The sequence below is a fragment of the Haemaphysalis longicornis genome, unplaced genomic scaffold (assembly GCF_048455015.1).
Source record: "Haemaphysalis longicornis isolate Haplotype H1 unplaced genomic scaffold, Haemaphysalis longicornis Haplotype H1 scaffold_3, whole genome shotgun sequence".
Lineage (NCBI taxonomy): Eukaryota > Metazoa > Arthropoda > Arachnida > Ixodida > Ixodidae > Haemaphysalis > Haemaphysalis longicornis.
In genome coordinates, this window is record NW_027526335.1 from 198,956,232 (window position 1) to 199,100,410 (window position 144,179).

Below are 144,179 nucleotides of genomic sequence, written 5' to 3' on the forward strand. Positions count from 1 at the left end.
TCCGCGATCGTGCAACTTTACCTCCAGAAGTTGCTGCTTTTAGTTTCCCCCGCGTGGGCTGGGGGACCTTCCACGTGAGAACTCAGCATTGCTACGGCGGTTCGGCGACTGGTATGGGTAGGGTGACGGCGAACGGTTGAAACGGGCTGGTCGACGGCTGGTGTTGGACAGGTACTCTTCGATCTCCGATGGGTGCTGGCCAGTTCGGGGGCGGGGTGCGTCGACGGAGAACCCTCGCAAACCGAGCCTCCTGTAGGGGCAGCGACGGTAGACGTGGTCGGCCTCTCCGCAGTGGTAGCACAGCGGACGATTGTCGGACGTTCGCCACACGTCGGTCTTCCTTGGGGCAGGGGGTTGCGCCGCAGGTGGTCGGGCCGGCGAGAGGGGACGACGGTACGGAGCCTCGTGACGATAGGGTGCAGGTGGGCGAGGGCGATGTACAGCAGCCGCGTAGGTCATGGCTTGCGGCTCGCGAGGTGCTACTGGCGTCGTTGAAGTTCCCAGCGCTTGCTGCACTTCTTCTCTAATGACGTCGGTAAGAGAAGCGACTTGTGGTTGCGGCGTCGTCGGGAGCAGTTTCCGCAGCTCCTCCCTCACTATTTCGCGGATAGCCTCACGTATGCTATCAGCCGGAACCCGCATGTTGTCGATGTAGTTCGCACTGGCCGCGCCAACAAAGTTCCGGTAATACTGCTTAGCACGCATTTCGAGAGCCTTCTCAATCGTGCTGGCTTCGGTCACGAATTCAGCGATGGTTTTGGGCGGGTTGCGGACAAGTCCAGCAAACAGCTCCTCCTTCACACCGCGCATCAAGAAGCGTAACTTCTTTTCTTCCGTCATTTCGGGGTCCGCGCGGCGAAATAATTGCTTCATCTCCTCAACGAAGATCACGACCACTTCGTTGGGGTGTTGTGTCCGAGTTTCAAGCAAAAGCGCAGCTCGCTCTTTTCTCACAACGGTAGTGAATGTCTTCAGGAACTCCCTTTTGAAGTGAGTCCAGTCGGTCACAGAACTCTCATGGTTCTCGAACCAAGTTCGAGCAGTATCTTCTAAGTAAAAGAAGACACGCCGGAAAGTTTCTTCGTCGTCCCACCTGTTGATGATGCGGACGCGCTCCAGCTTCTCCAACCATTCTTCGGGGTCTTCAGCGGGGGCTCCCCGGAACGATGGCGGTTCCCGGGGCTGCTGCAGGACGATTGGCGATGTTGTTTCTTGCACCATGGTGTTGGTTGCAGCGTTCTTTTTCTTGGGCCCTTCTGGCATCGAACCGAACTCGGGTGGTAAATCTTGCAGGCGGGGGCTGGCTCTTGTTGGACTGGCTTGGCGGCTTCTCGAGGTTGTAGTGGGCATGAAGGGTGCGTACCCAGCACCTCCACCAGATGTCACGAAGCCAAGGACGACGCAGTTGTCTTGCAGGAGAAACAAGTTTATTGGAGCGAACTTGTGCTCCCCTAACAACTCAAAAGAATACAGAGGCGGCGAAGCAGCGGTCAACAAAGTGACTTGCGTCAGCGAGCGTCGCAGAATCGAATGCCCCGGCGTCCGCACTGCAGGCGTTTTATCTTTTGGCGCGCGTGGTTCTCGAAACGTCGATTCGCATCGAGAACATAGTAGACCCAAGAAGATTATTCTATGCTGTTCACGTTAGATCGGAATGCTCTCCCTATCACAACAGATAACACATGCGGCACAGAAAGAAAGAATTGAACACGCGCTTTCCTTGGCGCAGAGATAACACAGACCGGCACAGCCGGGCGGTAAAAGCAAAACACAAATAAACAAACCCAATGTATGGTTCGCGGCAATATCATCTGCCGTAATGAGCTACCTAACAAAAGAGAGCTTCTTTTTTTCTAATCAACATGGTTTTTTGAGAGGCCGTTCTTTTGAAACTCAGTTATTCGAATTAATGACTGATCTCCATAATGCAGTACATTCGTCCTCACAAATAGATGCTATATTCATAGATTTCGCCAAGGCCTTCGACAAAGTCCCTCACATCCGTCTAATGGAAAAACTTTCTGCTCTTAATATTAACCCCAAGATTAACAGGTGGATTAAGAACTTCCTAACCCATCGGTTTCAGTCAGTAACCATTAATGATCATTCCTCCTCTTTAGCTCAAGTAACTTCCGGTGTTCCACAGGGCTCAGTCTTGGGTCCTATCTTATTTTTAATATATATCAATGACATTAACACTAATATCTCTTCTACTATCCGATTATTTGCGGATGACTGCGTCATTTATAAGCAAATTAAAAACCCCCAAGATTTCTTATCCTTGCAAGCAGACCTTAATCAACTGACGAAATGGTGTAGGGATTGGCAGATGGAAGTAAATGTGCCCAAAACTAACGCCATAACATTTACCAAAACTAGCGCGTCTGAGCCCCGTCACTATTTTCTCAATAGTATGCCTGTACAAACCGTAACCATGGTAAAATACTTGGGGGGTCCACATAACGTCTGATCTAACCTGGAATCACCATATCGATACAATAACCAGCAAAGCTTCTAAATCACTCGGATTCATTAGGCTAAATCTGCATTCAGCTAACACATCTACAAAGCTTCTGGCCTACCAAACACTTGTTCGATCAAAGATTGAATATGCAGCGCTAATCTGGAACCCCCATCAGTCGTATCTCGTAAATAAACTTGAGGCACTCCAAAATAAAGCTGCCCGATTCATTCTCAGGAACTACTCACGAACATCAAGTATAACAGAAATGAAACAATCCCTGAACTTACCACCTCTACAGCAACGCCGGCTTTATAGTCTTTTATCGGTTTTTCATAGGCTATACCACAGCCAGTCTTCTTTCGCTGCCTCGCACATAAGACCCGCTGGTCGCGTTTTTCCCCGTTTAGATCATGCATTCAAAGTTCAACCAATATTCGCGCGTACCAACCTATTTTTCTTTTCGCCACTCTTACTTGCTATTCGTCACTGGAATCAGCTCCCAGGTAACATCGTCACCCTCAGTAATCACGACTCATTTATCAAAGAGTTGCAGTTATTCCTCAATGTATAAATCATTTTTCAGTGTTTGTGTCATTTTTGAACCTCTTAGATTGGTTCAATGTTCGATGTTTGTGTTATTTTGAACCTGGGTCATTTTTTAACCCTCGCATTTTAGGGATTGGATAACTGTTGTGCGCCTTTTGTGTACCCTTTTTTTGAAACTATGCATTTCGACATGAATGTATTTGTATTCGCATTTTTTTGGGTGTTGCTGTTTTTAATGTTGCAATGTGTTCTTTTTTTCATTGCGACCCCTATGTAACGCCCGTAAGGGCCTTTAGGGTAAATGAATAAATAATAAATAGTTCTGTGGACGGTGAAGATGAAGCGGGAAAGGTGGCAGTCGACGAACTACTCCTGCATATGCAGTGCAAGTACCCGGCTTCTCAGCAATGCCAAATCGATTTGGGGCTATTGACTATTGTCAGCTTGTCTGTGTGGCTGTTTCTACATACAAGAAGTACGGTTTTATGTGTTTATGTTGGAGGTTTCATTATGCTTTTGCGGCCTTTTTATATTTGATGGATGCAAACGGACGTGGCCTCTTAAAGCGGGGGGCCGATATGAAACGTGTGGTGCTTTACATCTTCAGTCATTTAACTTTGTATACGAAATAAGGCAGTCGTTTCAAGAAAGTGTGCTACCTTTCTCAGTCCAGAAGCGTCATCTCATCCCGACGCATCACGCTTACTTTAGCAACAGCCCATTTTTTGGCAGTTTGAATGATATATTCCGAAGAGTAAAACTGCATGCGACGCGTCATGCTCGTGTTTCTCCTGGTTGTCGCAACTGGAGGTCTGTTATACATCGTTTTGTGCGCAAAAATTATGATATTTAGGACATATATTTTCGCTTATCATCTCATAAAAGTAGCCCATGGAGGTGAAAAGAAATGTGTTATTTACACCTCTACTTTGTGAATCCTCTGCGGATGTGAGCCGATACGTGTGGATGCCAGTTTGTACGATTTGCTTGATTTTACGTCATTTATTCTAATTTATCCGGAGAAAAGGGCACCTATATTGACAACTTACCGGGCAGGCTCACTTTGAAGGATTCTTTTTGAACAACACCGGGATGATGGATGGAAGAAATTGAAGCCAAGTGCTGTGCCAACGCCTTTTCCAATCAGAGGTAGGCATTTACCATTTGATTCACTGCGTGTTTTCGTATAAGTGCGTACACTACCTAACAAATCGGCGGTCGCCGCTGGGAAACATTCCAGTGGCATTTGAGGCGTCGGTCTGCCATGCTTCACTTCTTTTGACTTTAAAATGTTCTGCATGCATGAAAGTATGTACAGCTCACGCAACAACCTTAACCTCACGCATCCACTTATTCCATTTCCACTGGAAAACGCACAATCCCTCGACCTGGTTAATTATTTCAAGTGTGAATGCTGAGACGCTTGCCATGAAGTGTTTCCGCTTTGCTATTTGTCTTGATTTCCCATTCCACTGATTACCGCGCTTTCCCTGAACTTACTGCTTAATTCGATCGTTGCTTTTGCATATCTTTCTGCTTTTAGTTGCTCCAAATCAGCGAAAGCCACCCAGAGACTGAACGCAGCCTGAGCCCACATCCAAAACTGAAAAGGTGGACAACCCCGCTGAAGAACCTCACGCATCATCAGAGACAGCGGAAATGTTCCACGAGTCAACTCACATGGTATCACAAGAGACGTCATCGGCAAACCTCCAACTCAACAGCCCAGGTGTCGAAGCTTTGAATGTCGGAATTCCAAACTCGGCAAATGAAACTCTCACAAAAAATACAGTGATACACAAAGACATTGTGCTGAGTTGAAAAAGCAGTTGGCAGACCTGGAAAGAACATACACTGTACTTCAAGAACACCACACACATGCTAAGAACAAAATTCAAAACCTCAAAAGCAAGTTCAAAATCATTCGAGCGTAATTATCATTACCTGATTTATAACTGCATTAAAGTGTGTTTGTATTATTTTGTACATAATGTATTATGTAACAGCATTGGAGTATGTTCTTAATCATTTTGTACACTGTGTATTTGTGCTTCAAGGTATTAAATCATTATTCCTACTTCCGTGTAAGCCTTTAGGTTTATATTGCAGCCCAAGGACGCTGGCTCGATTCTCGACCCTGGCGGCCGCTTTTCTGATGGAGCCGAAAATACAAAACGCCCGCGTGTTCGAGATTTCGACGCATGTTAAAGATTCCTAGGTTGTCAAAATTAATCCGGAGGCCTCCACTACGGCGCGCCTCATCCCCTATGTAGCGTACGCACGTTAAACCTCATCGATCAATCATGTTTAGATTGCACAGTGCATGCATGGCGCAGTTCGGCGCCAGGCAATCCTAAGTAATTACCGCAAGATTCAGTGGCCGTAAGCGTGCGAACATTCGAACTTGAATATGTAGCAGTTCCCTTTTTTTTGTGTACTTCGCCTACTTTCCGGTATGTTTATATGTAAACCCAACGACGGCAAGATCAAGGCGCCGGTATGCCAACGACGGCGAGAAGTTGCCCGCCGTGTCGCCCATCGTAAAAAAGGAAAGGCATTCACCATATTTTCGATAATCATCTCAAAATAGAGAATCCTTCACCAAAACCTTACTCTTCTGTTCATCTATCCTAGAAAAGGAGCGAATATTGAAAGTAAAGCCAAATCAAGCCCACACTGTTAGCGTGGCCAGAACTATCAAGGGGCGTCAGGCAGCAAATGCGCGCCCAGCGTCCAGCGGATGCAAGAAAATGGCGGTCGCGCTTGCAGACGACGCGGTTGTCCTCACCCTCAACGGAGCGGGCGCGCATCTAGGCACCCTACTGAAATACAGCGTGGCCGCCTAGCGTGACCGCACGGATAAAATCTGTACACGTACCGTCAATATCAGTTTATTTTTGGCAATGGTTTGTGCAATAGTAACCACCAGAGCGTTCTTCAAGAGAAAAAAGGCATTGCGAAAGAGGAATCATTTCTTCGATGCCTCGAGCTTTCGAATGTAAGCGTCCCTCACAGCGCGGCGCAGTTGTTTTCCCGTGCCAGTTTCAGGGATGCTATCGACAAATTCGACACCACCATGCAAGTGCTTGTGGTAGGAGAGCTTGCCTGAAAGATAAAAAAACACAAATCGTTCAAAACAGCTATAGTTGTCCTAGTATACGAAGAGACGGATTCAAGTATATTGTATGAATCTGAGTATACTTGCCAAAAAGAGATAAACTATACCATTATTAGTACACCCAAGCGGAAACATGGGCTCCTGTGGTACGTTTTAAAGGTTTAAAAGACACTGCGTTTTGTAATAATATTCCCACGTCAAAAAACCTCGTGTTTTTTATTTTAAATGGCCCATTGTAATTTTAAGTTTTAATTTTAATAGTAAGCAGCCCGAATTCAGACGCCGTCGTTATTTTGCGAAAGAAAGTGTGCACCCGCCTTGATGCAGCCGTACGGCTACAAAGGGAAGCTGTACAGCTTTCTCACAAGCTTCGCAGTTTACATAAAATTCGCTCTGGTCAGGATTCGAACTCGGTACCGCTGCTTAACAGTAGTTATCGCTCTACCAACTGATGAACGAGTAGTCTATCAGTTATTAGCGTGAGAGCTAAGTGATCAACAAAACGAAGTGAAGGACAGGTGTTAATCGACCACCTGTAGGGGAAATCCCTAAGGTGGAGTACGTTCTGTCAGATCAACACGTACATCTGGTCGATTAACACCTGTCCTCCACTTCGAGTTATTGACCAGTTCGCTCTCGCGCTACTAACTGCTAGCCGCATGATTAGATAAGTTGGAAGAGCGACTGGACCGGTTACGTGGTGGTCCCGGGAATGGAATCCTGAACCGAGACGAACTTTTTTTCAACAGCAAAGTTTCTGAGAAAGCTGTGCAGCTTTCCGTTGTATCTGTACGGCTGCATTATGGTGGATGTCAAACTTTCCTTCGCAGAAAACTTGCTCCACCTTGGGGATTTCCCCTAAATCTGGTCGATTATTTCCCGTTGTTCTCTCAGCAAACCCAACAAACCCAAAACGGCACTGCATTGATACAGGCACTTTCGTTTTGAACCAATGTTGCCATCATTAGGATGAAATAAATGGAGTGTCTGTGATGTAACAAAAATAGTAACAGCTTGTTTTTGTTAAAATAAAACCACATCGCCAAGGATCAGTATACGCGTCAAAAAAAGCGTGGTGCATGTCAGAACGATATAGTGCATTGATTGCGTAATTTTTGTTTCTTCGTGTTGTTTGATCTAAAAACAAAAGAAGCTAATGTGGATACGGACATAACTAGCTCTGAAAACGAGCATTTTGTTGCTTGATTCAAATCTAAGCTTCTTTATTTACTATATTAGAAGCAGGTTTGTCGAGCTTGGGCACTTGCTATCCCCACGAAACGTTTTGTTGAGAAACAACTCGGAAACGATTGCTGGCATCCCAGAAGAAACGACAATGGGAGCAAATAATGAACCTGCGCTTGTTCTGAGAGCTAATCCTATATCTGGAAAGTTGGGAAGCAGGCGCAGCGACAACAGCGAGCCGCTGAAGGGATCATGCAAGCAGGAGTTGGGCATTTCTTGTGACCGCTCTTTCACAAAGAATATGTTTACGGTTTCACAAGATTGGACAAGCTTCGCATAGAACCCTCTTCCCGGTAGAGGAGGGCCTCAAAAGTGGTATTTATTGTTACAGTGATGGCTATTTCTTCTACCTGACGAGAGCAATTACATCAACAGCAAATTACGTTTTTGGAACAATAAAAAACCGAATATTTTGCACCTAAAATGCGGTAATAAACCCAAATTGCCAATGCAGATGTGAGGAATGACTGATTGTTCTTTACACAACGGAAGTTAAATCAGCACAAAAAATATTTGTAAGTGTTTACACTGCGAAATATAAGAGCACATATTATGAACCAATATATGGCTAACAATGACCTCTCATTGCAGTTCCCTAGCAATAAGTATAGACGCGCAGATATAGTATGGGGAATAGAGCTAACTATATTGACCAAGTGTTTATACTACATGCCATGAACTGGCAGGTAAAATTTGACCATGGTGAAAACCAAATTTAGAGGCGCTCGTAGGCTAGCGGCGAGGAATAATTGCCGTAATTTTTTGGCCACTTTTCGGACGGGCAGGATGATTTATGCCGACTGCTTTTTCTGGTTCACTAGATGTTGAGAGTTGAGTTTTGCTAAGAATTACCTTTTAACATACATTCTGTCGGTCGCTGCATAATATGTGAACCGACTTCCACGATGGTTCTAGAGCATGAGCCAGTAAGCCAAAAACCTCACCTCACTGTTATCCACTCTCGCTGAAGTTGAGCTAGGCAACCAGGATACAGCAGTTCAGCTTTATTTCATAAATCTGTGCTACCTGTTGCAGTGGTATATTGTTTTCGATTCACCTAAGCCAATGGCGTCAATGTGTCTGCGCTCACCTGCAACAAGTTCTGCTATCCTGGCTGCTTCGTTTTCGATAACGATTTCCTCTTCACTAGGTTGGAAACGATGCTTGAGGACCACGAACGCCCGAGCGGCTTCTCCGAAAACCGGATGCGGTACACCAACAACGATGACTTGTTGTACTCCTGGGTCTTCTGACAATACATCCTCGATCTCTGTTGGCGCTACTTGCTGGTCCATGCACTTTATCATGTCCTTCAGCCGGCCAGTGATGAAGAACGTGCCCTCGTTGTCATAGTAGCCAACATCGCCTGCGTTGGTGAAGTGGAAATCAGCAGCTTAAAGGGAAAACAATGTTTTGTGCTCAACTCTATAATGGAAATATAATACACATCCTTAAAAAGAGAATTACACCCCTTTCGAGCGAAGCCTCAAAAAATATTATTGTCATTTAACTAAGGTCAATGCAATCCAGTTTCAAAAACGAAGGTTTATTTCAGCGAACTTTTCCTTCGAAGAACCTTAAAAAATACTCTAGCGTTGAGGAAGCATTCAACAAAGTGACGTCCGCAGACGATCGTCGGTGAAGCGAATGGTGCAGCGTTTGTATGACGCAGACGTATCCGTCCACGTTATTCTTTCTTGAACAGTGGTAAACGAAGCAGAACATTCTTGTTCAGTGACCGCAGGGCGAAACACTTACGATCCGTCAAGTAAATCAGCCTGTGCGGCAAACTAAAGAAAGTAATGGAGAAACACGCTATCCGCTTCTAACACAGATAAGAAACCCTGTAGCGGCCAGTCATGGGTAACGGAATACACGTGTATACGGACTGGAAGGCGTGTTTCGTGGCATTACTACCCCACTTTCAGTTCATTTGATTTATTTCATGTATATCGTCAATAATAGCCCAACGGCATTTCAGAAGGGTGGGCTTGCACGAAAGTATAATATTACATACTACAGTGAAGACAACAACACAAAAGAACGCAAAGGAAATCAACATCAGCTAGGAATAGCGAAACTATTGCAAATATGATGAACTGGGAAAAATAAAAGAAAAAAACAAATGGCGCAGCTTGCACAACTGGTGCAAAGTTCGGGCAACAGCAGATGTGGGTATCCACCTAGCTTTTCCCCACACTGACAGCCGATCCCCTTAGAGACGGTGAACACCGGGCCCAGGAATGCAAATCTGTTTTGTACGGCACTGTAAACAAGAGATCAATGACTGCATCTACAGTGTTTTATTCAGCAGCAATCTTCATCATCCCGTTGGGCGTCGTCTTCAGAAGGCACAGCTGCGTTGGGCAAATACTCTTGTAGCCCATCCTCGCCTCTGTAGACCTCCACTTTTTCGTCAGCTGGTCCGGTGGCCATCTTCATGTGGGGAGTGTGAAGGGATGGCTTGACAGATTCGCCGTCATGGTCTTGCGAGTGGCGGACATGTGGCGCGCCGGTCACTACACGACTACGGTGACAAAGGTGGGAGCTTCTCGTGTGGCGCAAGCCCCGCGAAAGCCTGGACGATGTGGGGCAGTCGCTGTTGCTGTTGTATTTCCTTTACCGATGACATACGCACGTCGACGATTGGCTAAGAAACGGGGTGGCTTTTTGGAGCTAACACACCCACCTCATTGCACTGTATATTCGGCCTGTACATTGAGTAAGAGCAATTCAATTCAATTCAATTTTATTTACAGATAAGACTGGGAGGTTGCCTGGGTATAAGCTGCATAAACAGCTTGACAAGGCCCAGAAAACCAGTACAAGTTACATCAACAAGCATGGTCGAACAAAAACACAAATACAAGCTTGCATTAAACTTAGTGAAAGAACAAGCGTACAACCAACACATACACATTACACCTTGTTACAAAGGTTCACAATGTTTCATAATAAAACAGACAGCACACAACAACACACAATATTTCAAATCTTGAATATCATTTGCAACAATCAAAATTTATAGCCGAAACACCACTGTCTTGATCAAGATATGTGAGCACAATATTATTTAGAACAGTGTTTCTATTCTCAACGTCATCATCATCATAGCTCTGAAAAATATTTACGCACTTCTTTGTATGTGAATTTGGCTATATTATGATGCTTAATCAAAACAGATGGAAGGCTATGGGTCAACATTTGTAATTTATAATTGGTACCAAAATTAGGTATATTCCAAACCTCATGCCTACGTGTTTGTATATTTGCACTGCGATATTGTGGATCGGCAAGGGAGGTTAAGAAATGTCTGATGCTAGCTGAAGAAAAACAACACGTCTGTATAAGGCAAAATTCATAATTGTGCTCTATTTTGATTATTGTATTTATTTTAAATGCATCCTGTGATATATTTAAACGTTCAATATTTGCAATCAGTCGAATCATTTTCTCCTGGAGACGGAAAAGTTTCGTTATATTAGTCTTTGTTGTTGTGGTGTACACCAAGCAGCGGTAATTTAGTTGGGAATAAAATAACGCATAATAAATCTGAAGTTTAACCTTTAGTGGAAGTAACGAACGGGATCTAGGAAGAGCACCACGAACAGCCGACACTTTTCTACAGAGATAGTAGACATGGTTTTCCCAACTCACATTGCAAGTAAAATAGACACCAAGAATTCTGTGTGTTTTAACAATTTCTACAGGATGGTCGTCGATGTATATGGTTTGATGCGAGCTAACATTTTTATTCGTAGCACAGAAAATTATAGCTTTGGTTTGTGAGTGTTAATTTTTAATTTACTTAACTTTGACCATGTTGTTATTTACTTTAGTGCTAAATTGCATCTATGGATTAGGTCATGTATATCGGGTCCAGTAAAGAGTACAGTACTGTCGTCCGCATATATCACATATTTTACCCCTTCACCAATATTAACCATGTCGTTTATATACGTGATGAATAGAAACGGACCCAAAACACTTCCCTGGGGTACGCCGGAAGTTATCGGAAAAAAAGTTCATATGGGATTATATGTACAAACAGATTGGCTTCGGTTGCTTAAATATGATTCGAGTAATGATAATGGTATAACATGAATTCTATACGAGAGCTTGTTTAGCAGAAGCTTTTTATTCAGGCAGTCAAAAGCTTTACTGAAATCAATTAAAAAAAACAATTATGAACATATTGTAGTTGATACCATGTAAAATGCTTTCCTTAATCGCTAATAAGGCGGTTTCACTTAACCTGCCCTTTCGGAAGCCAAACTGTGAGTTGGATGTAAGGTTTTTCATGTTAAAATATTTTGTTATACGGGCATATATAGCTTTGTCCAGTCGCTTAGAAAAAATATGAAGCACTGATATGGGTCTATAATTAGATGCAGAATTTCTGTCACCACCTCTATAAATAGCGGTGACCATTGCTAGTTTTATTTTAGTTGGGACATTTTCTGTGAAAGCGGTAGGTTAAAAATGTGAGCCAGGGGATGGGTAATACATTGCAAAACGTATTTACTTGGTTTTATTTATAAGTCGTCAGAATCTAATGCTTTGCTGTTCGAAAGGTTCATAAAGGTGTTATAAACTTCATTCTCATCTGTTGGCATCAGAATTAGGCTATCGTTAGAACTATGACGGTCAGCAAATGAAACAGGGCTATTATCTTAGGGAGCAATGCTTACTAGTCTGTGAGCGCAGTGCCATTGAGCTTACGACTGCCCACACTTCACATTTAGGGGACGGGCTGCCTTTATCTCGGCCAAGAACACTGTTTATCAGTTTCCATGTCGCGTCAGGGCGCCTTTGGCTGATGTCAGCGAACAAATGCTCATAGTACCCTTTTTTTGCCCGTCTCTATTCCAAAATTATATACTGGAATTGAAGAACAATTACAGGTTTATGTCTTTTTTTGGAGAAAAGGTGAAAAAACCAATTTCCGAACGGGTTAAAAAGACAGGCGTCTGGCCTCTGACGTATATGCGTAAATTGCTGCAACCATCCCTGTGTTGCAAAACTTCAGGGTTGTGGCCCCGAACGAAAAGAGGACTAGCATCGACCGAGGAAGGCGAAGGCATTAAATTAGCATTGCTAGGTAACGTTTCCTAATGAAATAAATGCCGCGGCAATACAAGAAAAAGTGATCAATAATTTTCCTTTCATCCTAAGTAGACCAAAAGCCGAAAAGGGTGAGACCAGCGAGATGCAAATAAAAGTTAAGCTGCGGTATTTTACACCTGATCTAGGTTAAGATAACCTCACAGTGGCGGCCCTCTGAAAATCGCCCACCCCATGCCTGAGCTAGATGAGAATAGTCATTCAAGTAAATGATAGCACATTCTTCTTGTCATCTCTAGCCGTTGGTATCAGCGCCAGGAGAAATGAAAAACCTTGCTCGCGCCAGGAGATATGGAGTAGGGCTGATACCCCTGACACACGGGCGCCCTAAAGGCCTTTGCAGAGAAGGACTGCTACCGAAACGGCGTTCGCCTCGGTGACACACGACAAAGGAGAATCTCCTTCACCGAAACGGGCATTTCCCGTAAGGGGTGTTCGCCAATCTCCTTTCCCGCACGAAAAGGAGCAGCTAGCGGTGCAGCCTCGTAAGCAGGCGCTTGCAAATAATAAGCTTCCCAGAACTTAGTGAGACCAAATGCGATTTCATAATACTTTCATAAATTCTTAAAACTGCAATGAAATAAATTGCACCAAATAAGCCCAATCGTAATGTATTTCTGTAAACATCTGCCTACTGTTGCCAGATTAGGCACGGAACATAGGCTAAAAAAAGCACTCAATCGTTGATGTTTAATACAAATATGTGAAATTACCCATTTATTCGTTCTAAACAACAATAAAACGCATAGTTCCTATCTAAAATAATAAAGAAGGTCTATGAGCCACACTTTATTTTTGTTATGGTGCATGCTTTTTCCACAGAACTGCTAGCGCCACTTTATTGGTGTGTCAGTTGCAGCAACTACGTAAAGGAGATCGGGAGTTGCTGTGTGTCAGGAGCGCCACTCCTTTCCACAAAATGTCTTTTGGTGTGGCAAAAGGGGTTTAGTTTAAAGGAGATTTAGCGTTGCCGTGTGTCACAGGTATGAGGTCCACAGGAGGAACATCTTAAGGGGCAATATGATCAGCCAAGTCAACAAACAGAAGTTCTTAGCAGCATAGTTTTATGAAGAATCATCTCGGATAAAACGCTTAGGCAATAAAATTTTAAAAAATCGGCGTTCTCTACAAATTAAGAGGTTTAGTACCACCTTGGCTGAAACAACAGCTTCGTAATACGCTCTTCTATTTTAGGCTTTGCTACGGAATATTAGCGTGGGGAGCAACAAAAAGTTACAAACGGCTGACTGTCCGACAAAAAAGACTTCCCCACGTATTCGCCAGTTGTCAGGGACACAGTTCAGACTTAAGAACGAGTCCACTATTTCTTCAGTACCGCATTTATTACATGAAACTTATACAACTTATACGCAAAGAAAATCCTCATGCCAAAATACACAGAAATATCGAACTACGGGAGGCAGTCTTTATTCTTTGAACTCACCGACATACTCAACAAAGTGCAAGACCAGGTTAATTTTAAATTCAGCAGAAACATATATAAAACGCAAGCGAAAGAATACCTCTTAAATGAGAATGTTTGCTTCAATGGGTAGAACTGTGAATGTGTTTTTACATTTGTTTAATGCCGATGTTTTTATTTCTGTATATTTTTAAAACGCAGTTCTACCATAAATTGTCCACTTGTACTTTGTTTTACTTCACTCTTTTGTACACTGAAGTACAATACTGTACCTTTCGCATATTGTTCTTTACGCCTTGTGGTGTACAGGTTGCTTGATTTTTATAAATAAACATCAGAATGTCCAGATTGTTCGATTTTGCTGCTTCATTATACTGTACCAAAGGAGGCTGGGGCTCTGTCAGGCGGCTTTGTAGCCTTCAGTCCCAGCCTGCCTGCTCGTACTTATGAAGAAATAAAACCTTTAAAAACTTTAAACCTGCTTCGGCAAATAATCAGCCGTTTCATTGACCCATGACTCCTGTGACATTCATGTCAACGGCATGGGCTGCAGGATATCCCGCCTGATTGAGGCGAACAGAAAGAAGCAAAGGCTCAACAGACGGCTGCAGAATCAAATCGCCCATCTGAATCCCACAATTGCGGATCACTGACGCATGCCAAACAACCAGCAATGGAACCAGTTCTGCAAAGCTGCTGACGAGCAACTTTAGAATGAACAGATATGGAACCTGTTCGTGCACCTACAGGATGATACCAGTAGCAAGTCTCATCAGAGGGACAGACAAACAGTGGATGAAAACCCTTTGAGCGTCGTGAGCTTTTTGGCAAGAAAGATAGGACTGAAACTCCCACCCCAGAGGAGATCGAAGCTATGAATAGCATAAAAGAAAAACCTGACATGTCGCCACCACTGCTGGTAAGGTTTTTAACACAAAAATGCGGGACACTTGGCTCAACAAGCGCCCTACGCTCAGGTCAGATGCTATTTACATAAACGAAAATCTGTGTGCGCACACTAAGATGCTTGTTTTGGTGGCAAAAATCTTGGTAAAAATTTGTACAAATTTGTGCACGGAATGGTAAAGTGCTTATGAAGAAAGAGAAAAGAAATGCTATCATAAAAATTTTGTAGTCCACTCAAGCTCCTGGAAAGATGCATTATGAATAAAAAAACCTTTGATCACTAGATTACACAACAACAAAGCTACAATAATGATAAAACAAACACCAGTCGTTAGAGTTACTTCATTTAAATATTAGAAGCACTCATCACAATTGGGATCTTTCTGGTTATTGCACCACTAAATGCCTTTCTTTTTTGGACGTCGTAGTATAACCTCAGGGTAATGTTGACAGTACCACTATCAGAAATACCAGTTAGACGACTTTTGTCAGTTCCATTTATGTAGGAAAAAAGAAACGGTGGAGGATTGGCGATTACGTGAGACATAATAGCTATGTGATCAAATGGTACTCTTGTTAAGTGAGCATAGGTAACTCCACCGGCTATCAAAAAACCTCGGGCATCCTACCTCGTTACAGTGGTGTACAGGCCACCGGGAAAAAGAAGGTAATAGTTTTACGCAAGTTTAAGCAGCTATAATGACAGTGTATAAATATATATCCGCAGCACCAACACGGGCATATGGGATTACCAATCTCTCATTTTAGTATATAGAGTCGAACACAAAATAGCTAGCAGAACTCAAGGGGTCATCCTACGAGACAAGTTAACTGGATCAGGCATTGACCATATTATAACTCCAATAATATGATCTGCAGCCTTCAGCCAGTATTACAAAACAAAAAGTCACTGGCCAATAGTTTGTGACCCTTACTGGACACATGAAATATAAAAATATTCAAGATAAAGCGAACTTTATGCATGTTTCATTTGTACACAGTGTAAATATTTACAAGTTAATAGTTCAGGAGGGCAGGAACAATTTAATATTTCTAGAGCATAGTAGGCGTATGATGACCTAACTACAAATCTGAAGCATATACAGAAGTCAAGCCAATAAATGGTAACAATCAAACGTAGAAAAAATAAAAACCATGGTTATATTTTCTTATTTTTATATTTTTCTTTCCTCCAAGAAAATATAAAAAAATAGTGACCTCGTTTGACGATAACTACATCGATCATAACAAAGATAAAAGGCAAATTATTTGTCTTCACAGCCCGCATGCAAAAGCTGAACTCTCCTTCTCTTTGTAGTTATATAACTGTTGTGGTAATCCGGCAATAGTGGCGGTGGACAATCCCGCGCGATGGACATGTGCCGGCGGAGGATGAGGAGGTGGCGCGAGAGGAGCGAGGATAGGACATGGCGGACTCGGCTGGGCGACGTGTGTGCAGCCGGATCGGCTGAGCGGTGTACCTTGGCGTAGCGGGACTCCAAGTAAAGGTGTGATCGAGGGGGCTCAGTGTCCTTCTTGAGAGCCGCGGCCGGGCGCTAAGACCCCGGTACCACATTTGGAGCCCTGAACGTGGGGCCGGCCGTGGTTCCTGGGAAGGGCATTGTGGTCTTCTTCCCGCCCAGAATGCAGTGGCACAGGACATGGTGAGTGGCGTTTTCGAACGGAGGAAGCAGCGAGGCCGGCTCGGAGCGGTCGCTGCTTTGGGTCGTGCGTGATTTCGGTGGACTGCGTCGTCGCTGTGCCGGCCAGCGCCCAGTGATGATGACTCTTCAGGACGGCAGCGATGACACGGCAAACGTGACCGACAGCTCGCTGAAGATGCGGTCAGACACGATCGACCTGGCGGACCAGTCTCTGGTGGTGGACATCTCGGATGCTCTCAGCGAGAGGGACAAGGTCAAGTTCACGGTCCACACCAATACGACGCTGTCGGACTTCCAGAAGCCGGAGTTATCTGTGCTTCGGCAGCACGAGGAGTTCATCTGGCTCCATGACGCCCTGGAGGAGAGCGACGACTACGCCGGGATGATCATTCCTCCGGCCCCTCCGCGGCCGGACTTCGACGCCTCGCGGGAGAAGCTCCAGAAGCTCGGCGAGGGCGAGGGCTCCATGACCAAGGAGGAGTTCGCCAAGATGAAGCAGGAGCTCGAGGCGTACAGCTGCTGACGACTGCGCCGGGCACCACCCCCGCGGAGCAAGGCCCGTGGACAGGACCTTGCCACGTTTGGACCTTCTGCAAGGACCCCCGGGTCTTAGGAGGCCACATGTGGCACCGGTCTACTGCCATCCGGGCTGAGCCGTGGGAGTCCCTCGAGAGTGCCGACGACTGCAGCCGAGGGCAGCCAGCGTCGGCCTTTTCTTCGGGGGGGTGGGGGGAGAGTGTGGTAATCCGGCAATAGTGGCGGTGGACAATCCCGCGCGATGGACATGTGCCGGCGGAGGATCAGGAGGTGGGGCGAGAGGAGCGAGGATAGGACATGGCGGACTCGGCTGGGCGACGTGTGTGCAGCCGGATCGGCTGAGCGGTGTACCTTGGCGTAGCGGGACTCCAAGTAAAGGTGTGATTGAGGGGGCTCAGTGTCCTTCTTGGGAGCCGCGGCCGGGCGCTAAGACCCCGGTACCACACTGTCTATGTAGAAATTGCAAATTTGCTGGTGTTAATTTTTTACCAATAGTAATGTACTTTGCGCAATATTTGACGATACATTTTTATATACACGCCATATCGAATACCTTGCTGCTCGATAAGACGAGTTTGTGTATTTATATAAAAGCGAGATCTGTACGTGACGGGAAATTGCGTAAATTCATATACAAAGCCATGGGGAATCTGTAATGCACAATGGTGTCTGAATCAACGCTTTAGCTGCTCCATATAAACTGAAACTGAACATATTGTGCAAACTATTGTGCAGGGTAACCGAAATAATAGCATATAGCACATGGGAATTCCCGAACGAAACAACAAAGCTGATGAAAACGTACCCAGTTTTCCACGTGCATTAACCTTTTTTTCCTCCTAAACTTCCCAAAAACGGTTTCTCGGATGTCTTTAAAATGAAGAATGTAAAAATCCCAAACCTCCGCTGCATTCAACTGTTTAATATTAAAAAAGTTCTATTTTGCTTCAACAAACTGCCGAATGACGCTCAAGCAGTCCCTATGAAAGACGCTCAAGCGTTATTTCTTGTCTGGGTCTCCCAAAATAGCTTCTAAACAAAACTTTCCTCGTAGAAAAATCTTAGGTTCATTTCGTGTGGTCTATCATTTCCAGGCTAACTGTAGGCTTATCTACGTTTATTGTACAAGATTTGAAATTTTACAGCGCTAATACTGTTTTGCAGACATAAGTGTGTCCTAATTACATGGTACCTGTCGCCTTCTGAATTGATGTGTTAGTTACGCTTGGCTCAAATATATGCGTGGCTTGTGTAACTATGTACGGAGCGCTATTTTACATGGAACCTCATGAATAGGTAATGTATATGTGCTCGTTTTCTGTCCTCGTAGTACATGCCGTTTTTCGTATAGTTTTTGTTTGGCGCATGACTTGTTTCGTGCAAATTCGTTTTTTTACAGCAGGGACGCACAGTTTTAATTACACTTATTGACATAAATTCAAGTGCGAGTGTACTACTTTGGCCTTATTTCAAGTGGATATCAAAATATACTGTGGATTTATCATCTTTGTTTTGGAACCGGCTGCCCTATGCTGCATAAAAGCAGAATTTACATACGCGGGCTGTGCTTGTATTTGTTTGTCTTGAAGATAAAATAAATAGTATTTATGTGTGTATGCAGGCATGTATGTATGTATAAAGATTCGCATATCTGCTGACTTCTTTAAACTTCATACAAATCCGCCTAAAATCTCCTCCTTGGGCTGTCAAGCCTGCAGTATTGAATAAATAAATTAAAAAAAATCAGTCTACGTTGATGCCGACACCGAAGTACCCGCAGCGCCCCGAGCTCCCACCCCACAGGGGCCTTTTGAAGACCCGATAGCCCTGCATTAAGTCTTCAAACGGTACACGCGGTATGGAAGTTGTACGAAACCTCCGGTGCGCATGAACTTATGAACCGCAGTGGGTCGTCCGATTGCGGCCGTTGTGTCCGCAATCACTATGCAGGGAGTACTGTGACGAAGCAAAGCGGCGCTCTCGTGTGTGGTGCCAAGAGTGCATGCCCGCGTAAGAGAGTCATCTTCGAGAGAAAGGCGGATAATAAAAGTCGAGTTGTTGTTTAAGACGCGGTTTGTAAACTTGCGCGCTCTGCCGAGAAGGGCGTTCCCACAAGGGATGTGGGCACGTGCGTGCAAATCAGGACTCCAGAGCGCTTGTCCGGTCGAATATTTACTTGTAGGGACTGTGGTCAATGATGTGCCGGTTTGATCCGTTCGTCAATCATTACTGTGAAGCTAACGATGAGCGCGCCAACCGCCTCTGCCGAACAATGATCAACAGTAGCCGAGGAATGTTTTTCGCAATATACACGGATCCCTAGGTGCTTGTGAACGCTGTCCTTCATTGTGAGGGGATATCCACAGGCGGATATATTCAAACTGGCAATTGCGTTTCTTTGAACAAACATTTAGTGCAATAAAAAGATGGTCCAAACGACAGACAAAACATGTGCTATGCCTTGTTTCAGAATAGGGTGAAAAGGGGCAAAATACTACTCAAGCAACCAGTTCATGGGCTGCTGTTTGTCTTTGTTAAAGGTGCTGCTGCTGAAAAGGTTCACTTTGAGCAATATTTCTTTGGTAAAATATCTATGCAATATTTTTGTTACAGGCCTTGTTAGCTAGAGGGTCTTATGGTAACACACTGACTCCAGCTTCAATGCACTGCGCTGCACTCACGCCTTTCGCGACGATGCCACAACTAGGAACTATGAAGAACAAATAGCGTCATACATTTTCAAATCAGTTCAGCTGTCGTAGCCGATTTAATATATCTGGTCGTAAAAAAGTGTTTCCTAGAAAACAATCGTCGCCTGTCATTACACAAAGAGACCGAAGCGTTTTGATTACCTCTGCGCTGCTAGGTGAGTCAATATTTCACACAGGCTTTTTGGACGGGTTGAGAAGGCTTACAGGTCCGCTGTCAGATCCGATGGTATTTTTTACATCTCTTGAAGCGAATGTTATTAGTCGCTGGCAACACATAACACATTAGCCGCTGGTAACACATATATTACAAAACACCTTCCTGCTATCGGTATGTTGCACTGATGATTGCCGCGTGACGTGCGCTCGGTGTAACACATGATGCTGTTCCGGGCCAAATGTATTGTAGGAAATATTGCATGATCGTAATGTCCTCTATGAACCTCGCCACGGTGGCTCAGTGGCTAAGGCGTAGCGTTGCTGAGCGCGAGGTCACGGGTTCGATTCCCGGCCGTGGCGGCCGCTTTTCTAATGGGGGCGAAAAGCAAGAACTCCCGTGTATACGAGATTTCGGCGTATTGTAAAGATCCCCAGGTGGTCAACATTAATCAGGAGTCAACCACTACGGCGCGGCTAATCACCTGCGTTGCGTCGGTGCGTTAAGCCTACTATCAATCAATCAATCAAAGCCCCAATATAGCAAATTAAATCTATGCGCGCGTAAGTACCTTGATTTAGTTATATAAAGCTACTTTTAGCACGTGTTGATCCCGCAAACACCACAAATATTAGTTACGTTGGGAAATGGCAACAAAACGAAAGCGACGACAAAAAGTTTCATCAAAGCAGCAAAGTTATCAGATGGCAATGGTGGCTTTTCTAGCCAGCAAATTTGGGTCCTAAATTACAACCGATGCACCACTGACTGTTATTTTTTTTCTCGGTTGTCCTGTGAAACGAAGCTTTTTTGCTAACGCGATTGCGCTGGACTAACGCAACAGCAACGGCGGGTTACCCCCGCGAGATAACCAAACACTAGAGTAGAGCACATGCAGACTTTATAGGAAGAGTGATTATTTAGGGGAATCCTCTCAGTAATCTCTCTGCATTTCGGGGTCCGTGTGCTTCCTAGAACTGCGCAGGATAATCGAAGATTTGTTATCACATTTTATACAATGTTATGCTGTTTACAGTCAGTTATTACAATTGTTTTATTGATAAATAACGCTAATTGCTCCTAGCGTTCTTTTTGAACCTTCGAGTGAAGGATAACGGCCTGGTATGATCGCTCAATACGGTAAACCGCGTGTGAGAACTATTGCGTGGTTCTGCTACCGGTTGTTCACACCAAAGCATTGTTCGTCCCTCACGCCGTGATCACTAGCAGTGCCAGGAAATGGTGCCATCGCAGCAAAAACGACAAAATTAATAGAGCACCAAATCTGCCAAATTCCCTCTAGCCCTAACATAACCGTGTTATGTCACGTGTTGAGATGGTGCCCACACGGTACGTGCGTGAGCCATACGTTTCTCACAACGGCGTTAGGCATAAACGGTGGGCTACTAAAAATCCAAATGGCGGTTCAACAATGCGCCATTGCAAAACGGTCTTCTTCACTTATCTAAGAAAACAAGTAAAGCACCCAAAGAAAAGAACAGCGGGAACTGACAGGGGTGCATTCTGGTACACTTAGAACTCTTACGTCTTCAAGCGGTACTCGGAGCTTGACATTTAATTGGTTGAATGTTACTAGGCACTTCGTGGGGGTTTAAAGTTAGTGCTTCTATAGGCTAAGCAAAAACACGCGCTTAACAAGGGCAATAGGCCAATCCGCTAAGAAATTGGAATGATGGCAGGAACGAAAAGCAGAAAAGATCATAAATAAACATCAAGCTGTTTGGCAGACATCTAAATATACAGAAGCGTACGTGTCCTCTGGAAGTTTACTCTAGAAACAAAATACCCCATGAGTTCTATAAAATATGCAGCGCAAGCCTAAATCTCAGGCGCTCGTATCTCTAAACATTTTTGCTCTCCAAGTGCTGGTATTGCAAGTGCAGTCCCTGTCAAGATATTCTACGAGACTTAAAATTTCCAATCTCCACGAACATTTCACAGCACACGCTTACTTCTTCAGCGAGGTTGCAATCTTTTATGTCAGAATGTCGGAGAAGACAACTATGTTTCTTACTGTCCTGAAGCAAATTTATCACACCTAAACGTTCAGCCCTTGCTTTTGATCTTCTTCGACCAGAAACCGTGGGGGTTAACTAGAAAATTTTGACAACGATGGTACATTTTCAAACCGGTTTCTGATAAAATGTTTGTTTTTAAAGTTTCGTATTCGATTCAACATTGTAAGGAAACATTTGGAGTGACACCGACCGGTGAGCAGGAAACCGTCGTGCATGGCTGCTGCAGTGTCCACTGGTCTTCCATGGTATCCCTTGAATACAAAAGCACCCTTGACGCATATCTCGCCTACCTCACACGGTCCGAGTGTTTGTCGGGTCTCTGGGTCGACAACCTGAAAAAAAGCGAAAGCGGTGCTTGATCACGAATACGTTGTCAGTGGCCCGAAGGCATCTTACCATGTAATGAAATAGTGCTTTCCAGGGAAAATGAGATGCCAAAATAAATATTTCCGGTGTATTCATGTTGAACGCAACTGCTTTCTATAGGAAAAATTTGCAGCTTGAAGGCTCGTCACAGATTTGTCGCAGATTTGTCACAGATTTGTCACACATTTGTTGTCTAAAGGAGTTACGTTGAAGGAATCAATTTTTGTCTGAATCTACCGAGAATAAATTGTAGCAAATTCTAGATATTTGTACAAGTAAAATGACTTTTCCGCTTGCCAAGATACACGCTATAGAAATCCGCCATACCCATATGCGTAGTTGTGTTCAGTTATAAAATATGTTCTAGGAGACTTACGTGCGAAAATCTGTCTGTACATTCTTCTTGAGCCTTTTCTTCAACAAATGTCCCAAAGAAATTAACGGGCTGACGTCTTTGCATGCAAGAGATTGTTACGTTTAATAAGAACAAAGTAAGTTTGGCACCAAATTACAAGGTTTTCTTCAAGATCATGGAAGTCATCTAAAACAAGGCAAAAGCTTAGCTACTGGAACTCTACCATCACAAGATACAGTAGGATGAGGTTTTTTCAGTGTTTAAGAGACACGTGCAAAAAGCAATATCTGAACTGCAGATAGCCTAAACATAAAAAAGTATAAAACAGAAAGCTTTCTTAGTGGGCCCGATGACGGTCTGTCGCTAAACTAGAGCATTTCTCCATAGTCAGGTTGGTCACCGAAATGCTCTGATAAATCTGGGACCACACGGACCGTGCATGAAATTGGTCTTCCTTTATTTATTTATTTCCAATAATGCCACTCTGAGCTTGAGAGAATTGCAGCTGGGCACAAGAAATACAATGCATTCATATGCCACTGTAGTTACAGGGAACGAAACAAACATTCGTCACTTGTAGACGATTACTCACAACATAATTTTCTATTTTGCACAAAACCGCCGGCATGAATTTGTAATTCTAACATTTTCAACAAAAGATATCAAAAGAATAAACCAAGATATAACATTACAGAGGCTAAGACACTTAAAAAGAACAACGAAAACGCAAATATTTCATCATTGAACATAGGGAAACCTAAGGCGGAACACATGGAAATGGGGCAAGGGTGCGAGAGAAATACGCTGTTTAGTGAGACAATAATCAGAGGATAATAAACATGTGTATCAGCCCACAACGGGAGTTAACAGAAAAACAATTTAGTGTAAGCTTTCACATAACTAACTGATAATTTTTGCGAATTCAGCTGAGGAAGTGATTCTGGTGATATCAGGATTTAACTGGTTTTATTCATGTATGGCACGCGGAAAAAATGAATATTTAAATATATCATTGTGACAGAAATATTCTGTTCAAGTGTAGTCGTGTTGATGTCGCGTTCGACGGGACTGTGAAAGTGAAATATACTTGCAAAGTCGATTTTATAAGCGTTGTGAAGGAACTGGAACAGAAATTTAAGACGCGCCTGCGTTGCCCTAATTGCCAATATACGCAGGCCAGAGGCCGACAGTAGGTTGGTGGTTGAGTCAGTGCTCCTATACTTATTATGAATGAATCTAATAGCTTTTCGTTGGACATTTTCTAAAGTCATGATATGAGAGAGAGAGAGAGAGAGAGAGAGACAACTTTATTACGCAATAATGCGAGAGTGGTTCCTCAGTCCAGGAGCCCATGTGCTGTCCAGGCTGCCGTAGCCCTGGTCACAAGCAGTAGCTGGTCCTCAGGTCGACAGCTGGACAGCAGTATCTCCCACTGCTCAGGGGAAGGGGACGGGTTCAGAGGCGGAAGGTCCGAGTTTTTTGTGCAGTCGAATAATATGTGTGCCAGAGTTCCTGGTTCGTGGCAGAATTTACACTTATCAGAGTACTGTGTAGGGAAGAGTAAATGCATACGGATAGGGTGGGGAAAAGTACCTCCTTGAATTTGTCTGAGTGTGGTTTCTTGGCTTTTGGTCAAAGATGTGTGAGGACTAGGGAAGGTCTGTCTCGTGGTTCGGTAGTATTGGGTGATTTCTTGGTAGGTGAGGAGAGGTGCGGAAACATCCCCGGTCTCAGCGGCTCGGTGAGTGAGGTCTCGAGCCTGTTGATGAGCAAAATTGTTGCCCGTCAGTGCAGAGTGGGCGGGAGTCCACACAATGTCCACCCGATGGGCAGGCGGATGTTCATTCAAAAGTCGGTTTGTGGCGGGGGCCACCCGTCCCGACAAGAGCCTGCGGCAGGCGGCTTGCGAGTCCGTCAATATAATCTTGGAGGTGGTTTGGGTAAGGGCGAGCGCAATAGCTAATTCTTCAGCGTCCAGGGAGGAAGTTGTCCGGATTGAAGCGGTGTTGATGAGGGCGTTCTTAGATGTTACCACGGCCACCATAGTTTGGTTATCTGAGTAACTGGCCGCATCTGTGTACATTACGTCGGATCGGCTGCTGTAAAGTTTTTCGTGGGCTTTGCTTCGGGCTTCTCTACGACCAGGGTGGAGGTCCGGGTGCATATTTCTGGGAATGGGGCGCACAAAAATGGACTGGCGCCAAGTGTCGGGGACGGTGACCAGGTGAGTCTTGTCAGGGCATGACCATTGAATATTTCGAAGGACCGCGCGGCCTGCTTTAGTTTGGGCAAGTCGAAGGCGTTGACTAGAAAGGTGTCCTTCGATGAGCTCCTCTATGGTATTGTGGAGCCCCATGCTAAGTAGTTTGGCCGTAGACGTGCTCATCGGGAGACCCAAAGCTTGTTTTGTTGCTTTGCGAATGAGGCGATCGAGTTTGTCGCTGTCGGTTCGAGTTGGGACAATATATGGCGCGACGTAAGTGAGGCGGGATATGACAAAGGCCTGAACGAGCCGAAGAGTATCTTTTTCTTTCATGCCTTGGTGTCGGTTGGTGATGCGACGAATCATATGTATTACCTGATCAGTAGCTTTACTGAGGTTGTAAAGTGTTTGGTCGTTTCTAGTGTTGGCTTGGATAGTAAGACCCAGGATCTTCAGGGCTCTAGCCGGTTGTATAGTGTGTCCGTCGAGGGTAATTGAGATTTGGTCAGGGTCAGAGTTGAGGCTGTGCTTACGAACTATAATTAATTCGGACTTTTGAGGAGAACAGCGGAGGCCATTGGCTTGGGCATACGCGTTCACTGTGTCCGCAGCACGTTGGAGAGTTTCTTGAATGCCCCCGAGGGAATCGGTGCCCGTCCACAAAGTGATATCATCCGCATAAAGGGCATGTCGAAGGTTGGGTATTTGCTCTAGGGCAGCGGGAAGGCCAATGAATGCGATGTTAAACAGGAGGGGAGATAATACAGATCCCTGGGGCGTGCCGCGACTGCCGAGTTGGATTGGTGTAGAGGTGATATCCCCTAGTTTGAGGATGGCTCGGCGATCTGTGAGAAAATCGGCGATGTAGCTGTAGGTTCGTTCTCCGCAGCCAGTCTGATTAAGCCGACCAAGAATTGCCGCGTGTGTCACGTTGTCAAATGCCCCCTTAAGATCCAGGGCAAGTATGGCTCGAGGGGAGTGACGGGTGGCTGGTGCGATTATTTCTTCCTTCAGTTGAAGGAGCACGTCTTGGGTGCTGAGGTGTTGACGAAATCCATACATGGAGTCTGGCATCTGTCCCGTATCTTCTAAATGCTGCTGGAGTCTTTTGAGGATAATGCGCTCCAATACTTTTCCAATGCAGGAGGTGAGTGAAATCGGTCTGAGGTCGATATGTGGGGATTTACCTGGCTTGGGTATGAACCGTACTTCAGCAGTCTTCAATTGCGAGGGAAGCTTCCCAGACGACCAGAACTCATTGAAATGAGTGAGCAGGGTCGCTTGTGCTTCATCCCCAAGGTTGGCGAGGACCTTGTAAGTAATCTGGTCGGGTCCAGGGGCGCTGTTTTTCTTGCATTCTTCCAAGGCAGCCCTGAGTTCATAGAGCTGGATATTCCGATCGAGGGACTCGTTGGGGGTGCCTGTGTATGGTAGCGGAGGGTCAGCTGTATCTGTTTGTAGGTATTTGTCTTGAAGGTCCCGGATGAGTTGGTCGGGTGTTCCAGAGTACGCGTGTATGGTGCGGGTCATGTTTCGGTTCGATTCCCCTTTGCTGGTGAGGGGATCAAGTAGGTGGCGTAGTAGGTGCCACGTCTTGCGGGTAGTAAGAGTGCCTTGCAAGCTGTCGCACACCTGGAGCCAGTTTTCTCTGCTCAACTTCTGAGCGTACTCAGCGGCTTGTTGTGAGAGCAGTGAAATCTTCTTGCGAAGTTTTCTATTATGGCGCTGACGCTTCCACCTGCGGGTAAGGCTGTGGCGCGCCTCCCATATGCGTATGAGCTTTGCGTCCACACTTGGGGTTTGGTAGGACGTGGCTACAGTCTGTGTGTGAGCCTTAACATCACGAGTGAGGTCTTCTATCCATTCCATAAAGGGTTGGTGAGGGTCTGAGGAGCGAATTAGGCGGGATTTCCGAAATGCATCCCAATTGGTGATACGGGCGAATCCGGTGCGGGCTTTGAAATCCCGGTGTCGGAGGAGGAGGTGGATAATGTCGTGGTCCGAGCCAAGATTTATTTGAGTATTACTCCATCTAACATCAAGTTGTCCCGATAGCAGAGAGAGGTCTGGGCTTGTGTCACGACATGTGCTAGTCCCTGTGCGGGTCGGCGTGTTGGGATCATTCAGGAGGGTGAGGCCGAGGTTTTCGATGGCTGACACCACGCTCTGCCCTTTTCTTGTTTTATACTTGTACCCCCAAAGCTGGTGTGGAGCGTTGAAGTCCCCGAGTACAAGTAGTGGAGACTGCCTAGCGAGGTTTAGTGCTTCCTGAATTGTCCTCTGGATATCGGGTTGCTTGGTAGAAGGGCGACAGTAAATGTTCAAAATAAATAGATTAGATGTTTGTTTGATGGAAGGGGAGAGGACCTCCACAAGCGTGTGTTCACAGCCGGCTTGTGGCGTGAGATGCTGTGTGGCTGCAATAGAGTTACGAATTAAAGTAGCTGTAGCTTTCTTCAAGGGATCTTCATAGGATAGGTAGCCCGGGAGCTTGGTGGGTCCATTTGTTTCCTGTAATACTATAATATCTGGTTGTGGGTCCAAACTAAGTATGTACTGTTGTAGGGAGGCTGCTTTGCCTCGGTAGCTACGGCAATTCCATTGTAGGATCGCCGTGGCTTGTTGCTTAGAGCGTGTCGTGGCCATCTGAAGGCGGGTGGCAGGTCATGCCATCGACTGTTCGAGCGTATGGTACTGCGCGGCGGTGGGGACGGGAGCCACAACCGTCGATTCTGTCTTGTCTAATGGGCCCTGCGTCTGTACGGGTTTCAAGGCCTCCGGAATTGACGACGAGAGAAGCCTGCGTTTCCTGCCGGAGGGCGGCAAGATCTTCCTTCAGGGATTGAAATTCTTGCTTGAGGATGACATTGTCTGAGCGGAGGTTTTTGATTTCCTCATTCAAATTTCCAAGCTGATTGACTAGTTGAGCAAAGACGTCCTGAGACGAGGGAAGTTGGTTTCCAGTCTGTGAGGTGGAATTTTGGTCTGCAGCCATAGGTTCGGAGTCAGGATTGGGTTTCTTTCGTTTTTCTGAGTTAGTACTGGGGGGTGCGCGTTCTAAGGCTTCCAGACGTGATTGTAAAGAGGCTATCATAATTTTCTGCTGTTCAAGGATTTGCAGCAATTGAGGGCACTCGTGGCATTGTGTGTTAGCCTGGGGTGACTGTGTATGGGAGGGGGCTTGGGGTGGAGCAGTGCGAGATACGTGCTGAGCCCAGCTTACTTGATTTGAGTCTTCATTGTGTGCAGCCGGCCTCGCTGGTGCTCCGCCAGGCCCTTTGCTTTTGGATCTGCTCCGGCGTCTCGAACTTGGAGTAGCAGACCGCTCCCTTCTCCGGCCACGTGGAGGGGTCGGGTCCTGAGCTCTGTCCCGGCTGGCCGCGACGACTTGCCGGAACCGTCGTTGCCGGAGGATGTAGGGTTCGGCATAGCGCTTCGTGCAGCCAGGCGAGCCCGAGAGATGGGGTCCCCCACATAGGCCGCAGGTAGGGAAGCAGGGATGGTCTGGGGCCGGGTCTCGGAGGCCGCAGTGGTGACACACTTTGACGTTGGGCTGAGGGCAGGCCGTAGATCGATGTCCTACGTCGTGGCACGTGGCGCAGACTGGAACTGTCTTCTTGTGCAGCGAGCAAGGGTATTCGGCCCCATAGAGGCGCACAAAGTATGGGACCTTCGGCCCTGCAAAGGTCAGGATCACGGTCGTGGTTTGGCCAAGACGACGCACTGCATAGATTTCGTGCTCGGTTTGGTCGAGGTTGCTGAGAATTTCATTATTTGTGAAGCGGAGGGGAACCCCATGGATTACACCCTTCCTGGCATCATCGGGAGCAAGTCCGTAGAGTGATACTGGATGAACGGCGGTGCCGAGAGTCATCTGCTTGACTTGAACGAGGGCTCGGGCTGCTTCCGCAGAGGGAGTGCTGATGGTAGCTGTATTCTGTATAGAGTCGATGCGAAGCCTGAGGTTTGCTTTTCGCCACGTAGCGTTAATCGCGTTCAGCAGGGCCAGTGCGACTTCGGCGTATTCCACGTCTCGGAGGCGTAAACCACCTTGCGGGCGTAAGACGAGCTTATAATCGCCTCGGGGGAGTGGCTGAGGACGAAATGTGGGCTTACGTGTCTGCAGTAGGTTGGCTGCTTGCGCTTGGGCTGGTGATACGCCTACTGTGCTCGCTGGTGGCGTGACGGTGCCGCGTTGGCGTCGGCGTTGAGATCGCGACACGACCTCGATGAAATCGTCATCTTGATTCGTAGTGGCAGGCTGTTGACCCTCCTCATCCGTGATATCCGATTCCATAGCTTGATGCAGGTCTGGATGAAGGGCTTGCACGTGCGAAGTGCCGTCACCATCACGCAAGGAGCTTTGCATGCCGTTCTCGGGAGTTAGGCCTACCTACCGTGGTAGGCTTGGCGGGTGGCTCTGCGCCCTTAATGTCCAAAAATTGCACCCACCGCGTCAAACGTGGTGTCGGGATGATCCTTTTGAGTGGCTGAGTTCGACGACACCGCAGGTTTGGAGGGTCAGGAGAAATTATCGCATATTTGCTCGGAGAACACGGAGCCCATGTGCAATGCGACCATACAGCTCGAGCTGATGATGATGGAACCAAGTCATGATATGAGTTGTAGTATGTGGGAACCACACTGTATTGGCATATTCAAGAATCGGTCGAATAAACGTAGTGTAAGCTAATAGTTTGGTAGATGGTGGTGACAGTCGTAAGGATCTTTTAAGGAAAAATAGTTTGCGAAGGGCCGATGCAGCAATGTTTGAGATGTGGGTATCCCACCTGAGCTCGGGCGTAATGGTTATTCCCAAGTGCTTGTGTTGACTTACTTTGCCTAGTGGGGTGTCGGTAATTTTGTAGGTGAAAACAGATGGATTCTTTCGTCTAGTTACAGACATGGATGCAGACTTCTTAATGTTAATGGACATTTGCCAGTTAGAACACCACTCGGCTATTTGGTTAAGAGATTTGTTAAGTTGATTGGGGTCATGGTTACTGGTAATGTTTCTGTAAAGAATACGATCATCGGCAAATAACTTTATATTACAGTCAATCTCTGAAGTGATATCATTAATGTAAATAAGGAATAATACTGGTCCGAGAACAGAACCTTGAGGAACCCCGGATGATACAGGCAGTGCTTTGGATGTCACGTTCTCAAATGAAACAAACTGTGATTTGTAAGTGAGATAATCTTTCATCCATTCCAAAATTTCTTCAGAACTAATAGCATTTTCCAGTTTGGCTAATAATTTGCTATGACATACACGGTCAAATGCTTTCGTTAGGTCTAGTAGGATGATGTCAGTTTGGCCGCCGTTAATAATGCTCTGGGCAAGGTCTTGGACTACTTCGGTCAATTAAGTGGTGGTAGATAGGCCACTGCAAAATCCGTGTTGGTTGGGAGTTAAAAAAGTTATTTGTTCGAGAAAAAAAAGCAAGTTCTTCAAAATATTATGCTCCAGTAGCTTACACGACGTGCAGGTAAGAGAAATAGGCCGGAAATTTTATTTGTTCGAGAAATAAAAGCAAGTTCTTCAAAATATTATGTTCCAGTAGCTTACATGACGTGCAGGTAAGAGAAATAGGCCGGAAATTACATGGCTTAGCGGTGTCTCCCGATTTATGAATTGGGGCTAGTTTTGCAATTTTCCATTTGTCTGGAAGCTTGGATGTTGAAAGTGACATGCGATAAATAATTACAAGATACCTGCTGTACCACTCGGTGTATTTTAAAAAAAAATTCATTTGGGATATTGTCCCAAATGAATGTCAAGACCGTTATTTAAAATCGTGAAAAATCAACAGTTCTAGATGAGACAGTAAACCCATTGATCAAGAAAAAGTATTATAATCGTGTACTTTTATCTCATAAACCACATATGGGTATCAATTAAATCGTTCGCTATGTCAGTTACTTTGCTTTGAAGAGCCTTACGAGGAGCTATTTGATGCCTTCCGTTTTGTAAAAGGAAGCTTAACAAAAGGCCTTTGTTTGTATAAACACATCACAAGTACATTCAGCCGTTCACATATTATTCGGAAGGTGCGACCATTAGTTACTCATTGCCAAAAGCCTGCTCTCGTCTACATCATTATTTGTTTTTGTGTGCCCTCAGGTTGTCACTGTTATCTTTCCTAATTGCACAGATACATTCATAGTGGAAGCCTAAGATGAAGGCCTTGTTGCTTATGTTGTCCTGTCTCTGCGCTTTTCGCAATTAAGTCTGTTTGGTTCACGCCTTCATCACATAAAATGTGGTAACGCGGTCGCAGCAATGTGGAGACGGAAACGCCTAGCGGGGAACAAGCCCCAAGCACACATGCGTTAAATGAAAACAATTCCTAAAGAAGAAGCTGACGAAGACGAATCTTTTCTTAACTAATAAATCTGGTGGCAATGTTGATGGTTGTCAAAATTACTTTGGGAAAAAAACCATTAGGCATATTTCGGCAAGATATGAATACATTAGTGATATTTGCATTGTTCTCTTGCTTACCAAAACATAACTGCTTCATTTCTGTGATATCAAATAAAAACTTCTACCCCCCAAAAAAAGCGCTCGTGGCACCCCCTTGTGCCAGTGCTCCTACCTCAAAAACAACAATGTCACCCTAGACGACGCGATGAGTGGGACTCGGCAATATGTACTGGCGCGAACGGGAATCTAGCTGCTGGCTTTGAGTTCTCTGCGAATGTAGAACGCCGCGGTATTGCTGTTAACATTAACAATGGCGACGGTGACTCTGTGAAGCACGGTTAATTTCCGTTTCACCCCATTAAAAACGCGCCAGACTACAATCCTGGTGATTCCTTTTTGTGATATTAAGATATTCAGCTCATTTATTTAAACAAACCATGTCTCGAGAGGAGAGGCAAAAGGCATATTAACTCTGCCCGACGGCGGCCATAAGCCCAACATGTAATATTGCAACATTGCATAGAACGGTGAGAAACAAAACATGACAACTAGCCATAACGGGGTAATGTAAAAACAAGATTATACATTTTTCCAAATAATATAGTAGCCATTAAAATAGGCGCACAACACAAATAATTATAAACTACACCGAGTAACGCTACATAATTCGACACTCAATTCTAATTAAATGCAGGAAAAGCCGAAACTGTACCTTTATCAAAAGTAAAATATCAGCAAGCACAACACGCGCACAACAAAAAAAAATAACAAACTACCCAGAATAGCGCTATAGAAACTACACGGAGTAGTGCTACAGAATTACAGATATTAGGTAATGTTTAATTTTTTTCTTTAGCGCGGCCCAAGACGTGGTTGCAGTGGTGTGTTGCAGTAATTCTCCAACAGCTGGGTGCTTATTTGGATAAGTAGGAATTTGACGGTTTAATTTTTGCATACCATAGTTTGTTCGGATCATTTGCGTCCTAAAACATCTCGGCCGAAGATCGTAATGCACATATACTGTATATATTGTTCTAAAAATATTGAATTCTTTGATATTTCGTTATGACTATAAGACTAGCTTAAGTTCAAGCAACTGATGTATTGTAAGAATACCGTGCTGCAGAAATAACGGGGCAGAGTGGTGCGTACAAGGTACATTCTCAATGCAGCGAAGAGCTGTTTTTTGTAGTACTAGAAGTCTGTTTAAATTAGTTGCCACCGTGCTTCCCCATACTAAAAGACAGTAATGAAGATGATACTGCACTAGCGCGTAGTAGATTTGGCGCATGAGCGGGATCGGGACCAGACATTAATTTTATAAAGCAAACCAACAGACCGTGACACAACGGCGTGTACCTTACTAATATTAACAGTCCAACTGAGGTTTTTATCAAAAAGAATTCCTAGAAATTTAAAAGCGGGCACCTGTTCTATAGAAGTGTTCCGAAATTCTACCAAATGGTCATATTCATCGAGCGTGTTTCTTCTTTTAAAAACAACACACTTTGTTTTTCTGACGTTTACTTCATGTTTACTTAGAGTCAACAACTTTGATAGCTGAATGAGCCAGTTATTAACAGATGTTTCCAAGGTACCCAAAGGAAAAACAGAGAAAAACACACTGGTATCATCGGCATAGAGCATAATAACAGGAGTAGAAGGAATATGTATAATGTCATTAACGTATAAAAAAAACAACACTGGGCCCAAAATGGCACCTTGAGGCACACCACAGCAAATACCTTTTCTCGGCGATCGGTAGCCATTGAGGCTGCTAAACTGTGAGCTTTCGAATAATTACGTAGCAAATTCAAGGCGACACCTCGAATCCCAAAGAAGGGAAGCTTACCAAACAATATGTCATTCCCAATGTAGTCAAATAAATGCCTTTCTGAAATCTAGAAAAAGTCCAACGGTATATGCTTCATTTTCAAAATTATTCCGTATTCTTTCTTTAATATTTAACAATGCCATTTCGGTAGAACGATTTTTACGAAAGCCAATCGGGTCAGTCGCATCAAGAAACTTGGTTAACCCTTTCTTTATTAAGTATTCTAGTTACTTCGAGAAAATCGGAAGGATGAAATGGGTCTATAGTTGTTAATATTTTCCATTGAACAACCTTTATGCAATACGGCTACTCGGGCAATTTGTTTTTTGCATTCGGAAAGATGGTAGTAGTGAACGCTCGATTACAAATATGAAACAGAGTCATGCACAAAAAATTCGTGACAGCTTTAATAGGCTGAGCCTTAATGTCGTAGTTACCGTCCGACGTGTTATTAGATAAACATTGCAGAAAAGAATATATTTTGACTTCCGTGCATGGTGAGAGAAAAATAGTAATATTGGAAACAGACAAATATGTGTGATCAATATCAACGTTTGAGTCATATACTTCTTCGGATACACATGACGTAACAAAATGTTGACTAAATGTTTCACCCAGAAATTCGTTACTATATTCTGTGTCATCATACGTGAGCGTAGATGTGGTTGAAGTAGAAGGGTTGCCGATGATAGTCCTCGCTAGTTTCCAAAGTTTTTTGGTTTTGTTGCGATAGACGAGAACTTTAATTAATAAATCTGTTGCTTAGCTTTTCGAAGGTCAGAATTGAGCCTGTTCCTTAAACGCTTGTATTGGGAAAATATATGGGCATCTTTTTCGCGAATGAACTTATCGAAGAGCTTATCTCTTGCTTTAATTCTTTTGCACAATTCACGCGATTCTTCCGGGTACAGGTGACGCCGTGTATTTTCTGTACCCTACGGCGTTCTCGGTAATGACCTAACGCGCAATTATGCGGAATAACGGCAATTGTACGTCAGGGATCGCAATGCTCAAGTCTGAAGTTCTCGCTGCCCCGCTGCTCCGTTTCTACGAGACTGCGGCTTTAGCGAGTCCAACTACCTAGACCTTAGGTCGATTGGGTTGTCGCCTTACCACGGACAAGTCCCCTCAAAGCAACTTGAAGTTTTGGTATGCCAAAATGCTAGAAAAAAAATCTCAGAAGGCTTTCAGTCCCCCATCGAAATCAATCTCTACGAGAACGAAGCGACTACCCTACACCGTGGCTTTAAACTGTTTGAACTGTTTGAACTACTTGAAAATTTTGAACCATTCAATCATGCGCCGCCTACGAAGCGTACCCTTGACTCTAAGTGATCCTACGCACCGCTTGACACCGAAACACTTTCCATCCCTCTAAAACAGGGCTCGGCATCCTACTTCCCACGGGTCGATGTGACCCGCGGGGTGGTATTATGCGGCCCTCAGCAAGTCGTCAGGACTTCCACCCCGCCCCGCGTCACTTCCTATCTGAAGGCCGACAGGCCAGTTTTGACCTCAAATGGGGTAGACAGGAGACAAGAACAAATAATTGTTCGTTTTGACTTGTATTGTCCCCCATCTCCGCACTTAGGCAGCTTATTGTCAATTATCGCATAATATTATTGTGAATTCGCTTATTTTTTCCCTTTGCCTTTAAATGTCCCCGCACCCCTACCCGGCTTGCCATCCGGCGCCGACGTGGCGTGTTTATGCAGCTCCGCCGTCCACCTCAAAAGGCTGCCGACGCCTGCTTTCTCGTACACCCAGCTGAAATTTTTTTTCTTATTTCGAAACGAAGGAGCGCGATCATGTAGTGAGGTCTTCGTTATATGACCTCGGAGTTTTTCATATCACTGGACGAGAAAGTACAAACATTGTTTATTCTTTGAAGTGGCAAAGTATGCTCTCACCCTAGTTGTTATACTTTATTGCAATATTCGCATAAAATCATAACATCGACCACCAATTTTTTGTGTTGTTATCTACTGTTACGGTTCAGCGCACCGCTATCCTGTGCGCGCATACGACACATTTTGTGGCAAAGCCCGCCCTCCTATAACACGTGACGACATTCCTCAGCTAACCTGCAGCAAAGGCACCCGTTGCCAACAATTCACGCCCGCAGCAGTTTTAAAAACGAGAACAAACTGGTTTTAGCGGGGTCGTCTTGAGACCTGACTCTGTTAACAGACTCCTCCCGCTGATATCTTCATTCCCCCTTTTCTCGGGATCAATGTGCACGGACTACCAGGATACCTGGTGTCACAGTACTATGCCGTCGTTGCGTCATCCTACCAACGACGTGGCGACAGGTGCAGGCAGGAAATGACCAAAGAAGGCAACGAGAGCGCAAGAGCCAAGAGATTAAGTCATCCCTGGTAATCCGGCATCACTAAATAAGGCAAAGCCGCAGCAATGCAAGAGCGACAGGAACACCGGTGACACGCACCGACGGTAGACATAAGCAATAAGGTGGCGCCGGAACAATGCGACCGCGAGAGACACGTCGGCGAGAAAACAAAAGATAAACACAACCGCAAAGAAAAGCTTATTTCATGGCAAGACAATACAAGAAGGCGGGGACGAAGATGCTATAAAAACGAAACGCCAGTGCGCCCACGCAGTCTGGTCGGAACTTCGGTTAACGTGTCTGCAGATTATCGGAACAGCCCTCTTGGATCGCCGCCAGCGTAAGCGCGCAAGACTTCACCGAGTGATTGCACCGAGTGGACTCCCCGGTGAGTGGATTCCCCTGCGAGTCGTTTGGTGTCCTCGCGCCGACGTCTCCTTTTGGACTCCACTAGGAAAGCACGTAGGGAATCGCTGTTTTCCGTGGCGGGTAATTTTTCAGGATATTTGCCACTAAGTTTAAGGAATTGCTACAAACATTAACGTACATTTTATAATAGGTTGTTAGTTTTTACTGTTGCATGAAATATGGTAATGGTTAGTTTATTATCTAGTTGTTGGGTGTATATTTTTGTACCGAGCGCGCACCTTCATGTACAGTCTCAGTTCTCCCTTGAGAGCTTGTTTACAATGTTTTTATTTTTTTCTGGCGTATAATGAGTGTTTTGTTGTGGGTTCCCGACTCCGTCTCACTCTTTGCGCTAGCTAGCGACGCCAGCCGTACACAAAAAAGCAACGCCCTTTGTCACAGTTTAATCGGTGGGGGGCTGCACCAATGAACACAGGTAAATACTAAACGGTCACAACAGCTAATATGCCGTCCGCGACCGCACTTTGATGCAAGGAAGTGCTGGGAGCTGGGAAAGAGCCCGAAATCGTTTGTTTATGCTTCGTTGTAAAGGAACCGTGAAGTGACACAATCGTTGCTAGCCCGCGTGATGAACCGCCGCCGCTACTGGCGCTTGGCACGCGTCTGCTGTGTACTTTTCCGAGTGTTTACATTCTTTTAATGAATGTGGAGAAGTTAATCTCCCTTTGCGCCCGGTTAGGCGTGACTTGTACTAAGGTAGATTATCCAGTTAGCGCCACACGCGTGGAGAGAGCACTTGTGGGGGACGAGGTAGAAAAGCAAAGTCTATTTGAACAAGAGAAGGCCAGTGAAGACGCTGAGAGTGGTGGAGAACGCACCCGCGACGAGCTATACAGAGAGAGAGGGAAAGGGAGCAGATAGCCGCAGAGCCAGGAGAGAGAGCTCCACTAGAGGAACTTGAACGTTTCTCACTACACTTAGACTTCAGTGCTTAGAAAGCGAATCTGCGTCAGACGTAAATCGCAGCGTTCGAGATGAGGCTAGCAAACTGCGCCTGAACCCTAGCTAGCTACATGTGCCGTTCGTCGAGAAAAGGGACCACCTTTACGCGCACATTCGAGAAGTTGAAGTTATCGTTCGAAGCCCTAATTGGACAGTGGATCGGTGGGTGAATGCATTCAGCACTTATCGGAGAGGGGATGTTTTGAGCGTGTATGTTAGGCTCACTCCTGTGGACACTGGAAATTACGCCCAGGTGAAGGGGTCATTATTAAAGAGGTTTAGAATCACGGTCGATGGTTTTCATGAGATGTTATATACAGAAAGCCCACCCGATGTCAAGGCTCCAACGCCAAATGGGGCGAGATTAAGTCATTACTTTGCTGGCTGGATGGAGTTATCGGATATAGAACAAGAATACGGGGCGATCCGCGAGCTACTCTTTAAAGAAAAATGTCTAAGTTTTTGCCACCCGAGATATCGATCGGTATTTCATGTACAGAAAAGCTAAGACGCTCGAAGACATTCTCAAGCTGCCTGACCAGTTTCTCGAAGCACGGAAGCAACACCTTAGCGAAGGTGAAGAAAAACACCGAAGAATGTGGGAAACAGCCAGGCTGACATACGAAGATTCCATCACAGGACGGCACCGAAGCTATTTTTATTTTATGGGCAATGACACCTTGCCAGCAATTGCCGCAGCGCGCCTGCCGCTTCAAACGCACCCAAGTGGTGCATGTATGGGCCGACTGGGCTCAGGAGAGGGGCTTGCTGGTGTGGTAGCACAAGCACCACACCAGCATGGTGTGTGTGTGCTGCTCCGAAGACGGTTAACACAGAAAATATCAGGTGTGGCTTCGCGGAATTCATGAACGGGAACAAAATTTCAGTTACGAATGCTGTAGTGCTGCTGGAACTTATCTATCCACCTTGCACGACGCCGAAGCTGTAAGGTGAAAGTGAGGGGAACGTTGATCCAAGAAAAAAGCATACCGGCGAAACCAGCTCCGTCGGTTTAGTGGAAGGCTACGTCAGAAAATTCCGCGAGTTGTAATTCGAAATCAGAACCCCGTATTTCTCGGCAAGGGGTAAAGCTCATTTTGGGTAGCAAGACGGTAGTCAGAGTCCCGGACGACCCTGTGATGCTACCAAAAACGGTATCCGCCGAGGAAAGCAAAATGGCAAACAACGTAGAAGCAGCTCCTCTATATAGCTTAGACGATTTTGTTCGCGAGTCCGCCGGCTTTCAGCTGCCCTGTGTGAAGGATTCCGACAAACGGGGAAACGCAGTGATCAACAACCTGCTCTACTACCGGGCGAATCACGTCGTCTCTGCTCCCTAGTTTTTCTCACAGCCCAAATCTTGCGGCCTTTCAAAATGCTCTCCGGGGTGCTGGTTGTGGCAGCCGCATTGGCTCGGTGTTATTGTATAATATACTCCAGAAGGGAGGCGACACAGTTTCTAAGGGACCGCCTCGTCTTGAACGTCTTCTCAATTTTAATGGGCGGCCAATTTATCCTCCATGCCCTTAATTCTGTCGTCGTGTTCTTCGGCATTCTCTTAGTCAAAGCGCTGGTGGCTAGTCATTCTGCAGTTCGGCTGTGCAATATCAACAATAGGCTGACCAACAAAACTGAAACCATCGGGTTGAAGCGAAAATTGGTGGGGCACCGAAAAATTCACCCCATATATACGGATGTTCAATTCGTGGGGAAAACTCACCACCAGCCACTTCACTATATCCACCACTCCAAACGGTTCAAAGGCAGGCTGTTGTGGTAAAGTCTCTTGCTACAAGAGTATTGGTTTTCTGTTCAGCATATAAGCGATGTGAAAATGAAGAGGCTGACGGCCTCAGCAGAATCCCACTAGCATGGTCTGCGGGGAAAGCCGTGGCCCTTAGCATGACATAACAGGTGATAGTACAAACAGGACGGTGAGCAATAAATGTGGCGTTATATGGAACTTCGGAGCCCAAAAAAATTCTAGCCTGTTTTTATTGTTTTACCTCTGTGTTAAAAAGTTTGGGCAGTGCCAGGAAAAAAAGTGTGTCGCGGTGAAGTTTTAAAAAATAACTGAAATTTTGTGTTTTGCTATCGTGTCCAAGAGGTGTGATTTTCACGATATTTTTGGTGATGGACTTTGGGCTTGCGAGGGAATCACGGCACTCACAGTAACGTACGGGCTCTCCGCGCGAACAATATAGTGAACTCTATACTGCTTCAGTGGTGAGTGTTCGTCGTGAAGTGAACAGAAACAAAGATGGACAATGTGAGGAACTACCAGGTATTCCAGTGGTGCGTGCTAGCGTGGTGACGTGTGCGTGTTTGTTTGTGCTGGGCATATTGTAACATCGTCGACGAGCAAATTAAACAAATGTTGGTTAACAATAATGCGAGATGTATTTACAGTATGTACGTGGCGGCCATGACACCACGCAGCCAGACCGTCCGCGTGCTGCCCACTCCTTCGTCGTCGTTTGCAACGTCGTGTTTTCCTTCTCAAAACAGCCCCAGGCTGTTTTGCCATCACCACAAGCCGTAAAGTAATGCCTCTCTACACTAATGAAGATAGTCAATTTGATGATTCCTTGTACCGCAGAAGTACCGTCGTCAAGTCAGCGAAGAAGCCCCTCAGCTACTCGGGTCCACGCCGGAAGAGATGGCACCTGACCTGACGTCTTGCCTTCGTTTCGTCTCGTTTCACTTGGTCGTGGCTGAGGTTGGTCTGGGCTGGGGACACAGGCAGTAGGACGTAGTCGGCTGCTGGTTTCGGTGAGGTTGTGGCTGCCCGACATGGTCCACGCAGCGTAACGACTGCGCCCGTCCTGGTACGTTGCGTTGCTGGTATCAGGATGGGGATGATGTCGCACTGTCCACCAAAGTTAAACCGCTGTGCACAGCAAATATAACGAACGATGGTTAAAGGGGTCCTGAAATACCTTCCGCCGATGCATGGATCTACATGTAACCAAATACGACAATGTATTAGCAATCTCCTCCCGCAAGAATTTTGTTAAAGCGATGAGTATTAGCTGAGAAATCGTAAATAAAAAACCGCGCATTATCGTCGCGCCGCGTTTCCTCCTCTTTTGAACTGTTGACGGCGCGCGAGCACTGCCTCCCATGATGCTGCGCTAGTCAGCGGTGACGTACTTCCGCATTACGCTCCTCCGACTGCCGTCTTCTACGGGCAAGTTTTGTTGACACCATGAATTCCGCACTCCGCTCAAGGATGGATAAGCGAACGAAAACTCTGCCCGCATGTGTGCGGTGGCCTGGCCTTGCCCTTTCGCGGTGTGCGTTGCTGCAGTGCAGCACGTGACTTTTAATCGGCGGCGAACTCGCAGCCGCTGGGGAGGATCTCGCGCTCGGTCCCTTTCATGCACCGCGCACTGTTTATCCAAAAAGCGCCGTATCAGATGTGGCCCCGCTGGTGCCGGGTCTTATTTTGCGGTGGTGGTAATTCCTGCCGGCGCCATGTGAAAAAGACATTTTAAGCCGATACAGAACCCGTGCACAAAACGCTTCAATCATGTGACCAGTTCAGCTTGGGGCGACGCGTGGTGGAGAGCGGCAACGTTGGCTAAACATGCTCCGGCGCGGCTCTGAGCTTTCTAGCGCTGGAGCGAGCGCCTTTCTTTGACGATCTCAAACATCGGTTGCCTTGGCAACAAGGCACAAACCGCCCCAGAGGTCAGTTACGGTTGCGTGATCCCGGTTCAGCTTGGGGCCCCACCTCGCGGCATATGGGCACTGCAGGCATAGTACTCACTCTCATTTGGAAGTGCGAGATGCGTTTGGCATTACAGGAGGCGATGGTGTGTGTGTTGTGGACGCCTTTGTTTCGCGATGAAATGCGACGTTGTGCTTCTGCGGGTGGATAGTGCTTCCCATGGCCTGGATTATCTTTCTCGAGCGACGTACGACTCAACCTCGCATGGGGTATGTGCAGTGTGCGTGGCTAAAAGCCATCTCGGCTTGCGCGCCAGAGTTAAGTGACTTGCTGTTCGTCCCCGCAAACCGCGCGCGAGGTGAGTGCCGAATTTACGAGGAGCAAGAGGAGGCAGCCCATCGTCTGTCAATCGCGGTTCAGACTTGCAACGCATGTTGTGACGTTGTGTTCGTTCGAAACGCATCTCTGGATTGTTTTGAAGTGGAAAAAAATGTATCCGTGAAACCTGGGCATTCGGCTCAGGGCGTTCTCTGCGATTGCACGAAAGAAGTGCCACGGGGCTTCAACGCTTTCTTTATGGGACGTACTCCGGTAAGAGAATATCCATGTCGTGTTATGGCCGTGTTGCATTCAATACGAACGGTTAAGCGTTTGTTTACACTTGTTTCGTTTGTCGTAAAATGTCCAAGCACTCCGGCACTACGCTGGCAGATCAGCCGGCGAGTCGACGCTGAGCAGACGACTCATCTCTTTGCCGGAAGTGCGTGAAAAAGCCGCCCAATAGCAGGATGTCTAGCTCATGACGAACATCGGGGAATCGATGATGTAGACATGTGAAGATGGCGGCGGCCAAAAACACGAAGGAAAGGGTGAGAAAAAAGCGACAAACTTTGCAACAAAAGTGTGAGCTTTCCGCTGCGCGTAAAAGAGTAATACTTGGCCCAGATGACCTTGACGACCCAATCTAACGATTGCGCTACTTCATTTAGTGTGCTCAAAATGCCTTTCAGGGCCCCTTTAAGGATGATGAGAGATATATTTACAATATATACAAGGCAGGCTTGACCACGCCTAGTCAAGCGGGCCTCATGCTGCCTACGGCGTCACTGTTTGCAGCATGGTAATCGTCTCCATCTTTTAACAACATCATGATATACCATTAGGAACGTGGTGCGTCGTTTTACAATAGCGCACCCACGTTTCGTCATCCTGCCGATGACGTGGCCACAGGTAAACAGACAGGAAGTGTCTAAAAAGGCAAGCAGAGACGAGGCGTCGAGAGATTGAGTGAACCCGCACGTGCCAGCAGTCTTATCACCGAATGAGGCGACGCCGAAGCAAGGCATAGGTCACAGGAGCGCCGGCGACGACGGGGATGGTCGCAATGACCAAAAAAAGGCGACGCCGGAGCACTGTGAGTGCCAGAGGAGCTCGGCGAGAAACAAAATGATAAAACGACCACCATAAAAATAACGTTTTACGGCGAGAGCGTAGAAGAAGGAGGGGCGAAGATGTTATAAAAAGGGAACCTGCATTCTATACCGGAGTTGTGGTCCTATATTCTGTCAACGTGTCTACAGAAGATCTTATGAACTATCCCCTTTGGTGGCCGCCGCAGTAATCCTGCAAGCCTAACGGACTGACGGGTAGTTCTCGGTGAAACCACACGGGTCCTCGCGCCGACGTCTGCTTTTGGACTCCCGACTTGGAAAGCACCTACAGGGTCACGGTTTCCCGAGCCGGGTAATTGTCGGGGACGTTTGCCATTTTGTTGTAAGGACTAACTCGAAGCAGTCTGGTGTACACGCGATATTAGGCTGCCCCAGTGCACAGTTTTTTATGATGTTTGAACATTGTTGTCCATGGAATATTCTATAGTTGTCTTCTTGAATAACGTGTAGAGCGTACACGTGCAATTAAACTGTCACTTTTTCCTTGAGAGCTTGTTGGCAATGTTTCTTTGCCCTGAGTGGTATAGAAAGTGTTATTGTCCCTTCGTGACTCCGTCTCACTCTGTGAGCTAGCTTGCGGCGACAGCCGTGCATCATAAGACAACTCCCTCTGTCTGGAATTAATCTGAGGCCTGCGCCACTGCACATAGATCAAACTGAAATGGTGACACCGGGAAAACATCTTCGTGAATGTTTGTTATTTGTTCCTACCGTGCCCCAACGACTTTAAAGGTTGTTTGTTTGGTGGCGATTCTGCGTATAAATTCCGCAACTTCTATCGCACGAATCAGTTGGCACTAGGGGCTGGAAAGAGAGCATCGCCCTGTCCATCGACTGTCATGGTAATCCTGCACCGCAGCTGTTCAACTGCCGCCATGCAGTTATACAGTTTGGTTTGGCACTAGGCACTTGTTTATCAACAACAATGCAGCTCGCTCGCTCGCCGCTCATTTACCACGCTTAAGGTGCATGACGCTAGCGACGGAGCTCGGTACGGGGATTCTTTCTCCAACGTAACAACTGTTGCCAGCAGTGCGGATGCCATTTCACATACGTCAAGACAACTCCGTACCTCGCACACTTTATGGTGGCCAATCGTGAGCGACGGACCTTTTTTTGCGGAGTTTTCGCAGTCTTCAAAGGGTGTGTGTCTTCGTTGCGCCGGTTATTCAAGCCAGACTATTACGGTATAGTGGGAAAGTACTGCTTTGGGAAGCTACGAAATTGAAAGCGCTTGGAAAACCGGAATTCCCAGAGCTTTCAAAAGAGTTGCGCTTGAATTTTTTTGACCTGGTGAGAAAGCCAGAGTTGATAAGGGCTATACCTACTTTTTGGGCTGACGATGGCGAGCTGCCGGAATCCACTGAGCTCATTCATGAACGGGAGACCACAAAACATCAGGAAGCAAAGGCTGAACCCCAGCGAGAAACGCGAGAAGATGAGCGAGAGACGCAGAAACAAGACTGTGAAATCAAGAGAGGGAGAAACCAGAGCGTGAGCTAGAGCGAGAGAGACCTGGCAAAAGAAGTAAAAGCAGCAAATAGAGCTGAATTCACTAGAGCTCGAAATGTCTGAACCTCATTTTCATCGTGGTAGCAGCATGCAGTCGGCGCTGACTGAGCGACTTGCGCTGCGAATGCGTTACCTTATGCCGCCGTACAAATTATAAGACAGTGGTCTTTTTTGGTAAATTTTGAGCGTACGTGCGAAAAGGCCCACCTTAGTCAAAACACATGGCCACAAAGATTGCTTGCGCTTTTGCCAGGCAAGGTATCCAACGTCATTCCCAGTTGGCAAAGGAGGAGGTGGAGGACTACAAGAAGGTCAAGTCGAGGTCTTGCTCAAGTACAGGCTGTCTCCTCAGGCTTTTCGGCAAAACGTCCGCGATGCCGAGAGAGCTATGCCGTACTCGGAGTTCTCCTTAAAGCTGAGGGCTAACATGAAAGAGTGGCTCACAATGCTAAGGCTTCCGAACAGCAGGGCAACGTGGTTGAACGTTTAGGTTTACAGTACTTTCACCGCCGAATACCGGAGAACATGAAATACTGGGACATAAGGACCGGCAGGATGTAAACACTGTGAGCAGGGCAGCTCGGCTTGCAGACGAGGTTTTCGCACTTATAGGTGCACATGGGCTGAGGTACAGCCAAAGAACTTCCGAAAGGCTGAGCTGCCCGGGAAAACAGCGAAGCTAGACGGCACGCGGACTCGGATGGAAAAACCGCCTTTGAGGGAATAATGATAGGATTAGCGTTTAGGGCCAGGAAACGAGCACCCTGTATCGAGGAGCAAACTGGAGCAGGAGATTGCATATTCAAAACTAGGCGAATAAATAAAGGAAATAGAAAACGCAAGACGGGATGACCATGTAGATATACGAACCGAGAGCACCGCGAATGAATACCGAGTGACAGGACGAGACGAAGCGGACAGAAATTGCAATAGAGAGAAGAAATAAGAATATTCGGAGGGAAAGAATAAAATCACGCAGAGCAGGACAGGGGCGGGTAGAGTTCAATGCGGGAGGGCTCCGCCGTGCAGTGGACCTGCAGAAAGATGATGATGTTATACATTCATATCGAGTAGGTGAATCGCTAAATTACTAATCGCGATGATAAGACCTCTATCCAAGATGACCTCAACCACTTGCAAGGATAGTGTGACTGCTGGATTGAGAAACGTAATTTTAACAAATGAAAAAGAGTCTCATTCTACGCCCAGAACAACTTCTTTCTATTGCCCTGAGTAATTATTAACTTCGCCCTCGAACACATGCAGTCATATACGTATCTTAGGGTCGCCCTATTTAATGGCATTAACTGGCGCCAGTATATGACTAACATTGTATCATCTACAAACACGTCGATGGGTTTTCCGAATGGTCACATTCAGCACGCCCGAAAGAATGTGAAGCTGAGGGCGTACAAGACTGTTATCCGGTATAAATTGGGATATGTGTCTCCTATCTGGAGCCTGCACTACGGGCACCTAATACAGTCACCCGAGGCAGTTCAAAACCATGCTATAAGGTTCATTCACTCCTCTGATTTGTATAATACCAGTGCATCATACCTCAAGAAAAGATTCGGCTATTTTAAACATTGACTTCCGCCGCCGTATTTTTACCCTCTCCCTTTATAGAAGTTTTTTTCAGCCTGCTCCGCCATCCCTACATTATTCCACCAGCACGCTAAAATCACGGCCCCAGTCATCCGCTATAAGCCTCCCGACCACGTATTAAAAGGGTAACTTTTTCTATGTACTTCTTTATACGGAATACAACGGACTTTAATAACCGTCCCAGTCGCCGCCATTTTCTGCCCATCAACAATTGTAGAACAACGGTCTACTTATCTTTCACATTACAAACTCGTCACAATAAAAGGATTTTTCTCTCGCTAACCGTTCCCTTGTGTATATATCCCCTCGAGTCGTATTTAAGGAAGTAATGTGATGTGGTCTGAATAATGCATGCGTATACCAAGGCCGGTGGACCAAAAAACCCGGTTACGTTGTGGGAGCTAAAAATAGCTGCGCTGAATTCTGTCTAGTGACCGCCCGTGCGTTGTCGCTTTCCTCGTAGCCATTGCCACACCCTTGCCACACACCAGTGGTGAGTCGTAGCGCGCGCCTCACAGCTGCGGCGCAAACTCGTCACACACCACCTGTGCGGCGCACTCGCTACGCTCCCCACTGCTGTGTCGTACATAGATAGCGTTACAGCCATGTCGACGGACAAAGGAAATAAAGAAATGCGCATAAAACTGCAAATAATTAATGTGTCTTTCTGCCTGGTGACAGCTCGTACCTTACCTCAGTCCTGTTTCTCAGCTCTGCTGGACCTGTACATTTGCAGAGTGAAACGGTACTGGTTTTAATAGCGGAGGTGCTTAGGCCAAGCGTTATCCGTCCGCCACACCGCAAAACCTAGCCGAGCGATGACGTCACCTCGCGTTTTCTAGCAACCCCTGGCAAAGTTGTGCATAGCTTCGCGGTCGCTTCGCTAGCCTGAATGACGCCGTTGAGCTTCACCGGCGCGCGTCGAGCCCGGATGTCGATGCGAAACAGGTGGTATAAAGATAGTGTACCGCGGTGGTATGCCAGACGTAGCGATACCCGCTGCTCAAAGAATGTGTTGTTGAACCCCGGTACGACTGCGTGATTACTCGTCCTAGCTAAGCTGAAGCCCTTGCGTGGCAAGGATGGCTATTAGGCTAAAAAAAGCTGGCAAATTCTACCATACCCTTGCAAAACGTCGCAAAGCCTCAAAATCCAGGACCAGCTAGGTGCCGATCAGCTGCGCTATGTCAATACATGTGATTGCAAGAGCAAGAAAATAGGCACCTTCATTTGTGTAAACGCCATTGGTTTTCCAGTATTGCGGAAGTCTACTAATTGCGGAGGGGAAATGCATATGCCTCCGGACGTCTCGGTCATTCCGTATCCTGCAAAGAGTAAACAATGGAAGACCACTATATTGGTCCAGCGTACGAGAAAACATAACGCCAGGGCAAAAGGCTCACTTTTCTAGAAGAACAAAACAAAAGTTTCCTGGTGAAGTAAACTAACTTGTATTTAGTCAGGGCTGTTCTTTCCACTGCGGCTTTATTTTATTTAGTTTGTTTGATAGTAACGGTAGCCTGTGCACTGTATGCTTGCTAGCGGGTGCACTCTTTGGTACATGCGGATACTTAAGGCGAAAAGCTATTTTTATTGCTTACATTTCGGAAGCGATGTCTTACTATTGGACTATAATATCAAAGTAACTACTTTGTGATGTCATATGACCCAAATATAGGCCTGTAATATGATCGTATCCAGGCTTCAGTAGAAAATTTAACTGGTGCACTCTGGCGTCATCAATCTGTAATTGTGTCGTAAGAAGCAGGTCACAACATCGTCAGGCGACAATTTGGTGCGTGATCCAGACATGGTGTGACAACGCACTACTTCCATACCATAACGCTTCCAATAACAGCGGCAAAAAGAACTTCTTGGGGATTGTCCACCGGTAACCAACTAGTTTTCAAAAATGTAGGCGCTGCATCGAGTGAAGTTAATGCGTCGGGGCACCTCAGACTGCTTATTTCTTGCTTCAAAGAAGCAGGCGCTTTGGCTTTTACTTCGGATGATAATTAGAGGCGCTATCACCGCAATTTTGTGTTCCCGCTCATTCTTCCGTTTTCCATTCTTGCTCGGTTGGCTTTCCTCGCAGCATTTGTTGCCTTCTCGGCTTTAGAGGTAGTATATTTACCTTGCCGACTAAGCTTAGCCAGTGCAAAACATGGTGGTACACCTTACGCTGCAATTTGATTCCTTTGCAGCGTGAGCTGTACCAGCAGTTTCTGCACTGGCGCAGCTTAGTCGAGCAGGAAATTATAATACGCCTTTGTATATACTACATCTTCGTACGCCTGCATTCGGCAGACACAATGGAGAAATTGCAAACTACTACTTCCCCGAAATTTCAGTTCGACATCGATGGAGCCGGCGGTTTCGAAGTGTCGCTAGTCGCTCGAACTCCTCGCGAGCTGTGCGATCACGTGCGAAATAATGCATATACTATGAATACCTTTCGTGACAATGACGCATCAGAATATTCCGCTACATACCTTTTCACCGGATGTATGAATTTTTTGCACGTTTCTCTATTGAGTAATAGAGGTACCTTACTTCTCATTATTTGAAATGCATGCCGACTGCACCCCAACCCATGCCTATTCTGCGCTGGATTCCTATCTTGTTGTTGGGGTAAGCACTTTCCACCGTATCGAGGTAGTCGTCCATTTTTCCGAGGTATTATTATTCTTGTTTTCTGGAGAGTGAGCTTTCGGCATGTATATTCATCATTATATTAGATGTATTCATATTTATATAGTTATTTACTTATGCGAATTGGCCAGACCCAATGCGTGAGAACCACCTGTGATCTTATAAAGACCATCTGTTGCAGACTCCAGGACACACGCAATATAGTGGCTCGGGTAGACTGGGCACCGCGACAGCAAGGCGGGATCGGCACCAAGAGCGCTAGCGTGTGCGCGAGCGAGCACGTTAAACTCCGCTCGAACCCGGCGTTACCCCTCCCATTCGCCCAATATTACCCCGACTCCACAGAAGCCAAGGCTACAACCAGGCACGCGTCTAAGCAGTCGCTTCAGAATTTAATTCCACGATACCGCGCTCCGCTTCCCGTTGGATTGCCCCGTGGCGTACTAGTGCTCTTGCACAAGGCACGGGCTGGTGCCGCGCTCACCGATGATGTTCTTGCAAAATGGTGTCCCTATGTGCCAAGATATCACCAGCTTACCGTCCAGGATCAGCAAATTGTGGCCGCTGTGGCCACCACCTCCCACTCCACAGGACCCACGCCCACTGTACACCACATGTTGTGGGATTGTCACGGCCTCCAAACGCTTTGGCTAAACTGTCTCCCGCCCGACGTACAGTGGCTTTTGGACTGGACAACGCCGCTGCAACCCACCAATACACGGCAGACGCTGCTTTCGATGTGTCGTTCGGAGGATGTCGTCCACATTCGGTGGACGACATCCTCAGGCGTCGTACACCGAATGTAAGCTTTAATCCTTCCAACCCTCACACTTCCTTAAATCCCACAGCCGACCAGTGTGTCTACCCGCTGTAATAAAGTTTTGTGATGTTCTTGATACTTATTTTCAACCCTACGGCCATACTTTCTGAATCTAGTTCCTCACGCATTTCTGGAAGATGTTCTGCAGTCTCCCTTAGGAACATTATGTCGTCTGCAAATATCGAATGCTTCCAGTAGTCTCCGTTTATTCTAAATCCAGTGTTTTCTAAGTCACGCTTTTTGAAAACCACTCCAGGCATGTTAGGAACAGTTTAGGCGAAATGGCACCTCCCTGTCTTACCCCCTTTTGGATCAGGAATTTGACGCTTTGCTTGTAAACGATTATCCTGCTGCACGTCACTTATGTATGTCGTGTAGAAGTCCTTTGTAGGTCTAATCTATTAGCTGGTTATTAATGCTTCCAGCCTGTCTGCGGTGTGCCCTGAGCCAAATGCTTTCTAACCGCCTATTCTTGCCATGTAAGGTGCTTTAGTGTGTTCGTCTTATTTCGCTACTGCTTGATTGACATCAATGTGAGTCATGGTTCAGTAGCGTTTTCTAAGTCCAGCCTGCTTTCTGGATTCTTGGGAATCCAGGCTGCAATTATGCAGTTAACGATAACTATGATAAACACTCCCCAAACCACTAAGAATATGCTGATGCATTTGTAATGTATGACGCCTTTGACGTCTCCCTTCCTATGAAACAGAATTTGTTGAGGTTTATCTAGACTAGGCGCATTTTTGAGTCCTTAATGCAGCCATGAAGAAAATACAAGTTTGTTTTATTCGAAATATTTTGTGATTATACTGCACCAAGCCCTTGCCCAGAAGCTAAAGATGCTTTATTCACAGATAAATTAACCAATTTAAGTTAAAACTTTGATTCTCGTTGATGTAAGCGCATTACAATAAGCGCAAAGAGCTCGTTCGGCAGGCTTATAAGTTGTGCTTATATTCCGTTTTCTTTTACCGGCCTACGCCAATCGCAGAGATGGCTGGTATGACATCATAAATTATGTTGCTCGGAATGAGGTAGTGGGTCGCATGGCCATTCTCTTTTTCGTAACTATATAGCTTATTTGAGCTACGTTTCCATTAAAAGTGGTGTCAACACAATTCTACCGAGGAAATCTTTTAAATCAACCAAACTTTCATTTTGCCTTCATAATTTCATTAATCATTCTTAAAATAGTGCAGCAAGCTTTTCTGGTACAATATGTCCTCCTTGCCGTATAAAACCCACGGTTATGCTGCCATCACCTGCAGCTTTGATTGTTTTTATGCAATTGAGAGAATTCTCTGCTTGCTCTCTAGTTACTAGTGGGGCATCGCAGGCTATTGTACGTTCCCCTTGTCTTAGGTTACTCGCGTATATAGCCTGGCGTAGAAGCGTTCTGCAACTACCATAACGTCGTCCATGCTGTGCATAATGTTACCCTGCTCGTCTCTGAGCGCTTCGATTATGTCTTTGCAGATGGCTAGCTTCCTTTTAGCTTCTTTAATGCTTCCTCCTATTTCCAGCGTTTCCTATATTACTGCCAGGCTATAGGAACCATTTCAACAGCTCTGTCAGCAATCAAATCAAGCTCTATAGCAACCCATTTCAACAGCTCTGCTAGCTCAATTGGACCCATAGTATTTGACATTATTTCGTTCATATGTTCTACAATTAGCACAGTCGCTTTCTGGGTTGGATTTTCAGGTAGTTCTTTACATGCTGCATTTTTCTACAGCTGCTCCTGAATGTGTGATTGATGTTGTTCGGTTGTCAGGGAGCCTGTCTAGCCGACACTCGTTCTTTTCGTTTAGAAACAGGAATTTATTTTAAGGAGTTATTTTTAACTTCTTGGTCCTTGCAGTGACTGACGTCATGGCTGGTATTGTGCTATTCAGGAGATTTGTTTCTTTCTCTTTCGAGATCCAGGATTAAATTGCATATACCCATCCTGGGATTGCTGTTCAGAATCTTGCCTATCATCGCTATGTCCTGCAGAATACCTCGGTTGCCAGTGAAAATGAAGTCAATTTCGTCTGTTGTGCGAATGCGAGTTTCTCATGTTCTTTTCCAGTTGTTTCGTTGTAGAAGAATGTGTTCATGAACGTTACTTGTGCAATGAGTTTTTTCAGAAGAGATATCACTGTCTTTTCTATCGTTCCAGATAGCGAGCTGAGATAAAACCAATGAGAGAGACAGGCAGGATACCTGGCGAAACACCGCCAAGGCGAAGCTTTTCAGCGAGGGTCTTCATAATCGGTGCCGGCCCTGTCCCGCCACCAATCATCACTTTCTTCAGGCTCTCCAGGCTTCCGTGCAGAAGGAGTGGATGCTGAGAAACCTGCAGAGCTGTAGCTGGGTGCAGGATGGTTGATGTCGCCTGTTTACGTAACATTGGGAGATATACTTAGGAGCAAACTAAACTGCAGATAAGAAATGTAATTTTGAAAACAATATAGAAAATATTTTAATAAATGCTTTTAATGACCTCTAATATACAAAATCCAAATTTAGCAAACAGCAACAAATTTGTCCTCTTTGAACCTGCCATAGCGCAAGTTCAATTTAGCTGCCTCAAAACTGCTTGAATTTGTGATGAAGTGGTAAAATATGATTAGGCGTGCTTCTTATTGCTTTTTTCTTGTTGCAATACAAGTTTTTTTTTTATGTCCGACATTGACGTTGCAAATATCGTGTCCATTGCAGCTTTCGGGAATATAGCTGACCCACTATATCTGTAACATCCTTTTCTGCTATACACACAATTATGATGAGCAGAAAAACAAGAAAAAACGACGAAGAAAAGTTTTTATAACACATACGAAATTGAAGTAAGTGAAGTGATCTCCACCAGAAATTATGTTTTTTCCTTCAAACTAAGAAGGCAACTGTTGGCGAAGTGTGCCTTCCTCTGTAAATTACAAACATCTGCGCCTGGGAAATGGTTATTGGTGCCTGCTGCCGTTAGGTATAAGTGACAAATGCTTGACTATATACTTTTTGCTGTTTTATTTTTACCACGGCACTATTGAGTGCAAGAACACCGTGTGCTGCTTCAACTAGCTCGGGCTACCATTATACTTGTCCAGATGATTGCTCACAAGAGATCATTGTTTCAACTTCAAATGAACTTTTTTACTACCAATTCATAATCAGCAACTTTCCAGCTTTAGTCGCCGTAGTTCCGCTGCATTGCTGTGCAGAAACAATAATAGTTCCCGATTGATTAAAAAAAAACGGTGTAGTCAAAGGAAAGGAAACGCAGCGGCGTCTGTAAATTCGTTTGTCCAAATGGTCCAATTATTTAAAGAGAATAAAACTACATATTCGTGTTTCTAGCGCCTTTTTCGAACGTGAACAAGCAAGAACGCTGGTCATATGAGCTATTTATTATAGCCAATAGTTCTATGTGATGACTCATTAATAAAATACCGTTACCGTATACAGGACTAAAGAATCATTCGCGTGTGCATGGTTCGCAAACTTATATTCAACTTTATCATAAAATAGCGTTTCTTTGGCACAGGTGGTTGCTATAAATCGCGCTAGATGCAAGGGACGTCAAAATAAAAGTACTCAACTAAAAGCAAGAAAGGTTTTTCTCGCGCTCTTTATCCTACCCCGCAAACACCTCTCGCGCGTCCCTGGCTAAGCCTATGAAGACAAAAAGAACCCCCTGTAAAGATTTAAATGCCCACAAATGAGCCCTAATTAGTCGTCCGCTGCAATTTTAATTCGCAGAGTAAATACATCTAAACTAAAAAAGCTCTGAAACTTTTACCAGAACTTGTAATGGGGCTACTTGGTTTTTGACTCGAAACATAGCTGGCGCTAACAGGAACCAGGATGAATAATTACAAAAACGAGTGTGCGCTTCATTCGTTTGGTAATTCTTCGTCCTTGTCCCGCTTAGCGCCAGCTGTGTTTCGAGCCAAGACACGTCTTACAGTAAAATGAGCAAGGGTGCACTAAGAAAGATGCATTGCCGTCCGCACTGCGAGCAATGTTGATCTATGCACGTATAGGTATAGCCGAGTAGAAGAAGTTACAAACAAGAAAGTAGTATTGTGGGATCCGTGGACCCCCAATGACAACACTCCAGCATCCAGGGGGAGAGGAGCGACCATCGAGGTCTATGTTGAAAGGAATGCCAAGGGGAAGCTTGTGAAGAGAAAAAAAAACAGTGCGCGAGCTCATGCGGCCCTAGACATGACGTTGATACCAGCAAAGTAAGATTGACCTGTGTTCGTAAAGACAATGGCTGGCCACATCAGCCCTATGGCGGTCGAAGACGATGCGGCTGTGACCTCTTCAAAGACATTCCACAAGTATTCTTACGTGGAGGCAGGATAGATTATGCGAACGGTGGTTGCTGGTGAAGCGATCGATATACAAAGAAATAAAATGCATCAACAATTTTGCCTTCACAGCTTGCGCAAAAACTCCACGCCCCCCCGGCTTGGCACCACCCATGGCACTACGCGTTACTGTCCGCTTAGTTTTCTTCTTGTCACATTGCCGCCTATTCGAAGGCGATCGTCTCTGCTGAGGTCAAAGTCGGTGAATTATTAGACTACTGAAGATAAATGAAAGTAATCAGTAAAATTCGCGACATTCGGCTGCTGTGTCTGTCTGGCATAGAAGCAGTTTCATATCAGGAGAGAAAAGACGGCACACTATTAACACAAACAAATTTGGCCCGTTGTGAATGCTCGCTGCTATACGCGCGGCCTAAAGCATCGCCGCCTCTTGAATAATTGCTGAGTTGTTTATAGAATTCATGCTGACTGGCTTGGGTTGTCCGGACCAAAACCTTCTGGTTGAGAGCCCTGTAGTGTCGAAGAGGTCACAAATAATTTTACTGTACGAACCTCTGTGACCGAACGTTAACAAAGTTGCCCTCTTTCTCCTTTCCCTTAGCTGCAGCGCTTCACACGTTCCACCGGTGTCGCCACCTGACCCGCCCCAGAACAACACCTTGACACTACACAACAAATCCTTCTGCCATTATGCAAATAAGTGTCCCAAACGCCGGTAAAGCCACTCCCTGAGCTTGTTCGTTCACCGCTATAAATGGCGCCACAAGACCTGTTCCCCTGCAGCTCAGACCTTTGTGGGAGCGAGCAAAAATAACAATGTGCCCACCCCCATAATTTTTTTCCTGTCTTTCACCAGCTGTATGCAAACGTTTGGCAGAGCCAAGGAAAACATATATGTCACCAAGCGCCAAGCCAAATACTTCGTCCGCCTGGACTACTCTGTGCTTCCTTCACACAGGCTGTGCCCGCAAAAAAAAATTCCTGTGACGAAGCCAGTAGCAGCCGCTAACCGTGCACTCGCAGCTAGAAAGTGACAATGAGCAAGCACCATGTCTCATGAAAACCATACACCCTGCTTCGGTACAGGAAGCACCCTTGCTGGGAAGAACTCCAAAAAAATGTCGCCGGCCTTAACTCAAGAAGTAAGACTAAAGTGGCGTAGGAGAAGTGCAAACCACCTTCTGCAGCTGGCTTCAAGTCGTCACTTATATTTGCGGAACGATCCCGGGACACATCAGTCACGGGAATAAAACCTGTATGCACAGTCATGACTCCCAGCCCAGCCAACCAGCCGGTCTTGCTTCTTGCTCCGTGTGCGCACCTTATTCATGAAGCGCACGCAGAAACCATGAAACTACCCATTTTATGTACTTTCTTTGTGTTGAATAAGGCATCATTGAATGGAACTATATGTACACACCTTCAAAAACACGCTGTCCCTAAAAGCTGTGTAGCTATTTTGCTCTTTACCACGACTACATTCCACAACACCATCTCTTAGCTGAAACAATGATGAAGCAATGCCAACTTTTAATCACCATAATCATGGTCGTCATCATCAACAAACATCCACTTTGACATCAAAACGTAAAACTGCGCGAAGGAAAGCAAGAGTTGCTAATACATCTGACGGAACAACCCTCCCCCCCCCCTTAAAAACGAAGCGCCCACATTGTCGCCTATTGTAACTACCATCACATGCCTTCTTTTGGAATAGCCGAGATAAATAGCCAACCTTCTCGAAGCAGACGTATTGCCTTATTTCCAGTTACAGATATGATACGTCACTCTATCACCTGAAAACTGCATCTCAAGTTTATGCACCTCACGTTTACGTGAGCTCCACGCTGAACCTCATGTCTACAGAAAAAACGGTTTGCAAACACAGAATCAAAAGAACTCCGTTTGGACATCCTCACTCCATTTGGGATTCATGGCACCTCACCCGGAATTAAGTTCACATAGACCCACGCTATCTGAAGCTCCACAACGTTCACGTTGCCGGAGGGAAATGTCGTTTTACGTCGACTCCCAGGAGTGACAGAACCTCAGGTTCAGTAGGGCTAAAACTTGTGATTTGTTTGCCTCATATGAAAGGGAGACTGAAGTCAAATAAAAGTTGCTCTGGATCAATAGAATATCTCACCCAAAAAAGGAATATAACAGTCTTTCGCGCAGCTTTTTCTTAAACAACGTATAAACTAATGAAGACGTGAGGAGACGGGCGACAACCACTGCCTGTACGGCGCAACTTGCACCGGAAGTGGTTAGAACATATGGCGTCCGCAACGTCTTTCCTGGCTGCCTCTAGAGGGCGGTTCCTGTCTATGCTTGATGCGGCGGTACTGCTTTATGAGAAATCTTGTGACCTACGCATGAGCAGTTGTTCCAGCGCCAACATTTGCGAGGCCTCAAAAGGACAATGCGTTTTTCCTCAACAAAGCGTCAATACTGATCACGTGTCCCATGAAGGAACATTTCGATTACTTGGTCCGGAGGTGCAAAGGTCGGGGGAGTTCAAAGGCATGACTCGTTTTACCGAAACTACTAAAACCACTCAGTACGTGGTGGCGTTCTGCTGGGTTGCTTCTATACCGCATACATCACCACCGCCTCGTGTGGTTCCGGTTTATTGTAACGCAAAGAGCGTCGCTGCTTCCGTCACGTTTGATGGACGTTTCATTAGCGGTTTCTCCCCAATCATGGCGTCTTTCGGCACCAAATCAACGCTAACTTTGCTAAGCGGAGGTCAGCCTTTCGTCTGAAACTAACTAGCTGGTTGCAATAAATGTTCTGTATACTCAGAATTCTGTGACTCACATTCACTCAGACATCTCCCGCAGCAGTCTGAGCCGATTGAGCATGAATGATCGGAATAAGAAGTGCGACTGGCTATCTATGATCAAAACAGGAGTATAAAAGGCAATGCTGTTGGTTCCTTCAACATTTCCAGAAAGGTTGGAAGCAACCCGATATTTCAAAACCTTAACAAACTTCTTTACCTTTTGCTTTTATAACGACACGCGCTGCAAACCAGCGCTAGTTCATTCCGTACACTGCGCCCGTGGCAATGTTACAGTGAGGACACCCCCAGGCTCGTTCCTTTATGTGCCGGATGACTCAGCAAATAAAAAAATAAGGCACTCTTCTGTCGAAACGAATCTGCTGTGACAGCTCTCCACTAAAAAATTCATAAAGGTTGCGGTGTTACCGTTGTCGTCCAGGAGTACCCACCCCGGGAAAAAAATTATGACACACCCCCCTTTTGTGGGAAAACCAGTATTTTGACTAACTCCTGCCGCTTTTGCACTCATTTCACTGCGTTCTACAACGCACGTCTTGCTGCGGCGATATGATTTACAGTCTCAGACTCACCGCGGATAGTCCGCTGGTAGTCCGAGGTCTCCCCACGCGAAAAATATATGCAAAACATGAATTCGCGACTGCTTCTCGAGCAGTTTTCAGGTGCGTCCGAGACCATAACAAAAAGCCCCACTGTCTATACAAAATTTTGTTGCCTACAATATCTCACTTTCTTTTTTGTTAATATTGTTTTGATGAAATAAACGACCACATTACATTGTTGAGAAGCATTCCTTCGATTTCAAAATGTACGCTTACCTGGTACTTTGAGGCTGCCGTAAGCAACGTTTCGACGTCCGTGGAGCGAACGAGTATTACACGACAGCCACTGGCAAGGTAGCTGAAGAGCAACCACAAGCCACTCACGTGCATGATGGTTACCGACAAGAGTAACGAATCCTTTTGATCGAGTACGAATGAGTCATTGTACCTGCAAAATGTGCGTTATATTTACAATGAACAACCGCATGCTTGCGTATGATCCTGCAGTGTCAAATGTCCACTTGCTTTCGTATATTGCCAAACAATTCATTCTTGAAAGTAATCGCGTTGCTGAACGAGTTGGTACATAAGAAAACGTTTCGCGCTATTAAGACGAGAATCAGGAACAGATTCGAAATCCACCCAGTTTTTTCACGTCTGTGGACATACAGTTCAGTGCTAAACCTTCCTTTACAGTGAAGCTGTGAGCCTCTGCTTGTCTTGCGAATTTCGTGATTTAAACAAACAATCCCAAGCAGGACCCCGACGTTCTGGTCCCAGACGCCGAGCGCATGCATCAGGCTAATCAGAGCACAATACTCGTGTAAAAAAAATCCACAAACCAAGCAATTAAACTTCAAGATGTATGGAAAGCGCCGGCGAACAATGGGAACCCCCGATTTGTTCTGGAAAAGATTAGGTTTGCAGGTACTCTTGAAAAGAGAGGGGGGTGGACCCCATTATAGGGCTAGCGCACGCGTCAGGCTAGGCCGGATCCAGCAGATGCCGCCCAAGACACCGAGCACATGCGTCAGGACCTAGCATTTCCCGGCAGAGAAGCCGAGTGCAAGCGACAAGCCCGGCGAGACAACGAAGAATATTTCATACTCTCCCCCAAGAGCATATGTAGGGGTATACAACAGCTGTGCTGGACAGACCCATTCGCAGGGCGGGATGGCGTCGATTTTTTTGTAACTGTTAATGGTTTTTTTTGCCCATCTTCAGAGCAGTTGTTGTAATGCACGAAATGAAATAAAATCTGAGCTGCCATGATTGTGATACCTTTTGCGTGACGGAATACGGGCAACGCCGCAATAAAATTTTTTAACTTTCTTTTGCGCATCGCTCAAATTTTTTCTTGTGTTCGGTGACCAATTGTGCCTACTACTGATAGTCTGGCGCTTTTCAGGTTTTATTCGAAAGACTAATTAAAGGTTTACCGGTTTGCCTCCAAGTTTGTAGTGGAAAACTGCCTCTCATACGGGCCAATAACGGTGCTACAGGTCAAGTAAATGTTTTGTCTGGCTATTTGCCTGAAATGAATAGACTATGAGTAAACCAGCCGTTATGACTATCATAATTGTTTCGTCCACAAAACATATTTAGTCCGAATTTACCTCATTTTTTTGGCTTAATCGCCGGACAACCCGCATTTTAATAGAAGCAAATAAAGTTCAGGTGTAGAAATGCGGCTTTAGAGCCATTGATTGGGTTTATCGGTGTTACGGTTCTGCTTCAAAGCAATTTTATTTCCTTGTACGCGGAGGAAAAACGGCGTCAAGAGAGCTCGTTTCTGGGCTAGTTGGTACATTATTTCTTGCAAAAGGACTGCGCTAAATTAAAATTACGAAGGCGTAGGAAGGCGGAACACACGATGCAGACTTACGAAAGCGCTTTCGTAAGTCTGCATCGTGTGTTCCGCTGTCATACGTCTTCGTAATTTTAATTTAGCGCTGTGCTTTTTCAAGAAAAACGGAGTACTCGTTTTGGCTCCTGTGATAACGGCAGCAGCTTTTGACTCTTCCTATTGTTGGTATGATTATATTTTTATGAGTTCAGCAGGCCGGCAAAACAGCTTGGTAACGGGCGTCTTTTTCGCAACACTTACATCCACCGTCCTCGCTATTCAGGTTGTGCGTCGCTTCGATAAAAGATATCCCGTCTCGAACCCTACGGGCTTTTCCAGCTACAACCGGGACCCACAATGGCTGACCAGATTAAGCGCCTTGATTTTCGGAGCCGGGCTACAATGAAACATTATTGTACATCAGTAGTTATCTTGTGGTTTTTTTGTGTGAGTCATTTAAAACACTCCATCATCCCTACAACTCAATGTAGCTAATATTTATGCCCAACATAGCAAATTCCTAAATAGCGTGAGCTTCGCTCGTCTTGCCTCACCACAGTGTGGAAGAGCCTTGAATTTATATGTAACCAAAAAACAGGCTGGTCTAGCTGAGTCGCCGACTGATTAATTCCTATTGTCCGCCGCATTCAAAGGCCTGGTTGTGCCTTTTTTCCCGCTCGCGAATGGTTTATTGGTTTTTACATGAGAAAATCTTTAAATTTCCTGGTGTTTTACGGGCCAACGCTGCACCGTGGTTGTGAGGTGTGCGGAAGTGCTGGGCTGCAGAATTAGTTTTGACTGACCGTGGACTTTTATGGTCCGGCAAAATCTGGGCACACGCACATTTTCGCTTCTCGCCTGCATCCGACAAACGACCAGATCGGCACGAATCAAATTCATGTCCTTCAGATGAGCAAAACAACCGCTTATTCACAGACCCACCACAGACGTTGGCACACGAACTTGCTGCGCTTCGCCAAATCTGTTCTTTTCGATTCCTGGTTATACCGGATTTTAGACGCTTATTGGTGTGATGAAAGCGAGTTATACATAGTATTTGAACTCGTACAAGTTAAGTGTACAGAATAAGTGCAGCAGCCTATTTCACCTTTTTTTGACCATTTCGTCAGCTTTAATTGATACTTTCAAGCATAGTCAAGTGCATATTTTATAGTCTTCCTAGTCCGCAATTGTCGCAGCCCTATTTAGCGTTGCTTAATGGTGTTGTACATTCTTCTTTTTTGTTGTTGCCCTCCCTAGGTGACTGCTGCATGCGCTATATAAAAAACGTTTTCTTGGCCCATTATCTTTTATTGAATTTCTTCTTTACAGGTGCAAGATGTGACATTGCAAAGTCATGTCACCGCCTGGCCATTCATGCAACAGAAGGAAACATTGGCACGCCACAACATTTACTTGGTGAATGATGGCGACCATCTTCTGAACGCCTCCCGCCTAATCTCCCGAAGAAATGATTGCGTTTAGCGTATTTGGGTTGAGCCTTGGCGAGTGAACCGTGGAAGGCTTCCATTTGAAGATATAATTCGTGCGAGCGGATACGGAAAAACCCTACATTTTTTGAAGGCAAGTCTTTAAGAAGCAAATCTTATCTATGCAATGTGGCACAAGTTATCTTGCAGTGTAAACACACATAATTGCCGTTTCCAGCTCCATCCTCTATCGGGCTTGCGTGTGTTTATGTTACGCTTGTTCCCAGAGACCTACTACGACTACGCTACAGCAATGCAGGCCATAATAGCTGAAGGAATGCCCAGTGTTTAGGGCTTCTTATCTTTTTACGGTAAAAAACTGAAAAAAGCCTACGCAGTTGGTTCTTATTAACGAAAACGTAACAAACCAGTACCCCATAACGTACCGTAACGTACCATAACGTACCATAACGTACCAGTAAACCATAACGTACACTGTCTTGAGATTATAATTTTCCAGTTACGCGTAGCTAGGCTCAACGTCAATTCTACATGGTGCTATTTCCGACACCCAGAATGCAGGCGCCTACCGCTATGTTGCGAGTCCCGTTGCGGACGCATTCATATCGCCACCTATAATGAACCTGAACGCCATGGTTTTCATTGGTGAAGAAAGTAAACTGTTTACCAATACCGCCATGTGCCAAAGTTATGGGGTGGTTGGGAAAGCAGTCAAAACCTCGTAAAATATACATCTTTGTGATGGACCTGTTGACATTGTGTAGGTGTTCCAACTGCTCCCATGTCCAATGTTTGTAGGTTTACATAGGTGGCAACAAATTCTTTATTGTGACGACAACCGCCATGCATGTATATGCGAGAAAGGTATGGCTTGACTGCACGTTAAACTCTCCAGCTAACCGATTTCTTTCCCTCAAAAGACGAAGCAAAACGTTCCTGTTGTCACGAAGCCGAAGACGACGCAGTTGTCTTCAAGGAAAACAAGTTTCTTTGGGGCGAACTTGTGCTCCCCTAACAACTCAAAGAATACAGGCGGCGAAGCAGCAGTCAACAAAGTGAAGTGTGCAGGCGAGCTCCAGCCATTTGAATGCCGCGGCATCTGCTCCACAGGGAATTTATCACTCTGCGCGAGGGTTTCTCGAATAGTCGAAGTGTATCCAGAACAAAATAGATATACGAAGAATATTTTAGGCTGTTCATGTTAGTTCGGAACGCTCTCCCTATCAGTGAAGATAACTCACATGCGGCACAGAAAGAACGAACAGAACATGCGCCTCCTTTGGCCCAGAGACAACACCGATAACACAGACAGTGCAGTCGGGTGGCAAAACCAAAGCACAAATAAACAAACCCAATGCATTTTTCGTGGTATTACCCCCTCTCAGAGGGCATCGATCCGATGCTAACATAAGCGACAGTCAAAAAAAATAAAAAATAAAAGTAGGTCATCTTGACTAGAAAGGTTTTAAGCGAACCACGTGGACGACTCAGGGTCGTGTGCGTCGTCGTTATGTTCCGGAATCACCATGGGGGATCATCTCGTAAGTAAGATTGCCAACACGTTGAAGAATCCGGTAGGGTGCGAAGTACCTTCGAAGAAACTTCTCACTGAGTCCACGTCGTCGTATGAGAGCCCAAACCCCCACACAATCCCCTGGGCGGTACTCTGCGTCTCGGCGTCGGATGTTGTAGCGTCTCGCAACCACCGGCTGCTGGTCCGTTGTGCGAACTTGAGCGAGCTCGTGTGCCTCCTTTGCAAAGTGAAGGTATCCTTGGACGTTGGCGTTGAGGCCATCATCTTCCACGTGGGGAAGCATGGCGTCAAGCATCGTAGTCGGCCATGTTCCGTTGACAAGCTCGAACGGTGTCTTCTGCGTAGTTTCCTGGATAGCCCTGCTGTACGCAAACGTGACATACGGTAGGATTTTGTCCCAAGTCTTATGTTGAACTTCGACGTACATCTACAGCATATCCGCGATTGTCTTTTTCAGGCGTTCCATTAGTCCGTTCGTTTGGGGGTGGTATGCCGTCATCTTCGGTGATACGTGTGGCTGCAGCGTAAGATTCCTCGCATGGGCCCTGCAGTGAAGGCCGTTCCGCAGTCCGTGATTAGGACTTCAGAGGCTCCATATCGCAGCACAACTTGGTTTATGGAGAACTTGGCGACTTCTTGTGCAGGCCCCCTCGGAATAGCGGCGGCCTCTGCGTAGCGCGTCATGTAGTCTGTTGCTACGACAATCCACTTGTCCTCGGATCGCGACGTAGAGAACGGGCCCAGAAGGTCCATTCCAATCTTTTGGAAGGGCCTCCATGGGACGGCGATCGGCTGCAGAAGTCCGGCGGGTCTCTTCGGTGGCGTTTTTCGTCGCTGGGAGTCACGGCAGCTCCGGACGTAGTTGGTGACGTCGGATGCAAGGAGGGGCCAGTAGTAGTTCGTCTTGATTTTTCTAATCGTGCGAGCTGTGCCGAGATGTCCGGAAGACGGGTAGTCGTGGTATGCTTCCAAAAGTTTGTCACGAACATCTGTAGGGATGACAAGGCGATAATTCGTTCTTGTTCCGGGGTTGGAATTTTTCTTCACGAGGACGGAGTTTTTCAAGCTGAATGCTGGTAAGTTCCGTTTGATTTCCCTAGGCATGGCGGCGTTTTGTCCTTCGAGTTAGTGGATCATTACGCGTAACTCGGGGTCGGCACACTGCTGGGCGGCTAGGTCGCCATCCATCACGACTCCGAAGAATGCGCTGTTACCGCCGGAGTCTTGCGGTGGTGGGTCGACGGGGGCGCGAGACAGGCAGTCGGCGTAGAAGTGTTTTCTCCCGGGTTTATAGACTACTGTAACGTCGAATTCTCGCAGATGCAAGCTCCACCTACCAAGACGGCCCGTGGGGTACTTCAAACTGGCAAGCCAACACAGCGAGGGTGGTCTGTCACGACTTTAACGGTGTTAAATGCACGTATGGGCGAAATTTCAAAATGGCTAATATAATCGCGAGGCACTCTTTCTCAGAGGCTGAGTAGTTTTTTTCTTCCTTGAACAGACCACGGCTGGCATAGGCGAATACGTTTCCTCCAGTTTTGCTTTTGGACGAGGACGGCATTGAAGCCTATATCACTGGCATCCGTGTGAATTTCCGTTTCGGCGTTTTCGTCGAAATGAGCGAGCACGTGCGGATTTTGCAGGCGTTTGTGCAGTTCGCAACGCTTCTCTTGGGCATTTTCCCAGCTGAAAGGGGTGCTATCTTTCGTCAAGCGCGTGAGTGGCTTTGCAATGCGAGCGAAGTTTGCGACGAAGCGCCGGTGGTATGCGCACAGTCCGAGAAATCTCCGCACGCCCTTCTTATCTTTCGGTCTCGGGAAATTCACTATGGCTGAAGTTTTCGCCGGGTCAGGCCGGACTCCCGCAGCATTGACAATGCGGCTCGAAAACTTGAGTTCCTCGTATGCAAAGCGGCACTTTTCGGGCTTTAGTGTTAACCCCGAGAATACCACAACGTCGTCGAGGTATACGAGGCAGGTGTGCCACTTCAGGCCAGATAGCACAGTGTCCATGACTCGCTGAAACGTTGCTGGCACCGTGCATAGCCCTAACGGCATCACCTTGAACTCGTATAGGCCGTCTGAGGTTATGAATGCAGTCTTCTCTCGATCTGTATCATGCGCTTCAATTTTCCAGTAGCCTGTGTTGAGATCCATCGATGAGAAGTACTTCGCGTGGCAGAGGTGGTCGAGGGCGCCATCGATTTGTGTCAGGGGGTAACAGTCCTTTTTGGTGATCTTGTTCAATCGCCGGTAGTCAACGCAGAACCTCAGTGTGCCATCTTTTTTTCTTCACGAGTACGACCGGAGCAGCCCAGGGGCTTTTCGATGGCTGTATAATGTCGTCGCTGAGCATGTCTTCGACTTGTGTCCGGATGGCTTCTCGTTCGTGCGAACACATGCGGTACGGTGACTGTCGGGCTCCATCTTCGGTTATAAATCGGTGCTTCGCTAGGGGTGCCTGACGTACTTTTGAGTTTGGCGTAATACACTCGCTATAGCGACGCAGCAAATCTAATAATTTGTCCCGATTTTCTTGCGCCAGCACCGGGTTCACGTCAAAAAAAATGCGGCCGCTTGAAAGCATCTGTGCGCGCGCATTCAAATTCGGCAACTGCGATCACGTCACTTGCATCTTGCGTTTCTTCGACGAGCGTAATTGCAGCGCCCTTGTTTAGATGCTGGTACTCCTCGGTGAAATTAGTGAACAAATCTTGGGATTGGCGGTGCCTAAAGCTCGCGATGCCTCTTGCGACAGAGGCACCGCGGCCGAGAAGCAACCCTTTGTCACTCACTACAATACCTTGCACGTCAGGAGCAGCCTCTTCACAGGAGACGGCGACCAACGAGCTTGCGCGAGGTGGCAGTGTGACATGATCGTCGGCGATCCTTACAGCAGCATGGTGTTCGTTGTTCGGCCGCGGCATCGTGGAGTGATTGGAGTGAAAAGTTATCGACTTGATCTGTAGATCAATTATTGCGCCGTTGTCCGTCAAAACTTCATTCCGAGAATTACGTCGCGGGAGCAGTTAGCCAAAATGACGAACACCGCTGGGTTTGTCGTGCCGTCTATGGTGACGCGCGATGTGAACGTTCGACCTGGCGTCACGAGGTGGCCTCCTGCTGTGCGTATATGCGGACCATCCAATCTTGTCGTACCTTTCTTCAGCTTAGACGCGAATGACCCACTCATTACCGACTAGTCTGATCCTGTGTCGATCAGGGCGACTACGTCAAAGCCGGCGATGGGCAACTGGACGTCGGACGCCGCCTTCCGGGAGTTCCGGGAGCGTCGGGCTGTCGCATCACGGCTTGAGTGTGTTGACGGTCGAGCACTGTGCGTCGTTGTCGTTGTCTTCTCAGTGGCAGTCTCGGTCATGTTGGGTACATGTCGCGCCTTGTAGCTGTCGTCGTATTCGGGAGTCTCGTCAGAGTTAGGTCGGTTCGTCGGAATGAGGGCATGTTGTCAATCACGGTCTTTGGCGCGCCCTTGCGTCGTTGGAGGGTTTTCATTTTTTTGCCGTTGTGCAACTTCACCTCCAGAAGTTGTTGCCCTTAGTTTCCCCCGCGTGGGCTGGGGGACCTTTCACGTGCGAAATCAGCATTGCTACGGCGGTTGAGCGACTGTTATGGGTAGGGCGAAGGAGATCGGTTGAGACTGGCTGGTCCATGGCTGGTGTTGGACACCTATTCTTCAATCTCCGATGGGCGCTGGCGGGGTCGGGGGCGGGGTGCGTCGACAGAGAACCCTCGCAAACCAAGCATCTTGTAGGTGCAGCGACGGTAGATGTGGTCGGCCTCTCCGCAGTGGTAGAACAGAGCACAATTCATGGGAGTTCGCCATACGTCCTTCTTCCTCGGGGTCTGGTTTTCGAACACTGGGGGTCGGGCGGGTGACAGTGGGCGGTGGTATCGCGGGGCCTTCTGACGACGAGTTGGAGCTGGGCGGGGTCGACGAACAGCTTCGGCGTAGGCCATAGCTTGTGGCTCACACGGTGCTCCCGACGGCGCACAAGTCCCCATTCCATATTGAACTTCTTCTCGGATAATGTCGGTAAGGGAGGCGACTTGGGGTTGCGACGTCGTTGGGAAACGTTTCCTGAGTTGTTCGCGAACGATGGCGCGGATTTTTTCCCGTAAGCCGTCTGTCGTGAATCCGGGGGCATTGACGGGGTTCGCCAAAAACGCGTTGTGTGGTTGATGGTACGGCCTGGAACGCATGTCAAGGTCCCCTCGATCATGAACGCCTTAGTCAGAAACTCAGCGACGGTTCTTGGGGGGTTGCGAATTAGTCCAGCAAAGAGCTCTTACTTTACTCCCCGCATGAGAAAGCGCAGCTACTTCCCTCCCGACATTTCTGGGTCAGCTCGTCGGAACATCATCTTCATCTCCTCAACGAACGCTACAACACCTTCGTTGGGGTGTTGGATTCGCGTCTGCAACAATAGCTCAGCTCGTTCTTTACGCACCACAATTGTGGACGTTTTCAAATATTCTGTTTTGAAGATGCCCCATGATGTTAGCGAGCTCTCGTGATTTTTAAACCAGACTAGAGCCGAGTGTCTTAGGTAGAAAAACACTTGCCTTCAGGTTTCTTCATCATCCAATCGTTCGAAATTTCGGACGCGCTCCAGCTTCTCCAGCCACTCTTTGAGGTCTTCCCGGGAGATCCTCGGAATGATTGGGGCTCCCGAGCTTGATGCAGAACGACGGGAGGATTGGCTTGGTTGACCATGGCGTTGGTAGCGACGTCATCATTCTTCATTTTCTACGGTAGTATGGCGAGTTCGGGTGGGAGGCCTTCCTGTTGGCGGCTGGTACTAGTGGGGCTTTCTTGGCGACTTGCAGATAGTTTAGGGTGCATGTACCCCGCACCTCCATCATATGTCACGAAGCCAAATAGGACGCAGTTGTCTTCAAGGAAAGCGGGTTTATTGCAGTGACCTTGTTCTCCCCTAACAACTCTAAGAATACAGCTGGCGAAGCAGCAGTCAAGAAAGTGACGTGTGCAGGCGGGCTCTGGCGATTCGAATGCTGCGTCATCTGCTCTGTGCGAAATTATCACTCGGCACGAGAGTTTCTCGAATAGTCGAAGTGTATGCAGAACACTGTAGATCAACGAAGATTATTCTAGGCTTTTCACGTTAGTTCGGAAGGCTCTCCCTATCAGAAGAGAAGGTACCTGCGGCATAGAAAGAAAAAACAGAACACGTGCCTCCTTTGGCCCACAGGCGACACCGATAACACAGACCGGCGCTGCCAGGCGGAAAAACTAAAACAGAAATAAACAAACCCAATGCATGGTTCGCGGCACTATAGTTATGATGAAAAACGAGTTCTCTACAAGCGGGATTCCTAAATGGCCTGTTGGTGCACTCAAGTTATCTTCTAAGTTTTCCGTATGCATGCAACGAGCTAATAAGGAAAAATCGCAAATACTTGTTTGCAGGATTGTTTCCATGATTGCTTGATTGTATCTGGGTATAAAGCATGCATTTGGTTACTGTAAAGCATATATATATATATATATATATATATATATATATATATATATATATATATATATAAGTATATATATATATATATATATATATATAAATATATATATATATATATATATATATATATATATATATATATATATATATATATATATATATATATATATATATATATATATATATATATATATATATATATATATATATATACGCGCGGGGTATATATATATTGCGCGGGGTATATATATATACCCCGCGCAAGCTTGATGATCACCGTCTACTGTGAAGGTGCTGCTCCCGACGTCGACGCTATCGTGGAGAGTGACCGAAGGTTGCTTCTTGACCGCGGTGTGTCTGTCGCAAGAGGCATTGCGCGGTTTAAGCATCGCAAATCCCACGTTTTGGTCACCAATTTCACCGAGGAGTACCAGCATTTAAACAAGGGCGCTGCAATTGCGTTCGTCGAAGAAACGCAACTAGCAAGTGACGTGATAGCAGTCGCCGACTTTGAACGCGCACCCGACGATACCTTCAAGCTTCCGCACCCCTTCGACGTGAATCCGGCGCTACCGCAAGAAGAAAGGAACAAGTTATTGGCTTTGCTGCGTCGCTACAGCGAGTGTTTTTCGTCGAACTCAAAGTTACGTCAAACACCTCTGGCGAAGCACCGGATAATAACCGAGGATGGAGCCCGACCTACCCGACAGTCACCGTACCGCGTCTCTTCCCACGAGCGCGAAGCCATCCGGACTCAAGTCGACGACATGCTCAACGACGACATTATACAGCCATCGAAAAGTCCGTGGGCTGCGCCGGTCGTACTCGTGAAGAAAAAAGACGGCACACTGAGGTTCTGCGTTGACTACTGGCGATTGAACAAGATCACCAAAAAGGACGTGTACCCCCTGCCACGAATCGACGACGCCCTCGACCACCTCTGCCATGCGAGGTACTTCTCATCGATGGACCTGAAGACCGGCTACTGGCAAATTGAAGTGGACGAGAGAGATCGAGAGAAGACTGCATTCATAACCCCGGACGGCCTATACGAGTTCAAGGTAATGCCGTTTGGGCTATGCACGGCACCAGCAACGTTCCAAAGAGTCATGGACACTGTGCTAGCTGGCCTGAAGTGGCACACCTGCCTCGTATACCTCGACGACGTTGTGGTATTCTCCCGGACTTTCGACGAACACCTCGCAAGGTTGCAGTCAGTACTCGAGGCCATCCGTACGTCGGGGTCAACGCTGAAGCCTGAAAAGTGCCGCTTCGCGTACGAGGAACTGAAGTTTTTGGGCCATGTCGTCAACGCCGCGGGAGTCCTGCCTGACCCGGCGAAAACTTCAGCCATAGCGAACTTCCCACGGCCGAAAGATAAGAAGGGCGTGCGCAGATTTCTTGGACTGTGCGCATACTACCGGCGCTTCGTCGCAAACTTCGCGCGCATTGCAGAGCCGCTCACGCGCTTGACGAAAGATAGCACCGCTTTCAGCTGGGAAGACGACCAAGAAAAGGCATTCTGCGAGCTGCAAAAACACCTGCAAAGCCCGCCCGTGCTCGCTCATTTCGACGACAACGCCGAAACGGAAATACACACGGACGCCAGTGATATAGGCTTGGGTGCCGTCCTTGTCCAAAAACAAAGCGGGTGCGAAAACGTAATCGCCTATGCCAGCCGTGGTCTGTCGAAGGAGGAGAAAAACTACTCTGCCTCCGAAAAAGAGTGCCTGGCTATTATATGGGCCATTTCAAAATTTCGCCCATACGTGTATGGCAGACCGTTCAAGGTTGTAACAGACCACCATGCGCTGTGTTGGCTCGCCAATTTGAAGGACCCCTCTGGCCGTCTTGGGCGGTGGAGTTTGCGCCTGCAAGAGTTCGACATTACAATCGTCTACAAATCCGGCAGGAAACACTCCGACGCCGACTGCCTGTCCCGCGCCCCTGTCGACCCACCACCACAAGACTCCGATGAAGACAGTGCGTTCTTCGGGGTTGTTACGGAGAGCGACCTAGCCGCCCAGCAGCGTGCCGACCCCGACTTGCGAGTAATGATCGACTACCTCGAAGGACGTAACGTCGCCGTGCCTAGAGCGTTCAAGCGTAACTTACCAGCATTCAGCCTCAGAAACTCCGTCCTCGTGAAGAAGAATTTCAGCCCCGGAACAAGAACGAATTATCTACTTGTCATCCCCGCAGACCTTCGTGACGAAATTTTGGAAGCGTCCCACGACGACCCGTCTTCCGGACATCTCGGCACAGCTCGCACTATTGCAAAAATTAAGGCGAAGTACTTCTGGCCCCGCCTTACATCCGACGTCACCCACTACGTTCGGAGTTGCCGGGACTGCCAGCGACGAAAAACGCCGCCGACAAGACGCGCCGGACTTCTACAACCGATCGCCGTCCCGCGGAGGCCCTTTCAACAAATTGGAATGGACCTTCTAGGCCCGTTCCCGACGTCACGATCGGAGAACAAGTGGATTGTCGTAGCGACAGACTACATGACGCGCAACGCAGAGACCGCCGCTCTTCCGCGGGGGACTGCACAAGAAGTCGCCAAGTTCTTTATAAACCAAGTTGTGCTGCGACATGGAGCCCCTGAAGTCCTAATCACGGACCGCGGAACGGCCTTTACCGCGGAGCTGATGCAAGGAATCTTACGCTACAGCAACACGGATCACCGAAGAACGACGGCGTACCACCCCCAAACGAACGGACTAACAGAACGTCTGAACAAGACAATTGCGGATATGCTGTCCATGTACGTCGACGTTGAACATAAGACTTGGGACGAAGTCCTCCCGTATGTCACGTTTGCGTACAATACAGCGACGCAGGAAACTACGCAGATGACACCGTTCGAGCTTGTCTACGGAAGACGACCGACTACGATGCTCGACGCCATGCTTCCGCATGTAGAAGACGACGACCTCAACGCCGACGTCCAAGGATACCTTCAACGTGCGGAGGAGGCCCGCCAGCTCGCTCGAGTTCGTATAAGGGACCAGCAGCTGGTGGATGCCGGCCGCTACAACCTCCGACGCCGAGACGCCGAGTACCAACAAGGGGATCGTGTGTGGGTTTGGACTCCCATCCGACGACGCGGACTGAGCGAGAAACTTCTGCGACGGTATTTCGGACCCTACCAGATTCTGCGACGTGTTGGCCAACTTACCTACGAAGTGATCCCCGATGGTGACTCCGGCACATCACGACGACGTACGCGGCCCGAAGTCGTCCACGTGGTTCGCTTAAAACCTTTCTACGAACGATGACGAACTTTTATTTTCATTTTCGGACTGTCGCTTATGTTAGCATCGGGTCGATGCACTCTTAGAGGGGGGGTAATGCCGCGAACCATGCATTGGGTTTGTTTATTTGTGTTTTGCTTTTACCGCCCGGCTGCGCCGGTCTGTGTTATCTCCGTGCCAAGGGAAGCGCGTGTTCCATTCTTTCTTTCTGTGCCGCATGTGTTATCTGTTCAGATAGGGAGAGCATTCCGATCTAACGTGAACATCGCGGAATAATCTTCTTGCATCTACAATGTTCTCGATGCGAATCGACGGTTCCAGAACCACGCGCGCCGAAAGATAAAAAGCCTGCAGAGCAGACGCCGGGGCATTCGATTCTGCGACGCTCGCTGACGCAAGTCACTTTGTTGACCGCTGCTTCGCCGCCTCTGTATTCTTTTGAGTTGTTAGGGGAGCACAAGTTCGCTCCAATAAACTTGTTTCTCCTGCAAGACAACTGCGTCGTCCTTGGCTTCGTGACAATATATATATATATATATATATATATATATATTTATATATATATATAGCGATGAATAAGTTCCGGGATTCGGTTTCAATATATTCGGTATATATATATATATATATATATATATATATATATATACTTTGGAGAAGGCCTGTCTTTGGTTGCCGTAGCAAATAGTAAAAAATGGGTATAGCTTCTCATAAAACTGTTTATTTATCGACGTTTCGATCGGATGCCGATCTTTATCAAGACAACATTTCGTATTTCTGTGCACGTATTTATAAGCTCGTCGTCCAACGACGCCGAAAAAACAGAGAGGGGGGATTTGGGGAGAAAAGCAGCAACAAACGCACACTCCCGGCGAGGTGAGGTGAAGGTTTGCAAAAAAGAGAGATAGAGAGAAGAGAATAAAAAAGAGCAAACGAAAGAAAACGAAAGAAAACACAAAACCAAAAGAAACCTAAACATGCAGAAAAGAGACAGGAGTACACAACTCTTTCAAAACGCTGTCCTCCATCGTTCGTCAGCTTGTAGAAAGAGTGACAGGTAGCGCCCACTTCAGAGGGGGCCGCTCTGCTCAAGAAGCGAAAGCGCAACACAGTAACAGGGACGCTCTCACACCATCACTGGGGGGCACAGAATTCCAATGGTCACTGACATTACGGGAAGAGTTGACAGGATGCGGTCGCAGCCGCACACATGTTTCAGTGACACCAACGCTACAAACAGATAGGACGGCTCGTTAAGAGTGTAGGTACGATCTCCGCACAGTGGCTCAAAGCATGCACGATTCCGCTTACCGGCAGGACGGGGGAGCGCCATTCATCATTCTTAGCTCTATTCTTCTGCCCTATCTGGGCAGCCGACAGGGTCGTCACCGACCATGAACCAGGGAAAAGGAGATTTACTAATCTTCTAACCGCACGCGGGAGTGGCGCGGGTCCTTTGTTGGAGTAAACAGCTGCGGGTGCCTCGATGTTGATTGTGGAATATGCCGCCTGTGCGGAAACCCCGGGAAGGGAATAAATAAAATAAGAATAGCTTGATTACTTGTTTAAACAACACAGAGACTTAAAATTTAGATAGGGGATTATTCTGCAGCCAGATTATCAACAGCATGTATAGACGACATAATGCCCGGGCTAACATTCATTCCTGCTTTTACTGTATTGAATTTGTAAATAACGTAAGAATCACGTTGTTCGCGTTCTCTTGTAGTAGAAAATCCACTCTGTAAAAGTGTGACCCTGATGGAGTCGAACGGGTGGTTTTCCGAGATAATATGTCGTGATAATGGTAGATCCGGGAGTGAACGAGCATGTGCGCGATGGTTGTTGAAGCACATGCGGAATGCCGTGTCCGTCTGGCGAATGTATTGGATGCCACAAACACCGCACTCCAGAAGGTACACCACATTAGAAGAGTCGCAGTCGAGTGTCGCGTGAATTAAGGTAGGTCGACACCTTCAAAAACGCATTTTTTGAAAAAAATGACTTTTTTAAAATTTTGCAATTTCAACATCTTTGTCTATTGAAGAATATTTAGAAAAAAGATTGTGCTGTTATCTTAATCGGTTCAAAAGTTATGACCATTTTTCAACCCCGCCGAGACGCATCCGAAACCGAAACCGAAGGTTTCCGATTACGCAGTATCTGCCATGTCGTCCTAAATGTTTCTTCGTTTATACGCTACATAATTCCAATTTATTTAGCTACATTCTAAGCTTTTGGACACATTTCGGGATATTGTACATTTGATTTATTTCAAAATTTTCACTAAGGGTCAATGGGTGGCACACTCGTGTTCACGTTGGCGAATTTGCATTGCCTTGCGTTCGTGTCTGGTTGTCCGTGCTTTTTCGTATGCCGTTTTAACCTCACGGATTTAGTTCTAGCCTCACAAGGAGACCATTATAGTACTTTATAGTCTGCAGTTACAGTTACAGTACGAGGACGGCGTGCCTGACCAGTAACTGTCACCCTAAGACGAAGGCTGCATGTGAGTCAACTGTAAGACACGAAACAGGAAAAAAAAATGTGTGCGCCTCAGCTCGGCCAAACGGAGATCGTGCCGGTTACAAGGAGGGTGCAAGCTATCAGCCTGGCGGATTTTAGGCGCACTGACTGTTTCTTATAATACGTACAATAGGTCTGAACCTTCAAAGCCATTTTTCTCAAAACTTGATTTTTTGCAACCATTAGTTACGCGAACAGTGATAACTTTGCTTCTAGAAATTATTTTCTTACGAAACTTTGTGTGCTGTTTATTTATATATAGAGCTATGCAATCAAGCAGAATGACTGAAAACTATTGGTAACTTTTTATATTATGGCCAGTTGTGTGAAACCCAAACAAGCCAAATATTAAATTTTTGAGTCTTTTTATGATTACGCAACTTAGCTTAAATATGTGATATTCGTGGAGGTTAGTTGCACAGGTTATTGTCTTCATTATGTTCCTGCGAAGTCGTGGTTGAATCGAACCAACCATTTTGTACTTATGACTGTTCGTGCAACATGCAAATTTTGGCGCATTTTAATTTATATAAATTTTTTGTTAGGCATTTTTAGCAATTTTATCTATTTAAAGTTTCTAACTGTATAAGCTTTACAAGCCAAAAATATAATTGTAACGTTTGGGCTACACCTGTCAATTTTTTTTTCGAAGGTGTCGACCTACCCTAAATGCTTGAAATGGGAGTTGGTGCTTTCTGCCACCGTGGTTGTCTGCATGTGTTTACATACGCGGCACCGTGCCTTTCCGCATGGTCGACACCCACCCTTGGGTGCCCTCGCAGTTTTGGCCTGTACAAGGTAATCTTTAATATTTTTGGGGCGCCTGTATACGACCCGAGGAGGGGTGGGGAAGATTTTTGAACGCCGTTCACTCTGTTGTAGCATGTTACAGTAATTTTTCAAGATTTTGTTTACGTTTGGGGAATTGCCCCGGAACGTGAAAACTAGGTTGCCTCTCCCCTTCCGGTTTAGTTCTTTAGCAACTCTTGGCGATCAAGGTTGACCGCTTTGCAAATAGCGTCGTTGACTATGGGTGGTGGGTATTGTTGCTTCGCGAGTACATTGCGCAAGTTTTCTGCGTTTGCCTCGAAGTCCTCAGTGCGGGAACAAATTCTCCTAAATCGGTGGGCCTGCGAGTATGCCATACTCGTTTTTCAGTGGCGCGGATGACAACTGTCGAAGTGCAGATACTGCTGCCTATCGGTAGGTTTTTTGTACACGGTAGTGATCAGTTCTCCTCTGTCTGTATTTATATGCACGTCAAGGAAATTGATTTCTGTGGTTGAATAGGTATAAGTGAATGCGATGCTGGGATGGGCATTGTTGAAACATTCGATGAAGTCGATTAAGTCTTCCTCCGTACCGGTCCAAATAAGGAATACATCGTCCAGAAAGCGTTTGTAAAAAAATGGCTTAATTTCACGGGTTGATAGAAATTTTGTTTCGAGATCGTTCATGAATATATTAGCGTAGTTGGGCGCCATTCGAGTACCCATCGCAGTGCCGGTTATTTGTAGGTAATACTGATTGTGAAATTCAAAGCTATTTAATTCCAGCACTAGCTTGGTCAAAGTTTCAATGAGTTGTGGGCTTGGCGACTCGTGATCCCGATGTATGCTATTGGATTTAACCAGGGCTTCAATCCCATCTCTGTGAGGCATATTAGTGTACAGAGTAGTTACATCTAGAGTTACAAGGAAGGCGCCATCAGGGATTTTTATGTTGTCGATTTCCCGTAGGAAGTGGTTAGTATCACGAAGATATGGCGAATGGGTAGCGGGTATTTTCTTAATCAGGGAGTCTATGTAGCTTGATATTGGTTCGGTGAGAGTGCCTCTTCCCGAAATTATTGGTCTACCAGGGTTCCCTTCTTTATGAATTTTAGGCAGCATGTAAAACCATCCTGGCGTTGCGTATGCTGCTGTAAGTGCTTTACAGAGGCGTGGCTCTATTTCCCCAATTTTGACAAGATTATTTAGTGTTGTTGTTATTATTTCCTGATGTTCATCAATTGGATGGGCGTCAAGTTTTTGGTAGAAAAATTCATTATTTAACTGACGGTGGCCTTCTTGAATGTAGTCTAGTTTACTAAGTATTACAATACATCCACCTTTATCGGCCGGTTTTATGACAATGTCTGTTCGATCACCCAGTGCCTTAACTGCCTCGCGCTCCTCTTTAGAAAGGTTCTGGGCCCCTGGTTTGCGAGCGTTATAAGCCCGCAGGACGTCTCTTTGAACGGCCTCAATGTACGATTCCAAGTGTTTTTCCCGCTATGATTTCGGTGTCCACAGCCGCCCTACATTGACGGAGGTTGGGGCAGTGCGCTCATTGTCCGACTTATCGAAAAAATATTCTTCGAGGCGTAAATTCCGTGAAAAATTGTCCAGATCTTTCAACAAGCTAAACTCATTGTATCGGCCGGTACTTGGGCAAAATGTCAGCCCGCGCGAGATTAACGACCGCTCATGAATAGTGAGCTGTACCCCGGAGAGGTTAATTATGTTTTCATCCATGTTCTTTTGAGTTTTTGACATTTCTTCCGACTTGCAGGGTCGGATTGGGGGTGTAATGTTAGGATTTCCAATGTGCGTGTGGTGCGGAGCTGAATTGATTTGAGAAAACTCGTTTGAGTATGGAACTTTATCCCTTGACAATTTTTTAATTTTGATTCTCATTATTTCATCTGTCTTCTCTTTCTCGAAAAGTTCTAGTTCGCTGGCCACCAGCGCAGAAAGCACAATATTATTCCTAGCACGACGCTCCTCCGCCCTCAGAGACGCGAGTGTATTCTCACAATTATCCACTTCGATTTTAGTTAGCTGAAGTGATGCGGATGTAAGAGTTTCGTACCAATTTTGTGTTTCACGTTTGTTAAACGTATGCATCGATGGTGTTAATGATAAAAGAATGCCCCGGGGGGCGATCCCAGCCTTTAGATATGTTTTGAGTGGACGCACATGCAGGTCATGGCGCACCCGCTTGTCAATTGTTTTCCTTATCTTAAAAAAATTAGGCGTCAGCAGCTGATCATGCGTGTCATCTGAGGGAGAGGATGTCGGAACATGTGCGCGGCCAGGATGTCAATTCGTGCAAATGCGACGTGCAGGGCCACAGTGTTTTCGGAGATCGTACCTTTTGACGGCAGGGGTGGCAGGGCTTTTCTCGTTTTCTGGACTGGATTCCAGAATCCCGCAGTCTCTCGCGCTCGGCTGGGGGTCAGAAGGTTGTGGGCTCGTTGATGTCCGTGGGTTCAGTTATGATTTCCCTGGCTTGGGCTCGATCGTCGGCAGGATTTCCGACGGAGATGCGCTTGTGGCTGAGAGTCCTGGGTCCGGGCCTTGAGGATGTTCAGGTGAGCTGTTTGATCCGTCGATGGGTTTGGATGGTTGCGGTGCTTTACGAGGCTTTTGGGGGTTTTTGTTGATAGCCCCAGAAAGAACGCTGCAAGGTGTTCCGCTGGGTTTCCACGTGGAGTCCGCAGACCCTGCGTCACCTTTCTGGGGGGTCACAGTTGTACGCGCACTCCCAGCTGTAAGCCTTCGGTGGACGTTCGGACGAGCGACCGGGCTGGGCGCCGGTTCTCTACTGCTGGCGGAGAGACTGTTCGAGCTTACCACCTGGGCGAAGGATGGTATCACTGACTGCAGCGGGCTAGTTCCACTGGGGCATGTGGGGTAGGCCGTATCGTCAATGTGAAGGCTGTTCATGCAGGGGACGTTCGGGGTCGTCGGCGGTGGTTGGCTGGTGGCACGGGGGAGGGCGTGGTCTCTCGAATCTCCGATTTCGGGTTTCCGGGTTCGCAGCAGCAGGTTGTACAAGTTCCAGGAGAGTAGTGATACTCCCGTGAAGTTCGGCTGCAACCCATCGGCCGCCAACACCATCCGAGGGGAGAAGTGCTGCATGCCGTGATCGAGGTAGAAAACGCCGGGCATTTTGTTGCACAAATCTACGAGCCGGCAGTTAAATGTGTGCGCCTCCTGGCTGATGATCCCTACTCTTCTCAAGTTTGGCTGGCGTAGTCTCTTGTTAGGGCCCAGGGGCAGCCCCAATGACACAAAAATTCAAATGTCCGGTCTTTCGGCCTTGATGTGGTGAAGGAGGGTACGGTACCTTTGAATTGTGGTCTCCGCGCTCGTCCTCGCGATGTCGTTAGTGCCCACGTGGAGGACGAGGAGAGACATCCCTCGTGGCACGAAGTCCAGCAGTCCCGACGTCGTCGATTCGGGCACCCGGCTGCGATATGAACGCTGGGGAGTCCGGGCTTGACGGGTCGAAGTGCGTGTGAAGGTGCTTCGTCTGGGAATCACCCACGCCATTTTTTTACAAACGCTTTCTGGACGATGTATTCCTTATTTAGACCGGTACCGAGGAAGACTTAATCGACTTCATCGAATGTTTCAACAAGGCCCATCCCAGCATCGTATTCACTTATACCTATTCAACCACGGAAATCAATTTCCTTGACGTGCATATAAATACAGATAAAGGAGAACTGATTACTACCGTGTACAAAAAACCTACCGATAGGCAGCAGTATCTGCACTTCGACAGTTGTCATCCGCGCCACTGCAAAACGAGTATCCTATACTCGCAGGCCCACCGATTTAGGAGAATTTTTTCCCGCACTGAGGACTTCGAGGCAAACGCAGAAAACTTGCGCAATGTACTTACAAAGCAACAATACCCACCACCCATAGTCAACGACGCTATTTGCAAAGCGGCCAACCTTGATCGCCAAGAGTTGCTGCACCATGAAAAAGAACTAAACCAGAAGGTGAGATGCAACCTAGTTTCGACGTTCGGGGGCAATTCCCCAAACATGAACAAAATCTTGAAAAAAGCACTTCAACAAGCTACAACAGAGTGAACGGCTTTCAAAAATGTTCCCCACCCCTCCTCGGGTCGTATACAGGCGCTCCAAAAATATTAAATATTACCTTGTACACGCCAAAACTGAGAGGGCACCCAAGGGTGGGTGTCGACCCTACGGAAAGGCACGGTGCCGCGTATGTAAACACATGCAGAGAACCACGGTGGCAGAAAGCACCAACTCCCATTTCAAGCATCTAATTCACGCGACACTCGACTGCGACTCTTCTAATGTGGTGTACCTTCTGGAGCGGTGTTTGTGGCATCCAATACATTCGCCATACGGACACGGCATTCCGCATGCGCTTCAACAACCATAGCGCGCATGTTCGTCCACTCCCGGATCTACCATTATCACGACATATTATCTCGGAAAACCACCCGTTCGACTCCATCAGGGTCACACTTTTACAGAGTGGATTTTCTACTACAAGAGAACGCGAACAACGTGAATCTTACATTATTTACAAATTCAATACAGTAAAAGCAGGATGAATGTTAGCCCGGGCATTATGTCGTCTATACATGCTGTTGATAATCTGGCTGCAGAATAATCCCCTATCTAAATTGTAAGTCTCTGTGCTGTTTAAACAAGTAATCAAGCTATTCTTATTTTATTTATTCCCTTCCCGGGGTTTCCGCACAGGCGGCATATGCCACAAATAACATCGAGTCGCCCGCCGCCATTTACTCCAACAAAGGACCCGCGCGACTCCCACGTGCGGTTAGAGGATTAGTTAAGCTCCTTTTCCCTGTTTCATGGTCGGGGACGACCCTGTCGGCTGCCCGGACAGGGCAGAAGAATAGAGCGAAGAATGATGAATGGCGCTCGCCCGTCCTGTCGGTAAGCGGAATCGTGCATGCTTTGAGCCACAGTGCGGAGATCGTACCTACACTCTTAACGAGCCGACCTATCTGTTTGTAGCGTTGGTTTCACTGAAACATGTGTGCGGCTGCGACCGCATCCTGTCAACTCTTCCCGTAATGTCAGTGACCATTTGAATTCTGTGCCCCCCAGTGATGGTGTGAGAGCGTCCCTGTTACTGTGTTGCACTTTCGCTTCTTGAGCAGAGCGGCCCCCTCTGGAGTGGGCGCTACCTGTCACTCTTTCTTCAAGCTGACGAACGATGGAGAACAGCATTTTGAAAGAGTTGTGTGCTCCTCTCTCTTTTCTGCATGTTTAGGTTTGTTTTGGTTTTGTGTTTTCTTTCGTTTTCTTTCGTTTGCTCTTTTTTTTCTCTTCTCTCTCTCTCTCTCTTTTTGCAACTTCACCTCACCTCGCCGGGAGTGTGCGTTTGTTGCTGCTTTTCTCCCCAAATCCCCCTCTCTCTTTTTTCGGCGTCGTTGGACGACGAGCTTATAAATACGTGCACAGAAATACGAAATGTTGTCTTGAGAAAGATCGGCATCCGATCGAAACGTCGATCAAGAAACAGTTTTGTTAGAAGCTATGCCCATTTTTTACTATATATATATTTATGTATATATACATATTTATTATGTTTTGAGTAGCCTGTCCATAATTAAAAAACGGCTTACCTCATGGCAATCATCTGAGCAATGAGATTTCGGTGCGTAAGTTCTACGCCTTTTGGTAGTCCTGTGGTTCCGCTTGAGTAGATTATAGCCAGCACAGAATTAGGGCTGGTTTTCGGCAGCATTTTCAATGGAGTTGAAACAGTACTACACAGTTGGCGGAAGCTTACGGCGCCATCGATTTCACCGTACAAGGCTACAAAAGTCTGAAAGTAATATAATTCCAGTTTAATACATTTATATTCCAGAAACGTCAAAATAAATACAATGAGACACTGTCACGAAAGTGCCTGCAAGGTGAGCACATGTTAATTTTAGCCATATGCTAAGAATCTCGCTAGCACACGCGAAAGGCAGATCACGTGATCAAACAGGACTACGCGCGGAAAATAATGCTTGTCGCTGGTAGAGCTAACGCCTAAAACTATGGAATTAGCTCTAAAGGTAATTGAAAATGGGGGTCCCTCTAATTCTCCTTACTGTCTAACGAAAGGCCCTGTAACAGCAAAAACCAACTTTTTGGCCACTACCCCACTCACCTGTCAAAAGGGTACAAGTACGTTCTGTTTCAAAATGTAGGGTAACGTAAGATTTCAGTTGCAAAGCCTTTTATCCAAAGGTGAAACACTGTATTCAAAAGTGACTGCAATGCAGGGCAAATACGCCATATTGAATGATCCAGCACTTTCATCGGACCAAGACGACAGAGCTGCTGTAGTCTGCACTGATTTGTGATACAACAGTGAAACATCCTATCCATTTCTACGCATTACCTATGTGCAGTACGTTTACTGTGCAATTGGTTTGCCTTCGGGTAGAAACAAATAATTGTAAGAAATAAAACGGGCTGATCAGGGTTCATTTTGCAAGCGCCTCACAACTCTAAAAAATAGTGACTCATAACTGGCGGTCATAAATTGCTGCCTAAACAACACATGTACTCTTAAAATGTTTATTATAGTACCAGCTAAGTACTTCACCTTTACAGAAGACACCCCTTGGCAGGCTTCTCTCACTTTTTTTAATTTGTCATAGTCACAGATTACCACGATAGGACTTGTACTGTTCAAGTGGTAGTGGACCTCCCCTGAGAAAATTAAGCATTTGAACACAGCATAATTACTACACTTGGTCATTATTTTATTCACTAATTCAGTCAGTATAAAGTAACTAAGTTTCTTTTTTGGACAACATAGGTTATTACAGAAAAACCAAAAGTCACCGCGTCTACCATAGCCCACACGCAAATAGAAATCAAATGGGAACATCCACGCCAATATTCGTTTTTGGTTAAAACCATTAGAAGTGTCATTTACAACACCTGCTTTTGCCCACCAAGAAGAAATCTGGAGTGACCACTGCTATAAGAAAAGATACGAGAAGCGTGAAGCCCTAGGTGGCAGCTGCTTTGGCAGTCGTAAAGTGATAGCGCAGCGCGGAACATCAGAGTATGGTGCCTGTCACTTGCGATTGTTAAACATTTTATTTTGAGCCAGCTGATGTGGGAAGAGCTGGACGTCCGAGAAAACCATAGGACAAACGTGCTGTCAAAGGCATGGAGACTAGGAGATGCTGGGCCTCCATGTCAAAGATGGTAGTCAGTTTCCCGCACAGCCAAGGGCACAGGATAAAGGGCACATGATAAAGATGAGAGGAAGGGCACAGGAAGGGCACAAGATAGAGATGAGAGGGCGTGGTTCTGCGTGTGCCCCGACATCAAATAGATCCAACTACATGGGTGAAGGCATCATATACATATCACATGGTATAAAGTGAGGTACAGTCGTTAAAATCTTTAACTAGCGTGCGCGAGTTGCAATTTTTAAGTTTTATGAGGCTCCTATGAAGGAACAGCCTAGCAGACAATGGGCCTGCTGGCAACTTTACGTCCGTCAAACGCGCTGACGCTTGGAACGTCGCCGCTCCGGAACGCTAGTTAAAGATGTGGCCAACTGTATAATTTATCGAAGTTGTGCGTGAAAAAATATTTGTAGTCTCCGCAGTATTACTTCCTATATTTTAATAAGCTGCAGCTAAAGCAGTGGGAAATCTTGTCGTGAGCTGCGCTCAGGATTGGTACATGCGTAGAGAACACCATAAGAAGAATAGTTTGGTAATGTCAACGGGAGGTGTCGCTAATTAGCGGTACAACATTCGACATACCATTCTGCAGACGCATCATACCTCAATCCAGGCAACGGCCGTATTTTTACTGTCACTGATACCCTTTTAAAGCCAGGAGCTTGTTGTGTATGCTCAGCTGATTCCAGCAAAGCAATTACGTTTCTATGGCTAAGTTTCTTGCACCATAGCGAGAGCCAAGTGCGGAGTACGGACAATAATTGTCTATTTGTCTGTATTTCTGTATTTCTCCTTCGGTTCCTCTGCAGCTAAAATACCACGTCTAAACCTGCAATTGCCTCGACATGTTTTATAGTATCCTGTGCGCCACTGCTTTCCGCAGGCATTTCGGTGCAGCAGCAAATACGAAACCACCACGTACACCGAAGCGCCTCCTGCGGTGGGGCCGCAATCTCCCTACAAATGCGAAAAGCGGCTGTCCATGCCAGTGCACCGTACTTTCCCTGCAGGAAAGCGTGGAAACCTTAGCCGCGTTGCGCCACTCCAAATGCACTCAGTAGAGTTCAATCAGACAATATTTCTTTCGCATTCAAAATGAATACGAAGTGCATATCTATATTCCGAATTTTCTGCAAGATGAATAGTCAGTACCAAATTGTCTGCACCGTTTGCCATAAAGGAGAGTTCACCTTTATTGTATGCTACATTTTTCAGTCAGGAACGTAGTGCACTGTTCATGAATTACAAATTTCCTGACTTTTCCCAACACGTAAGAAAGTCGAGGCCAGCTTTCTTTCGCTTGTAAAAGGGGCACTAAAAGCCAAAAAATAAATTGGTCTCTATCGAGAGGGTACGGGGCCAAGAATCTAAATACTTCATTCCCATGACGAGCAGTTGTATAATAGCGCAGAAAACGTCAGACGCATGAAAACAGCGACAACGCCTCGTACGCGTTTAGGTACTCTGCCTTGTGAAGTCAGAAAAGTTATGAACAGCGAGAGATCATCCGAGAAATATCTGCAAATGTGCTCTTTCTAATAAACAGTTCCTAATTGGTTGACCACGTAAAATTATATAACTCAAAGTTCTCCGTGGGTTCACCGAATTGAGAAAAAAACAGACTACAGGTTTATGCACTGCGTGTCACGCTGCTTCCCTTGCCATTCCGAATCGGTCATCACCCCTTCAGATTCATTTTGGAAAAGCGTTGGTCCGCAGTGAGCGAAGTCGATAACCTGCCTTGGTGAACGCCCGAGTTTTACAAGCAATAACCCCTGCAGAAATCGGCAAAATGAACAAAATGCACTGCAGGGGTTATACGACCCACCTGGCCTCATAATCCGTTCTTCGCGCACGGATGTTGCGATCGGTAAAACGTCCAGCGCCTGGTTTCAACCCTATCGCAAGTGCACTGCAAGTGGTGCTCGTACTGATTCCGAACCTGTGCGGTTCGGTTCAGAGTAAGCCGCTATTGATAATCAATCCGTAAATCGCGCGTCGCGTAGCTCTACGCTTACGTCTCAACCCGGCGGAGCACGACTACCCGCGACGGGTGCCGGAAAGCAAGTGTATGATTATGCTGGCTGGAGTGCAGATTTCATGCTGCGTATTTTAGAGAAGCGAATATGAGATCAACGGATTGCCTGACGACGTGAGATGAAGGGGCCCGCCTTGCCTTCACCTAGACGAGCCCCGTTCTCCTAATGTGCCACCTGCACTTGTCTTATGAAGGGGTTTCGCTCGCGGCCGTCTTGATGGAGTCTGGATGTGGGGCGTAGGCGGACACACCGGAGCTCGGGAGTTTAAAAAAATGTTTGCGGCCCCTCGGTCTTTGTCCGTCAGCCCCCTCAGCTAGAGATGCATAATCGAAGACGTAAAACCTACCGTTGCTAGCGAGAGAGTGCCTAGTACCAATCGTTTACACTGTACACCACACCGGTGCCTCGGTCCTAGATCGTGGCGCGATGGCTAATTCGCTAAAAATAAAGAGAAAATGGGAGAGAGAAATGCCAGCTTTATTTAGTTATTTCTCAGTACATAACGACTCCTTGCTCGTCGAAGAAAAGTTCAGAGTGCGACGAAACATAGGCCGTCTAAGTTATACAAAATTTCATTCAGCCTGTAGTGTCCCTCTTAATTATCAGTGATATTTTTCGAATGATGGCAACATTCATCCAGCCCTAATATTTTATTGCGTAAGCCGTAATAAAACCCATCTGTCTGTGATTTCTTGCCTCTTCTGACTTACGCGGCGTCTCTATGGATGCTGTTATGTTGTTCGGACACGATGCTTGTTTTCTTAAACCACCATCGTGTGGCACTCGCCTCCTCGCATCTGGAACCTTCGAGGCGATACCGGACGTCCTACTCAGAGCACAAAGGGAACTTCTTACCGGCACCCAGACGGGAAGGTACATTTTGTGGAGATTCGGCATCCCCGCAGAGTTAAATATCCTCGAGGCAATGACCGATCACCTCCCAAAGAAACGCACCAAGATCGAAATGCTTCCACTTACCAGGAACATGGACCCTGATCTCTACCACGACAGAAGATATGCGACAAGTAAATATCTCAGGAGGAAATTCCACCACCGTACCAACATAGCCTACACAGATGCCACCTTTGGAAACCGCTCCATCTGCGCGGCGGTTTTAGCAGACTGCCAAGTGACATGCAGGATTGCCTCACGATGAGAGACATGAGCACCGATGAGTCCGAAACCAGAGCCAGTCTGCTTAGAAGGTCTAAAAACGAAAGCCTGTTGTTACTGAACTTCTTTGGTGCTACATGTCATTGGAACCTCAATGCTCGCTTTTTTGTTTTCTTGGCGAATCATCTTGAGCGCTTTTTACCGCTACACCGTGATGGCGTTCCTTCGTTTCCGGTAGTTTTCAAAGACGAAAATTAAGGGGCAATTTGTCCCCTTCAACAAATTTTGAAAAAAAAAAACTGAATAATTGACGAGCGTTGTAGACAGTGCGTGCAGCGTAACATATGACAGGTGAACACCAGGCGAGCACAAGCCTGGTTTATGAAAGCGGTGGCGTGGGGTAGTCAGCTTGCTCAAGCAATTCCAGTCGTAAGGCGAAGAAACGAGAGCCAAGAAAGATGGGTATGCTTGTTGGAATGGAAAGGTAGGCGGTGGATGTAATTTAGGCCAAAAAACAAAGAAAGGACGGCGAATAAATCAGGTACGCATCATATACCATGTAATAGGTATCGCCAGGCATTTGCCTTCAAAGAAAGTAGGAAGTCTTAAGTTCACCGAGGACGTTTATATACTTTTTTCCATTGTGTGAAACTAAAACATACCGGTTCGGGCACGGTTGGGGTACTGTTCCGGCCAATTAGTTTTCTTTCGGGTGAATTCCTGCTCTACTAACTCACAACCTTAATCAGTTCGCGAACCGCTGCGCAAGATTGAACCGGTTTGCGAATTAGTTCGGACAGTTAAATTATCTGCGAGGAGTGACAAAAATGCCTTACCTCTTACAGTGCGCACAAAAAATAAATACAATTTTGGTATATTTAAAATACCGTTTTTTCGAATAAACGTTCTGCTGTTTAAAGAGTAACAGCGAAACATTAGGCGAGATGTTTAAAAAAAGCATGAATAAAGTTGGGATTTCCAGGCTACTTTCTCGGCCAGCCCATAGGTTTTCCCAGGAACTGCAAAAATAAACAATGTTCAAACTATCCTTGGGATACACTTTCCCTCGCTCACTTTTTTGGTTTAAATAGTAATCGCCTCTCTGGAACCATCCATCAAGCTGAGCGTTAAACGACTCGAGGTAGGCCTGGTACCGTCAGGTTCCCTCCGTACATTAAAAGTGGACGTGTTTAAATCCCCAAGAAAGAACCCAGGTCATCCCCACTAACGTGAAACCTGGGGAGGGCCGAAGCAAGCAGTGTGTAAGTGTATTCTTGGCGTATCGCCGTTTTTCCCAACGTAGATGAAACCGAGGAGGGGGGGCTACGGGGGGGTAGAGGTATACAGATTTGTTGTGAAATCTCAGTCACGGCAGGTAATATCATATGCAATAGAGGCTGAATAAAATTATACATAAAGTGAGATAACAAAATCAATTTATACTCTCCACAAAATTCCTCTAACAGCAGGGTCCTAACTTCAGCTTGTTTTTTCCAATTATTTTCCAATTGTTAAGGTGAATATGTTGTACGTACATTAGCACGTATTAGATGGCTCAAGGTTAAGTTTGCGGCTATTTCTAGTAGATTTAAGATCATCACGCACAAATAGTTGCGCTCTAATCAGTAAGGCGGAATGTTCATGACAATCTGCAAAGATTTGGGACATTCGCGATGACCACGATTGGACAGTGTTTAATTCTAGCGTCGCAAAATCTGAGTACGATGAGTAGTTCCAATCAAAACGGAGATTTATTTAATGGATTGCTTCCTTTTAACTGATTCAAGACTTTTTGCTTCTTATGGTTTACAAGTCTTCAAGACGGTGCCCCCATAATCGAGTAACGGTCAGATTGGGCGGTTTTTTGGTGGCAATTTTGTGGCCACTGAATGTACGCGCAATGTACTTAATGGTAAATTGCTTGAACCTATTTTTTGAGTGGTAGCCAATTTTGAGTTCCTTGTTGCATGGGTATTCGATGTCCCTTAACCGCTACGAAATGGGTGTCAAGATGGCACCCAGCCCCTCATATAATTATTCCGTTGTAGGGAAGAGACACAAACGAATAAATAAGCAAAATTTTGTAGCTTCGCGCGCGAAAAGAGGAACCGGCTGTTTTTGTAAAGTTTTCATTTATTTGCCATTTTTTCTAAAACCTGCAAATTTGTGTAAAGGAATTATTCAGTGAGATATGGTCATCGTTCGTATTGATTCCGCTGTAGCATACACAGTAGGCTGCATAGAGGCGGAGTTTTACGGGTACGTAATCAGGCGAATCATTTATGCACATTAAAACAAAAGTGACGTGAGGACGAAAACCTGGGGAACTTTGCACGACACATTCAGTGCAGAGAAGCTTGAGGAAATAAACGAAGCCTACTGCAATCGTTTATCTAAACGCTAGCAATTCAATACTCTAAGGTATAGTTAATCTTTATAACGTGAAATTTATGAATACGTTTTCAGTAGTTAATTGTGTCGAACGTCTTGAGCCGGCCTTTGACACGCCCAAAAATTTGGTTTTCATTGTCAATGACGTGAGCAATCTCATGAGAAAATTCGAAAACTTGGGTAACGTTACCAGACATGCGACGGTAGTCGCGTCGCACATCACATAAAATGCTATCGTTTGCACGAGATTCCAAAATATAATAAAGTTTACATGTTCGAGTATTCACACGGTTGAGACGTAAGCGAATTCGAAGGATAGTTCAACAGTGACTGCTTTTTGCGGGATTTATACACGGGAAAATTTTGGCCCGTTTTCAAACTAAACAGTCTGTTCCGATAAACGAAAATAAAAATAATAATGTCAAGTGCTGGCATGTCAAAACACACTATCTGATTAAGAGAAGCATTCATAATTCTATCAGGACCAAATGTCTTCTTGTTGTGCAAGAACAAGCTTGCGTTTCAAACCCTTTCTTGAGATGCAAATATACCGAGTAATGTGGGAAATCGGGTATGCATAACTGATCAGTTTTGGATACCTATTTAAGACAGTGGCTATATAATACAAGACGCGAACAGACATTGTTTTATGTGTGATAATAGAGGCTGCGGAGGGAAATACCAAACTCGAAAATTTTGAACGGTTTTCTACGATTCAGTATTTAAGCCCAATACCTCCACGGATGGCAATCACCTTCCAAGTCATATTGTATAAATTCCTAATCACTCCCTTTGTTGCCACGCTGCGGCCGCATTTAAGGAATGCAATAAGGCTCTATGACGTGGCATGAGATGGTTATCGCTACTTTTCAGATGTGTGATGCGCTGTTTGTGGCTACATATTGAATAATATTGTGTATTTTGGCCCAGTTCTGTGTATGTATGTTTCGAGTAGATTGTTAAAACTTTTGAATTTGCTTTGTTTTGATTCCACAAGTGAAAAATGTTTTATTTTCAACACTCAAGCTAGTCTCTTGCACATTCCCGAGTAGTTGAAAGACATAAATAAATATAATACCATTATGTGAAACCATGAATTCGAAGTGTTTTGATGAATTCATTTTGTGGTGGAACTGTTCTTTAGCATCGTTAATTCCACCGGTTTTGAGAGGATCACTGTTTCCTTTTGCACACCTCCTGCTATTAACACGACTGAAAAGGTACACCATATCACGAAAGATCCAAGAAAAGCCAGTATTTATTTTTCGTTTTAATGGGGATGAAGCCGAAGAAGAAAATTTAAATTTTTCTGCCAGGTGAGAAACTTTTCTCAAGAATTTTCAGTCGTTGGGAAACATTTAATTGGAAAAGTTGACTCAAATATACAAAGGACTTTTATGTCGTTTAGATAAGGCGTTTTCTCGTTTTCGCTGGATAACCAACATTTATAAATAATCCATAGCATAGGAAACAGCGAACTTCGTTTTCACGATGCGACGTCACTTGGTTACAATAGTATGTTTCTGTTACTCATTTCGACATAAGTGCTTTTTTGTCACTTGGAAGTTTGAGGTTGATTTCCGTTTTTTGTAAGGTATTGTCTGCTGCTTCATGTACCATACTTTCACAAAGAGTACTCATTAGTGCATTCAGCTGATTGGTTGTGTGCAAGTCGTCTGTTTTTTTAAATAACATAAATCTCTTGGACACAAAGATAGCTTTTATTTTGGAGAGTACACTCCAAGACGAATATTTTAGAATTCTAACAACATGGCAATACTTCAAGTGACATCTCCATGAGACCTCTAGCCGTATTAACAAACCATCACCCAGTTGTAGTCATTTTCTGTTTGTTTCTTGCGGCCAACAGAAATAAAATTCAATAACAAACCTTTCTTTTGCAGTGCGCCCCCTTTTATACAGCTGTTGCGTTATCTATGTTGTCAGATGTTATAGGACGAATTGCCGTGTGTGCCAGCTATGTCAGAAATTTCTCGAAACTTTGCATTTTTATTTGCTGTTTTTTTCAAGATTTGCTCTGGAAAACACTGCAGCTCAGTGAATTTGTATCAAGATAGGAAAATAAAAATCACCTACCTGCAGTAAGGTTAGTCTTGGCAAGGACCGCTGTACAACCAGCAAAAAACGTTCCACACAGTGCAACCATGAGCTCAGTGCCATTGGAACAATGGAAGCCAACGCTGTCACCTTGCTGAATACCGAGCTCAAGGAGCCCATGAGCCACGCGACAGGAAGAGGCGTAGAGCTCGCCGAATGTGCACTGGGAATCGACATCCGCGTCGACCTGAAATGAGATTGCAGGCGACCGTAGATATTAACATTAGCAGTGGTCCCAATTGTGTTGCGTTCGCAATTAACAGGCTTATTTGGCGTTCTCCACAGCCTTCCATTTACCTTACATTTTACAGGCTGCATTTTTTTGCGAAAGTTTGCGCCAGAAAATGCCACCAAGAACTTTTGTCAATAAAAGCTTGCATTGGAGGCTGAAACTACTGATAATCTTAAAAGGGCCTTAAATGGGGTTCCGAAGGCAATAATTTCTAGATCTTTCCGTATTTGTTGGGCCTGGAAGCGCTGTGGATGCAACGATCCGATAAGCTAAGAGAAAAAACATCATAAAGGCACTTGTCAGGGCCGTTGGGATGCAAGATACGCGCAGCCATTGCCTTCGTCCAGCGGTACTCCACACTGTTTTTAGCAGCCGGCACACATGCTACTATAGTTCTTTTTGCGTGCGTCAACTCCGGTGCGTCAACTCTAGAGAAGGACAAACGAGCGTTTGAAATCGACATAGAGGGCTCCAACCAGGTAAGGCTTTCGCACAAAAATAATCGAAGATTTTCACCAAAAATGTACGGCCCGCTTGCGTTTTTTGCATGCGGCGGGGACGGGTTCCACTAAAACAGCTTAGCGATGCTACAGTTTTTGGTAACCCCTCTATGAAGCGGAGCTGACGAAGGAGCCCGAGCGCAAGCTTTCACGGCACTCTCACTCCCTTTCTGACACTTGTAAACTGATTCTCTTAATGGAAGTGCTCGAGCCAGCGGCAACAATATTTAGCTGGTGCGGTGCGTGCTGATTAGCGCGCTGCTTGCCCACCCTGCCGGTAAATGCTCGCAATGGACGCGCGCGTCGCGTTTTTGCATGTAGAAGAAGCACGTTGGTTTTCAGCGTTATTCACACTGTAGCGTGTTGGTGAAACTATCTGGCGCTTTTCAAAACGGCGTTCATAGAGTGCAGGGGGAGTCAAATTTGCGACACAGCTGGTGCAAAAGCACCGGCGTAAGGGCCTTCGTCCTTCTCTTCTTTTAGACCTCTGCCGCTCTAACGTTAGCACGATTGACTATATCGCCTGTGCTTCTGCGACAATTCTCCTGCTTAAGATGACACAAAGACACTACCCCTCTTCCGCGAGCATTGTCCCGATGACATGGTGTGTTACGGGACGAGGATCACGTCATATTCGAAGACGACGGTGATGTCGCGCGTCACCGCCAAAGCGCGTAAAGTTATCGGTGGAAAGATCAGCTTTCATACTATGCGTAAGCCTGGGTACGTCATAGGAGGAAACAGTCTCTCGTAATACGGCTTCATTCGTGCGACGTGCACGACCTCGGAAGTGGTCTTTTGCCGTGAGGAGTACGCCCTACTATCTTATGTGACTTCATGGTTGACGTCTCTAACGCGGACGACCACATTATAGGGCCCGAAGTAACGGCGAAGCAGCATTTCGGATCGTCCACGCTGGCGTACTGTCATCCACACCCACCCCGCGTCGCCGGGGTGGTAGAACAGAGTATGTATTTGGTTATAGTGACGGCTGGCGTTGAAGCGCTGTTTAGTTTCGATCTGGTATCGTGCTAGCTGTAAGCTTCATCTACCTTTTGTACAAAGTTGTCGCGTCACCGTTGTTGTCGTCCTCGTGCACAGACAGCATAGAATCTAGGGTAGTGGGGACCATACGACCGTAAACCAATTGTAAGGGAGTCAACATTGTAGATTCGTTAACCCTGGTATGGTAACCAAATGTTATATACAGTACAAGGTCTTCCCATTTTTTTCGTTTTATGTCAACATACGAGAAATCATGTCCCCGCTCGTTGTGCTCAATTTCTTGGTCAAGCCGTTGGTCTAAGGGTGGTATGCGGTCGTTCGCGTACGGGTGTTCTGAGTTAACATCAAGACGGTCTGCACGAAATTCGCTGTAAAGGCTGTTCCTGGGTCTGCTATCGCGATCTCTGGGGGACTGTGCCCACACACGCGCTGTTCATATAAAACTCCGCAACCTCAGCCGTAGTTGCCTGTCCTACAGGCTGTATAAGGTTGTCTTTCGCTATCACTATTTATCTATTCCCCTTTGTTTACGTCGGAAATGGGCAGTCATGGGCACGTTACCGAAAAAAAGTAACAGTGTTACAGTTACAGTTACCTAACACAAAAAAGTAACTCTGTTATAGTTACAGTTACGATTTCCCAACAGTAACTAGTTACAGTTACAGTTACTGCAAAAAAGTAACGTCGTTACTTTTCCGTTACTGTATAAAACTAAGAAATAGATAAAAAGATTTGGCTTACTTAATAAGAACGCACGAAGACATGCAGGTAGTCAAAATTACACCTAGCAAAGCCTACACGAGGGGAACCTAAAGTGATGCACTCTCATGCCAAAACCAACAATCGTTGTGTACGCCTTTTGTTTATTACTGAAGTTTTGTTATCCATCATAAGGAACTTTTTTTTGATGCTGCACTCTCACTGCAAGAAATTTATTTGCAAACATTATTGTAGCATAGAATTAGTTGTTTTTCAAAGTTGGAATCAGGGAGGCCGAACTTATACTACACAGAGGTGGAGGACAACACGGCCGAAACAATCTTTCAATGTCAACTTAATTTATTTTCGCCTACAATGCCGTCGCTTGACCGCCCCGCGTAGTGAGAGAATGGGAAAAAGGTGGCGGATCGACGGAAGGCCCCTGGAGGAAAGGGGAAACGGACGTGGGAAAACTTCGGTTGTCGAGGTGTGTTTGAAAGATACTAAAAAAAGCGCTTCGTTAACTTTTTATTTCGTACTTGTGGTCGGAGACGGGGACCAATTTGAGCCAGTCTTGGGCAGTAACTAGTTACTAATAACGCGTTACCGGTAACTAGTTACTTTTTTCAGTAACTTGTAACTGTAACTACTTACTTTTAAGCTAGAGGAACTTGTAACTGTAACACTGTTACTTTTTTGTGAAGTAACTGTAACGATAAATATCGTTACAGTTACTTTATTTCTATAAAAAAATTATCCAACAGCAACACTCATTAACGACCGTTGTACAGGTTGTGCGTTTCACCTTTTCGGCCTTTCCTCCGCAGAACCTTAGTCTACTTCATCTATGCCAGCTCACACCCTTTGCATGCGTGAAAAAGATCTGTACTAGAAATGTTTAGGCGTGGACGTGTGCGTGGTGTTCCACGCGGTCCACTAATGGCTCGAAGTTTCTAAGCTGCAGTATTTTCCTCAGCAGCGCAACATCGCTCTCACCCATACCCTGCGACACGCGCCTAAGCGCACGTGGATGCATGTTGACGCGCCAGAATCTATAGTACGATGCGCGGCTGCACCATTTTCGCCACATCTGGAGTGCAGTGAACAGGAAAACAAAGGCGAACAGGAATACAAAGGCGAACAGGAAAACAAACACCCACAAACGCCGCACAACGCACTGAAACCTCTGGACTTTCGCGGAAGCCTGGAAAACTCCGGTCAGGGCGTCTCTTTCTCATTAGCGACGTGCAGCCCCGTTTGCAGGGTCATAAAACGTCGTGGGGAGTCTCTCGGCAGCCTCGCTCTCGTCCAGCCCTAAGCGCACTCTAGAGTGTTCGATTCACAAGTCGCAGTCGCTTGCGACCATTGTGCGAGACCCCTGGCCGTATTTGGGATTACGCGTTTGGGACCCCTGGTCTAGAGGCTTCATAGAGCTGTCAAGAGTGCTCGAACGAGGTCGAGGAAGTAATAAATTTCATGCCCCTCCACACATACGACGGCCCCAACAATGGTGGCCCCCGGCTACCCTCACACCAGCCAGCATCTTGGCCGGCAGACGTCTGACCGCACTGCCACTGCACGAAGAAATGTTCTTGGAAAGCCTCGCGACTTCGTTTAGAGGGCTGTGGCCAAAACAAAAACAGTAGCTACATCTGCTCCTGAAGGTGGGGTGCAAGGAATACTTGAGCGAGCTTCGTTCGGCCTACGCCTCAAAGTAAACGAAGGGAGGGGTTCATGGGATCGGCGACGTGATTGCTGTGGAAGGCTGGGATTGTGAAAGCAGTGCTTTCCGGTCGATACGGCAAAATCCGCCTTTGTGAGGGCAGGGGGAAGGAGAGGGAGGGGGAAAACAGTAAAGCGTTCGTTTCAGTTTCTATGCCCTTTGGAAATATCTTGTCTCATTCCGGGGATGGGGGTGGCTGGGGGTTGGGGCGGGAGACCGACTCCGAGGGCCCACTGACAAACGCCGCTTGTCCAAGAACATTTCTTCGTGCAGTGGCAGTGTGGTCAGACGTCTGCCGGCCAAGATGCTGGCTGGTGTGAGGGTAGCCGGGGGCCACCATTGTTGGGGCCGTCGTATGTGTGGAGGGGCATGAAATTTATTACTTCCTCGACCTCGTTCGAGCACTCTTGACAGCTCTATGAAGCCTCTAGACCAGGGATCCCAAACGCGTGATCCCAAATACTGCCAGGGGTCTCGCACAATGGTCGCAAGCGACTGCGACTTGTGAATCGAACACTCTAGAGTGCGCTTAGGGCTGGACGAGAGCGAGGCTGCCGAGAGACTCCCCACGGCGTTTTATGACCCTGCAAACGGGGCTGCACGTCGCTAATGAGAAAGAGACGCCCTGACCGGAGTTTTCCAGGCTTCCGCGAAAGTCCAGAGGTTTCAGTGCGTTGTGCGGCGTTTGTGGGTGTTTGTTTTCCTGTTCGCCTTTGTATTCCTGTTCGTCTTTGTTTTCCTGTTCACTGCACTCCAGATGTGGCGAAAATGGTGCAGCCGCGCATCGTACTATAGGTTCTGGCGCGTCAACATGCATCCACGTGCGCTTAGGCGCGTGTCGCAGGGTATGGGTGAGAGCGATGTTGCGCTGCTGAGGAAAATACTGCAGCTTAGAAACTTCGAGCCATTAGTGTACCGCGTGGAACACCACGCACACGTCCACGCCTAAACATTTCTAGTACAGATCTTTTTCACGCATGCAAAGGGAGTGAGCTGGCATAGATGAAGTAGACTAAGGTTCTGCGGAGGAAAGGCCGAAAAGGTGAAACGCACAACCTGTACAACGGTCGTTAATGAGTGTTGCTGTTGGATAATTTTTTATAGAAATAAAGTAACTGTAACGATATTTATCGTTACAGTTACTCCACAAAAAAGTAACAGTGTTACAGTTACCAGTTCCTCTAGCTTAAAAGTAAGTAGTTACAGTTACAAGTTACTGAAAAAAGTAACTAGTTACCGGTAACGCGTTACTAGTAACTAGTTACTGCCCAAGACTGGAAATGGGTCAATAATGTCCATTCCGACTTCCTGCAATGGCGATGTTGGTGGTTTTATTAGCTGAAGATGCTCTGCCGACTTCGATGGCAGAGTCTTCCTTATTTGTCACCTAAGGCAGCTGTTGACGTATTGCTGCACCATTTCCAAAACTTGTGGCCAGTAGTACTTTGAAAGAATCCTGGAACTGTGCGGCTTAAACCAAGATGCCCCGCCGATGCTTCGTCGTGACAGGAACACAAGATTTCCGCTCGCATTGCGCCGGCACAACCAGTATAAATGCGCTCCTTGGGTTTCTAAAATTACGTTTGTAAAGCACGCTGTTCCGGAGGGTGAATGACGCGATGTTGCTAACTTCATGCGATAATAACTTCATGCCCTTCCAGATGCTGGATAATGAGTAGCAGCTCCTGGCTAGCTTGTAGCAGTTGCACAGTTTCGGAGTTGTGACGGCTCGAAGAAAGGGTAGATCGGCTTACATTTCTTGGCATGATGAGTCGATGGGCGCTCGGGATAAGCAAACGGCATTGTTGTGACAACGACTGGTCTTTAATTCGACCATCATGTCCTACCCCTGCAGCCGTAGGCTAAAACTAGAAAGGCGCCCAGATGAGTTTTTTTTACTTTGCCAGCCAGTACAACGATTGGTGATCGCTGACGAGCCTAAACAGCCTGCCGTAGAGCTACGGCGGCAACTTGCTGGTTGCCTAGAATACGGCAAGGCACTCTTTCTCTATAGTGGAGTAATTGGCCTCTGTGTTTAAGGGTGTGCGAATTGCGTACTGCACGAGGGCCATGGCGAGACAGACATTACTGCCATCTGTGTGGAAATCTGTATCCGCATGTTCGTCAAAATGAGCCGGAGCTGTTAGGTCATTGAACGCGACTTCTTGTTCTTGCCACACGAATAATTCATTTTCTTTTGTGATGCGCGTAGAGGGTTTCGCAATGTCCGAAAAAGTATTTACAAAGCACCTATAATAGGCAGAGAGTCGCAGCTTTTTTGCTGCCTGGTCTCGGGGCGCCTGCGACAACTGCCGTCTGCTCAGAGACAGTGCACGTTCATTCTGCGCTGATTAAGTGGTCAGGAAAACGCAGCTGCTACTGCGGAAAGCGACACTTTTCCTGATTTATAGATGAAACAGCAGAACGGATCGCCTCAGCGACCAGCCACATTCGATGTAGGTGTTCATAGCAGAATGCCGAGAATACAACTACATCGTCGAAGTGGACCAGACATGACTGCCATTTTACCCTGGCTTAGAAGTTATCTATCATTCGATGAAATTAGGCCAGTTCTGAGCAAAGCCCGAATGGCTGCACTTAAACGTATACAGTCAATCAGGAGTGACAAACGCCATTTTCTCCTGGTCTCGCACGTCTACCTCAATCTGCCAGTATACACTTTTGAGGTCTAATGACAAGAACTACCTTCGTTTCGCAGCCGGTCCAGCGCATCGTCTATGCGCAGAAGAGTGTACACGTCTGTTTTGTTACGCTGTTTATTATTCTGTAATCCATACAGACGCGTAAGGTCGGGTCCTACTTTTCTATCAGCACCACCGGATATTCCTGCTGACTTGTCGACGGTTGAATTACGTCGTCCTGAAGACTTCTCTTTGTCCCAGACGGCTCCACATTCCCTGTAGGACACGCGATATGAATCCTGGTGAAACGGGCTTAGTGATCTCATCCACAATGATTCGATTGGTTGCGACGGGTGTTTGTCGTACCTTTGGTGACTTGGAAGAACAATCGCGGAAGTTCACCACGAGGTTTGTTAGCTTCTGTTTCTGGTTAGGTGGCAGGTATGGACACGTGTGCGCAAACTCCAAAACGTCCATGGGATCCGATGCTTCGCGCTCTTCTGTACCCACGGTTCACAGTCCTGCCAAGTGATAGAACTCATTCAGGGAACGAATGGCGGTTCTTGTTGCAAGGTATTGAGTCTCGTTCCATAACTTCGGCAGAAGGACGTTTGCGCAACCACCACGAAGCCGTTGAAGGCATTTTGCTGGGCCGATTTTTCTTCCTAACAGCAAATTCGTGGTCCCCTTGACTTGACGCTCACAGTTTTCAGACAAATCTTTCCTTACAAAAACCACGAGGCCCTTCGTTGCAATATACTAAACTTCTTCGTGAAACACATGGCTGGCACGGACTTATATTTCTGCAGAATCATTCTCTACGTTAGCGCGTCTTGTTGAAAACGTCACTGTGGGTGACTACAAATGGGTAAAAGATTCGTTTCCTCGCAGGGGGTCCATGGCCTCTACAACATCTCTTGAATATCCTGGAAGTACTGCGATTCGCCGACGTAGGTGAAGCCCCGGATATCGACCGTAACCGTGCAGCAGCCTATCGGAGCAAACAGACAACCCCCCACCGTGCAAACATGAGGTCCTCTCCACTGCGTGATTACATACGTGAGATTCTCCGCCAATTTGCTGCAAATTACAGAGTAGCCCAGCCAAGTATCTATAACCGCAGCAATGTGCCAGTAGTCGATCGCCCCAGCCAGGTCAGAGGTGGCTGCGTTTTTGTAACTGGCTGACGGTGTCTGTTCGACCGCACGTAGTCGCGAGGAGGATGAAGGATTTTCACTGGAAGCCCTTTCAGCGGCCCCACGTCCAGACGTCTCTGATATTAAATTTCCCGACGCAGACTGGGTGAGAGCCGCTTAGGTGGGCTAGATAGGTGATGAGGGCTTGGAGACACGTAATGAAACGCCGACGGTGGCCTGGCTTCTTCATGGCTGGAAACACATGAGTTCAGTCTGGTATTCTAAATCTTTCCTCAACTCGGACCTCCACTAGAGGAGGTCCTTGAAATAGATTTCCCCATGCATAAGCACTGCGGAATCCTCCCCTCAGCCGAGTGGAGGGAGTAAATGGAGTGGAGGACGGGCTGAGAATACGGCCCTTAATTTCGGTGGGACGCTCACCGTTTCTGTGTCAAGGACCATACAGATGAAAGCCGTGAAGGCCGGCAGGGTGGTACGGGCACACCCCGCAGAGATGGCAAGCTTTTCCTCAGTCATAACACAGTGGCGTGCGGCCCGGAGCGCACAATACATCCGTCTTGCGAACTGTGCCTTTGTAGGTAAGTGGGGTTCTTGGATTCCAGGCTGGCGGGGACCAACGTTGCCACTTCCCTGCGTAGAATGTGTGGTAGACACGGGATGGGAGACCCAGGGAGCAGCGCACGTGGTGGCTTGTTGCAGAGCTTGAGCGTATGTGATTCATTTGTAAGAAGGCGGCTACAGATCCAGTTCCGCTCCTTCACCAGTAGTTTGCCTTACCTCCTCGAACTTGGGCAAGAGAGGAATGCGTCGGCGAAGCCCTAGGCAGTCGGGATAAGGGCAGTTCTGAGCATCTGTGCTCAGAGCGCCTGTGCTGGTGGCCAAGGCAGCCCACAGCGCATCCACTTTGAAGCACATTCTGAATTGCGGTAATACTGTCTGGAGTGCTGTTGCAGTGTCCTCTCCATATTCATTGTTTGTGCAATAAATTCAGTGGTAGCGTCCGTTGGATTGCGGAGAAGGCCGGCAAAGACCACCTTTCACACCTCTCAAGATGTGACGCAGCTTGTACTCTTCAGCCATACTGAGCTCATAGTGTCGGAAAAGGCTGGCCATGTCCTTGCTGCACATTGCCATGCTCTGATCGGCATGCTGGTTTCTGGCGTGTAGCCCCGCTTCCGTCTGTTCCTCTTGTCGCCGATTGTATAGGTCGATTGAAACGTACGGCGAAATTCATCCCAGTTGGAGAACTCCATCACGTGGTTCTCAAACCACGTCTTCGGGTGGTGGTAGAGCGCGAACTACACGTTGCGTAGTTTTCCCTCTCCAACCCAACCGTTAAACTTCAGGACGGGGTCATTCAGGTCAAGACAATTTTCACCGTCCTCAAAAACATCACAGTAAAAGTTTGGCGGCGTGCGCGCCTGGTGGATCATGAACTGACCTGGGGTGGTGATGTCGGTTTGCATAGTGGTCCAGTTTTTGACGTGTGTAAACGTGGCCCTCGTTTTTATGCGGAGCAGTGCGAATTCGGTTGAAACACCTTGGGTTCGATGACGGCGGCATGAGAGAACAGGAATCAGCTCCTTTCGTTGGGATTCGCATCCAACAGTGATGTGTCCTCCACTCATACGGGGTTCAGAAGCCGCACACTCTACCAGAAATGTGGTGTGTTGGTAATTGTCTGGCTGTTCACAATATCCAAAAAAGAAGAAGTACTGTAAAGAAGACATGTTTTATATAATACCAGGTAGCCAAATAAATACACATTACAGCACGCATACATAGATGCAAGGCTAACAACATATTAGCGTAGCTAAGCCCCGGAGAACAAGGTCATTAGATCAAAGTAACTTGAAAGCGTCACAGTCCGATCACGCTTAAGACTCAGTGAGGTAATGAAAAGCCCACAATATGTGTTCGCTGCGGGAACTGCGTGGCCCTACCTCACGTCCCAGAGGCTCAGTCGTAGTGTTTCGGTATTCAAAGGCGCAGATGGCGTGCCGAGGCCGTGGTGGTAGAACGTGCTCTAATCTCCCGTTCCACACTCGTGGCAAACGCAGCTCTCTTGGGCCGTCGCTTTCTCCTACCAATGTCCGATCACCAACTTGCTTGTTGAGAAGACCTTCTGGACGTGACAGTCGTGGACGACCTCTTCGGGCACAGCCCGGTTCCGGTCTCCCGACAGCCGCGCTCCACACTCCACACTCCAAGCTCCACACTCCAGCTCTCTTCTCCCTCGGTATTCTTCTTCACGAGATTCCTTCTGAACGACGGCCGCTATCGCTTGCGGCCCCAGATTTGCCGACGACTATAGCAGCTCATGCTACGGTCTCGAGCATTTTGCGCCATAGCTCGGGTGAATGAACTTCACCCGGGTGAGTGAGCTTAGCGCTTGTTGCACGTGTCGTCTGATCTGTTGTCGTTGTTGCCATCGTCTTATTTCATGCTGTTCTTCCTAGTCGTAATTTCTTCGCATCACACGTCCCCACTGAAGCAATTTCCAGCATAAAAAAGTCTCTGCACACTTCACCTGTCCATCACGCCCAACACACTCTTTCAAACTAAGTCCCGCAATGTTTATTCCACATAATTGCGCGTAAAAGACACCATACCTCAAAACACAAGTTCGAAGAAAACTTATCATACCACATAATATTCTACGACAGCAACTATATTTACTTATAGCGTTCATGTGAAATTACGGACCAGAAATTAACGAAAAAGGCACTCTGACAGATAGTTCGTTCATTTTTCGGCAGTGGCTGCGGTACCACTCAATGCCTCTCGCGTAGAAGCGTCCAGAAAAATAGTGAGCAGGCTTGTTCCTTACCTCCCATGGTTCAGTGGGCATGCAAACTCTCTGACAGACTGTGGCCAGTATCCATGCTGTGAAATATTTTTTAGTGGTTTTTAGGATTTTTGAAGCAACCGCAGTGTTGTAATTGAGTTTTATTTGACTTCCTGTAGCTCCCCTTGAAAATTGAGTTTCGCCTTTTTGTCTAGAGTAACGCCTTTTTAGACCACAAGGACTGTGCTTTATTCTCGACACTACCTGGTCTCTTTGAAGTGTGTCCGGTGTTGTTCGACATCTCTGTCTGCAGTCGCGTCTTTTTCAATACCGAACGGTGCTTGTAAGAGAATAGGTCATGCAGGCGTGATTTACGGATAGCGTTAATTTTGGGCAGATCAAACCCGCAAGCAGCCAAGTGCGATGCTGCCACATGCGCGTAAAATGACGTTTCTTGATCGTCCTCGGATTGAAGGACCACCGGATGTCCCATGTTTACGCTATTCTCGCTTGATTCATCGACATTCGAGACTCTTACAAAGGGGTCAGATGTCCTCCGCTGAAGTTCGATAGTGAGAAACGTTGGGTGCGACCTTTGGTTGCTATATTGTCCTCTCATTGAGGTGCTTCCATTTGCGACGCCTCGTAGCACCGCGAGACGCAGACGCAGTTTCTAGGTTTCCTTTTCAATTTACAGGTACGCTCGCACTTGCTGGTTACACGCCTTCGTTTTTACGGCCATCTCTCTTGTGCCTCGGCTAGATTCTTCGGCCGCCTCGAGAACAGCAGCTGGTTCCCCGCGCCAGAGCTCTTTCTCCTCAAATATCGACCCTCTAAGTTCATCGCCGCTTAAGCCTAAGTGTCCCCCAAATTTTGTAACTCTGCCGTGTTCATTATGAATTTCTTTTGTGGTGTACCAAAAGAACTACCCTCTTCCTGTCGCAGGCGACAATGATTGCCAGGTTCTTAATCATCATCAATTCAAGATGAAACTCTTTTAACGACACTGTTTCTATACAACACCAAAACCCAAATAAATACACAAACATACATGGATACACGCATGCAAGACTAACAACAGGTAAGCGTAGCTAAGGCTTGGAGGGAAAGGTCATTAGTTCAAGGGAACTGCAAACTGCACCGTCCTAACACTAGGGAAGAATGAAAGTGAGGTAATGAAATGTCCACAATATGTTTTCGCTTCTCAAACAAAGATGCCCTAACTCCCATCCCGGAGGTGAAGTCGTGACGTCTCAGTGTTCAAAGTTCCAAGTCGCGTGTAGAACCCGTTTGGTAGAGCGCGCACCGAGCTCTGGTTGCACAGTCGTGGCAAACGCAGCCCTCTTAGGGCATCACAGTCTCCTACCGACGTTTGGCCACTCGACTCGCTTACGGGGAAGGCGTCCTGGAGGTTGCAGCCGTGAAAGACCTCTTGGGGCAGAGTCATGACCCCCGTTCATCCCGGTCACGCTCCACACTCCGACTCTCTTCTCCCTGGATTTTCTTCACGGGACTCCTTCTGTACGCCTGCCAGTGTCCTAGGGGGCTGGAGAGTGCCCGGCGGCCGTGGCAGCTCGTGCCACCGTCTCGAGCCCTTTGTGGCGACGAATGAACTGACCTTGTCGCATCTTGCTGGTGCCGTCTGATCTGTTGTTTTAGATGCAAAGCATCTCTTGTTCTCAGGTCTGTCGTCCATCGTCCGTCTATCCACCGGCCCAGGAAGATACCGGCAACACTGCCGCTCCAGGAGCTCTTTAAGAGGAAGCGTGCTCGTCTCGTGCTGGCCCAGGAAGACACCGGCAACACTGTCTCATCATCATCTCATGGTCGGGGCTATGTCCCTCCCTTGTGGCGCCGTCCACACCACCACTCCACATGCTCGGCTCATCTCCGGCCGGCCAAGGAAGACACCGGTAACACTGTCGCTCCAGCAGCCATTTAAGGGTAAGACACCACCAGGCGCTCAGCAAGCCGAGCATATGCAGGGAGCGCAACAACGACAAGGGAGGGCGCAACGGAGGACGGTGCAACAAGGGAGGACGGCGCAACAACGACAAGGGAGGGACATAGCCCCGTCGCATCTAATAAAATTACACCATCTTTTCATAGGGGAACCCTGAGTAGTAAGCAAAACAGCCATGGGCTCAACGCAACTTCCCACTTCGTAGTCCCGGTAAGTGAAAATTGTAGTAGTTACCATGAAAATCAAACTGTAAATATGACGGTAGCTACGTACATCAACCTAACGGAAACGACGAACTGAAAACTAATGTGCACTTGAATATACCCCATGGCTGCTTTGCATACTACTCAGGGTTCTCGTATGGGAAGATGGTGTCATTTTTTGCCTTCGTCTTTTATTCCGTTCCTTCTTGACGGGATTGCTTCGCATGGCATAAAACTACAACGCACGTTTAATGACTAAGTTCCGCTGTATACACCGGCAGACAAAATGCAAAACAGCTGGGGAAAAGAACCGCAATGAAAGTCTTCGCTTTCTCTTTTATTTGTCTCTCGCGCTAACGTTAGCAGTATTGACCACATCGCCACTGTAGTTAGAGAGCCTGTGCTTCTCCAATGTTACTGCTTAAGATGACACCGTGACAATATCTTCGAAGCAGCGTGCGATATCAGTAAACTGAAGTAAGCTTTTGAGACGATGGCGACGATCGACATTCGTCCGTACAAAGATATGCCGTGCCGAAGTGTAACTTCCACAGACGATCCCGAAACCAGCCAAGAAACCACCGGCAGTTTCCCCCTGAGTCGGAAACGCTGATTGGCTGCAGCATTGCATAAAGCCTCCCAATAGTGGTGCCGTAGCCTTCAGCGCCAGCTTAGTCATCAAGGATAGATCACCCGCGAAAAGCGACGTCAATGCTGCCTTGAAGGCCCACCCACATTTAAAGAAGATGCAAAAATTCACAGTCCAGAGATACCTGAAACGTAAACCTATCAAAGTCCCCTCTAATGCGAATGTTCTATGATACAATTGCCGAGACAAAGTTCTGGCGTCGCTGCTTTCTGCAGTGGTAATGAATATGGTGAGCAGACGACTTCTTTTCTGCTTTAGGTAGGTAACGGCACAGGTTGGGGATGCTATGAGCCCTTGCTGTTTATCGCGCCCTGTCCAGCAGCCAAAGTTTAAGTTTTGGGCAATCGAGCAAAGCCTCCAACTGCGCCTTCTTTGGTTGTGCAATCTGTACTGCACAGTTAAACTGTCAAAAAACCCCGGGGCATTGTCCTTTTTAAAAAGCAAAACAAAGCATTGCATCTACATTTATTAAAGTAAACTATGGAAATTATAATTAAACTTTTATACAGAGGTCGGCGAACTCACTCATGAGTCCACTCACTCAGACTCATTTGGACTCTAAACTCACGCGTGAGTTTGAGTTTGAGTGAGCGCGAGGCTAGTGTGGCATGGTGAGTTTGAGCTTGAGTGAGTTTGAGCCGAGTGATCACGACTGAGTTTGAGTCCGATTGAGTTTGAGTCAATTTGAGTTCTGAGTACATTTTGAGTTTGAGTCCATTATGAGTTCTGAGTACATTTTGAGTTTGAGTCCATTTTGAGTTTGAGTCCATTTTGAGTTCTGAGTACAATTTGAGTTTGAGCCCATTTTGAGTTCTGAGTACATTTTGAGTTTGAGTCCATTTTGAGTTTGAGTCCATTTTGAGTTCTGAGAACATTTTGAGTTTGAGTTCTGAGTACATTTTGAGTTTGAGCACATTTTGAGTTTGATTACATATTGAGTTTTGAGTACATTTTGAGTTCTGAGTACATAGGAGTTTTAAGTCCATTTGGAGTTTCAGTACATATGAGTGGCCTAGCAGGCAGCTATGGTTGGCTGTTAAATTTCATGCGTCACTGTGGGCTCAGAATTCAGGTTACCTGCGGGTATGGCACCAATCGCGATCTGCATGATGGGTTGGGAGGGAGGTGGTGTCTGATTTTTTTTAGTATGGCCATAAGCACTTGCTGTATACCTAATTTTCGCGGCTGGGCGCGTGAGTGATAATTGACTGGTAAGGTCATAAAAAAGGGTTGTCTTAACTTTTCCTCCTGACGGATCCACTAAGAGCGTGGGAAAGGGTGGTGGGAAAGCACACGGCGGCGCGGGCGGGCTGGTTGTTCGACTGCTACTGTTAATGGCTTGATATAGTAAAGGTCACAAAGGAAGAGGTGACAGCAGGGGGGAAATGGGGGCGGGGGCTGTCCTTTCTACTGTTTCAAATGAATTAGCTGAATTGACTGGGCAGCGCCCCTTAACACAGAATAATGACCACATTAGATTGGGTGAAAAGTGAAACTGATGAGGCTAAGGCGTGTAAGGTATCAAATGAAAGGTCCGGATTAACGGAATCACGCGGGGTAAATAAAAAATATGCTGCCTGATTGTAGTCATCAGGCAGTCATAATGAGTCATAGATTGGGTTAAAATTCAAAATGACGCTGCGAGGGCATGTGGGGAATCAAATTCAAGGTCTCGATGTGGGGAATCATTCGGGACGAACATGAGATATGGATATATCATGACGTAGTCATGGTAAGTCAAAGATTCGGTTAAAATTCAGGTTCATGACGCTAGGGCATTTCAAATTAAAGGTCTCGATGAGGGTAATCACGTGCTTCCTGATTATAATCATGACATAGTCAAAATGGGTCATAAATTAGGTTAAAATTCACAATGACGCCACTGGGTGTCCGGGGCATCAAACTGAAGGTTCCGATAAGGAAAATCACGTGGGACAAAAATGTGGTAGGGCTATATCATGAGATAGTCATGGTTAGTCATCGATTGGTTTAACGTTCAAATTGATTCCGCTAGGATGTGATGGGTACCAAATCAATGGTCTTGATGAGCCGAATCACGTGGGAGAAATACAAAAATGCTTCCTGGTTATAACCATTAGATTGTCATGGCGAGTCTTATATTGGGGTAAAATTCGAAGTGACCGCGCTAGGGCGTGTAGGGTGTCAAATTTACGGTCTTGACGAGGGGAATCACGTGGTGCAAATAAAAAAAGGCTTCGTAGTTCGAATCATGAGATGGTCATGATGAGTCATAGATGGGGTTAAATTCAAGGTGAGGCCGCTGAAGCATGTGGGGCGTCAAATTGAAGGTTCCAGTTAGGGGAATCATTTCGGACACCTAAATAATGCGTCCTGGTTACAGTCATGAGAGGCATCGTTATATTGAGAGAGAGAGAGAAGTAAACTTTATTGATAATGTCCGGCGGAGGTAGCGGGGAGGACCACGCAGAGTCGCCCGCCACCCGACGTAGTTAAGCGTCTTCGGGGTGTTGCCTCCCCGACTCCCGCTAGGCCGGCCCGCTGTCGATCTGTGGGGTTTATACCCCCGGTCTCCAGCTGGCTCAGCCCCACGCGTTTGTCTGGCAAGAGCCACCTCGAGCCGCTGGACGGCCTGCAATTGTTCTGTCAAGTCTTGCGATAACACTGCGCGAGCTGTGTCTTCCGGCAGTCGCCCGGGAGAGGCGCCCGCTTCTTCCAGATGTAGGTCACAGTCCCAGAGGATGTGGGTCAAAGTTGCTTTAGCCCTTTTGCACACACTGGACACTTCACTTTCGAACACCTCCGGGCACACGTAACGCGCAAGCGCCGGCGTGAGCACGGTATGAATTTTGTATGACCCTCCTAAGGTGTGTGGGGTATCAAATTAAAGGTCTCCTGGAGGGGGATCACGTGGCACAAATATAAAAATGCTTTCTGGTTATAATTATAAGGAAATAGCAAAGGTATATAGCAAAAGGTACACGCACTCACACACACACACACACTCTCACTCTCACTCTCACTCACACACACACTCACTCTCTCACTCACAGTCACACTCACACTCTCACTCACACTCTCACTCTCACTCACAGTCACACTCACACTCACACTCTCACTCTCACTCTCACTCACACTCTCACTCTCACTTTCACTCTCACTCTCACTCACACTCTCACTCTCTCTCACACTCACACTCACACTCTCACTCTCACTCTCACACTCACACTCACACACACACTCTCACTCTCACTCTCACTCACACTCTCACTCTCACTCTCACTCTCACTCACACTCTCACTCTCACTCTCACTCACACTCTCACTCTCACTCTCACTCACACCCACACTCTCACTCTCACTCACACTCACACTCACATTCTCAGTCTCACTCTCACTCTCACTCTCACTCTCACTCACACTCACACTCTCACTCTCACTCTCACTCACACTCACACTCTCACTCTCACTCACATTCACACTCTCACTCTCACTCTCTCTCACTCTCACTCACACTCTCACTCTCACTCTCACTCACACTCTCACTCTCACTCTCACTCACTCACACTCTCACTCACACTCACACTCTCACTCACACTCACACTCTCTCTCAGTCACACTCTCACTCACACTCACACTCTCACTCTCACTCACACTCTCACTCTCACTCTCACTCACACTCACACTCACACTCTCACTCTCACTCTCACTCTCACTCACACTCACACTCACACTCACACTCTGACTCTCACTCACACTCACACTCACACTCACACTCACACTCTCATTGTCACTCTCACTCTCACTCTAACTCACACTCTCACTCAGTCACACTCACACTCACACCCACACTCTCACTCTCTCACACTCTCACTCTCACTCACACTCTCACTCACACTCTCACTCACACTCACACTCACACTCTCACTCTCACTCTCACTCACACTCTCACTCTCACTCTCACTCACACTCACACTCACACTCACACTCTCACTCTCACTCTCACTCACACTCTCACTCTCTCTCACTCTCACTCACACTCTCCCTCTCACTCTCACTCACACTCTCACTCTCACTCTCACTCTCACTCACTCTCACTCACTCTCACTTTCACTCTCACTCTCACACTATCACTGTCACTCACACTCGTCTCTCCCTCTAACACTCACACTCTCAATCTCACACTCTCAAACTCACTCTCACTCTCTGACTGTCTCAATCTCCGTGAGGCCATGTGAGTTCTGAATTCATTTTGAGTTCTCAGCCCATTTTGAGTTGTGAGTTCACTTTGAGTTCTGAGTACATTTTGAGTTATGAGTCCATTTTGAGGTTGAGTACATTTTGAGTTTTGAGTACATTTTGAGTTTTGAGTACATTTTGAGTTTGAGTACATTTTGAGGTTTGAGCACATTTTGAGTATTGAGTTCACTTTGAGTTTGAGTACATTTTGAGTTTTGAGTCCATTTTGAGTTTTGAGTTCATTTTGAATTTGAGTACATTTTGAGTTTTGAGTCCATTTTGAGTTCGATTTCACTTTGAGTTTGAGTACATTTTGAGTTTTGAGTCCATTTAGAGTTTTGAGTTCATTTTGAGTTTGAGTACATTTTGAGTTTTGAGTCCATTTTGAGTTCGATTTCACTTTGAGTTTGAGTACATTTTGAGTTTTGAGTCCATTTAGAGTTTTGAGTTCATTTTGAGTTTGAGTACATTTTGAGTTTTGAGTCCATTTTGAGTTTGAATACACTTTGAGCTTGAGTACATTTTCAGTTTTGAGTACATTTTGAGTTTTCAGTCCAAATTGAGTTTGAGTACATTTTGAGTTTGAGTACATTTTGAGTTTTGAGTACATTTTGAGTTTTGAGTCCAAATTGAGTTTGAGTACATTTTGAGTTTTGATTACATTTTGAGTTTGAGTACATTTTGAGTTCTGAGTACATTTTGAGTTTTGAGTCCGAGTGAGTTCTGAATTTTGAGCTCAATGTGAGTTTGAGTTTGAGTGAGCGCAGATGTGCTGCTCAGTGTTGAGTCTGAGTTTGAGTGAGTGGTGATTCGAAAACAAAATTGTGAGTGAGTTTCAGTGAGCCGCGCCAACTTTGCCGAGGTATGCTTTTATATCATGGTCGCGTACTTGGCGGAGGTTTTGCAAGGGTTGTTTTCTAGCTTGGTGTGTTCTAATTCTTATTTGGTAAGGGGGGCATTACGTGCGCATAAAATCATCGATAGTGTTGATTCTCCACTGTATCAATTACGTATCATGTACAGGTTTTGATTTTCTTCATTGCATTTACTATAACATTTGCGCATTCAGTGATTTCGGCAGTGACACCGATGGCTACGCCAGTTGGAATTTTAAAGGAATTTGTAAAACTGAACGGGCAAATTGAGCTCCCTCGCGTACCGCTAGCTTACACCGAAAATGGTAGCACAGGGATTCACCTAAGGGGAAGTCACATCACCTACAAGAATTATGCTACGCAACGTGAGTTAATCGCAACCTGTCTGCACCCTTCCTGCAAGTAAGGCTTCTTTTTGGCGAAGTATTTTATTGCCCAAGACGACTCTGACTAAAACTATATGGTGCGTGTTACTGTTCTAGGCGACAAACAAAAATTATTTTATTCTTTCTCTGACGCCTGAATGCACCAAGTGATCAGTAACGGTTCACACCCCAGGCAGTTGCAGAGGAAGCCATCATTTTCAAGAAATACGGGGTTAGTATTACATAGCAGGCGACGCTATTAGCTCTCTTCTGCTTCTAAGTAATGTGAATGTTTTATCAAACAGAACAAGTGCAATTTCTGTACAGTTTCTACACGAGTATAGCAATGCTTGCTTTTCCTCTGTCCCACTTAGGCCGTCTTTATGGCTCACAGCGATAAATTTAGTTTACTACTCAAGGTGGCTTCAACAAGTTGAAAGCTATGAAGCGTGGCGCAGTGGTGTCCCTGCAGGGTTGCTTATGGCGCTCTCACTGAACCCCTCTTTATTTATTCTATTACACAAACAGAGGTCTTGTCCATATCATTGTGTTGATCCCGCCACGATGGTCATTTTTGGGTGGTTCGAAATGTTTATGAAAAATAGTGTTACTAATTTTTACTGTGCACAAGAAAAACAACAACGTGCCTAAAACGGCATGGTTCTTTTTTATGGCGTGTGTTCTGCTGTAATATTGGATGAAGAAATGCTGAAATTTTGTAATACGCAAAAGGTGCCTGTAAAATACTCACTGTTGGGGACTTTTGACTGGTTCTACAACAAACCCCATTCATTTCATTCCAAAGCTAAATTTCTTTGCCATTGTTCTTAACAGCGCTCAGGTATCGTTCAATATATTTAGCCCCGTGTACAATTTACTAAATATGTAGTAAAATGCCGTTATTACGAAATCGGTTGAGTAGGATTCTCATATATCAAGAACAACTTCAGCACATTTGTTTGGATTTCCCTAAACTCAATACAAAATCATCTCAGCCAGAGGCGTATAATTCCGCAAGCCGTTCTCTAATACAACCTTCCATTGGCACAAGCTTAAGGGAAAAAGCCGGTGTCAAGCTTCAGCGTCACTGATAGAAAATTTGTAGCGTACGCACTTGTTTCACTGCAAATTTCCACAAATTACGAAGGCCCTTCGCAACACCTTCCATGTACCTTCTTCACCTCTTCCCGATCTTGCCCTCCCTTCCAGCTCTTTCACTTATGCGTCGCTGCTTCTAAGATCAGCGATATCAAGGTTTGCTCCAATCGATTTATTTTCCGGCACCTAAAGAAGTGGTGCTCCATCTTTTGGGAACTTTTATTACGCTTGGACTTGAGTTGCGTCTCGAACTCTCGGACCGAGCACGAGCCAGTATTTATAGTTTCTGCCAGCATAATGCTGTGAACGTTTTTTTGTCACTACCAAAATCATCCACACGTAACTTGGCATTTTTATGCAAAATGTTAGTCTCAGTTATGAATGGATAATTTCGTTGATCCAACTGTAATAATTTGCTTTTTATTGCTGAACGGTGATGGCAAGTATGACAGATGCTACCATATTTTCAAGTTTTCAAAAGTTGCGCTTCTAGATACTTTCTGTTCAGGCCGGGTGGCTTAATCAACGACCCGAAAGCCACAGCAACATACAGAGACATATACAAAGGTTTTTGCCTTTTGGTAGCCCAAGGAAGACTTTTGTCTTTTAAGGTGTGATCACGAGCAATAACTTTACACCGACTTTTACAACAAACTTCCACAGTGATCGCTAGCGTTGACGACTCTGGATATTGAATGTGGCACTCGTGACGTGGCTTCTACACGATGGATTGGAATACAAAGAAGTTGAGGTAGCGGTCCGAAGCGAATATAAGTGGCTCGGAGGTGTGTATTTCTGGGGAGTAAAGACGTCCTAAAGCGGTCCCTGAAGTGCTTCTGCGAGATACGGCTGACAACAATACGAACGCGGGCACGTAGCCTGCAATGATGAAATGTAAGGCAGCAGATGCCTGTTTAAGCTCTTTTGTGAATTGTATCTTTGACCACATAGTTGCACCGAATGATGTTTAACGTCATCGCTCAGAGGGCGTCATTCGCGAGTGCGCACTAATACTCTCAGCAGAGATAAACAGGCATCTTCGAACTAACACGAAACCTTGGAGCTAGTTTTTATCAAGGTGAAATAAATGATTTCTCGTTTTGGAGAATTTTTCTGATGAACGATGGATATGTCCTCAGTGTTAAAGCAGCGTATTTGGGGTCAGGGGTCATTCTCAATTAACCGAAGTGCTGTTATGGCGAACCAGTTTTCACTGCTTCGTCAAGTTCGCCTTAGCAGGTGTTTGCTGTATTACATTCTCTTAAAGCGGTCCACACTGATCGACTAGCACAAGACTGCTGCCTGGACGGTAATGACAAGTAAAACCCAAAATAAGACAACACGTGAAGCTATGTGTGGTGCCGCTCCCCCGCGTTTCCACTGTGATTATTGCACCGGGAGTGGCATTGTATTGCCAGTTTAAGATAGTGTGTGTGTGTGGGTTTACATATATTTTATGGGCAGGAGATCGTGGTATGGGAGCCCCTTTTTCGATCTGTTTGCGTGTTTCTTTCCTTTTTGTCTGTACCGACATTGTTTGAATATTTTGTGAATTGAAGGATCAAAATTTCCGCAGATTCTGTACTCGTGTTCTTGATTCTTTGTTACCCGTTCTTTTTTCACGCTGTTAGTAACTTGTGTTCTGGAAGGGCTTAATAAGCTGACCAACCCGACAATTCGAAGCCTTTAAACTTCACACTCTGACGTTTACCTGAAAAGTGTATAGAGAAATAATTATAATTTTAGCTTACCAATGCGACTTTGTCTTCATATTTGCTGCACGCATCGGTGAAGAAGGTGGCGAAGTCTGTATGCGGAATTATGGTTTCCTCGATGCAGGACTTCACAATGCAGTTCTCGATTAAAACGGCCATGTTTTACAACATGCCACACACATAAACTTCCCAACGACTCCGATTTCAGAATGACGTCCCGCGATTACAAAAGCACTCTATCGCAAAACACTCTGGGCGCGTGTCCTTTTTGTCTGTCCCGAAATAGGGCTACAGCTGGTATCAGGGCCAGGAAAGTTTTCAACAGCGCTGTTTCAACGTGCGTATAATATCGCGCGGTCGACGTTTATCCTGTTTGAAAAGAGCATGTAAAAATCAGCAACAAATGCCACACAGATGCCTCTCATAAAAACCCAGCGGCTTTCCAACGTTTTTACAGCACACCCTACCCGTGATGTCTGGGTTTCATATGACTATTTGCATGCTTTGTCATCCGGCTTTCCACCTGCGCCGTTCGACGGAAAATGTGTTTCCGGATGTCATGCAGAGAAAATTAGAAAAACATACCTTTCGCTGAAAACACGTATAAACTGCCACGACAGATGAAGTCTTCAAATTCATAGCATGTCACCTTAGGTACCATGAATATATAGAAGCAGTAAAGCATTCGCTTTGTAAGCGGCTGTCACACGCGTTTGCGGGGAGCTTAACCACAGAGGTTTTGTGTATATGTTTTGCCGCTGGATGTTTTCCGCAGTGTAAAAAAGTCACACGGACTAGGACCTGGGATTTGCTTGGCACCGATTTTCTCGATATCACACCTTCTTTTAACGAACTACTCCCTTATAGTTGACAAGGCAATTGGTATATGCCACCAATGCATTTATATTCTCCGCACTAGGTGAATTTAGTCAAGCAATGTCCCCATTCATCAATGCTGCACCATTGACCATCCTTACTTCCAACATGTGGGGACTCGCACATCGTCTGCGTACCATGCAGCTGAAGTCTGCAGCTGCTGCAGCTCACGTCTGCGCTATCATCTATGCACTAGACCTGGCATGTTTGATTCGGGATCGACAGCTGCACCACAAATACATGTCTTCACTAATTCCTGCCAGGCTTGCCATTCGATCAACAACCCGACATTCACATACCCACTTCCTCACAAAGGTTTCACCGTTGCTACTTTCAGCCGAAATAATGGTGACATTCACTTTTTGGTTTCCGGACATTGAGAATTACCCAGTACGGCAGCACGCAGGTTACCCGGCTGAGCGGCTGAGTAGACTATGTGTCTCCGCTACTTCCTCCTTGTGCAAACACCCCCCAAGGCCCCTTATCCTCCGTGGTATAAATATTTAAAAATGAAAATGCAACAAAACTCGACTCTCAAACCTACCCCCGCGCAGCTTCCTCGTGCCTTTGCCCAAAATTTTCCTAAACGTCCAAACGTATCCATCAGTTAATACATTGCAAACGCAAGCTATGCCCCATCCTATTACCAGAGGATGGTAAGACCCTCTACCGATATCTTAAACACCACGCTGCCCGCGTTTCACGAAAGCTGATGACCTCCCACTTAACTGGTTTTGCCCCTAGTTCGCAGACTACCGTACTTTCATGAAAAGTCAATCGTAATTGCCGTTATGAAATCAATAATCCTAGATTCACAGCTAAGCTCAATACACCATAAGTGGCGGCTTTTAATTGTGTGGAGCTCGGAATAATTCTTGGAATTCGCGTGTCAGGAAAGATTGATAGAGTTATACGTGCAACCACCGCAATATCATGCTGGAGATCTTGGAGTTTGGCCTGGTTTTTTACGTATAGAATGCTCCTTGGACACCTAATGCGACCATGGTGTTTGGGTTGGTTTAGCGGTGGTTGTAGCGTACCTGTTCTTTCAGCTTTAGTAGGACGTCCTGAGTAGACAAGTGACTTCAAAGCCGACCATGATACTGGGGTTCCGGTTGTTGCCCTCCAAGTGTCGGTAAGTCGGGAGTGGACTGCGTTTTTAAAGAGCTTGCCAAAACATAAAGTGGGAGGGAAGGGGCGTAGGTTGTCCATTGTTAGGTTTGGGGATGGGTGTCATATAAGCATAGTCCCATTTTGGGGGTAAGGTTCAATGTCTCAATGTCTATTGCCATGGGTGAGGACAAAAAACTAGGGTTCCGTCATTGAAATTCAGCAGCAGATTGTTTATGATGCATTGTTTACGGTGCATTGCTGGAGCCGCGTTCCAGATGATCCTGGCGCAGACTTGTGGTAGTTATTTCACGAACGGGCGTCTAAAGTGGGGTCAACTACGCAACTGTGAGCGGCTGTTGCGAGATACGGCGATCTCGTGGAACACCAAAAAATTTAGTGCGCAACGTGTCGACATATCGATTTCGGTCGTTCGTGTAGCTATGTTCCACCCATTGAATGTGTTTGTGTGTGGTGGTCTAGGAAGGTTCACATCCCACGTAGAAGCGGAGAATAGGCCAAGTGCGTCTATTGCGGAGCGTTCCCTGCAGTTTGACGAAGAGAATGCGACAGTTTTGTGTTTGCAATGTTTTCGCGCATTGAGCTTCATGCCGAGTGATGAGTGTCATTCTCAGTCCTAATTATTGGTTATGTTTCTGCGTTGTACACATGTCCATGACGCTGCGTTTAGCAGCCCAGAGGTGCAGAAGATGTTAGATATGAATAAGTTATCCCATCAAAGACTTCACAATAAATGTGTAGGGATTGTCTTCCGATGCCGCCACCGGCAAACTAATAGTAATTTCGTAGTAAAAGGGCAAGCCTGTACGTTGACACTTCCCTTGAATTCTTTTCAATTAAACCCTGCCGCTAATGTTGATCCGCACGGGACGCATGAAGGAGCGAGGTCATGCCATGGCCTGATATTGGGCATAACGTTGCACTTAGAGGTCTAGTCGTAGATTTCTGCCAACAGCACAATGTACAGTGAGTACAACGCCTTTGTTACGTGGTAAGGCCCAGCATCAAATTTACCTAACTGAAAGTCTCAACGTAATACGTTTGGTGTAAAGTAACGCCTAAAAACCACCGTCCCAAACAGGTAAGTGCTCATTTTACTTGGAGCTGTCACTAACTCATGATACAATGGGAACTTAGAGCCAAACAGAAGTCATAGTATGACCCTTGTTATCAGTTGGTGCTGTTATTTTCCCAAGGGTAAACGTTCCGGCGAAGTAGCGCGTAACTCCAGTGGGAGGTGGCTAACAGTTTGTTAGACATCTGGACCCGTGTGGGGAATGCTCTAGGGTTACTCGGACACCCACGGACATGTCAGGTACCGAAAGAGTGTCCCACACCTCCTGTGAGGTATTGAAATACGCTTTATGAGGAGGAATGTATGTTCCTTTCTCAGGACATTCCGTGGGTGCGATTCCATCCCTTTCGCACTTTTTTTTCACAGCACAAGTACACTTACCTATTAATTCTCCTCGGCGTACCCTGTACTCCTGGCAACTCTGCTTGCTGTGTCCAATCTGTGTACGTCTATTTCTACGTTGTCAACCCATTTGTGGCCGCTTTATACTAATCTCCAGGGGTAAACGATGACGGCGATGGCACAAAGACTTCTATCACCTTCTTACAGGTAACCGAGCGCGGGTCATTTCGCTAAGCACAACACGAATTTCCGACTTTATGACACAGACTATGCCATTTAGAGAAGGTTACTCTCTAAAATTGAAAGTACTCTTTCCCAAGCACCAGTATGCATAATAGCTCCGTTTACTGACAATTTTCTCATTCTGCAATGTTGTGACTCGTAAGATGCTTGCATGGACAATTCACAACGGAATTATTGTTAGTATTGTATGCTCCATATCTCTAACCGACTACTTCTGAAGTTTGTGATCGGCCTTTTTCACCCATCACATGCCCAACCTGGAGACGTTTGCTGAGTACATAGCTTTCATAGTACATACAGAACACTTTAAACATGTGTCAGAAAGCAGGTCTCACGCAAAAAGTGCCGCGTTTCTTCCCCCTGTTTTGCCATGCCCAATTATGTCGCACCGAAAGGGTTGGACACGTGTGTCCTGTGCGATCTTAAAAACAAAAACAAAAATAGAGGTAACAAATAATTATCGCTAAAATCTCCTCCCGCCAAAAAAAAGTAGTACCGAAGAAAACGAAAAATCCAACGCACAGTCACTGTATTGCGCTGCCTAATTGTGTAGCCGAAAAGCAGCGAGCAATTTGAATTATCCGCCGGATTGTCTGCCAGTGCTGATTCCTGGCATGCCTCGCATTCAGTCGACCTAACGAAAACATATCACTGATGAGAATATTGCCAAAAATCCTGCCAAACTGCTGGTTACTTTCAGCACCACAATGTTGGTGAACAGGAGGGATAAACTTTAGTTTTATATTAGGTATGGAGCCATGACAATGAGGGTCCTCTCACTCCATACGTCCGTGGGCGGTCGCTGCCAGGTGTGCCATTTCAACCAGCCGAAGCTGATTGACGGGGTCCGGGCAGGCGAGCTTGACTTGCCACCGCTCGTCTGGTTGCGGGACAGGATAGAGCGCGGATAGAGATAGAGGTGGTGCGCGGGACAGGATAGAGATGGTGCGCGGGAGCACACCCACATTATATGACAGCGGTTGCGTGGTTGGGGAAAGTACTTGCAGGCGGTGGAGTATGAGTTGGGGAAGATTACGTGGAGGAAGGTGCCGTGCGGGTATGTGTTGGTTTGAAGGCGGCGGTAGGTATACGGTGGCCTCTTCCTTCGTGAACTTGTCTTAGGGTGGGGTAAGATGCGGGTTTCTAGGCGGTAAGGTTCGAGGATATTTTGTATTTCTCAGACAGAGAATGGTATGTTTCCGATGATGACTCTGAAGTGTTGGAGGGGAATGCCCGGTAAAAATGCGCCCGCCCGGCAGCATGAGCCGCCTCACGGCCCTCCAGAATCTCATGTCTCGGGGTCCAGATGATGTAGAGGTTAGGGGGGTTAGGGACGGACTTTAGGATGCGCAGGGCTAAGAGAGCAATGTGACCGCCCACGTAATGGCGAAAGGCAACCTGGGATTCAGTGACTGTGGCGATAATGTCTTGAGATGTAGTGGCTGCGAGGGGTATTGCAAATTCTTCTGCAGCTGTGGAGTCATTGCTAAAAACTGACGCTGAAGACTGTTCAATTCCCCGGTAGTCTACTCTTGTAGTTGCACAGGCGTGCTTAGCGGCGCATTTAGTGGTGTCAACTTAGCGGATGTCTCGGCGCTTGACTTGAAGAATCTTGCAAAGCATTCGAATGAGTTCTTCTCGGTAACCCTGCTTACAGACCGGGTGCATATTCTTGGGTACTGTGGTGACGGAGATGCAATTGCGTAGTTTCAGGGGGATGCGTTAGTGGGGTGTTGGGTGGCGAAACGTTTGTAGCCGAGGCGACAGAGGAGGTGACAGCCACTGTGTAAGAGCTTGAGCCATTCCATCGTGTTGATATTCTTACGCGGTGGCAGGACACAAATGAGACGAACGATGCTATTAGGTGACCGATCTATTTACAGTATTTACATGACTACAGCAAGCTAGCGCACTCCAGGCCCCAGCCACTTTTCCCTCGTCTTGGTCGTCTGCTGACTGAAACAGGCAGTATAGAACATTGCCAGCCTATGTGTCCCGTGACATAACCCCCTGGTAGAGGGCGACCGTCACGGTCGAAGCCACGGTGATGTGGCGCTTGTGAAGCGGAAGGGCAATGCGATGGAAATGTACATTGAAGATGTGCCTTCCGCCACAGATGACGATGATGCCTAGATGATGCCTGGCCTCGCAGGAGCGATGTCTTCAAGGCAGGAACGAACCGTAGGAGGAACTCGAACCATGTAGAACGAGAGGGATGGGGACGGGGTATCTTCGATTGCTCTGGTCTCGGCTTGCGAAGTCTGCTCTTAATCGGCTCCCTACGGGCTAGGGACATTGGGCGGGGGACGTGGTCGAATGCAGGTCTCAGTGGGCTTGGGCTGCCTGACATGGCCCGCCTTCCCTTGACAGTTTCACCCAGACCGAGACGATGCGATGCGGAGGCCCCGATGAGGAAGACACCACACCCTTTGCCAAAATGTTACATAAAGGGAAGACACAAGTGAGACGAGCGATGCGATTAGGCGGACGATCTATTTACAGTATTCACATGGCTGCAGCAAGCTAGCGCGCTCCAGGCCCCAGCCACTTTTTTCTCGTCGTCGTCGTCCGCTGACAGAAACAAGCAGTATGGAACATTGCCATCCTATGTGTCCAGTGACAATATGATGGCCTCTCGAAGTTTGTTCTAAGCGTTATGAATTACCATCTGTAGTAGTTTGGCAGTGGAAGCTGTTCGGGGTGGCCCTGGTGCTAAACTATAGGGTTCCAGGATGATTTTGTCTAGTTTTCGAATAACTATATTTGACATCGTAATAAGGATTTGGGTATGTGACGTGGATAATTAGTAAATCTTCAATGAGGCACACAAGGCAGTTTTCTTTCAGTCCTTCTCGATGATTAGCAATGCCTTTGATTGCTTGTGTGATTTGTAGTAGCGGTTCTGGTAAGTTATGTATAGTAGCAATGGCAGCGCCGTCTGATTGGGTAGTAAGTCCCACAACAGGAATTTCTGCGGTCGTTAGTATGGGGGGGGGCATGTAGGCTTAATTGTGGGTCTGGGAGAGGTTGTGATTTATGGCCTTGAGTGCGTTTTTTGAGGACAAAAAGAGCCGATTTTGTTGGTGCACAATTGAGCCCGAAGACTGTAATGTAGTTGTAGCGGTTCTAAATCGCTTTTTAGAGGGCGTGTTGTCGTTCACCAATCCAACCCCCTGAGGTCCATATAGTGAGATCCTCGGGAAAAAGTTCGTCTTGCACGTGTGGAATTTGTTGTAGAAGTGGCGCAAGCTGCAGCATGGCAAGATTAGAAAGGACTAGGAAAATGACTGATTCCTAGAGTGTACCACGCGGTCGGACACGAAAGGCGAGGGGTTGGTTGGGGCCGAGGTTACATTTGGCTGTGCGATCTGAAAGCAAGTTTTGTACGTAATTGCATTACACGTGCCGCAGTTATATAATAGTAGACCGTTTAGCAAAGCCTGATGTGGTGCATTGTCAAAGGCTTCTTTATTGTCCAGGGCAAGGATAGCGCGTTTGGTGTCTGAGCTCCGTAGTAATAGTTTAAGCTGTAACAGGACGTCTTGGGAGGATAGTTGTACGCGGAAGGAAAGCATGTATGAGGTAGTAAGTGGTGTTCTTCGAGGTACGCTGTGAGCCGATTATTATCTAGGTGTTTATATAACCTACCTACACACGATGTAAATATATGGGACTAAGATTTCCTAGGGGGACTGTCTTCCCGCGCTTCGGAATAAGCGTGATTTCGGCATGTTTATTGAGGCGACAGATAGTCGGTTGTCAAGAAATGATTAAATAACTGATTAAATAATTAAATGATTAAATAAAATAAACGATTAAATTAATTAAATTAAATTAAATGATTAAATAAATAAAAAAGTCAAGAAGTGCGGCTGAGTATTTGAGGTTAAGGTTGCGGAGTAGTTTGTTGTGTATTCGGTCTTTGTCTGGTGTTGTGTTACGAGCGAGGTTCGTGATGGCGAAGGCGAGTTCAGCGACAGGGTACGAGGCGCACAAGGTCGGGGTTTTCTTTTCCTTGGTAGTTGCTAGGTGGAATGTTTGGGGGTTTGTTGCGTGGCTTGCGTACTGTGTGAAGAGTTGTGCATGCAGCTGACCTTCATTGAGGTGTTGATTTTGGATTAGGCGACGGAAGGTGCGTCCGGCGTTTGCTTGCTAGGCCTAGTACCAAGCATGGCGCGGAGGATGTTTCATGTGGACTTTCTGTTGAGAGTCCCTCTCAGGCGGTTACAAAATTGTGCGCGGTTTTGTTTGTGTAAAGTGTGAGCATTGTATTTTCTTGGTGCATTTTTTGTTTTTTCATAGGCGGATACGCCCTTGCGAGCATTCCACATATGTCGGAGATGCATTTCCACTGAAGGGTGATCTTCTCATAGAGCTAGAGTGCGGGGGGTTGCTTCGAACGTTTTCAGGATATCTTGAGTTCATGTTTCAACGTCTTTTATAGTGGTGGGGAGAGGGGTGTCACGAAAGGATTTCCATTCTGTACGCTTAGCGTGGCCGATATTTCGGGGAACGTAGCTGGGACTGATGGTGAATTCTATGATTTGATGATCAATGACCGAAGATTCGTTGATGCGTATACAAGTGGCTAGTCATGTAGTGTGAGTGTATGTGATATCAGGGGTGGAATCTTGCGCCAAGCTGTTGACGGTGCGGGTGGGGTATAAAGGGTCGGCCCACAGTGTGATGTGAGCTTCTTGAGTAGCATCGTGCATTTTCGCTCCATTTACTGCTTTTAGGATAACCATATGCAGTATGATGCGCGTTAAAGTCACAGATAAGGACTAGGCGGTGATGTTTAGTCAGATACTAAACTTTCAACTGGATGAATCTAGTAGAAGCCATAGAATGCTGCTGGAGATTTCATACATGAAGGAGAAAAAGACTGATGAGATATTTCGTAGGTGGCAAAAATTCAATGAAGGTATATTGCCAATTATTGCGAAGGGTGTGCGCTTGTACAATGTGTGGTTTGTGAGTGAGTATGGCGGTGCGAGGCTGATGTGAATGCATGTACGTGGTGCAATTACGAATTGCAGCGTGAGGTCTTTCGCTTTCTTGCAATGCAATCACATAGGGAAAGTGAAGTTGACTTAGACGGGAAAGGGAGGACTGTTTAGTTCTGTACGTACGACAATTCCACTGCCAAATAGTCAGTTTTGAGGGAGATGGGTGGGACTCTGGAGGCCTGGTAGATATGTTAAAAGAGGGGGCTCAGGCTGGTCATAAGAAAAGGTGACCTGAAGAGTAGTCGCTTCGGCTTCTTGATGAGGAGCTAGCATAGTTTTATGGGGAGCGGGCATGAGCTGGCCATGGGCCGGGCATGGTTTTACAGAGAGCGGGCATGGGTAGCGGGAACGTGCGATGCGTTCGCCTTCTTCCTGGTTGACTGGGGTTACTTCAGCAATGATGTCCTCGAGGTCGGTGAGGCAGGCTGCCAGGGGTTCAACAAGGCGGGCGACGGTTTATGTAACGATCGTCACGATGGTGGGTTATATGGTGGTTTGGCTCAGTTTGGCTCAGTTGAATGGTTTGGCTCACTTTTTCTTCGAGGTGGTGCTATGTTTTGTCGAAGTTGGTATGGAAAGGAGTTGACGGGGATGGTAATGGTTCTGGTCCCGGGAGGGTGGTTGGCGGTATGGATGTGGTGTAAGGTAGGTGGGAAAGGTTGAGTGTGGACGGTAGCGGATTTGGATTTGGCTCGGGCTGGTAGATAGTGTGCAGGAATAGTGAGGGGGTTGATAAAAGGGCGTGGGAGAGCGTACATTTTTTCTAGCAGTTTGTGGTCGGTTTTTTCAAGGGACAGGATGTGTTCTTTTATTTCTCCTGTTTCCATGAGAAGGGCCAGTTTTTCGGGGGATTGGGATGACGATTTGGTGGGTAGGGGATGAAAAAGGTCTTGATCAGTGGTGTCTCTGTACGAAGCAGTCATGAGACATGGGAAAGTATTTGGCAATGCCGTCCCAGTCGCCCTGAAATTGAGTGCTGTTGTGGCGACGTTGGCTCGTGACGTTTGCATATTCGTGGGTGGCGGCGAAAACGGTAGGTACGTCTGGTTGGTGCTAGTGTGCACTGGCGGTGCTGTCGGCGGAGTTGGCGACGGCAGTCCTTGCTGGCCGTATGGTGGGGAAGCCCGCGCAGTTGTAATTGCGGGTTGCAGGTGTGGTTGACGGAAGGGTTTTTTACATGGCAAGTGGAATGGCTGCATGCGTCATGATTTGGGCGCACGTCGGGACAATGACCCAGATTGCCACAAAACGAGCACATCTGGATGCTGTCACGGAAAAAGCAGCCTTGGGTGACATTCCCGAAGGCGAGTATGCAGAATGGTTCTCGTCTGCCAAAACTAAAGATGGCCAACATGATGGAGCCTAGGAGTCGTGCATGTAGAATTGGTGCGTCGTCTGAGGCGAGAAAATTTGGCAGATCGGCATTGGTGGTTGCCGGTCCAATCTATGTATAAACACGTTTACAGGGATGGGACAGTAGCGTATCGCATTGGATTTGTAGCAGTACCATACCGCATCCATCGCATCTGAGAAGGACAATTCGCTTGGAAGATACGTCGCATCCGATTCTCTAAAGCAGGGTAGATCGAGAACGCAAATGCGACTGCCTGAACGCATGCGGCGGCAGTCGAATCGTATTTGCAGAACCGAGGGATTGTGGGATGGCGCCCGCCGCGCTACCCACGAGTGCTGCTCGGGCTATTCGGAGCGGTTCACTCGCACGCGCAGCACATTCAGAAATTCACAGCACAACATGTCGTCCGTTTTCAATGCAATCTCCTCTGCACGCGCAATATTTTCCAGCCAAAAATCGTATCACTTTCTCGCCATAATAAGCGAGATGAGATGAAGCGCGCTGCTATATTCACATCGCAAAAATATTCAGAATATTTCTTTGCAAATCACGTAACAGAGGCAGGAGCTTGATTACCGGTAGAGTCGGCAGCAGCTGAGGTGCGACTGGAAAAACATCGAGGTGAGATACAACAAGGTAAGGTCTCGTATAAGCGATAATAATTCCTTCTTTTGAAATTGTGGTTGTGGCGTCTTTGTGCAATGTCCGGCGGTGTCCTTTTTCTTCCGCCAGGAACAGGACGAAGTAGACAAGAGCGGCGCGGAGCCCTCCATGGAGGCGTATTTCAAATAAGTGAACGCGATTAGGGTGCGCCGACCTAGGGCACAAGCGGCTCGCACCGGCGTTGAGAGTGACGAAGTTGCAGCTGACAAAAACGAGTCTGACAAGAACGAGGACCACTCTGGTAGCAACTGATTTCTGCCCTTGGTTGACAGGAAACATGGCACCGTATGTTCTATATTGTTTTATGTTTCAGGATATTTTTAAAGCCAGAAACTCCAACTGTTTTCTAGAAGCAATAAAGTAATGTCAGTGTTTCTGACCAGACAATGCAAATGGATGGTGGGCGCTCATACTCTGTAGGTGAGTGGGATTTTGCTGTTTTCTTGCTTCCACACAGACAGGACCGAGCCCTAGGACGACATGCTAGGCGCGACGCCATGTAAGTTGCCAAGAGTATTTCCTTCCACGCACGTTCTATGTTAACGAAAGTATATTTTCTTCCTCTTTTTCATGCAGTCATCGCCCATGATATATTACTATTCTTTGTAAAACCTGGTGCACACAGAATTTGCTACTTTCGAGAGTAAAGCCCGATATACATAAGCAGCACAGGCATAACATAACAGCTAGATGACTGGGTGGCAATATCTCACCAAATGTTTCTAGGTGGTTTGTTAAACTGCCTGTTTGCATCTTCATATTCCTTATTCATGCGCCTCAGGAATTGTGTAGTTAAATGCATTTGTTTACAACTACAAAATTCTGTTAATTCTCTGTTACAGGAAATGAAATATAGGTTACTGTTGCAACTATGTGTGCACAATAATAAGGTATAACAGATTTACGTGCAAGTCCGTAATAATTCGCCATTTTTTATACGTGTGTGTACACAAGCGTAAGGTGTAACGGATTTACGTGCAAGTCTGTGCCAAAATATTTTTGGCGTACACAAGTGTCCTAGTAATAGTAAGTGTAGTAGGCTAGAGCAGTCACGGCAAAGCTTTGCGCACACATTTCAAGCTTATTCATAAGGAAGTTTCTTTGCACGAAAGGCTTGTTTTGTTTGAATGCAGCAGCCAGCGAAACGACAGTCCCTCCAGCAGAACACGCAAATGTGCAGGAAAGGAAACAGGGAGCTTTACGAATTGCTGGCAGCACAGCACAAGAGAAACGCACAGCTGCTGGAGCAACATGCCAGCAAGCGTTTTGAACAACAGAATGAGCTGCTTGACCAGGAGGCTGCCCAAATGCAGCAAATGGGGATGACAATCACCAACTTATTCTTGCAACAAACGCAAATGATGTTGACAGCCCTCTTGAATATCCGCCCAACTGGGCTTATCGGCTTTGCCGTGCGGCAGGGTACCTCTGCAACGCCACATTGCACCTTTGCTGAATCCTCACCAGCTCAGCAGCAAAATAGTTTTGGAACTCTGCGGCAAGAGCCACGAATTAACAATGTGACAATAAAGCTGCGTTGCAATCGGCAATTTCGTATCAGCCTCATTCGTACCTTCGTGGTGTTTACTTTCATTGTATCTTACCCAGCTGCGCAAACTCCCATGCTTGTGAGAACATTTCAAAACTGGGTTGCTACAGAATGATGTCTGAGTGATTTTCTGTACATGATAACTGAAGATATCCTGCCACTACATGTTAACCTGGAATCAATGAAGTGGCACTCAGAACAAGAGCATTCGCAACTACCACTACGTGTTAAACTATTCATGGGTCTATTACAAGGCGGGTGGCTAGCTTCGTTATTGACAAAAATAGTACACACTTTGCTGCTTCTCTAACAAAAGGCAGCACTCTGACACGACCAAAGGTAAAAATAGGTTTGTTAACTCCGTTTATGTTCTTAGGAGCTTCCCTAAATAGGAATTGACGCATGCTTCGGTCAACGCTGATGATTGAGACGCTGCTGAATTAGATTGCTTGGTAAACATTTAGGGGAACCAAGAACAAACCTATTTAACTTTCACTTAGCAAAACAACAGACAGATGCCATTGTGGAGAAAATCTCCCTCCTGTACATGAGTTCTAACCGCAGCCTCGTCATTTTATGATATTTACGACAACCTCCACGACATGGTGATGGCCCACCAAACATAACAGGACGCATGCTTCAGATAACGGTGATCATTTAAACAGTGCTGGCTCCGATTGCATGGTAAACATGTAAGTGAAGCAACATAGAACCTGTTTACCTTGAACTTCGAAAAAAAACGGACACAAGCCCTCTTGGAGAAGCACTCCCTCCCTTACAAGGGTTCCAAACAGACCTTCTACATTTAATCTCATGTACGACAAACCCTAGATGACATGATGGCCGGAATAACATGAAACGGGACGCATGCTTTAATTAAGGCTGATGACTGAGACCCCGCTGAATCAGACTGCTTGGTAAACATTTAGGTAAAGCAACAGCAAACCTATTTACCTAGGAGTTGGCAAAAAAACACACAGAAACCATTGTGGAGAAAGACTCCCTGCTGTACATGGGTTCCAACCACTGCCCCTACATTTCATCACATTTACGAGAACCCTCCACGACATGATGCCCACCAAACATAAAATCGGACGCATGCTTCAGATAAGGGTGATCATTCAGACAGTGCTGACTCAGATTTCTTGGTAAAGATTTAGGTAAAGCAATATGGAACCTATTCATCTGGAACTTTGAAAAAATAAAAAAACCGACAAAACATTGTAGAGAAGCACTCCTTCCCGTATATGGGTTCCAACCAGAGCCTCTACATTTCATGACATTCACGACAACCTCCACGACACCATGGCCCTCCGAAAATGAAACAGGATATAATTCACATCAAAGGTAAGCTAGCTGCGCGAGCAAGGGTAGCATTGGGATACAACAAAAAAAAAGTATTGGGAGGCAAGGTAGACACTTTTCTATGTACATTCGGCGTGTCAATGGCAATTACAGAGGGTTTTGGTTTTCGGGCTTTATATTTTTTGAATGGCGGGTAAAAATCTGTTGCTATTTTCTAACTGATGTTCAGAGATGGACCGGGTATTTTTTTAAAATATTCCGAAAATTGGATTTTTTTGGGATAAATATACAGGTGTACTAAGTAATACACACATTGTATTTTAGAGGGTATTGTTAGCTTAACTCTAACAAGTCAAACTTTGTGTTTGTTTCAAGCTGATATTTATTTATTTATTTATGTCGGTACCTTCAATGCCCAGGGGGCGTTACAGAAGGGAGTGGGTTTCTTTTTTACAAGGTATTGAAAAAATATATATACAATAAGGGGAAAATACACAAAGCAAGAATAGATGCGATGCCTTAAAGGCAAGAGCGAAAAAGTAAACAAATCACAGGAGATAAAAACCATACATATACATACATACACACATATGCATACATATACATTAATATACACATACACGTACATACACACCGAGAAAAAAAAACATTTGGTGCGGAGGGAAATATAACTCAAAAGCTGGGGAGTTATACAAAGACAGTTGGGAAAAAAAGACTATGTAAGAAAATTCAAAAAACTTGATTATACACTGCACAAGTGACGTTCAACTGCCGAACGAAATGCGCGCGCATCTGTGATTGTAGCTATTGAAGTTGGCAGGCGGTTCCACTCATCTGATGTTTTTGGTATGAAGGAATGGAAGCACAGATTAGTACTACAGTGAGGGACGTTTACTTTGAAAGGGTGATCAACGCGCGATGATAAGTACGACGGGCTGGAAAGGAGTTCATTTTTTCGTTGTGGATTGAAGTGATAAATTTTGTGGAACAAGTTGAGTCGAGACAGCTTTCTGCGCACGGAAAGATTCGGCAGATTTAAGGTCTGTTTCATTGAAGTTACGCTCGCTTTGCGGTAATAGTTAGTTAGGATAAAGCGTGCACTACGGTTCTGTATGGATTCTATTGCGTTAATAAGGTAATCTTGTGCTGGGTCCCATACCGAACAGGCATACTCGAGTTTAGGGCGAATTAGGGTTTTGTAAAGGATTAGTTTCAGATCGGAAGGTGCCATAAAAAAATATACGGGGGTACATCAAGGTTTTTTTTGAAAATGCTCTCTAAAACTTGGTATTTGTTTATAAATAAATAGGCCTAGATGAGAGTAAGCAGCAATCATAACTCCTACGAAATCACTCGTTGGAGACTGGCCGTTTAAAGCCAAAATGGAAACACGCTCGCATTGCGCCAGCTCTCAAGCCGGGGAAAATTCCAACTGCCATCGAGTCGTACCGTCCCATAGCCCTCCCGTGCTGTGGAGGCAAGCTGGTGGAGAAGATGGTGCTTTACTGCTTAGACTGCGATCTGTCAGTAAGAAATGTATATAAACCACAGATGTCTGTTCTACACAAAGGTCGCTGCAGCATTGATAATGCCATCGCGTTTGCAACCAGCATCAAACAAGCCACGTACAGGCGGAACATCATCATTGCCGTGTTGCTGGACATCAAATGAGCCTACGACTGCGTAGCGCATGAAGCTATTCGCTCTGCAATGAAATCTTCAGGTATCAGAGGCCGGATGTATGCATGCTTATCAGACAAACTTTCCGATAGGTGCGTGTACATGTCAACAGACAGCGGTGACTCAGCACTATACAGCGTGAAACGAGGTGTTCCTCAGGGCGTGATCATAAGCCCCACACTGTTCAACATCTCCTTTATAGGCCTGGAGAAATGCTTGCCGCAGTCCGTCGAAATATCCCTGTATACGGACGACATGTGCGAATGGAGCTCCGGCTGTAAATGGCGTGTGCTGCGGTCGCGACTGCAGAGAGCAATTTATTTATTTATTTATTTATAAATACTGCTGTCCCATGCCTGGGACATTGCAGGAGCGGGTACAGAAAAAATCCAACAATAATACAAAGCAAACAGTGCGCACAAATTTTGTGGCTAACACGTAAAGTTCTTCCCGAACTCTACCGTCTCAATCAATTTTATTGCAGCGTTCTTGGCCACACAAGAATTAGAAATATTGGCAAGCAAATGTGCTGCGTTGGTTATTACGAAGAGAGACCTCAGGCACTACGGGCTCACTGTTGGAGGCAATGTCATCCAATACGTTTCCAACCAGAGGTTTCTGGGGGTGAGATTCGACAGGTCGCTCACATGGTCATCTCATGTCCGCCATCTCAAGGAGAAGCTCTCATCAATCGCCTGCATATTCCGTATGCTCTCCAGTTACTACGCCGGTTGCTTTGTAAACTCTCTCCTTCGGCTGTACGAAGCACTCTGCGTTGGTTTTATCCGCAATAGCTTCTCCGTATTTATTCATCTTTCTAAAGGAACGATGAACGCTCCAGAGTCCATAACAGCGCAGATATTAAGGACCTGCATAGGTGTCCCGAGAACTACCTCCACGGCGGGAAAAATAGATGGAGTGCCAACACCTGTCACCGTTGGCTCTCGGCACGCAGGAGCTTTTCGCGTGCGACGGCGGATTGTGGCAAAGCAATGTGATCACCCTTTAGTGCCAAGTTCGGTCGCTAAAGTGCGTGACGTCCTGCCGGATCATTACCAGCCACCAGCTCTTCGTCTGCATCCCCCCTGGATGTTCCCAGCCATAAAAATAGCGACCGCAGTGCCCGGAATTTCAAACAACGAGCATATTCAGCGTGCCGCTCTGCGGTTTTTTGCCCTTGAATATATCCACCACACATGCGGAGTACACAAAAATTTGTACACTGACGGATCGGTGTCATCCACATCATCCACTCTCGCAGTGTGGATACCTTCACCTCGCACCACCCTCAGTGCCCATTTCAGCCACAAAACCTCAAATACGGCTACCGAACTTGCAGCTCTGCGGGTTGCCCTGGCTCATATCATCGAGCAGCCTGCACGCGTGTCGGCCATCTTCACGCACTCTCGGGCTGCACTGTAATGTTTGGCGTCTTTACCGAAAGATCAGCTTGTGCTTGATGTACATTCTTTGCATCATCTACTTTGCATGGACGTCATCAAATAACCCTCCAGGGGCGTCCTGTATATTGCGAAATAACTGAAAATATAAATGGGGACGCTGCAGCATTCATAGCGCATAACCACCGTAGACCAGTCGTACCGGTACCGTTTTCCCGGAAAGATGCCTCAGCACTTGCATTCAGAGGGGCATGGAGCGTGCAGCGATCGATTTGAACAGTTGCATCCCATCATTACGCTCCTCTACTCTATTGACCGCATTTTAACTTTCGCATGCCGCCTAGACAATCGAAGCACAATGAAGCAATACTCCACTGTATGCGATTGAACGTCGCATACTACCGTTACAAAATCAACCATTCCACCTCGCCACTATGCCCGCAGTGTGATGTGCATGAAGATCTGAAACCCGTAATATGTGACTGTGCGCGATTTAGTATGCAAAGAGTGTGTCTTGCAATGTCTCTGGGTGAGCTGCTCTCCACAGGACTAGAACTGAGGGACGTTAAGGTCCCTGGAATTCTTCAAAACGTGCCGGTCATGCTACAAAAGCTTTATTGACCTATCTAAAACCCGCAAGCCTTTATTGGACTTCGTGAATAGCTAAAATCACGTATTCTCCTCTTCATCATTACAATTATCATTGTCACCGCATTCATCTGGCGTAGCAAGCCAGGTGGCTTAGATCGACTCATCGTCAGACTCATTAGAGATTGTTTTCTCTCTCTCTCTCTCACTCTCTCTCTACCTATCTATCTCTCTCTCTCTCTCCACTCAATGATACAATTTATTCACAAAAAGCTGGTCATCAATTTTTACTCACCCTTGTTTACCTAGATGATCTTGCGCAATACGTCGGTCTTCATGCAAGACCTGTCTAATCGCTGAACGTATCTCAACTGGGAGAAAGTTCTCTCCGCCACACAACTTTCATTAGCTGGGCACAATAATATCAATGCTCCAGGATTTGCCAGCCTGAGTTAGCGAGCGGTAGATACATGCGGTAGATAGGGACGTTGGCAGGGCGTGTAATGCGAGGTCAAGATAACTGTTGGTCATTAAGGGTAACAGAGTGCATCCCTAGAGAAGACAAGCATGGCAATAGGCAGCAGAAAGTTAGATCGGTAGATGAGATTAAGAAGTTTGCGGAGATAAATTGGACGCAGTAAGTACAGGACCGGGACAATAGAAGAATAATGGGAGAGGCCTTTGCCCTGCAGTGGGCGTAGATAGACTGGTGGTGATGATGATGAGGTACGTTACAATTCTCAAAGTGTTTCGAAGCTGTGTTAGTGGGACTTGCTTCAAGCAAGTACTGGTTGAGAACGGTGGACCTTAGGAGTACGATTGTGCAGACCGCTACCTTGCAAGGTCCATTCACGGAGAAATCAGGTTTAACCGGATTCTCCTGAAAAATATTCGGGGTGTAAGGAGCGTGTAAAAGATGCTTCTACCCGAAAATAGAAAACCTTACAAGTACATAAATAACAGGTGCGTTATGATACAAACATACAGCAGAACAAATCTAGCAGGTCCCCAAAGCAACACACTTTGTGTCCCCGCTAACTATGCCATAAGCCCACATTCACAAACCAAACGGCTGTCTCATAAATGGGTGGTGCAGCATGCAGCCATTGAACAGTATTTCTAATATGCAGCAGAGCGCAAAGGAAATTCCTGTTCATGGTAGTACCGCAATAATTCTCGAACATCACACACAGAATTGGTGACTCGAAGCCTAGAGGAAGGCTGCTCGTACATGCCCTGCTCACTTTCCTGGACATCTGCCATCCAAGTGTCCTGAAAATTTTCAGAGAGTTCATTTCACTGAAATTGTAGAGAATGCAGGCTGTCGCTACCCCCGTTGGCACGAACGTGTAGTTGATGTCAGCTCGCTTTAGAATTATGGGCCACCTTCCCTCCAATCTACCAAAATCACATTCAACAACATAGGAACCCGAGATGTGGTAGGTACTGAGAGATTCTCCCTGCGTAGAAAGTCTACCTGGTGGTGTTGCATACCTTTTTAAGAACCATGGTAGAGGAGGGTAAGCAAAATGACCCAGCAGCATCAGCGGGATTTGAAGGCCATGGAATGCCATGTCACCCTTTGGAAGCCACTTCTCACTTTTGTGATACAATGTTGACAGCCTCAGGGCAGGGGCATCCTACACGCTTCCAGGATCTTTGCTCGAGATGCTTCGAAACCTGCAAATAATACAATTCATCAAAATAAAATGCCACCGTTCCTTCACTAATCATCACTTGTAATATGGTGCAATGACGTTAAAGGGACACTGAAGTGAATTTGTCAAGCTCCCGTTTTTGCTTGCACTGTGTAGACTGGCTCAAATTAGCACACTTTTCATCGTTTATCCGGTTGAGAAATCGGTGATTATTTTACAAAGCGCGAAAGAAGAAAAACTACCATGCGCGGTTTGCGGCGGCCGCACAAACTAAGCTGTGACGTTGGGAGGAGGGGGCGCCGTGATTGGACGATGCCCAAGGTTAGCAATCAAACACGTTTCGGTTTCGGTTTCGGTCTGCAAAACAACATGTTTGACATTCGATGGCGTCGTTGGATGGGCATTCTCAGTATTCCAGTTATCGTAGTACCGCGCTTCTGCCATGTTGTCGGCTGTAAAATGCATAAGATAAGCCTCCTAGGACGGCTTGGAATCATAGCATTCTATCTGAGGCCTACGCAGTGCATAAACGCCCTCCGCGTCCCCGCAGACGCTCAAATGCCATGCGCTTTTCCCCTATATTTGGAGGTTGCCTCACTCATGCCTGTATCGCAAAAAGCATGTTCTCACCAGGCCAAGGGTCTGTTGATTGTGGCCTGTGCCCACTGCCCGCAAGCAGTCGGTGGTTATGGCAACATCACGCCAACGAGAACTCGCTAGCGCGGCAGTGCCAGCCTGCGCGAATTCTGTGGACTAGTTCGTGGAGCAATGAACGTTGCGGCCCAAAAAAGGTGAACTCAGTATAGAAAACATCGGCGAAAAACGAAAAAGTTAACTAATAAAAAAAAAAGGTTGTACCCGCGGCGATTCGAAATTGTGACTGGCAAAACACTTGCGGTGACATACCTAGCATACCAGACTTTTTTTTTATTGCCTGACTTGGCATAACACAAAAGTTACATGCTCAACCAACAGGTTGATGTAATAACACCCTGCCATACTTTAAGCAGGCAGTTAACATTTGTGCACTTTCATCACACATAAATCGTTCATGATTCTCGCTACATCATCATCACACCACTGCGCTGCGCGCACTTCTCTAAGCTTACAACATTTTCAATAAACTAATTTACCACAGGCATAGCGTCCATGTCATTGTTACGTACTGCCATTCTGCTCCTCCATATGGCGTGAAGGCCGAGCAGGAAAAAAACATCGTATGGTATGACATCGTCTTTTATGTCAAGGTAACGTATTCCATCTACTGTTAGTGGCAGATCTTTGTGGAAGGTTCGTTGGAGGACATCCCAAAAAAACACCGCGTCCCAGCAATCCACAAAGACATGCTGTACATTTTCTGGCTTTTTACAAAGCCTACATTCGTAGCCCCATGGCAAATACATTCCCTTTTCATGCATCCATGTCAAAACTGGCAGGGTATGTGTGTGTAACTTAAAGAAAAAGTTTTTACCCCCCCCTGTTACTGGCATACGCTTAAATCTTTTAAGGACGTTGTTAGTATGAGCTCCGCGGTAAAGCCCCCTGTACATAGGTTCCGGGCATAAAAGTTCAATAACATCACAATACAGACGTTTGCGCGTTACCTGAGTCAAGTAGTCTAGTGTAAATTGTGCGTTCAAAAACCGGAAAGACGACACAACTTCGCGTAAGTACCCACTAACAGCGTATCGGAATGTTCGTATAAATGGGTGACACTGGTCGCGTACAAACAAAAACCTTGACACTAACTGTTTTACAAACAGATTAGGCAGTCCCACGCCCCCACCTTGTAACTTTCTAAACAAGCTGCTGCACTTTGTTCGTTGAAAAGACGATTGCCATACAAATACTGCAAACATCCGATGAAATATCTGAATGTTTGCTCTCGTACAGAACAGTGCCCGCATGACGTACCATAATTTAGCAAAAAGAAACATGTTTCATATGGTCGCTCTCGCAAAAATGGATGCGTGACGGCCTGCCCATGCAGCTGTCTTCGGCACCTTTGACTTCGGCACCTTGTTTTTTTCTTTGTCTGGAGGAAACTGGTAGCATAGGGCTAAGGAGCGCTTTCTGATTTTATATTTAGATTACGTAATGCTACTCCACAGGGTATGTAGTCACCTAAAAACCATATTTACGCAATAATTCTCCATGAAGAGTAAGAACCAGTTGCTGTATTTTGGCTTGAACCTATCTGAACTGAACTACTCAATGCCACAGTTATCCGTAGCTTTAAGATGTAATCTGCAGCTACAGAACACTTTTCCAGGTCTGGAGTCCAGTAAAACTGATTGATTGCAAAGCAGAAAAACCGATAAACTTAGTCCTCGATCATCAACCACAGCCTGCATATTATAAGATGCCCACATTTGGCGGTTGATGAAATCGCGATAGCCTTTTGCTTTAGGCTGAATTGGTGGGAGGGTACCGTCAATGGAGCCGAAAATTTGTGCTATGTGGCACATGTTTTCAAATCTTCCGGCAATGGCTGCTGCTTCTTCTGCCGACGGTAAGCACACTACTCCAGCAAGGTTGTTTTCACCATGGCACTGCAGAAGATCTGATTACAGTTTTTATCAGTATTCTCGTGGACGCCGCACTGGTTTGTTACAACCCTGTATGAAGCGCAGCTGCCCATTATGTACAGGCCTAAGGCCACCCTCTTTTCAAGAGTGACGGGTGATCGCACACATCTTGGCTTTGGTGAAATTAAGGGTGCCATCATCGACCCAACATTCACAAATGAGGCACGTGTCATCCTAATGTTTCCTCTCCAGTCTTTGAACTGCGTCAGCACAACGCGATGCCACCACTCAGTTGACCGGGGTTTCGCCCACACGGTCTTTCGCCGCTTCTTGTTGTAGCTTGAGACACCTGCCACCTAAAAGCGTAGAATGAAAAATAAAAGCATTAAATAATACTAGCCGTCTGAATTTCCGTCACGGCGACAACACATAGTCGAGGAAAAAAGACAAAACGATCGCCATGCGACTAAAGCGGCGGAAATAACGTCGCTTCGTCGCAAGCGGGAACAGGTTTTTAATACTACGCTGTACCAATTAACGCGGACAAGCTGAAAGAGAAAAAGGGTAGCTACTGACCGGCGCTACTGTCATTTTGAGAACGGGGGTCGCACCCCCTATACGTTATATATACTCTGAATAAAGAAGCAGCCGTTGGAAATGCCAGCCACGGTGGTCGACAGCTAGTTTGAACAGCGAGCATGCCGCAGCGCCGATTGCGCGAATGGCGGCGTGGTCGACAGCTCTCGTTTGAACAGCGAGCATGTCGCAGCGCGAAGTGCGCGGATGGCGCCGTGGTCGACAGCTAGTTTGAACAGCGAATCTCAGCGCGGAGTGCCGCGGATGGGTTCATTCTAGTTTGATAGCACGAGGCTAGCCTAACTCCTGAACTCTGTTGCTGCTTTCGGTACATCAGCACCTTGCCTTGCCATGTTTGCACTAAAGGCGTCTCATATATGGCATCACAAGCGAACACAGAAACTATTGATTTAACATTAGGGGAATCAAAATGCTCACCTTGCAATTGCTCCCATACGGCGACAGTCGCATCCCCCAGGCGAGTCGCTTGCAGTGGGGCCTGCACATACTGCGAGCGTATAGGCCTCCTGCGCGGTCCAGGGAGGGTTCCGAAACCGACTTCCGGGCAGTACTTCTGTGTAGTACAAAGCTGCCGGGGTCCCATAGGACCCCGTGTTGACACAAGCAAATTGAGCTCGATATTCCCTATTGTTTTGTGACATGGCCTCCAACCCATCACCGGCGCATCCTGTCTCGTCCGGCGATAAATTTGGCATCAGGGAAGAAAGCTTTGCAGCTATAAATACGTTTACAGCGTCGGCGAAAGTGCAGGGACGGTGACGGCGCTCTGCCACTCGCTGATTCACCGATCGATAGTCGCATCAAGTGAAAGCTTCTTGTTGATGCTAATACACTTAGTGAGAAGAACGTTTCAACTACAGCCGATCAAACAAGGAGAATAAGGCAATCTACGATAATCGCGCGCAAAAGCAAGGGAGTCTCGCGGACCACACGCTGGTCCGCTAAGGTGAGCCGTGCTCTTGCCCACCTGCGCTTTTACGCGTTCGTTTTCAATAAACACCACTGGTTTGCGTCATCGTTGCGAATACAAAGTGGTAGGACTAACTGAGTGGCCGTTTTGATTCCTTGCTTGTTCTCACTTTGTTTACGCTCTTGCATCATATATCCCCAGTTTGCACTTAACGGAAAAGAATAAGGGTCGGCAACGTATTCAGGTGTAGTAGCGAGTTGCATGAAGTCGACATGGTGGAGGGCTATTTGGCAAATTAGGTGGGAGGGAGGAGCGGGCTTTAAAGGTAAAGATAAGAAATTCAGCGGATTAGCAATAATATGTGACAATATTCTGGCAAAGTTTCAATATGGGGAATAATGCAGGTGGAAGCGATCAATTTCCTGTCGTTGTCTCCCGTCAAACACTATTTAAGGTCAGAACTGTCGTGTCGCCATCCAGATTGTTAGTGACGGGGGGGGGGGGGGATGGCAGTTCTGACGACGTACTGGGTGCCGTATAATACAGCCCTGCAGGCCACATTTGGCCCGCGGGCTGTAGATTGCCGATCCCTGCTGTAGATATAACCAACACAGTCAGTGACGATCGGATATGTAAATATTTGGGCCGCGCGCAGTCTATGTGGCTGTGTTATGTTATGTAACTATAGTATTACACATCTCTGCACTAGCGGACATGGGATTTGCTGCTTGTTTTGCGTCCTCTAGTTGCGCTTAATTTGTTTATTTGACGCTATTGCCTCACCTACTCACCTGTATATATATACCCTGCCGTTAGTAAATTGTATGTCGTAAAATGTTAAGCAGCGATTATTTATTTTGCGAAAATACAAAACAATCATCCCACTCCTTTTCAAGGCGATGCCAGGCCAGCACTGTCAGCTGAGTCGGCTGCGCTTCTCGCACCGTCTTGCATATGCTACCGCTGAAGCAACCATTTACATTAGGAGAATTCTCTGTTTATGGAATATTTTTGAACTGTTTGCTTGTCAACGGTACGCAAGAATTAAAAACGATAAGGATCGTCAGGAAGGTAGACCACCCGACTTGGGGATACTGTCCCACATCGCTAAGATAGCGACAGCTCGCTCAAGAGAAAGCCGCTAAATCGGCATGTTGTAGCAGATATTATTTCGTTTAGCCTGGGCAGCAACTTTAAGGTCAGTTTATTCAGTATGCAGTCACTTAAGCGCATCACAATAGGATTGAATTAAGTACAAACAACTTTCGTTCTGGCTTGTAATTGAAAACACCTGGAGGGCGGTGGGGGGCATCAGCTTTTGTACTACCCAGAGGCGTCGGCCACTAGGGGGGGCTGCATGTCGCCAAAACTCCAGCCCAGGAGCACTATACAGTGGCGACGCTGTCGATAGGCTCCTGCACTGCAGTTTGCCGGCATGCAGCGCCCCTTCAAATTCGACTCGTCTGGGTAGTACAAAAGCAGACGACCGTCAGCGCCCTACAGGTGTTTTCAATTACAAGCCACAGAGAAGGTTGGTTGTACTTAGAATAATCGCGTTGTGGCTTGTTTAACTGACTACATACTGAATGAATGAATGAAACAGCCTTTAGAGTAGTCGCAGAGGCTAAAAAAAATAACATTCGCGACAACAAGCGGATTTATCGGGTTTTTTTTTGAGCGAGCTGTCGTGGTCGTCGCGAAGTGGGACAGTATCGCCATGTCGGGTGGTCTGACTTCCTGACGACAATTATCTTTCTTTCTTCTCCAGTGCAGTAGACAAAGAGAAGTTCACAAGTAGCATAAACACAGAACGCTGTTCATTCTATAGCGTAAGGTAACTGCAAAAGGTTGTTTCAGCGAAGCATGCAAGCGGACGCAAGAAGCACAGCCCACTCAGCTGGCACTGCTGCCCTGCAGGCTGGTTTAACATTCTTGGTTAACATTTTACACTGCAAGGTTTAAGAAGGGCAGGGCATACATGTATACTGGCGAGTAGGTGAGGCTAGCGTCAAATAAACAAAATTACGCGCAATTAAAAGACGCAAAAAGCCCAAAATTGCACGTCCGCTGCCTGCAGAGATGTGTACTTCTCTATTTAGGTAACATAACACAGACTTATACATGGTACGCGGCCAAAATATTTACATAAGATTGTCAGTGACTGTGTGTTCAGTGCAGGGGTCGTCGCTAACAATCTGAACGCCGACACGCAGGTTTGGTGCTCAAATAGGATTAGACGGCGAGAACAAGAACATAGAATTTATAGCTTCCAGTTGCATTGCCCCCCATCTTCACACTTCGCCAGGTTATTGTAAGATATTACTGCTAATTCATTGAATTTTTTCGGTTTGCGTTCAAAGCCTCCCTCGCCCTCCCACCCAATTTGGCGTTCAGCCCTCAGCCGTGTCGGCTTCATGCAACTCTGCCCCACAACACAAAACGTTGGTGACCCTTAGTCTGTTACGTGCGAAAATGGAATATATGACGCAAGAGCGTAATTAAACAAAGTGCGAACAAGCAACAAAAGAGAACGGCCACTCAGTTCGTACTACCACTTTGTTTCACGGCCACTACTTTCGGAATCACAAAACACATATCACACTTCTGACGCTCGGTGCGTTTTTTCACCGAGCCACGCAATAAAACGGCAAACTAGCGCAGCACCATGTATTCTTAGTGGCAACGCAAACCAGCCGTGTTTAATGAAAGTGAATGCATAAGTGTGCCGGTTCACAAAATCACGGCCCACCGCACGAGCCTACTGTACGAGAGACTCACTGACTATTACGTGCGACCATCGCCGATTGCGTTACTGTTCCTTTTTAAGCGGCTATTGTTGAAGAGTCCTTGTCAACAAGTCCTTGTCAAAGAAGAAGCCTTCACTTCAAATTTTCCTTCATACGACCATCGATGAGTGAACCTAGCTGCGAGTGGCAGGACGCCGTTACACTCCCGGCACTTCGTGGACGCTGTAAACTCATTTAGCGCTGCAAAGCTTTTTTTCCCTAATGCCGAGTTGAACGCCGGAATAGATTGGACGCGTCAGAGATGGGCTGGAGACCATGTTGCAAAACAGTCGGCTGTATCGAGCTCACTTCTCTTCTATCAACAGGGATCCTATGGGACCCCCTCCCGAACTTTGTACTACGCGGAACTACTGCCGAAAGCAGGTTTTGCAGCGCTTCCTGGGCAGCGCAGGAGCCTCATAACGCGACAATGCAGTGGCGTAGAAAAAGAGGTGGAGATTCGTCCATACTGCCTGAAGAAACATAACTTGCAGTCGAAGAGCAGCGTTAACGAACATTCTCGCGCGTACCAACGTCGCGATGAACGCCAAAACACACACAGCAACTTGTACGCTACCGCAAACTGGTAAACAGTGGAATAGGAGACACGGCGGCGCTAGTCTCCAATGTGGATGCATGTAAACGCAAACCCGTGGTATTTACCCAATTCGACCAACCAATGCGATACGCTACTGCCCCATATATGTGAACGCGCTGTATGAAACCACGAGTGTCGCCCGGTGGAGACTGCAAATATGGCTGAAGGTCGTAAGTAATGGGGTTGAGTTGGATGGGAGTGGTGACGTTTAACACGACTGCCCATGCCTCGTACGGTGTGCTGGCGATTATTATTTTTTGCCGGGTCAGCATTTGTACGATGACGAATTGCTGGAACATGGTGGATTGAATGCCACTACCGGTTTGTAGGCCGTTCGTGGGGATTGAATCGGTCCAGGCAGACAGGTTCAGGCCGGTGCGGGGGCACTAGACGATTGTATAGTAGTTTTCTGGCTGACAAAGTAAAACGAGTTATTTTGGGCTGTGGTATTGCGCAGCTTCGACCAGTTGAGTCTATTAGCTTTTTGACCAGAGAGAATTTGATGTTTCGGCGTGGCCGTTAACAGGAATCACATTGCCAAAAGGATATGAGGGTGCTTAGGGGAAAGAAATAATGTTATTTCACTTTGTTTGGTTTGAGATGCGCCCTTAAGCAGGGAAAGAACGACTGAGCGAGTTACGATGGATGGTTTAACAGGTTAAGCAATTTACTGTGTGGTTTAGGTGGATGACTGCACAAAACATTGTGGACGACTGGTATTTGAGTGAGCGAAAAACGTCATTTCTTGAATAGCTAGCAAACAAGGAACAAAAAAAAAATAAAAGCCACGAATGAAGAAAACAAAATAAATGCGAAGCAGTTGCAAAAGTTTGGGAGTACCATCATCCCGCTGTGGGGACAAACCGGCTGATGATGATGATCGATATAAGAAAAATAATACTGACCGGATTTATATTGATGATAACTATCAATTAACGGGTCTAATTAAAGTGAAGATTTAAGATAACAGTGCCAATAAAAATGATTTCAAATCCACGCTGTTAAGGTAGTTTGAAAGGAAAGCTTTAAATGACACGCACAGCAATTCCACTTGCAACGTCTCTTGAATTCCACACACGGCTCTACAAATATTGAAAGGAGAGATTGAGCCAGCCGTTACTTGGAATTCGCGGGGGCGGTGTCCCGAACGCAGCAGCGTCGGCCGCGGCCGGGCTAGCGCGGTGGACGCCACCGCCGTAGCACGGCCGTGCATCGGCAGAAAGAAAACGGAGAAGAGCGGCATTCGAAGGGTGAAACAGCGTAACCCAGTCATCCTGATGTGCTAGCTCGGGGCTAGACCATAGCGTGACACAAGCCAACACGCCGAAACAATTCGGCGTGTGAGCTAGTTAGTTTTGTAAGTTTAGTAGGTTAGTAAGTTTAGTAAACTAGTTTGTTTAGTAAGGCGGAGAAATGCGCGAAAGCTGAGAAAACTTTCATAGTCGCTATTTATCAAGGCAAGGTGCTCCTTTCACCTTTGGTAATACCTATTGAAACACAACCGAATTGGTATTCATCAATTTGCAAAACGGAGTCCGATTCGTGGCAAGCAGTGCGCAAAAGGTAGCGTATTTCTAACGGAAAGATGTCTGTATGTGGTCGCTACATTTTGTTTCCCGCCCTTCGAACCAATCGTAAAGGTATCTTTGCCGTACGACCATTTAATTCCGTCCGGTCCGGGCTATACAGGATGTGCTGTTAATTAGGCCGTGTGAAGGAAGCGTGCAATGGTCGCGAAGCTGTGCCAAAACATTCCCAAAACAGCCGCCGCTAAAGCAGACGACGAAGCCGCACCGCCGATGCGGCCGGCTGTGATCAGGCACCTCCACGCAAGGAACGCTGGGTAAATTCGCCCCGCCTTCTACAGTGTGCTCCGTGAGTGAATCCCCCCTCTCTCGCCCCGCCACGCCGCCCCATCCACCGCATTGGGTGTTTGTGGTCCCGCACGCCGCGAAAGAACCGTTGGCTGGAACAGGTAGAAAGCTTTGCTCTAAAAAGCCAACTTCCACATATGTATATATCAAGGTTGGTGGAAAAATAGCCACGTCGTAAGAAGAGAAAAGATACGTCGATGGTAGACGCTGAATAGCGTCCACTGTGGTCAAGGTGTCCATCGGGAATGCGTGAACGTGTCCGTCCAGCGTGTTGAAACAGATGGGTGCATCGTCGTGAGTCACATAAGATGGATGTCTAATGATTGCAACTCATCGTTTCGCCTTTAGGACGTCCCAAAGAACACACAACCCCGTGAATTCTTTAAAGAAGCCATGAAGAGAAAATAAAACTTCGTGTAATTTGAAACAACTAGGATTCAGTATCTCAATCAGCCTCACTACAGCCCCAAAAGATGTTTATGGCGAAAAAAAGCAAGGAGTGTTTAAAAACTTTCAAATGTTGCGCCACAGTGACGTGTTATGAGCACGAATGACGTCATACGGGCCAACAATAAAACATAATTTTCAGTGCGTTACCTGCACGTTAGCATTTAAGTGATGCGGTCAAATGGAACTAGAGGCCCCATTACAGACGTCCAGTCATGTGTTGTCGCGACAGGTGAGTTATGCGGCCGGCAATCGCACAAAGTTCCGGGACGTCATAAAAAAAGTTGCGGGAAATTGGCTAGGGAGTCACGGCTGCTTGAAACGTTTCCTTTAATATCTCCGGTATTTGTTCGAAGATTGCGCTGATATTGGTATCACTGTTATCCGGACTAAGCAGTGTTTCTAATAAAACCAACTTGTATTTTGTCTTCATGACTCCTTTAAAGGGAAGAAACGTTTCTCATTACCCGAGCATTTGTTTTTACACTTCAAAGTGGGAGCAGAAAACCGAGGAAAAATTACTGGTCTGCTTCTGATTCCTTCTTTCGAAATATTGTTGAAAAGTCTGCGCAAGAAGCCGCCTGGCAACAGATATCATAAGGGCATGTCCAAATATATTTTTAGCACCATCCCCACAGCGAAAAAGAAGTTTCACACCTGGGTCGCCTTCCTCGAATACCAATGAGACTTACTTACTGGCAGACTAATCTAATTGGCAGACTGTTTCGGTTTTGATACTTCCCTAGCTTACTAGACGCTTTTCGAAAAGTAGACGACAGCGAATGAGGGTCTCAATAAGAATGCGATAAGCCTGCAAACTAGCCTGCCCCAAGCAGTGTAGTTCGAAGGCTTACACTGGCTTGGCCGGCCGCAATTTCGCAAAGGACCACCTCCATAGAGTACAAAACCAGTGAAGAAGCCGTAAACGAAGGGACGAACGACGCCCGGTTGTGGCCGCCGGCAGCCGGCTGCAAACAAATGCCTCTTCGGCGGAGATCTGCTCCGCTGGTGACCTGTTGGGGAGAGACGGTGGAGAGGGGCTGAACAACGGTGTGATAGAAGCCCCTGGGCCTACCATATTTCGAGTCTACAGTAAATCAGGCTTTTCTACTTTGGCTCTCCACTATGTGCGTAAAAATGTTTTTCACGTAGCGCTGCTTCTTTTCTCCCTCACGTGGACAAAAATAGACATGAATTTTCATCTCCGGCCAGAAATTTGCGCTGAGCCGACATGGCACGGGAAGTGAACGGTATGAATGAGGAATCGTCTGCTATTCCTGCTGTCAGCACAGTGGCACGAAACAAGCGCACAGAAACAACGGATAGAATGATTTTCCTAAAATATTTTCATGAACCAGGAAACAAAAACTAGGCATTTGTAATCAAACTGCAGCGTAATCAAAAATTTAAACGCGACAAAAAAATGTACCTCTGCCTATGTGCGTTAAATAAAATCTTATTTTCTATTGGAAAGTGCGCAGATTTCGCAGCACTCTTTCCAGTAGAGCCAACCTTAGGGGTTCACCCGTAGATCAAGGTTTTCGTGGTCTCACCTAGGAATTCCAACGTTATTTCTTCTTTGTAGGTCATATTTAACTTCGCTGATGGGCTGGTCTTTATGGCTTGTAGCCATAGAGGAGAGAGAGAGAGAATAACTTTATTGTGTGCCCGGTGGGAAAAGGAAGAGGTTGGAGATCCTCCTCGGTCCTCTTCCCCTTTTTAGGCGGCAGCCAGGAGTCCTTGGACCCCGGCGGCGTCTTCAGCCATCCGGACGAGTTCGACTTGAACTTCGGGATCGGAAATAAAAACGTTTTTTTCCCCCTCACAGTTTCACGCTGAAATATTTTTCTTACGCCCGCCCGTGCTTGTGGTAGCCGTGTGTAGGCACAGTACGCTAATCCGTTCATCTTCACCATGCTGCGTTCGCCGAGCGCGCAGTGAAACAGGACGCCATTTTCACTCAACTCGCGGCTACTTTGGGTGCAAATTTCACTCGCGACGCCATCTACCCTCGCGAAATGTAAACAAACGGAGACAAAACCGACAAAACGGTTTCCACTGAATACGCTAAATGTTGGCAGCTGCTCAAATTCATTTATAGTTTTTGCGGGAGGTTTGAACCTCATCGTTTACCCGTGCGCGACGGCCTATGACGTGGTGTCGAACAGTTAGAGTTTTCCATAAAACCCACCCAATAGGAACAAAGATTATTTTTAAGAACATTACGTGTTTTAACAAGATACGCAATAGCTGGACCGCCCGTGGGTATACCTAATTCGTTTGTACTTGTAAATGCTGCCCAATAGTTGTCCGGAAACAAATTTTTCTGTATTGAATTAGCACGCCTACAAAAACGCGGGCAGGAGTTTTTTTTTTTTACTTACACTTCTTTGGTCATGGAATTTTGTTCCGTTTGCCGACGCTCGCGTAGCTCTTAGCATCTTTTGGGAGTTTATGCAACCGCATGCCTCCCCCTACAAGCCCATGTTATAGCAATACCTACAATACCTATACTTATATGTTAGCCCATACCTGTAGCTATTGCGATACCATACCTATAAACAGAATCTCCCGACTGAATGGCTGACTGACTGATTCCCTCCTTCACCAACGCCCAACCAAAAACTGCTTTCCCTGGACACTTGCACTTTGGGGAGTACATTCGTGTCATGACGTAGGGCCTCAGTAGGGCGGGATTTTTCGTATGGTTAGGCTCTTTTCTTTTTTTTTTACTACGGTTAATGAAGTGAACATTTTTTTAATATACAGAAGAAAGAAAGAAAAACACGCGCCCAGAGTGGGGACCGAACCCACGCCTTTCGATTAAATGTCGAATGCCTTACCAATTCGGCTATCTGGGCGACTGTGTTCTCCTTCACTTTCTGGGCTATTTATATTTACTAGAAGTGTATCTGACACTTGAGGGTGCTAGCCAGCGCCACTCTGACTACACGGGGAGAACCCCCGGGGCGTGACTCCAACGTCTACAGCCTGTCATGAGCGGGTAACTGGCGGGCAGCCCTCTTAAGCTACCTAGGCATCAAGGCTGCCAGAACCGAGACCCTCGCTAGGCTTTCGCAGAATAATATAGTAAGGAAATGAGGGGCTCGTTGAGGAAATACAGAAAGATAGGTCAGCAGTCTACGACGCCAAAGGAGGCATAGGGGTGTGGTTAGGCTCTTTTCTTTTTTTTTTTACTACGGTTAATGAAGTGAACATTTTTTTTTAATATACAGAAGAAAGAAAGAAAAACGCGCCCAGAGTGGGGACCGAACCCACGCCTTTAGATTACATGTCGAATGCCTTACCAATTCGGCTATCTGGGCGACTGTGTTCCCCTTCACTTTCTTATCTATTTATATTTACTAGAAGTGTATCTGACACTTGAGGGTGGTAGCCAGCACCACTCTGACTACACGGGGAGAAGGGGACCTGCTTTTCAACCCACGGGGCGTGACTCCAACGTCTACAGCCTGTCATGAGCGGGTAACTGGCAGGAAGCCCTCTTATGCTACCTAGGCATCAAGGCTGCCAGAACCGAGACCCTCGCTAGGCTTTCGCCGAATAATATAGTAAGGAAATGAGGGGCTCGTTGAGGAAATACAGAAAGATAGGTCAGCAGTCTACGACGCCAAATCGAAAGGCGTGTAATCGAAAGGCGTGGGTTCGGTCCCCACTCTGGGCGCGTGTTTTTCTTTCTTTCTTCTGTATATTAAAAAAAATGTTCACTTCATTAACCGTAGTAAAAAAAAAAAAGAAAAGAGCCTAACCACACCCCTATGCCTCCTTTGGCGTCGTAGACTGCTGACCTATCTTTCTGTATTTCCTCAACGAGCCCCTCATTTCCTTACTGTATTATTATGCGAAAGCCTAGCGAGGGTCTCGGTTCTGGCAGCCTTGATGCCTAGGTAGCATAAGAGGGCTTCCCGCCAGTTACCCGCTCATGACAGGCTGTAGACGTTGGAGTCACGCCCCGGGGGTTGAAAAGAAGGTCCCCTTCTCCCCGTGTAGTCAGAGTGGCGCTGGCTACCGCCCTCAATTGTCAGATTTTTTTTTTATTTTTTTATTTATTTACCCTCAGGGCCGGAAGGCATTACAGAGGGGAGTGGTTACAATCTACAATACAAACGTAAAAAAAAAAGCAGTCAGTTACAATATAAACGCAAATAAAGCAATCATTTTGTTATATAAAGATACATTCATATCAAGTAAATAAACAATTCAGGTAAATAACAAAAGCAGTCAGATAAAATACAAACGCAAATAAAGCAATCAGTTTGTTATGTAAGGATGAGTTCACCTTATTATACAATGTTAGGTAGGGTATCGTGAAAAAAATGGTTATCAGTAATCGATACAATTTCTGCAGGAAGGTGGTTCCAGTCTCGTGATGTACGGGGTGTAAATGATTGCGCGAACGTTCTCGTAAGACATGAGTTGAGACCTACTTTGTGAGCGTGATCAATGCGATGGGAATGGTAGGACGGAGAGGGAATTAATTTATGGCGTAGCTCATTATGATGATATAGTTTGTGAAATAAGCTGAGGCGAGCAATTTTACGACGAGTCTGTAGTAACGGCAGGTCAAGACTGGACTTCATAGTTGTTATGCTGGCTGTACGGTTATAATTGGAAAGAATGAAGCGTGCAGAGTTATTCTGGACCATTTCAAGACGGTAGGTTAGTTTATCGTGACTAGGGTCCCATACTGATGAAGCATATTCTAATTTAGAGCGCACTAATGTTTTATACAGTAGTAGTTTTAATGATGATGGTGCGTTATGGAAGTTCCTACGCAAGTAGCCCAGCATTCTGGTAGCGTTATTAGCAACATATTCCACGTGAGCATCCCACGCTAGGTTAAAAGTAATATGGACACCTAAGTATTTGTAAGAGTCAACGGATTGCAAGCATACGTTATTGAGGTAGTAGGAACATCGAGTTACGTTAATCCTAGAAACATGCATGACTTTACATTTATTTGTATTCAGTTCCATTAGCCATGTATTACACCAGTTATTAATAGCAGAGAGATCAGATTGAAGTATTCGACTATCATTTTCGCTGGTTATTTCCCGAAATATAACACAGTCATCTGCGAAAAGGTGCAAATTAGAAGACACGACATTATGAAGGTCGTTAATATAGATAAGAAATAAAAGCGGACCAAGGACGGATCCTTGGGGTACACCAGAATCAACATTACTTAGTTTGGAGTTATGGCCGTTAGCTGAAACAAATTGGGTACGATTAGTTAGAAAATACTCAATTCATCTAAGGACATTCCGATCTATGTTTAGTTTCCCTAGCTTATGGAGTAGTAGTTTATGTGATACCTTATCGAATGCTTTTGAAAAATCCAGAAAAATACAGTCGGCGTGTGATGAGCGATCTAGGATTTGATGCAGCTTATGAGTTAGCAATGCAAGCTGAGTTTCACATGAGTATGATTTGCGAAATCCATGTTGTGCCGATGTGAAAAATGAGTTTGATTCTAGGAATTTTACCAAGTTGGAGTAAATTACGTGTTCTAAAAGCTTGCAACAAGTACTTGTAAGAGAAATAGGACGGTAGTTAGCTGGATTAGATTTGTTCCCCGATTTGTGAACTGGAACCACCTTTCCGATTTTCCATGATGTGGGAAGACTGGACATATCTAATGATTGTTGAAAAATTTTTGTTAGTAGGATGGCACTGTAGGTGGACGTGTTTTTTAGAAATTTTGTTGTGATGTTGTCATAACCAGGGGAGGAATGA

General features: G+C 46.3%; 1 protein-coding gene, 1 non-coding gene and 1 pseudogene across 2 annotated transcripts; 1 reads left to right on the top strand and 2 right to left on the bottom strand.

Moving 5' to 3' along the window:
- Nucleotides 1-5,894: 5,894 nt before the first annotated feature.
- Nucleotides 5,895-110,051, bottom strand: LOC144175924 (luciferin 4-monooxygenase-like). The gene is made up of 10 exons (XM_077704993.1): nt 109,846-110,051; nt 87,958-88,165; nt 79,717-79,823; nt 78,740-78,942; nt 56,494-56,665; nt 50,762-50,933; nt 46,309-46,409; nt 22,122-22,263; nt 8,464-8,739; nt 5,895-6,115 (listed from the first exon to the last, which is right to left on the bottom strand). Exons 1-10 carry the CDS (start codon nt 109,966-109,968, stop codon nt 5,979-5,981), a joined length of 1,641 nt encoding a protein of 546 aa, XP_077561119.1. The 5' UTR covers nt 109,969-110,051; the 3' UTR covers nt 5,895-5,978.
- LOC144173761 (PRA1 family protein 3-like) lies at nt 38,016-39,589 on the top strand (annotated as a pseudogene).
- Nucleotides 110,052-141,211: 31,160 nt separating the features above from the next.
- Nucleotides 141,212-141,283, bottom strand: Trnak-uuu (transfer RNA lysine (anticodon UUU)). Its single transcript has one exon. It is a non-coding gene; the product is annotated as a tRNA-Lys (tRNA).
- Nucleotides 141,284-144,179: the final 2,896 nt, after the last annotated feature.

Excerpts from the sequence above, each read along its gene's own strand:
- LOC144175924 (XM_077704993.1), bottom strand. The coding sequence starts at position 109,968 with ATGGCCGTTTTAATCGAGAACTGCATTGTGAAGTCCTGCATCGAGGAA. Across the intron at positions 56,666-78,739 it reads GCTCAGATGATTGCCATGAG|GTACAATGACTCATTCGTAC; the intron begins GTAAGCCGTTTT and ends CACATTTTGCAG. Across the intron at positions 8,740-22,121 it reads CGACGGTTTCCTGCTCACCG|GCGATGTTGGCTACTATGAC; the intron begins GTCGGTGTCACT and ends TCACCAACGCAG.